This window comes from Coenobita brevimanus, chromosome 27, assembly GCF_032717465.1.
Source record: "Coenobita brevimanus isolate Jiangsu-jjx chromosome 27, ASM3271746v2, whole genome shotgun sequence".
In the NCBI taxonomy this organism is placed as follows: Eukaryota; Metazoa; Arthropoda; class Malacostraca; order Decapoda; family Coenobitidae; genus Coenobita; species Coenobita brevimanus.
Window position 1 is genome coordinate 15,192,342 of NC_136980.1, and position 144,179 is coordinate 15,336,520.

The window sequence follows — 144,179 nt, forward strand, 5'->3', positions numbered from 1 at the left end:
CATGATGGGGGACTACATTTGGGGGCTGGTCCGTGAAAGTGATTTTTTTTTTTTTATATAGATAATGAATGAAGGAAGGAAAAACAAAGGGAAAAAAAGAAGTCCATGTGCCTAAAGGCATCCTCCATTCATAAAATATTTATAACAACTGGATTTGAATTGAAGTGGATTAAATGTTTGTGGGAAACAACTCTCAAGAAGTGGATTCCAGAGAGTATTAGTTCTGGGGATAAATGAATTTTGATAAGCAGAGGTTCTGCATTGCGGGGGAGAGAGTGTGAATTCATAGGCGTTCCCAGCTGTCCGAGTATTTCGGGAGAAAATGTGAAGGGGAGGAACAATTGAAGCCAGTTCGTCTGAACACTTACGGTAAAAATATCTATAAAATAATGCTAAAGAAGCAACATCTCTACGTACTGATAATGGAGGAAGTCCTACGTGATGGCAGGATTATTGATTAATCTAATGGCTTTATTTTGAATTTTGTCCAGCTGCCTCAATGCAACCGCTCCACATCCACTCCACAGTGGTGAACAGTATTCTATCTGAAAACGCACATGACATTTGTATATTGTGGCCATTTGCTCGTCAGAGAAGAATTCACGAATTCTGTACATAAGTCCCAATTTTTTGGAAGCATTTTTAGCAAGGGATTTAACATAAGATGTCCAGCTTAGGTTGGGGATTAGAGTAAAACCTAGGATATCAGTTGTAGTGGATATGGAATATTGACATCATTCAAAATTATGTGAGAGTCTGAGGGATTCTTTCTGTTGGAGAAATTAATGTATTTAGTTTTCTGAGCATTAAATGAGACCAGATTTGTTTGTCCCCATTGATTAATTTTAGAAAGGTCCTGGTTCAGAGAATTTTTTTTTTTTTAATGCGAGGAAGAAGGAACTAAGGGCTATGAGCCCGCAATAACAGTTCCCTCCAAGAGAAAAACAAATACAATAGAGAGCCAAATTCAAGATCCGATCATTTCCAGATGCCCGGACACACTGCGATTCAAAGATGGAGATCATAGGCAGCAGGAAATACAGGCAGAGAGAGACAATTCCAGAGTTGACCTGTTGCATAAATGAAAGACAGGGAGTAACGGTTAACGCTTGCATTAGAGAGTTGGACAGAAAAGGGATGAGAGTTTGCTGCTAGACGGGTGCTACACGCCCGTCGTAGAGGTGAAGGAATGCATGCAGACAGTTCAGAGGAGCAGTGACCATTAAAGTAGCGATAGAAAAGAGAGAAAGATGCAACAGTGCAGTGAAGAGACAGAGGTTGAAGGGAGTCAGTAAGAGGAGGAGAGTTAATGAGACGAAAAGCCTTTGACTCAACCCTATTGAGAAGAGCTGTATGTGGGGAGCCTCCCCACACATGAGAGTTGTACTCCACACAGGGGTGGATAAAACCTCTGTATAGAGTCAACAATTGTGCAGGAGTAAAGAATGAATGGAGTCGGCTTAGCACACCCAATCTCTTGGAAGCAGATTTTACAAGAGATGTAACATGATCTTACCATGATAAGTCCCGAGTAAATGAAACCCCAAACATGTTCAAGGATGATGCAGGATTAAGCTGAATATTATTATACATTAGTGGGTATACTTGTGGAAGATTTTATCGGGTTAATAGGTGTAAGAACTGAGTCTTAGATGCATTAAAAACAACCAGATTATTTTTACCCGTCAGAGATACGAGGCAAGTCAGACATTAGGTGTGCCATAACCACATCCCTAGTTTGTTGAAGAAACTGCTGAGATGGGCGTTGCGGGAACCGAATGGAAAGGTGAAGGGAGGAGTCATCAGTGTATGAGTGGATAGGGTTAGATGTACAGCTTAGAAGGTAATTGATGAATAAAAGGAAGAGAGTTGGTGATAGGGCAGAGCCCTGAGGAACACCACTGTTGATAGGTCTAGGAGAAGAACGATGGCCGTCTACAACAGCGGCTATAGAATGACCAGAAAGGAAGCTAGTTATGAAGGCACAGATAGAAGGATAGAAACTGTAAGAGGGCAGTTTAGAAATTAAAATTTTTATGCCAGACTCAATCGAAAGCCTTTGAGATGTCAAGTGCAATGGCAAAGCTTTCGCCAAAGTCCCGAAAGGAGGATGACCAGGAGTCTGAAAGGTAGGTGAGAAGATCGCCAGTGAAGCGTCCCTGACGGAACCCGTATGACAATCAGAAAGAAGGTTGTGATAGGAAAGATGCCTTAAAATTTTTCTATTGAGAATTGACTCGAAAACTTTTGAAATACAGGACGTTAAAGCAATTGGACGATACTTGGAGGGTTGGGAGTGGTCACCCTTCTTTGGGACTGGCTGAATGAGAGTTCCAGCAAGAAGGAAAGGTACAAGTTGACAGACAAAGGCAAAAGCGTTTGCCTAGGCAGAGTGTAAACACAGTAGCACAGTTCTTGAGAACAACAGGAGGGACCCCATCAGGCCCATATGCCTTGTTAGTATTGAGGCCAGTGATGGCAGCAAATACATCAGCTGAAGAAATTTTAATGTCAGCCATGAGGAAGTCAGAGGGGGGAAGTGATGGAGGAACAGCACCGGAATCGTCTAAGTTGGAATTGGAGGAGAAAGTCTGTGTGAAGAGATCTGCTTTATGAGTAGACGAAATTGCAACAGAACCACCAGAGTAGAAAAGAGGAGGGAAGGATGATGAGGTAAAGTTGTTAGAAAGGTTTTTGGCAAGGTGCCAGAAGGAGCAGGAAGAGTTCGAGTTGGAGAGTTGAGAGCATGTAATACAGATGAGATTATTTTTAGCAGAGCGAAGAACAGACTTAGCACGATTCCAGGCAGAAATGTAAAGATGATGTGATTCAGGGGTGGGTTGGTTGTGGTACCTTTTGTAGGCCCTCTTCTTGTAGCAGACAGCATTAGAACAAGTGTGATTAAACCAAGGCTTTCTTGCGTTAGTCAAAGGATTTGAGAAAGGAATGTATGCTTCCATGCCCGAGAGAATAACCTCCGTAATGCACAAGGCACATTCAGATCGCTCCCGGCCATGGAAGCAATAATCATCCCAGGGAAAATCAAAGAAGTACTGCCTAAGGGCCTCCCAGTCCGCGGCTCCAAAATGCCACAGTCGACGTTTCCCTGGAGGGTCCACAGGCCATACCGGAGCGATAGGACAGGTTAAGGTGATAAGGTTGTGATCAGAGGAGCCCAACAGAGAGAAAAGATTAACAGTGTAAGCAGAAGGATTAGTTGTAAGGAAGAGGTCAAGTATGTTGGAGCTCTCTCCAAGGCGGTCTGGGATACGGGTAGGGTGCTGTACAAGCTGCTCTAGGTCATTAAATGTAGAAAAGATGTAGGCTTGTTCACCACGCGGATCAGTGAAAGGAGAGGAGAGCCAAAGGTGGTGGTGAACATTGAAATCTCCTAGAATGGAGATTTCAGAGAAAGGAGAAATGGATAAAATGTGTTCCATCGTAGAAGTAAGATAGTCGAAGAATTTTTGATAGTCAGTAGAATTAGGAGATAAGTAAACAGCACAGATATATTTAGTCAGAGAATGACAGGAAAGCCGAAGCCAGAGTGTAGAGAATTCAGAAGAATCGAGTTCAGGAACATGAGAGCAAGATAAGTCCTTGCGTATATATACACAACAGCCACCTTTGGCTTTGAAATGAGTATAGAGAAAGTAGGAGGATACAGAAAAGGGTTTGCTGTCAGTTGCCTCAGACAGCTGAGTCTCAGTTAGAAAAAGAAGGTGAGGTTTAGAGGAGGAGAGGTGGTGCTCAACAGAGCGAAAGTTAGAGGAAAGGCCGAGAATGTTGCAAGGAAGGAAGAAGAAGAGAGTCAGACAGTGGTTCCAGGCACCTCGAGTTGTCACCGGGAGAGGGGCGGAAGGTGGGGGTATTTATGGTCCCCCCCCCCCGAGGACTTCGAGGCTGGGTGATGAGATGCCATAATTTTTTGAATTTTGGAAAAGGAAGTGTAGTGTGTACTGTGCATGTAGTTTGGTGTAGATAGAGAAATTTGTACTGGAGAGCATGCTGGCCTACTCTCTGTGTTACTGAGACACTGAAGAATTTCAGCAAAGGGGGATGGTCATGAACTAGTCCTATGGGCTGATGAAATGGGAGCTCCAGCTCACCCTGTCATCAGCTTTCCATCCACCTCGGGAGTACTCCTCTAAATTGCAGTGTTTATTTGGGAATTTATATTATCAAACTGTGTAACGGAGGTACTAAATGTGAAAGAACTATGAAGGGTCGAGTCATCAGCATAAGAGTGTATTGGGTTGTGAGTGACAGATAGGTCATTTATATGAATGAGAAAGGGGGTTGGCGCCAAAACTGATCCCTGAAGTACGCCAGCATTTATGGAATGAAACTGAGAATAAATTCCATTTACCATGACCCGTATTTTTCTATTTTGAAGGTAAGAAGAAATTAGAAGAACCAGTGATGCAAGGCCATAGTGTGACATCTTAGACAATATGGCCCGGTGCCCTACTCTGTCAAATGCTGCTTTACGCAGTGGCAGTATCGTAACCAATGAGGTCTTGCCTAAGTGACGTATTTGTTGCTGCTGTAAAGCTCGAATTGGGAAAAATTTTCTCAGCACTTCTGCGGCACCTCGGTTTGGGTTACCTTTCCTAGAAGGGTAGTCAAGTCGTACCCCACCTGCTCGTGGTGACCTCGCAGACACCCTGTTTTTTTGTTTTTTTTCCATTTCTGTTTTTTGTGCTTTTTTTTCCTTCGGTTTTCTTTTTTTCCTCCTAAATTAGGGTGACACAAACGGGGGCGGCGCTACCCGGGTTTTTCCCGGGTAGTATTGTATATACGTTTTGCTGTTGTTGTCATTTTGTTTTTTTTTGTTCTCCTTTATCATGAGTAAACAGCACCAGTGCCCTCGCTGCAGTAGGTCTGTAGCAAAAAGTGCACAAGCACTGAAGTGCGCCTACTGCAGCGAGTGGATTCATATAACTTGTGAAAATCTGGATGCAGGCGACTATCCATTCATGAAGAGGAGCCACCAGCTGGGCTTTCGCTGGCTGTGTAGCCAGTGTGTTGCACCAGCAGACGAGGTCTTGGCTGGTGGAGGAAGTAGTACCAAGACGGAGTATGAAGATAAAGTTATTGGGCCAATCTTTCAAGCAATCAGAGACGTATCAAATAGACTGGAGGCACTAGAGACCAAGGTCTCATCACCTATGGCGGTCACACAAGAAAAGACAGTGCATCATCATTCAGGTGCCGAAGCATTGTGTCGGGAGTATCATCTGGCCCTGGTGAGGTGTCATGACAGAGGGAAAGGGCAGATTGGAGTTCATGATAAGAGAAAGGGAGGTTGTAGGACTCCACTTTCCCCGAACGGAAGTCCAACACCCTTGCCTCCTCTATCTCCTGTTGTCTGGCAAAAATTGGCGAGCTAGTGTCTCTCTGACTGACTGCTGTAAAGGCAAATGCAAAAATATCAGCTACAGCTGCAGGGTGACCAACAGGCTCACTGTTAGACATCAGCACAGGGGACCTGCTCTGAGTGAATTTTCCTGAGATCTTCTGCACCCTCTTCGACACCTAAGACACTGGCGTCTTTGAGTTAACAGATGACACATAAGCCATCCAAGAGTCCCGGCTAGCTTGTTTCAGTACCCGACGAGCTTTAGCCTGCGCCCTTCTGAATTCGGCAAGATTATGCTCTCTTCTGCATCTACGATAACGGGAGAAAGCTAACTTCTTAGCACGTACAGCAACACTGCAATCCTCATTCCACCATGGGACAGGTCGATAGCAATACGTGCCAGAAGTTTCAGGAACAGCATGAAGTGCAGCAGAATGCAGAACGGAGGTAAAGAACGAGCCAGCCTCATCAATATGCGGAAAGTCGTCAACTGAGACATCAAAAGAAATCAGAGAAGAGAAAAGGGACCAGTCCGCCTTATCCAATCTCCACCTCGGTAGACGGGAACAGGGACTAGAGGCTGCTGCAGTAAGGAGGATGAAAAAGTGATCACTTCCATGGAGATCCTCCATAATCTCCCAGGTAAAGTCCAGGAGACAGTCAGAAGAGCAGATAGAGATGTCAACTGCAGTAAATGAGCCTATTTGGGGATGAAAATGTGTAAACACCCCAGTATTGAACAGGACAAGATCTTTATCCACCAAAAAGGATGCCAACAAACTCCCTTGTTGGTTAACAATACAGTCGCCCCACAATGGGTGGCGACCATTAAAGTCCCCCAAGAGAAGAAAGGGCATAGGTAACTGGCCAAGAAGGTTCTCAAGTTCCACCCTACCGACTGCTGTGTTGGGCAGTAAATAAATGGAACAAACTGTATACCAACGGTGGACATATACCTGCACTGAAACACATTGGAGGTTGGACTGGAGGTGAACTGGCTGATGAGGGATGTCAGCTCTCACTGAAACAGCACTACCCCCAACAGGACCCTGGGTTGGCGCTGAGTAAAAAGCATTGTATGCAGGTGGTGCATGGGGAGTGGCAAACCCTACAACAGTTTCCTGGAGACACACACATATAGGGGAACAAGTCAGGAGGGTCTGCAGCTCCTCCCAATTATCGCACAGCCCTCGACAGTTCCATTGTAATACGCTGGCTGAGAATGCCAGAGTATCCATAATGAACCAAGAAACAGGATGAGGGGCGAGACAACCTTGCCCCCTCAGCGGGTTTCGATTGATGCTTATGAGTGCCCTTTGGAGGAGCCTGCCCAGCACCAGAAACTCGCACCCTCTGTCTGACATCTGAAGGCAAACGTGGGGATGAGGAAGTAAGTTTTGCAACACTCTTTCTTGGAGTGGGCATAGCAGGTTGTTTGGAAGGCAGCTTGGGGGTTGCCTTTAGAGATGTAGGACAGCCAGTGCCCTCACCAGAAGCCCTAGACGTGGAAGTTGAGTCCACAGGACTCCAGTCATTTGAGGAGGCCATCCTATGCTTCAGATCTGAAGTGCCAACGGTCTGTCCAACATCCCTATGTGAGAACTAGACCAGAGCCAAACCATCAGCTTCTGCTGTCATCTGGCTAGATCTCTCAGCCTGCTGGAGAGAGGGAACAGGAGAGGTGTCGACAGAAGGGTCAACAACAGACACCTTAGGTGGCCGGTCTTCATATTCAGAGGACTCTGATGAACAACAGTGACGTTTGCCAGGTACAGATGGAGCCTCGGGCATACTGGCTATGATGGGTGCAGGAGTCTGGTCAGCGTGGACATCGGTCATCACCACAGAAGTGTGCAAGTCGTTGGCCACCGAAGTTGGGGGGGAACAGTCAGAGCAGTGGTCGGGCAAACATCATTCTTACCAACAACACTAACCATGGGGACAGCATTTTGCATATCACGAGTTGAAGGAGTGGGTACTGGAGTGGGTCGAGGCTGTCTCTGAGATACAGGGTGATGCACTGGTGTTCTAGAAAGGACAGAAGCATAAGTTACCCCTGCCTGAAAGAAGAGTGTCTGGGCTCTTCTTTTGCATCAGGAAACGAAACCCTCTATAAGATCTCCTTCTCAAGGCAGTATCTTGGACAGTTTTTCAAAGAGACAGCATGGGGACCTCCACAGTGATAACATTTAATGGGTCCTGTACAGTCGCTAGTATGGCTTGATTCACCACAAGAGACACAGACACCAGGAAGTCCAACCTGTGCACGGCGGCAAAATTTGCTGACATGTCCATACCCCTGACAGTGGAAGCACTGCTTTGGGGTGGGCACATATGGTTTCACTGGAAGTGATAGCCAAACCAATTTCACAGATGTAAGCATTGTTAATTTGTCAAATGTTAGTAACAAGGTCGGGGTTGGGGGCAAAATTCCATTGATTTTCTTATGAAGGCGCTCAACCTTTATCACACCAGACGATTGTAGTCCTTCCAACAGCCGTGCCTCCGAATATCGGAGGAGGTCACGGGAAAATAAGACTCCCTTTGTTTGGTTAAAACTGCCATGAGGAGTGCATGAAATGGCTGTATTGGAAACTGAGGTTAGCACTAATAAACGAGAGCTCTCTTCTGGGGAGGACACCTCAACCAGGAGACTTCCATCCCCTTGGGAAGAGATTCTTGGTTCTCTCCCACATGCAGAGACAATGGCACAGTGCATATCAAAAATATCTATATCTTGGACAGACCCACCAAGAGTAGATTTTATTACCAGATATTGGCATAAGACGCCGGCAGTCTCATCTGTGGCCAACCCCTGAACCACACCACCCCGACGAGAATGCCTCCCAGACCCAGCTGAACGCTGGGGTAGAGGAGGATATTCTCTAGGGGCCTGGAAGGGCTCAAGAGTAGTAATAAGTGAAGGGAGGTCATATGCTTGGGATAACACCACTGGGAACCCCAGAGGTAGCGGGAGAGTATACGCGGGTAACCACAGGGGGACCTGGGGAAGGGTGATTCCAGGACAATGGGAGTCACCAGGCCCCCCAGTAACCACTTGACCCTAGCCAATGCATGACCAGCTGATTGACCTGGTTGGGCCCAACCAGGCCACCCATCTAGCCAGAATAAGGGACCAAAGAGGTGTACTGCTAGCTGCAGGGCACATCGTGCAGCATTGCTCAACCCCCAGGACTCCCATCTCCCAGCATTACGGGATGCCATGCACGGCAAACACGTGGGGAGGCAACAGTCCCGCCATAGATGGTAAATGGGCAGGAACTAACATCACCAGCAGGCCTCCTCCACTAGTGATGTACGGGGTGCTTGGTCCACGAGACCGACAGATGCCGAACCCTACAAAGGTAGGCATGCCTCCAAAGTAAGTGGCACTGCCAGCCAGGCTTCAAGGCCTGCCACCACGTCAAGGCGACCCCTCTCAGCAGGGCATTTGACCTTGAGTTATTTGTTTTATGGGGAGGGGCACTAACCCTCCACCAACCCTCTTGTTGACATGTAGGGAGCACTTATGGTTTGGTTATATGGTTACCACCCAGCGTCGTAAATGGTTTCTTGGCATACAGGAAACCATTTGGCTTGTTACTCAATGTAAAGCCACCTGTAAAGGAAAGAAGCAATAAGAAGTGACAGGAAGGATGGGAGAAATAGGAAGAGAGGAGGGCAGACACAGGAAAAGAATGATAAAGGCTAAGGAAGAAGTAGGCAGCACTACATCAAGTGAGTGGATGATGGTCGCCACCACCTACCACTAAGGCGAAAATCAAAGCCGGTAATTTTGTCGGTCCACAGGTTAAGAAGATCCTGGAGTGCAAGGATCTTCCCAACAAGCTTTAGAAAGTGGAAAAAGTGACTTGGAACAGCCTGAAAGCAATGGTTCACGGTTTTCTTGGAAATCATAAGGATGAGGACCATGTGGAGCTGATTGACAACCTCTTAAAGAACTACGGCGTCATGGGCTGTAAAATGTCACTCAAGAATCATATGGCTCATTCCCATCTGGATGAATTCAAGGACAACATGGGTGCATATTCTGAAGAGCAAGGAGAACGTTTCTATCAAGATATAATGCACTTTGAGAGGAGATAACAAGGACTGCATAACAAGAGCATGATGGGGGACTACATTTGGGGGCTGGTCCGTGAAAGTGATCTTTTTTTTTTTATATAGATAATGAATGGAGGAAGGAAAAACAAAGGGAAAAAAAATAAGTCCATGTGCCTAAAGGCATCCTCCATTCATAAAATATTTATAACAACTGGATTTGAATTGAAGTGGATTAAATGTTTGTGGGAAACAACTCTCAGGAAGTGGATTCCAGAGAGTATTAGTTCTGGGGATAAATGAATTTTGATAAGCAGAGGTTCTGCATTGCGGGGGAGAGAGTGTGAATTCATAGGCGTTCCCAGCTGCCCGAGTATTTCGGGAGAAAATGTGAAGGGGAGGAACAATTGAAGCCAGTTCGTCTGAACACTTACGTAAAAATATCTATAAAATAATGCTAAAGAAGCAACATCTCTACGTACTGATAATGGAGGAAGTCCTACGTGATGGCAGGATTATTGATTAATCTAATGGCTTTATTTTGAATTTTGTCCAGCTGCCTCAATGCAACCGCTCCACATCCACTCCACAGTGGTGAACAGTATTCTATCTGAGAACGCACATGACATTTGTATATTGTGGCCATTTGCTCGTCAGAGAAGAACTCACGAATTCTGTACATAAGTCCCAATTTTTTGGAAGCATTTTTAGCAAGGGATTTAACATAAGATGTCCAGCTTAGGTTGGGGATTAGAGTAAAACCTAGGATATCAATTGTAGTGGATATGGAATATTGACATCATTCAAAATTATGTGAGAGTCTGAGGGATTCTTTCTGTTGGAGAAATTAATGTATTTAGTTTTCTGAACATTAAATGAGACCAGATTTGTTTGTCCCCATTGATTAATTTTAGAAAGGTCCTGGTTCAGAGAATTTTTTTTTTTTAATGCGACGAACAAGGAACTAAGGGCTATGAGCCCGCAATAACAGTTCCCTCCAAGAGAAAAACAAATACAATAGAGAGCCAAATTCAAGATCCGATCATTTCGAGATGCCCGGACACACTGCGTTTCAAAGATGGAGATCATAGGCAGCAGGAAATACAGGCAGAGAGAGACAATTCCAGAGTTGACCTGTTGCATAAATGAAAGACAGGGAGTAACGGTTAACGCTTGCATTAGAGAGTTGGACAGAAAAGGGATGAGAGTTTGCTGCTAGACGGGTGCTACACGCCCGTCGTAGAGGTGAAGGAATGCATGCAGACAGTTCAGAGGAGCAGTGACCATTAAAGTGGCGATAGAAAAGAGAGAAAGATGCAACAGTGCGGTGAAGAGACAGAGGTTGAAGGGAGTCAGTAAGAGGAGGAGAGTTAATGAGACGAAAAGCCTTTGACTCAACCCTATTGAGAAGAGCTGTATGTGGGGAGCCTCCCCACACATGAGAGTTGTACTCCACACAGGGGTGGATAAAACCTCTGTATAGAGTCAACAATTGTGCAGGAGTAAAGAATGAATGGAGTCGGCTTAGCACACCCAATCTCTTGGAAGCAGATTTTACAAGAGATGTAACATGATCTTACCATGATAAGTCCCGAGTAAATGAAACCCCAAACATGTTCAAGGATGATGCAGGATTAAGCTGAATATTATTATACATTAGTGGGTATACTTGTGGAAGATTTTATCGGGTTAATAGGTGTACTGTAAGAACTGAGTCTTAGATGCATTAAAAACAACCAGATTATTTTTACCCGTCAGAGATACGAGGCAAGTCAGACATTAGGTGTGCCATAACCACATCCCTAGTTTGTTGAAGAAACTGCTGAGATGGGCGTTGCGGGAACCGAATGGAAAGGTGAAGGGAGGAGTCATCAGTGTATGAGTGGATAGGGTTAGATGTACAGCTTAGAAGGTCGTTGATGAATAAAAGGAAGAGAGTTGGTGATAGGGCAGAGCCCTGAGGAACACCACTGTTGATAGGTCTAGGAGAAGAACGATGGCCGTCTACAACAGCGGCTATAGAATGACCAGAAAGGAAGCTAGTTATGAAGGCACAGATAGAAGGATAGAAACTGTAAGAGGGCAGTTTAGAAATTAAAATTTTTATGCCAGACTCAATCGAAAGCATTTGAGATGTCAAGTGCAATGGCAAAGCTTTCGCCAAAGTCCCGAAAGGAGGATGACCAGGAGTCTGAAAGGTAGGTGAGAAGATCGCCAGTGAAGCGTCCCTGACGGAACCCGTACTGACAATCAGAAAGAAGGTTGTGATAGGAAAGATGCCTTAAAATTTTTTTATTGAGAATTGACTCGAAAACTTTTGAAATACAGGACGTTAAAGCAATTGGACGATAGTTGGAGGGTTGGGAGTGGTCACCCTTCTTTGGGACTGGCTGCATGAGAGTTCCAGCAAGAAGGAAAGGTACAAGTTGACAGACAAAGGCAAAAGTGTTTGCCTAGGCAGAGTGTAAGCACAGTAGCACAGTTCTTGAGAACAACAGGAGGGACCCCATCAGGCCCATATGCCTTGTTAGTATTGAGGCCAGTGATGGCAGCAAATACATCAGCTGAAGAAATTTTAATGTCAGCCATGAGGAAGTCAGAGGGGGGAAGTGATGGAGGAACAGCACCGGAATCGTCTAAGTTGGAATTGGAGGAGAAAGTCTGTGTGAAGAGATCTGCTTTATGAGTAGACGAAATAGCAACAGAACCATCAGAGTAGAAAAGAGGAGGGAAGGATGATGAGGTAAAGTTGTTAGAAAGGTTTTTGGCAAGGTGCCAGAAGGAGCAGGAAGAGTTCGAGTCGGAGAGTTGAGAGCATGTAATACAGATGAGATTATTTTTAGCAGAGCGAAGAACAGACTTAGCACGATTCCAGGCAGAAATGTAAAGATGATGTGATTCAGGGGTGGGTTGGTTGTGGTACCTTTTGCAGGCCCTCTTCTTGTAGCAGACAGCATTAGAACAAGTGTGATTAAACCAAGGCTTTCTTGCGTTAGTCAAAGGATATGAGAAAGGAATGTATGCTTCCATGCCCGAGAGAATAACCTCCGTAATGCACAAGGCACATTCAGATCGCTCCCGGCCATGGAAGCAATAATCATCCCAGGGAAAATCAAAGAAGTACTGCCTAAGGGCCTCCCAGTCCGCGGCTCCAAAATGCCACAGTCGACGTTTCCCTGGAGGGTCCACAGGCCATACCGGAGCGATAGGACAGGTTAAGGTGATAAGGTTGTGATCAGAGGAGCCCAACAGAGAGAAAAGATTAACAGTGTAAGCAGAAGGATTAGTTGTAAGGAAGAGGTCAAGTATGTTGGAGCTCTCTCCAAGGCGGTCTGGGATACGGGTAGAGTGCTGTACAAGCTGCTCTAGGTCATTAAATGTAGAAAAGATGTAGGCTTGTTCACCAAGCGGATCAGTGAAAGGAGAGGAGAGCCAAAGGTTTGGTGAACATTGAAATCTCCTAGAATGGAGATTTCAGAGAAAGGAGAAATGGATAAAATGTGTTCCATCGTAGAAGTAAGATAGTCGAAGAATTTTTGATAGTCAGTAGAATTAGGAGATAAGTAAACAGCACAGATATATTTAGTCAGAGAATGACAGGAAAGCCGAAGCCAGAGTGTAGAGAATTCAGAAGAATCGAGTTCAGGAACATGAGAGCAAGATAAGTCCTTGCGTATATATACACAACAGCCACCTTTGGCTTTGAAATGAGTATAGAGAAAGTAGGAGGATACAGAAAAGGGTTTGCTGTCAGTTGCCTCAGACAGCTGAGTCTCAGTTAGAAAAAGAAGGTGAGGTTTAGAGGAGGAGAGGTGGTGCTCAACAGAGCGAAAGTTAGAGGAAAGGCCGAGAATGTTGCAGGAAGGAAGAAGAAGAGAGTCAGACAGTGGTTCCAGGCACCTTGAGTCATCACCGGGAGAGGGGCGAATGGTGGGGGTATTTATGGTCCCTCCCCTGAGGACTTCGAGGCTTGGTGATGAGATGCCATAATTTTTTTAGTTTTGGAAAAGGAAGTGTAGTGTGTACTGTGCATGTAGTTTGGTGTAGATAGAGAAATTTGTACTGGAGAGCATGCTGGCCTACTCTCTGTGTTACTGAGACACTGAAGAATTTCAGCAAAGGGGGATGGTCATGAACTAGTCCTAAGGGCTGATGAAATGGGAGCTCCAGCTCACCCTGTCATCAGCTTTCCATCCACCTCGGGAGTACTCCTCTAAATTGCAGTGTTTATTTGGGAATTTATATTATCAAACTGTGTAACGGAGGTACTAAATGTGAAAGAACTATGAAGGGTCGAGTCATCAGCATAAGAGTGTATTGGGTTGTGAGTGACAGATAGGTCATTTATATGAATGAGAAAGGGGGTTGGCGCCAAAACTGATCCCTGAAGTACGCCAGCATTTATGGAATGAAACTGCGAATAAATTCCATTTACCCTGACCCGTATTTTTCTATTATGAAGATGAGAAGAAATTAGAAGAACCAGTGATGCAAGGCCATAGTGTGACATCTTAGACAATATGGCCCGGTGCCATACTCTGTCAAATGCTGCTTTACGCAGTGGCAGTATCGTAACCAATGAGGTCTTGCCTAAGTGACGTATTTGTTGCTGCTGTAAAGCTCGAATTGGGAAAAATTTCAATACCATCTCAGCACTTCAGCGGCACCTCGGTTTGGGTTACCTTTCCTAGAAGGGTAGTCAAGTCGTACCCCACCTGCTCGTGGTGACCTCGCAGACACCCTGTTTTTTTGTTTTTTTTTCCATTTCTGTTTTTTGTGCTTTTTTTCCCTTCGGTTTTCTTTTTTTCCTCCTAAATTAGGGTGACACAAACGGGGGCGGCGCTACCCGGGTTTTTCCCGGGTAGTATTGTATATACGTTTTGCTGTTGTTGTCATTTTGTTTTTTTTTGTTCTCCTTTTTCATGAGTAAACAACACCAGTGCCCTCGCTGCAGTAGGTCTGTAGCAAAAAGTGCACAAGCACTGAAGTGCGCCTACTGCAGCGAGTGGATTCATATAGCTTGTGAAAATTTGGATGCAGGCAACTATCCATTCATGAAGAGGAGCCACCAGCTGGGCTTTCGCTGGCTGTGTAGCCAGTGTGTTGCACCAGCAGACGAGGTCTTGGCTGGTGGAGGAAGTAGTACCAAGACGGAGTATGAAGATAAAGTTATTGGGCCAATCTTTCAAGCAATCAGAGACGTATCAAATAGACTGGAGGCACTAGAGACCAAGGTCTCATCACCTATGGCGGTCACACAAGATCAGGCCAAGTCATTTGCGGATGCTGTTCGTGGGTCTCTCGTGGGGGGAGGGAAGGATCTGCCTGGGGGCGTGATTGAGATCAGTGCTCATGGCCAGAAAAAAGCCATTCATAGTCAGCATGTACTGATTGTGAAACCAGAGAGTGGCGCTAGTGCCCTGACAAATCAGATGGGACCAGAAGACATCAGAGGCATACTTAACTCGGTACCGGTTGACGGCTGCCTTAAGACCAAGGCTGGTGGGCTGGTAGTGAAGTTTCCATCAGCTGAGGCCAAGAGAGAAGCAACTGGGGTGCTGACTGATCATTTTGTCTCTGAGGGCACTTTTTGCATATCAGAGCCAAAGAAAATGTTGCCTAAAATGACCGTGACAGGCCTTTCCTCTTCCTTGGATGACTCTGACATCATCCCAAATATTCTGAGAAAAAACAATAAAATTAAGATGCTCGTTGATCGAGGTTGTACCCTCAACCTTCTCTTCACAAGGACAAGGAATGACACCAAAACTGCTGTCTTGAAGATGTCGCCAGAGGTGAGATCCTCCATTGTAGAACAGGGCAATTACATCTATGTGGATCTTACAAGATGCCACGCTTTCGATAGATTCTGGGTTACACAGTGTCATCGCTGTCAAGGCTTTGGTCATACATTTGAGAGATGTTCTAGGAAAAGTGATGAACCTAAATGTGTCTTTTGTGCTGGAGCCCATAAATCTAAGGACTGTAGTAACAGAAATTCTCCCAAATGTATCAACTGCTCCTCTTTAAGACAACAAGATGCTAATTCAAAGTCACAGGTGGTTGCCCATTTTGCTTCAAGTAGAGAATGTCCAATTATGATTTCTCATAGGAATAGATTGATTGAGAACACCAATTTTGACCATTCAAAAAACTGACTACATCCCTCTTGAACCAGTTAAGGATGGGTTTTTAAATAATCGTTCCATCCGTAATAAGATAGACTATATTAATGAAACCCTAAATCAGCACGAGCTTGACATATTGTGCTTGACTGAAACCTGGTTGTATGAGTCTGATATCGATATTATTCGTAATGCTTTGCCTAAGACACATTCTATTATTAGTATTCCCAGGCCTGCTGCTGACTATCCGGGAGGAGGCGTAGCATTCATCTATTCGGCAGCACTTGCAAACGTTTCTCTCATTGACCCAGACCTGACCCCATCATCATTTGAATTTATGGAAGTATTAATAAATTTCCATCAGAATACCATTAGAATTGCAATTGTCTATCGACCAGGTCATCCGGGCAGAGATCGAGGTTTTATGGAGGAGTTTGGGCAGTTTCTTGAAGGGTTTTCTCTTAAACCTGGAGGACTTCTTGTTTGTGGTGATTTCAATTATTGGGTTGGCAGTCCAGAGTCAAAACCATTTTCTTCAGAATTCCTTGAGTTGATCACCCAGAACAATTTTTTCAATCATGTGAGTAATCCAACTCATGTCTCAGGACATGTCCTTGACTTGATCTTGTCTCCTGTTGGTTGCAGGCGCGTATCAGATGTGGAGGTTGACTCATTTGACCCCCTCATCTCTGATCATGCTCTGATCACTCTTAATTTTGGTGTCCCGATATCCCCTTCATATAAAAAGGTCATCAGGTTCAGAAATTACAACAATGTTGACCGCCAGTTGATGTGTTTTGAAATTGATCAACGTTTAAACTCCATCGATTCTTCAAGTCTTTCTTCTGTTGAATTGGTTGATATTTACAACAACGAGCTCAAGTCAATTTTTGACCATTATTGTCCTGAGGTAGTAAAAACAATCACTGTACGTGATAATTCTCCGTGGTATGGTCCATCCATTAATTCTTTGCGTAGACAACGTAGAAGGGCAGAGCGTGAGTGGCGCTTGCAGCGGACTGAAGTAACTCGTTTGCATTATGTTTTTACGAGAAGAGCAGTCGTTCACACTGTAAAAGCCCAAAAGGCTAGGTATTATCAAAATAAAGTTGATTCATGTGGTGGTGATAAAAAAAAATTGTCTGCAGTTGTGAACAATTTGGTTGGTCGGAGGAATGTAATTGTTAAACCAACTTCTTTATCTGATGCCCAATTGGCTTCTGATTTTGCTTCATTTTTTACAAGTAAGATATCTCGCATAAGAAGTGACTTAGATAGCAGTCCTCCTAGTGAAGCATACTCAGTTGACTTCCAGCCACGGTGCACCGGGAATCATTTGCTTTCAACATTTCATCCACTGGATGTAAACAAAGTCAAATGTTACATCAGAGAACTTAATAAAACATTTTGCTCACTCGATCCATGTAACATGTCACAACTGCCTGATGTGTACGAGCATGCTGCAGACTTTATCTGCAACATAACAAATAAATGCTTCTTAGAAAGTAATTTTGTGCAGTCTGAGAAACGTGTTTTGCTTAGGCCCCTAATTAAGAAACCTGGCCTTGATGTCGAGAGCATGACAAATTATCGTCCTGTCTCTAACCTGTCTTTTTTATCCAAGATTATTGAGCGTGCCATACTCGACCAACTCTTACCACTACTGGAACACAACAAAGTTGTTTCTGTCGTTCAATCAGCATACAGAAAATACCATTCGACTGAAACTGCACTAACAAGGATTCAGAGCGACTTGGTGGCAAACACTTGTAGTGGGATGTCCTCTCTCCTAGTTCTTTTGGATCTGTCTGCAGCTTTTGATACAGTAGATCATAAACTATTGTTGGAAGATCTGTATTTTTATGGCATTCGTGATAGTGCCCTTTTGCTCCTTAAGTCGTATCTGTTGGACATATCTCAGAGAGTGGTTGTTGATTACGCTAGCTCTGATTCTGCTCCTCTTCTATTTGGAGTCCCTCAAGGATTAGTTTTGGGTCCAATTCTATTTACTATCTACATAAGTAGTTTATCGTCTCTACTTGATGCTCATGATGTGTCCTATCATTTATATGCTGATGACACCCAGCTCTACGTTAAGATGTCAGATATCAACGATACTAAGATAAAGTTTGAATCTCTAATGTCTGATATTAAGATTTGGACGGTTAAGAGGAAACTTAAGCTGAATGATGGTAAAACTGAGATCATCATCATTAGAGGAAACAGAAGGGGTGATGACACTGACAATGCCCTGGCTTTGAACATTGGCGTGTCACAGCTGCATCCAGTCAGTTCTGTTCGAAATTTGGGTGTTTATTTTAATTCTAAGTTAAATTACAAAGAACACATTAATCAGGTTGTAAGAGGGTGTAACTTGCATATCAGAAATCTGTACTCTGTGAGAAGATTCCTGAATAGACAGTGCCTCTTAACATTGGTCCATGCAGTGGTCTTGTCTCGTGTTGATTATTATAATTCACTGTGGGTTGGTCTTCCAAATAATATATTAACAAAAGTTCAGTCTGTGTTGAACAGGGCGGCACGGCTTATCTTTGGTCTCCCCCCGAGAACCTCAACTACCCCGTTTCTGATTGAGTTGCATTGGTTACCAGTAAAGGCTAGAATTGAATTTAAACTGTGTCTTATTACATTCAAGGTTCTTAAGTTTGGTGAACCGAAGTATCTTGCTGAATTGTTAAAACTCCCATTGACACGCCCGGGTGTTATGTTACGCAGTGAAGATGATTCCTTGCGTCTTGATGAGCCAGGAGCCATTCACCAGTCATCTTTCTCTGATCGTTCTTTTGCATATAGAGCCCCTAGATTATATAACAGATTGCCATTGTCCATAAGACAACTCTCTACTGTTGAATCCTTTAAGAGACAGCTGAAAGCCTTTCTTTTTTCAAAATGCTACGACCTGGAGAGAGGTACTATGACGGATGATTATAGGGTTTAATTTTTGCCGCTTTCATGTATATATGATGTAGCTTGTATTATATACAAGAAATGTCACAATTCCTGTAATTGTAAAATTAATGTATGTGTGTCGAGCGCTAGTGAATTCCCAAAAGGAAGAACTGGCGCTTTTGAGAAAAAAAAGGCCAGATTATTACTATTATTATTATTATTATTATACCTAGTGCTATTGTGTGTTTCACCGTGTTGGTCTATTATTTTGTTAATCTGATGGGTATGAAGGCAAAGAATGTCTACAGTTGAACGTTCTTGTCTAAATCCATACTGCCGATCATTGATTAATTTATTGATTTCTAGATGCTTGATTATGTGTTAATTAGCATCTCAAAAACTTTGCCGAGAATGGAAGTTATTGCAATTGATCTATAGTTTGATGGATCAGAAGTTGCCCCTTTTTTAGGAACAGGATGGATATTTGCTTCTTTCCAAGAGGCTGGAAAACTTGAGGTACGGATGCATAAGCGGAAAAACTTTGCCAATACAGGACCCAACATTGAGGAGCAATTTTTAAGTACAATTGAAGGAATTTCATCTGGACCAGCAGCTTTGTCTGCTGAGAGATTCTGTAATACAACTTGTACGCATCTGGTGTGAATCATGAAAGGAGGTATTTGAGGGGAATCAAAATCAAGTACAGGAATATTGTAATTTTCAGTATTTAGGGTTGAGTTTGTTGAAAAAATGTCAACAAGAAGTTTGGCTTTTCCACGTGGGTCACTTACTAGATTTCCATTGGGGGACTGTAAAGGTGGAATGGAAGAGGAGGTAGTGAAAATACTTTTGAACGAATTAAGGGTTGATCAGAATATTTTGTTATCATTTGGGTTGTTTAGTGGTTTCTTAGCCTGTCTAAGCAGAAAGTTTGATTTAGAAAGATTGATGATAGTTTTAGCATGATTTCTGATATTTCTATAATAGTTAAAGGCTTCTTAGTTTTGGTCCTTGTATAAGTGTTATAGGCTATTGTTTTACGTTCTGTTACTCTAGCACAATTGTGGTCAAACCAATTAGGAGAATTACATCTTTTTCTGTAACTATGATGGGGAATGAATGTTTCCATGCCGACTTTAATGATATCCTGTATGTGGCCCAGTGTGGAATTTGCATCTTGGGAGAAAAAGGAGGTCCAAGGAACATCCATGAAAAAATTACGGAGTCCCTCCCAGTCTGCCCTGTCATAGTGCCATTTAGTCACCATGACCTGTTCAGTGCAAGAGGTTGTGGTAGGTGTTAAACTGGTGGCTTGAATCAGACAATGATCCAAGGATCCGAGGGGGGACTTCACTTCGACACTATAATTATCTGAATTGGTTGTTAGAAACAAGTCCAATAGGTGGGAATTTTGATCGGGGTTGTCTGGTACACGGGTGGGTTGACTGACTAACTGGGTGAGATTAAACGAGTCTGCAAATAGCTCACATTCAAGACCAGAGTCATCAGTTCTGGCTGAATAAGTGAGCCATTCAACATTATGGACATTAAAATCACCCAGAATAGTAATTTCTGATGCAGTATTAATGCTGAGGACACTTAGTTGTGAAGACAGAGACTCAAATAAACTCTGCTCTGGAGGGGCATTAGGGGAACGATAAACACAACAGAAATACTTAATTTTACCAAAAGAATTTAATTTGTATATGGAATAGTCGAAATAAGGACAATTAAATACTATACAAACGGAAATCGCGAAAAAATGTTCGATTCTAGACTTCTGTGATTTCATTAATTATGTATTCAATATTATTACATGTCACTTTTCATATTTATATGCTTTCTTCTGGCTCATCACGAAGGAAAAGACAAACCCACTCATTCTTTCTATAGAAAACTAGTAAATATATAAAAATCATTCTCCTGTTTACAAAAACGAAGTTTTAAGATGATGATATATGTTCTCTATAGTTCTGGAGCAAAACAAGTAAGGAAATAGTAGGCCTACTTATTACACAGGAACAGATTTTTTTTTGTTTTTTTTGTTACACAGTGTAAAAGGCAGTTGACGAGAGAGCTGGAGACAATACATTCCAGGAAGGGCGTCTTCATATCATGCCTTTGTACAAAACTTGAATGAAACAATACATGGCCGGAGTCATTTTTTAAAATCAAATATTGCATGATAAAGGGGAATAAATTATAAACGAGCAAGTAAATTATTAACATGAAATTTAAAGTTTAATCAACGATCAAAATGGAGGCCTGAAAAGTTGACAGAAGTTTGAAACAATACCGGCTGATTTCCCAAACCCAAATTAAAATCCGGGACATTACGAGTAGTAAAAACTAAGCGGCACACGTAGGGATGGAAAACTTAAATCCCCACTGCAAGGTTCACTGGTGGACGGAATCAAGGCAGCTTGATCCCGCCAGCCCAGATTTTTGCATAACTGGAAAAGTGCCATATTACACAATCGAAAACACTGAGTATTTAAGATTCCTCAGGATGGGAGCTGATGACAGAATATCATTGATCATAATCTATCTATCTATCTATATACCTAGGCTGCTTCCCCCAAGGAAAGGGAGGTAGCCGAGACAGGACGACTCACTCTCCATTTACTCATCCATTCAAACACATTCATTCGCATCTTAGCCCCAAAGGGGAGAACGGACAGATCCTCACCGCATCACACCGCACAAGGGTCAACTGCGCAATGCAATCAAAATGGGACTAAGCACACTTCCGGTGCCCCGTGTTCGTGGATAAAAACATCCGATGGTATGTTACAAGGCAATTGGCAGAGAAAGTTCTGTCCCTCAAAAAATGGAAATAAATCAGGCAAATTACCTAACGAACCATAAGCACAGACCTTCATTAATATACCGTGCCACCACGCCATGTCACAGGCTGATCCATGAATACCCCTATCTTGAATTCTTTATTGACAAATGCCTCCAAAATGCAATGCTCCAAAATCATTATATGATCAAGTTACGTCTGTATTTAAACTCACATTGATGATCATTTAACAAAATCTTCGACTCGAAAGCAAGAAAAGCCTATCATTAACCATTCGTTCCGTGACCGTACATAGACGAGGATTCAACACAATTATATGAAGTGAAATGAGATTCATAAGACAACCAGCCCGTATGGGTATCTGTATCACATGCGCTAAATGCTATGAGTCTGGGAACATTTGGGACATGCAAAGCTCATTGTAAAATTCCAACGACTTAATCTGGTTGTCCTGATGAAGATGCAGGATCATAAAGTACATGATAAAATCTGGTCTAGGACTGGTGTCTTTACAGGATTTTAGGGCTAGGATAAGTTCATCCACTGTAAAGTTTTGGTTGTGAAGGGAGTGTACGTCTTCTGTGGTAAGGTCTAATACTCATAGCTCAGCCGTGCATTTATTGTCATCAAAACGCTGGTTGTAATTGGCTGAGCTACATACATGAGAAAAACTCCTGGTGAGGATGTTAGCTACGTCCACCGGTTTGTTATATATGTTGCTGTCCACCTGCAGACTGGTCATGGCGTTATAAGTGCGTTTGTCATATAGTATTTTAATTGTGGACCAGACTTTAGTCACTGGGGTAAATCAATTCACCATGGACACAAAAGAACGCCAGGAATCATATTCAGCTCTTCTAATTACTGTCCTTGCCTCAGTCCTCGCTTGTTTGTATGCAATAAAGCTTTCCTCAGTCGGATTGTATTTCGTTAATGTTGTTGGCAATCCAGCGTCCAATAAAGAGCTCTATGCTTCGCATGAATTGGAGAAGTCCTGGGAAAAGCAGTTCCAGCCGCATGTACAATGGATTTAGTAAAATTTTGAACTTTCACACCTACGATCTCCCAAGATATATCTAAATAGGCGATCCTTGAGAAGGATTCCCAATGTGCTTTCATAACCTCTTAAGTCCTAATCGCATCAATTGATGCGATTTGAGTTTTATGCCAAAATGCCTAATCACATCAATTGAACGCAGCCTGTAAAAAACTGCGGAGCACTTGCTCCACCCCAGTTATGATGTACATGGCTTCAGGCCAATGAGAACTCGACCCTGATGTTGCGTGAGGGGGGATCAGACCAACCCGGGCGGTGGGGGGGACCCCCCTCTTGGCCGCCTCCATGCCACCCTCTACTCCACTCCCTCACGCCCTCCTTGTTCCCCATCACTCTCCCACCCCTCCACGCAACTGCACATCTCCTCCCACAGCAACCAGCATCCCTTCCCACCCTCTCTTGCTCCTCCTCCCTCCCTGCTAGCCTCGTCCCCCCCCCCATCTCTCCCTCTTTGTCCCTCACTACCCTTCCAACCCCCAACAGGCCCCCGAGTGTCAGGCCTGATGAACGTACCTGTTTCATGTTTTTTCTACTTCTTCCCAAATTTTTACACCTCACTCTTCATTTCTCACTTCATACCTACCAGTTTCTGTACGTACGTAATTGGAGAATGCTGTATGTTGTACTCCATACGACGCATCTTATTATTATTTCTTTCATTCTCCCTACCTGCCCTGATTAGCACCTCTGAGTAGTGTCCGTCCGTGTTAGTTTTCGAAAGACTATGAGGCCTTGTAGGGCCGCTCTCCGCACCTGTTTCATCTCCTCACACATACAAACACACCTGTTTTCATGGCTGTTGTGATAAATTCCGATGAAATGGAGAGTTTCCACAAGAGAATTTGGTTGTTGCCGAAACTGTATTGATAAGTGTGATGAAGTGTAATGATAATGTGATAATTGTAATGGTGTGATAAATGTGTAATGAGAAGTTGGGACAGTAAAAAGAGAAATCGGAAACAAATTATTATTTTTCTTCCTTTTCTTATGCAAGTATTTATAGCATTATTCAACTTTATTTTGATGTCCTTGATGGTTATAGATATTTATATGCGTCTGTGTTAGTATTGGAATGATTATGAGGCCTTGTATGGCTACTCCCCACACCTGTTTTATCTCCAAACACCTACATACACACCTGTTTTTATGGCTGGTATGAAAAATCCCAGTGAAATGGAGGGTTTCCACAAGAGAATTTGGTTGTTGCCAAAATTTTTCTCCCCAAGTACCACAAAGGCCTTGTAGGCCTACTCCCCACAATAGTTATCTCCCCACGCCTACATACACACCTGTTTTCATGGTAGATGTTACAGAACACAATGAAGTGCTTTCTTTTCATGCGAGAAGCTGGTTATTTCCAACTCCTGTACCTATAGGCCTACTCTCCACAGCCTACTTTATCTCCCCACAGTCTAGTAATCTCCCCACACCTACACACACCTGTTTTCATTGTTGGTGTGACAAAACAATTTGAAATGACCTGTTTCAATAAGAAAAATGGGTAGTTATCAAAATTTTCATGTTTTCTATTGTTTTCGAGGGGTAGCTATCATAAACTTTTTTTGAACTTTGACGCGCGATTGTGCGGTGACCATTAGGCCTACGGGGGTACGGATTGCGTTGTCAGGTGTGTAAATTCTTCCTCTTTAGCCAGAACACATTAAATTTGCCCTTGGTGAAAGTCGCCAAAACACCCCCGATTTGCGTTTGCGGGAGGTACCCTGCCTGAAACAATTGCGGTCTTAAGGGGTTAAAGCGGAATTTTGGGAGTGGTGGGTCCGAAATATCGTCGTGCTAATAAGAAAGATAGATGGGTAAATGGTCTCTTCCCAAGGAATCCCCATAAGGATTACACGAGAAATCTTAATGTACACCTGGGGAGGCCAGAAACAAGTTAGTGGCCGAAAATTTCCTGTGGGATCATCCACACGAGTCGCTCTACCACCAAGCAGACACCAGAGGTTGGACTACGTGTCAACTACTTGTTTTCCACGACTATCAATACTAAACCTGCCCCATTCATAGTGATGTGCGTTAAAGTTGCCCAGCACTAACTTATTTCCAAAACAGTGGTTAAAAGTGAATTTACAGCATCACTATCAATGAGGCCATGTGGAGGACAGTGGGGAGCAAAAAGGCAGGTATGTGTTATTAATTTACTAGGTACACGACAATTTTTGGAGTAGAATTTAGGGCCACTTCTGTTTGTGGGTGTGATTTGTGTGTGTATATGGCAACCCCGTGACCATCATATCTTCTATACGAGTGGTAGTAATTGAACTGTGGCTGATCAGGGTGATCCTCCAAGCTAATCTCCTATAAACAAATGTCATCTGGCCTGGGTATAGGTAGCAAGATTGCTGTATTGTGTAATTTATTCCCAAGAGTCCTACAATTCCCCTGTAACACAGTGAATGTGACAGTTTAACATTTACGAGGCGGGCCATAGTGCTTGATCTTTTATGCTGCTCGTCAAAGGGTGAGCGACTACAGGAAGACCTATCCCTCTGCTTGCTGTTGGAAACCTTCATGTGATCATAATAAGGAGGTTCCCAGAGTCCCCCGGGGAAGAACTAATCTTTTTCCCCCTCGATGGAGCAGGAACAGAAAGTACATGAGGACGTGGCTGCTTGGAAAGGGTAGTCAGATTAATCTCATTAGACTTGTCAGACTTTGGTTTAAACCATACCAACTGAAAAGAAGCAGCAGAGTGATAGTGAGAAGTTGCAACATGAATATCAGTAAAAGAGTTGGAACGTACAGGTGGAGCAGACCAAGAGGCAGAACGAGTGACAAGAGTGCTGGGGACAGGGTCAGATTGTGTCTTCACTGTACACATCATGAGACGGGACACAGTTGTCGATGCATAGGCGACGTTACTGTAGTTTTGGGGGTGGCATGCAGCTCCCTCACATTCTTCCTAGCATCGTAATAGGATATGCCCTCTACCTTCACTGTGCAAACCTCTTCCTCCTTCCTCCAGTTGGGACAGTCCCTCAAGCAAGTGGAGTGAAGTCCCTTGCAATGAAAGCAGCATGCAGACTCGGATTTGCAGTGTTCAATATCATGACCCTGAACTGCACACCTATCACACACTGACTGAGACGTCCGACAATACTTGTTATTATGTCATATAACTGACACCTTGAACAACGAAGAGGGTTACGGATATATTGCCAGATGTGGACAATATCGTAACCGACTTTGACATACACAGGGAGAAATACTTTGTCAAAGGTCAATGTAATGGTGGCAGTCTTAGCCCCCTAGTCCATCGAGAAACCATTTATAAATCTAATCAATCACATCCTACTGAGCAAGTTCACGTATGATATCGTCCTCCTCCATAGCATGAGGTCCCTACAGGTGATAACACCCATTCAGGAATTCATGGAAACCGGGATCCTCGGCCTGACATCATAGCAGTGCAACCTACGCAGTTTCAACGAGTTATTTACTAAAAGAAAGTAACAGCCTTAACCAGAAGGCCTCCACTAGCAAGTTTTTTTCACTTGTTGCATCTCACCAGCACATCCGTCAATTACCTTTTAAATAATGAAAGGATTAAGACTAGTTATTGGAGTGGAACGGACAGCATGTAGCAAGACAAAAGATGCATTATTTACAGAAATGTCAAACGGGGTATGAGTCTAGGACTGGTCAGTCTAGGGGCAGTCACTCTGTGACAGTCATGGGTCCATCAGGACCATCTTAATCCCCTGAAGGTGGCAGATGCAGCAAGGGAGTCCTCCACAGTAACTACCATCCCTTCATGGGAGAAGTGCGAAGAACGAGAGAGGACGAGCAAGTGACAAGAGACCCAGAATAAGACAACTGAGACTGATCAGTGAGGGGGTCACTCCAGAGGTGAGTAAGCAAAGGCGATCTCAGGAAATAGATACAAACACTTATTGTGTTTCTATACGTTCAAGGGAGGAAAATGAGTACTAGCTAACGTAACTAAACAACACCGTAATGTTGAACAAAAAGTTAATGCTGGTGGGGCAGCCCTCCAGCTACAGGGAAGCAAGACATGCATGTCCGTACCCTCCACAACCATGCATCAAAGCCCCTCTAAACAAGAAGTGATCAAGCCGAGACATTTATCAGTCTGGAAATTCCCTCCCCACTGTCGTGTCGCAGCCTGACTGGCTGCCTTTAGGAAAATCCCGTCATCCTAACCCACCTCTGATTGCGACATTAGTGCTATCCTTTGTGTAAACCTGCCTTGGCTGAAAAATCCCTCCTTATGGTTAGTTATACTTTAAACACACAGTGATCTGCTTCAAAATATTCCCTCATTTGTTTATTCAGATATTTCTTAATGACCGTAGCTTCTTCCCACTTGAGTCAATGATTGTGCTGATCTATGTGCAACACTAGGGAATCAGATACTCTGTGACATCGCACATCTGCCTTGTGTTCTGCTGTCTTTATATCTGTTCATCGTCCTATTTCCCCTATATACGTTTTTGAGCATCCACTAAACGGTATGCTGTATGCTACACTGTTCTAGTGTTTACTTCCTCTTATTTTCGTTTTCACTGTTTCTCTTATTTTACATCCCGATAGTGATGCGATCTTAAGGTCTGCTCGCTTTAAGTACTTGTTGATAACCAAAGCCTTGGTTGTGCTGGGGACAGATGCATATCTTGTATGCTTTCGTTTGATTGAACATTGACATTATCTCTTTTCTTCTTGATGATATCATTATCCCTCCTTTATAGTTTTAGCAACATGCTTACCGCATAGAATAGTTTTTTAAAGGCTTCTGTTATATATTTATAAGCTATGCTATCCAGTAGGCATATTTCTGTAACCAAGAAGGAAGTGCAGAGGTAGTCCCCTTTTACTTGTATAAAAGATGCCTACATGTTTACCACACTTATTTCAAGCAAGGAAGAAATATCAGTTGCAGTTCTTGTACAGCGGTATGATTATGAACTAGCATGTGCAAAAATCCAAAAGAGTGAGAGGGTTGAAGCCTGGTGTCCCACAACACACTTATCTCAGTGCGCTATGGCCGTGAAATAAATTGGTGATGCCTGTCAGTGTATCAGTGCTGCTTCTCCATTCTGTCTTAGGAGGATTGTTGTATTTGTGGGACATAAGATAGCTAGAAATATTTCATGCACAGTTGCTTCATTTGTGTCATTCCAGATGGTTAGGTTCTACGTTTGTGTCATTCCAGAATGTTTGGCTATTTATCTTTGTTAAATACTCCATTTTAACTATATAAAGTAGTTACAATAAAGATGTGTGGAACAACACTCAAAAGATATTTGGGGTGAAATTGTTAAGTGTTACAGCAGAAAAGTGTCATAGCATGATGAAATGAATACATCACCAAATTATCAATAGCTTAAGTGGAGTCAGAAGTAAAAAAAAATAAATACCCCAAACTCTGTACATATCTGAATGCAGAAGATTGAGCTAGTGACAGAATAGCTTTATAGTCTACTGCGCAGAAGGCATGATATGAGATACAGAGATCCACTACATCCTCAGGAAGTTACTTACGAATACCTCTTTTCATACTATTAGTCTGTACGTGAAGGCGATCTTCCCTTCTGTGTGGTACTGAAACAATATAATGCCCAGCACAAAGGGCGAGAAAGAACGGCCAATACACATACAATTGCTAGTGCAGCTGTCGTTCTGGTACTTTTAACAGTGTGATTAAGAACTCAACAATAGTCCTGTGATGCAATAATTGTTTGGCGCGACTTTTTTGGCAGCAAAATGACTCATGTATTTCACTATGAAAGATCCGAGGAGGGAAACGTCTATTTTTTTTTTATGCAAGAAAGAAGGAACCAAAGGCCAGGGGCCTGCAAACTGTTCCTTCCAAGAAAAAAAAATACAAAAGAGAGCCAAATTCAAGATCCGGTCATTTCGAGATGCCAGGACACACTGCATTTGAAACATTGGAGATCATAGGAAGTAGTAAATACAGACAGAGGGAGACAGTTCCTGAGTTGACCTGTTGCATAAATGAAGGACTGAGAATAAAGGTTAACCCTTGCATTAGAGAGTTGGACAGACAAGGGATGAGAGTTTGTTGCTAGACTGGTGCTACGCGTCCGTCGTGGAGGTGGAGGGATGCATGCAGACAGTTCAGAGGAGCAGTGACCATTGAAGTAGCGATAGAAAAGAGATAAAGAAGCAACAGTGCAGCGAAGAGACAAGAGGTTGAAGGGAGCCAGTAAGAGAAGGAGAGTTGATGAGACGAAAAGCCTTTGACTCCACCCTATTGAGAAGAGCTGTATGTGGGGAATATCCCCATACATGAGAGTTGTACTCCACACAGGGGGTAAAAAGTCAACAACTGTGCAGGGGTAAAGAAGGTATGGAGTCGGCCTAGCACACCTAATTTCTTGGAGGCAGATTTTACAAGAGATGCAGTATGATCTTTCGAAGATACGTCCTGAGTGAATAAAACCCCAAGCATGTTCAAGGATGACGCAGGGTTGAGCTGGATATTATTAAACATTAGTGGGTACTCCTATGGAAGATTATGTTGGGTTGATAGGTGTGAAAACTAAGTTTTTGGTGCACTAAAAACAACAAGATTATTTTTACCCTAGGCAGAGATACGAGGCAAGTCAGACATTAGGTTTGCCATGGCCTCATCCCTTGTTTGTTGAAGTAACTGCTGAGATGGACGTTGCGGGAAGCGAATGGAAGGGTGAAGGGTGTACGAGTGGATAGGGTTAGATGTACAGCTTAGAAGGTCATTGATGAATAAAAGGAAGAGAGTCGGTGATAGGACAGAGCCCTGAGGAACACCACTGTTGATAGATCTAGGAAAAGAACTATGGCCGTCTACAACAGCAGCTATAGAACGACTAGAAAGGAGGCTATAGGTGAGGGCACAGAGAGAAAGATAGAAACTGTAAGAGGACAGTTTGGAAATTAGTGATTTATACTAGACTTGATCGAAGCCTTTGAGATGTCAAGTGTAATGGCAAAGTTTTCGCCAAAGTCCTGAAAGGAGGATCGTCAGGAGTCTGAAAGGTAGGTGAGGAGGTCCCTGCAGGTAAATATGTCTTAACTAAACTACAGCAGCCCCACCCAATGACTAATGTTGGCGTTGTTTTCATCTTATAAGTGACTGCTGATCCCTCAGAGTTGCTTCTGACAGTACCCGCAATTGACTGAACGAAGGCATGGTGTCAGCTGCTGCCAAAGAGATTTACAATTATAAAAGTTATGGACAGGGTGACGTGTCGGAAAGAAATATCTGTTATGAGAAATTTTGCTTGGGATCTGTTGTTTTAACATCACAGTAAGCAATGGCACCAGAATTCAGATATTGCATTTTGAGCACCGTAAGTACGTGTTTTGTGTATAACGCCCAGGAGACTATTTAACATATTGGGTGGTAACCATACAGTGAAATGGACGCATAGTGGTCTAGTGGGTTAAGACGCTTTAATAGGATGGAGCTCAAAAGATTTCCATCTGCAGGGTGGTTAGGGATCATTGCTGACATGATGGCACTGAAAGACGAGCGACGCTGGTCACCCATGCCTTACATGTTGGGAGTGAGTACTCTAGCCCCGAACCCCTGTGATGCAGAGATGGACTGGATGATTAAACATACATTTTATAAGATCATGGCATTAGATATTATTACACCTGCAAGGACGATACTTCAGTAGATTTAATGCTTTTCGTAGCACATGTGTGCATGTGTGTGTGCAACTATGTTTGTCTGTGTAAACAAAATAATGTAACTCAGTTTCAATCTAATTTTAAACAACTCTGTGGCAATGTTTAGGATCAGTTAAGCAGTAGACCAGTTCCTTTAGAAATCAATCGGTCAGAGGTCAGGGTCACCTTTCAAGGTTAATCTCAATAGATTTTATCGGATTTAGAACAAATTTGGTGGAAGGGTTGAGGGTAAGGCGAAATTGGAGAGATGAGTTTAATTTTACAATCAGTCAAAGTTACAGAGGATTCTCAAGGATCTTCCCGTGTGTGTTTGTGTGAGAAGAAAAGAACTATTAAAAATTTCCTCTGATTTGGACCATCTTTGGTGGAACAAGTGGCGATCGGCCAATAGGTTGATTTTTTTTTTTTTTATGGTAATAGAATAAAGGTCAAGGTCACATAGTATGATCTACCTAAGCAGTTTTTGTCTAGTTTACACCAGTCTTTCTACAAGGGTCCAGGGAAAAGCAAGGATGAAGGAACTCCATGTTGAGAACAATCAGTCAAAGGCAAAGGACACACAGGAAGACCAAAGATCAAAGTCAGATGGAATGGTCAGCGAAAACGGTTTTAATTCAGTTAAGGACAAATATGATGGAAGGCTTGAAGGAAAGAAAAGACGGAAGTGTTTGATTGTAAGAACATCAAGTCAACAGTCAAGGCCAGAAGGCAAGGTAAAATGTTCCAACCTATGACTCAGACAGTTTACATTACAGTTTGAACCAAAGTTAGTGGAAGAATTCAGGAGTAAACCAAAGAAGACGAGATTTGATTTTGAGAATAATGTAAGAACAACTCAGACAATTTTGATCCATTTTGACCAAACTTAGTGAAAGGGTAGAGTCAGGCAAGAATGAAGTAATTCAGTTTTAAGATCAATCAGTCGAAGTTTCACACCACAGGGCCAAGTCAAATATCCCTCCCATAGATCATTTGTAAGGCGGTGTTGCAGTCCCTGAGTGCTCATTCCTGTTACCTCTGTCGCCACGGAATGAGGAAGGTTATACCATGTGATCTGGTAACCTACCCTCTGGCCACAGTCTTCTCAGTAATTCAGGAGTAAGCCTTACCAGGACACAAACCTTACTGGTTTACCTGTTACCCCATTTTGCTTACATTATACTGCATCTCATTACATAATCTTCTGCAATACAACCTAGCACATAAGATTTCATACTTTGTTGTTGTTGTTGCTAACCTCAATCTGCCTGACCATGCAGACCCGTCAACCACAGGTAAGCAACTGCCCCATTGGGTTCATTCCACAGATTCCCTACCCCGTTGATGCTGTGTCTGCGTCATAGTGTGGTATGTGCTGTGCAGGGCTCCATTATGTGTGTTACATCGTGTGAATCCATTGTAAATGTGCGGCATTTGTAGGCTTTAGTTCCACCTAGCCTGAATCTACACTGAAGTGGATTGGGTGATGTCCTGATCTAAATCTAGCTTGTTGTACTCGATCAGCTCTATTTAAGAATATCTCTGTTTATGGTGAGTTTTGAGAGGAGGGGATTGTAATACAGTGTTCTGACTTAGATGTTGTATTGACCTGCGCAGGAAGTGAGTTTGCTGTTGTTTCTTCATTGTTAATGTTGGAAGGTTTGGAGGTGGGATGATGCTGAGGAGGGTCTGGTAATGTTTGTGCGTGATTGTTTTACATGCCTAGTTGTGCTGTGTGGCCCTGTTGCATAATGACAGGGGAATGTGTGTTGGGATAGGCTGCCACATAGAACCGTATTCCTTTCCTATCAAGATATTCTTTCTCCAATTGCGAGGACTTTAGTTTCAAAGAGTAAGTGAGCTGTGAGAGTGGTTTTGGTGCAGCCAGTAATGATGTGTGGGGCGTTGGTCTGTATGGTCTGCAAGGTACTGTAGTGGGTGTTAGATAGGATGGAGGCCCATGCCGGGCAGGCACAGGACATCACTGGTCTAATAAATAGATTGCACAGCAGCGACAGATGAGAGGCCACTCTGATTGTAATAAATGTAAAAACTTATAGCAAAACATATAAAGTGAAAACTGTCATTGTTAATATTTTCATAATATTAGCTTCTGGTTTACAGGTACTGTGTTTATGACAGTGTTATCATGCATGGCAGTCAGTGTTTTTATTACTATAAAATGCACAAAGTTTACAGAGGATATACTGGTCATACACAGGAAACAATTACTGTACTGGTTTCCTCACAGCTGACGATGTGATCAGGCTTTCATCCTGGCAGAAAAAAAACAAGAAGAAGTACCATATCGTTTATATTTTACCTAAAAACTAACGAAACTGTTGCATTCAAGTGATTCCTTTACATGAAGTTCCTGCCTTTCTTAATCTGATTCAGTATTCGTATAAAAGAATAAAAATGTGCACAGGAATCAGTTTTATATCATATTGTTTTGGTTAGAACGAATATCTGAAAACGCACTTCTGTTCTTCAACCATTATTGTGTCCATTTATGTAATGTGATTTTATTTAGTCTATGTAACAGCAGAGCTATGGATGACAGAATCTGAACATATAACCTGGTAAAGCCTGGGGCAAAAATGACACCTCACCCTCCCAGCCATTCTTCCTGGTGTCGGACGTCTACACCCGGCATATTAAATATTATCACCTCACAAATCCAGCCACCAGTCACCTCACAACATCGACCTATTCATTGCCTCCACTAACCTTCAGGGTGGCCACTTCTACCCAATGGTGTAAGCCGCTTGTAGTTCTCACGTGACTCCTTACTTCGACCTGCGGTCATTGGTGTGTCAATCAGTCCAGGAAGCACACAGTTTACACGTATGGCTTTGCTGAAATGGTATGGAGATCCAGTAACTTATACTTCAGTATGGATGAATCATATTACATAAAAAATCGTTCTTTATATATGAGGAAAGTAATTACCAGTATTAAAACAAATACTGTACATGGAAGCCATGATCAATCCATTGTCTGCATGCCTGTATGGTTTAGCTACCTCGCCAATTCCGCAGCACACGTCTTGGTGAGTGAAATAACTCCTCCTTTACTGGCAGGATAGCCACCCCTATTGGCATTGCCAGTTTTCCCCGCAATACTTGCAATATTCACTACTGCACCCTTGGGATCCTTCCCATTTTCCAGCAGTGATGTTGCGAAAGTCTGTGTTACCAAGAAAGTTCCCTGCGGAGTAAAAGATGATAATTTTAGAGTCATTCTTGCCTAAGTATAAGTATTAATGTCACAATAGTTTGAGCATTTTCTGTTACTTTTTATGTCATGTACTATTCAACACTGAAATGATCGTCACAACTAGGAACTGACCGTCAGGTTGACATCAATATTTTTCTGCCAGGAGTCGTTATCAATCTCCAAGATGGGAGCTGTGATGGCCACGCCGGCACAGTTGACTAGCAGCGAGGGCGGGGCGCCACACTGGTCCTGGGCTGACTTCATGGCGTCCTCCACACTGATCCTCTCTCTCACGTCCATGGCCACAGCCACGTGCTGCCGCCCACCTGCCAGACACAGGGGAATAATGCATATGTTCTTTACTAGGAGATATTGCAAGAAGTTCTGTAAATAATGACACCAAAGTCCTGCATAATAGAAAATTCTCACATGCAAATACCAAATACAGGAAGTGTTTCGTGTTTCATCAAGGAAAAAAAAACTTTGTGCTGTGAGGAACTTAATAATGACCTTTGATTCCAGTTAACAAGTTAAATGGACATCACCAGAACGGACCTAAATGCAAAATTAGAAAGTTTTACCTCATATCTGCAAACGGGTCAGAAAAAGGGTTTCATTAGATAATTTTGTTTTTAATTTAAGAAAGAAGGAACCAAAGGTCAGAAGCCTGCAAATCGTTCCTTCCAAGAAAAAAACAAAAACAACACAAAAGAGAGCCAAATTCAGGATCCGTTCATTTCGAGATGCCTGGACACACTGCGTTTGAAAGACTGGAGATCATAGGAAGTAGGAAATACAGACAGATGGAAACAGTTCCAGAGTTGACCTGCTGCATAAATGAAGGACTGGGAGTAACGGTTAACTCTTGCATTAGAGAGTTGGACAGAAAAGGGATGAGAACTTGTTGCTCAAGCAGACGGTTCAGAGGAGCAGTGACCATTGAAGTAATGACAGAAAAGAGATAAAGATGCAACAGTGTGGCAAAGAGACAGAGGTTGAAGGGAGCCAGTAAGAGGACGAGAGTTGATGAGACGAAAAGCCTTTGACTCCACTCTATTGAGAAGAGCTGTATGTGGGGAGCCTTCCCACACATCAGAGTTGTACTCTACACAGGGGCGAATAAAATTCGTGTATAAAGTCAACAGGTGTGCAGGGGTAAAGAAGGTACGGAGTCAGCTTACCACACCTAATCTCATGGAAGCAGATTTTACAAGAGATGCAATATGTTCTTTCCAAGATAAGTCCCGAGTGAAAGAAACCCCAAGCATGTTCATGGATGATGCAGGATTGAGCTAGATATTATTAAAGATTAGTGGGTACTCCTGTGGAGGAGTCTGTCTGATTGATAAGCGTAAAAACTGAGTTTTTGATGCATTCAAAACAAGATTATTTTTACCCCAGTCAGAGATACGAGCCAAGTCAGACCTTAGGTGTGCCATAGCCTCATCCCTTGTCTGTAGAAGTAACTGCTGAGATGGACGTTGTGGGAACCGAATGGAAAGGTGAAGGGTGGAATCATCAGCGTATGAGTGGATAGGGTTAGATGAACAGCTTAAAAGGTCATTGATGAATAGAAGGAAGAGAGTTAGTGATAGGACAGAGCCCTGAGGAACACAACTGTTGATAGATCTAGGAGAAGAACGATGGCCGTCTACAACAGCGGCTATAGAACGACCAGAAAGGAAGCTCGAGATGAAGACACAGATAGAAGGATAGAAACCATAAGAAGGCAGTTTGGAAGTTAAAGCTTTATCTCAAACTCGATCGAAAGCCTTTGAGATGTCAAGTGTAATGGCAAAGCTTTCGCCAAAGTCCCGAAAGGAGGATGACCAGGAGTCTGAAAGGTAGGTGAGAAGATCGCCAGTGGAACGTCCCGGACGGAACCCATACTGACGATCAGAAAAGGGATTTAATCCCAGAGCTAGGCAACTATGGCCATATAGCCCCGCTAGGTTACAGGAGCGCGCTATCGCTCCCGGAACGGCAGCCCCAGGCGAGGCTCGAATTCATGATCCCTCGATCATGAGATCGAAGCTCTACCTCTGAGCCACCGTGCCCTCTGACGATCAGAAAGAAGGTTGTGATAGGAAAGATTCTTCAAATTTTTTTTTTTTAAACTGACTCAAAAACTTTTGACATACAGGATGTTAAACCAATTGGACGATACTTAGATGGTTAGGAGTGGCCACCCGTCTTTAGGACTGACTGAATGAGAGCAAATTTTCAGCAAGAAGGAAAGGTATACAAGTTGACAGACAAAGGCGAAAGAATTTACCTAGGCAGGGTGTAAGCACAGAAGCACAGATCTTGAGGACAACAGGAGGGACTCCATCAGGCCCATATGCCTTGTTAGTATTAAGGCCAGTGATGGCAGAAAATACATCAGCTGAAGAAATTTTAATGTCAGGCATGAGGAAGTCAGAAGGGGGAAGTGATGGAGGAACAGCACTGGAATCGTCTGAGGTGGAATTGGAGGAGAAAGTCTGAGCGAGGAGATCTGCTTTATCAGTAGAAGAAATAGCTACAGAGCCATCAGAGTAGAAAATAGGAGGGAAGGATGATGAAGTAAAGTTGTCAGAAAGGTTTTTGGCAAGATGCCAGAAGGAGCGGAAAGAATTTGAGTTGGAAAGTTGAGAGCATTTAGTACGGATGAAATTATTTTAAGCAATGTGAAGAACAGACTTAGCACAATTCCTGGCAGAAACATAAACAAGATGTGATTCAGGGTTGGCTCTGGTACCTTTTATAAGCCCTCTCCTCGTTGCATACAGCATTAGAACAAGTGTGATTAAACCAAGGCTTTCTTGCACCAGTCAAAGGATATGAGAAGGGAATGCATACTTCCATGCCTGAGAGAATAACCTCCATAATGTGCAATGCACACTCAGATGGCTCCCGGCCATGGAAGCAATAATCATTCCAGGGAAAATCAAAGAAGTACTGCCTGAGGGCCTTCCATTCCGCATCTCCAAAGTGCCACAGTTGACGTTTCTTTGGCAATACCGGAGTGATAGGACAGGTCAAGGTAATAAGGTTGTGATAGGAGGAGTCCAACAGAGAGAAAAAATTAACAGTGTAAGCAGAAGGATTAGTTGTAAGAAAGAGGTCAAGTATATTGGAGCTCTCTCCAAAGCGGTCAGGGATCCGGGTAGATGCTGTACAAGCTGCTCTAGGTCATTAAGGACAGAAAAGATGTAGGCTTGTTCACCAGGTGGATCAGTGAAAAGAGAGGAGAGCCAAAGGTGGTGGTGAACATGTAGGACTACATAATAGATAGATAGATAAATAGATAGATAGAGAGACAGATAGAAGCAGGAAGTCAAATGATGAGAAGGTGTTGTGTCTGCGAGAATCAAGCAGTGCTAAACATGCTTACACCCTCTTAACACTGAGGAAAGCTGACGACAGCGGCCAGTAAGGAGATGATGCAGTTAGCTGTCAGCAGTCCTCTCGTGAACAAAGATCCACGAGGAACACACGTGACACACCCCTGCTACACCAGATTTTAGGAAAGAGAGAGTAGAAGGAGACAAGCGACCCTAGAGAGAGGTCGAGACGGAGATTAGCCTTAGAATAGAAAGAGAGAGAGATAGCGAGACAGGGAGGTAGCTACCCGGGACTTATACTCTTCCCATGGGAGAGACCTGTTTAATATTTCCAAGACAAATAAAAATAGTCCCATACTATTCTTTACCTCTCCCGTCACTACATGACATCTGGTGGGGAAACTACTACAAGATATAAAAGCCGCTCGACCACAAGTCTAAAATATACTTCTCTACAAGTAACTACAAAGTCTCTATGACAAACATTGAAATCTCCTAGAATGGAGATTTCAGAGAAAGGAGAAATGGACAGAATGTGTTCCATCATAGAAGTAAGATAGTTGAAGAATTCTTCATAGTCATTAGGATTAGGAGATAAGTAAACAACACATATATTTAGTCAGAGAATGACAAGAAAGCCGAAACCAGAGTGTAGAGAATTCAGAAGAATCAAGTTCAGGACCACGAGAGCAAGATAAATTGTTGCGTACATATACACAACAGCCACCTTTGGCTTTGAAATGAGTATAGAGAAAGCAGGAGGAAACAGAAAAGGGTTTGTTGTCAGTTGCCTCAGACAGCTGAGCCTCTGTCAGGAAGAGAAGATGAGGTTTAGAGGAGGAGAAGTGGTGTTCAACAGAGAGAAAGAGGAAAGGCTGCGAATGTTGCAGAAATCAAGAAGTGAGTCAGACAGTGGTTCCAGGCATGTCTCTGAGTCGTCACCAGGAGAGGGGGAGATGGTGGGGGAATTTATGATTCCAGCCCCTGGAGATTCAGAGGCCTGATTTAAAAACGCCATTTTTCTTTTTTTTTAAATTTTGAAAAGGAAGTGTATTGTGTACTGTGCATGAAGTTTGGTGTTGACAGTTAGAGAAAATTGTATTGGAGAGCTTGCTGACCTACTCTCGGTGTTACTGAAACACTCATTAGGTTCAGCAAAGGGGGATGGTCAGGAACTAGTCCCAAGGGCTAATGAAACGGGAGCTCCAGCTCTCCCTGTCATCAGCTTTCCCTTCACCTTGGGAGTACTGCCCTGCTCGACATCAAATACATCAGAGAAAATGCCAACCTTCTCCCCAGGCAATAAATAACTGTACCATCCTGTCCTACAAGTGGAGGTGTGGACACGCTGACACCAAAGAAAGCAGAAATGAGCGTGCTGCACCACTTGTGAGACTGGCTGGCCTCCCTGAGATGCTAGTGTTATATTCTGATTCAGCTACTGAGTAAGCAGCCTGAGCCACAGCCCTGGGGGAATTATGAGAGAGAGAGACTATTCACTTAATCTGAGCACTCCTGAGGGCATATTGAAACAGTGTTCCAGGGTTTTAAACACTCACAAAATAATACTGTCGAGTCAGCATGATCAACACTGTCAGCCAGTTCACTGCACCAAACATGGAATGTATAATTTATAGGAGGAGAATGAAACAAAAGCATTTCAGTTTAACTCACATTTCTTCATCAATACTTGGTCTTGCCATCCATATCCTTCAGTACATCAGTGAATATATATATATATATATATATATATATATATATATATATATATATATATATATATATATATATATATATACAGAGAGAGAGAGAGAGAGAGAGAGAGAGAGATTAGGGTGTTCAGAAAAATCGAACCTTCAGGAACTTGAAGAGCAAAGTGCTTATTCAGTTCCACAACTGGTGGGAACTACACCATACTTTGCAATTTTTCTTTGGCTTTCTCAAACCCATGCCTCATTTCAACGTGAGTTGCATTGCAAGTGGTAACTTCCGCCTTGATCACAGCAGGGCTTGACGTGGGGGAACTCACGTCGTCTGTCGGATCTCTCCACTCTGTTCGGAAGGAATCAAGGACTGAGGTCGCAAAAAAGACCAAAAAATAATTCCAGTCACAAACACCCTTGATTCTCCATTTTGATGGAAAGCTCTGGCCGAACATCGATGGTAGCGGCCGCAGTGATCGCCTGCGATTGTTGTTACAGGGAAAGGTGCGGAGAAGATCCTGGCGATCCCTAAGATCCCTGTTGGAACGGACGAAGCAATGGGAGCGGCAGTGCTAAGGACTCTAGATGAATGGCCGGAAGTGAAGCCCTAGATTGCACGGCTCTGTTTTGATAATACAGCGTCTAACACAGGGGTTCACAGCGGACCTTGCTTTGTCACTAAAAGAGGTCTCCAAGTCCCGCTGTTGTTCTTGGCATGCAGGCACTAAGTGTGGTAACTCATAGTCGCAAGGATCTTTGACCTCTTTTTCTCTTCTGGTCCTGAAATTCCTCTCTTTGGTCGTTTAAAAGAGTTCTGGAACAAAATTGACGCAGATTCCTTCGATCCCTACAATGACCTAGATGAAAAATCTCAGTCGTGGATTGCCAACAGAGTCGAGGACATTGAACACTTCATACTCAGCTACATGGATCGTGTGCAACCCGGTATAGACTACCTTGACCTCCTCCAACTGTCTTTGGCTTTCCTCGGCAAGAAGCCAGCACGGATAACCTTTCTCTGTCCAGGCGCCTATCACAGAGCTCGTTGGATGCCCAAAGGCCTTTACTGCCTCAAGATCTTTTTCAGAAATCAATTGGAGGATGCAGCCTCCTTCCCCTTCACATGGCATCAAAAGGAGGCCATCAAACGTATCTGTGTCTTCCTTGTCACCATCAATGTGATGCACTGATTTGAAGCCCCAAATGCAGTCGATGCTCCAATCAATGACCTCAATCGCCTGAAGAAGATTGAAGAATTCAAAGAGGTGGATCCCGAAGTAGCAAAGAAGGCACTGGACAGAGTCAAAAGCCACCTCTGGTACCTCAGTGAGAACCTGGCTTCATTAGCCATGTATTCTGACAAAGTCTCTGCTCAGGAAGAACAGGAAATGCTGAAAAATATGACCACAGCACTGCCGAGGAAGAAGGGTCTGCACCGTTTGAACATAAAGACGATTGATAAGGCATCAGATCTTAGAATCTCTAAGTTTGTCATCAAGAAGTCGAAAAACCTCTTCCAGTGTTTGAAGCTGGATACTCCGACAAGCATCAATGACCTCTGCCCCATTCCTGATATGGCCCACCTCAGAGTGGTCAGTGATGCTATTGAGTGGGCAGTCAAACTGGTAATGTCCTACAACAATGGTCTAATAAAGAATGAAGACCAACAGCAGCTGATCTTCCATGTTGTGCAGCACCACAGAGCCCTCTGCGACTCGACCAAAAAATTCCACATGTAATAAACTGATTATGCTTGTTGTACAGATCAATAACAATGTTTCTTTTTCTACCACACTGTTTATTTTTACCTTTCTTCACCATACCCTTCACGTACTTAGATCCTTTATATATATACATATATATATATATATATATATATATATATATATATATATATATATATATATATATATATAAAGTTTTTTATGCTCCTGACCGGAAATCGAACCCCAGCCCTCTAGATAGAAGTCTCCAACTCATAAAGATGCTCGTGTAGTGTCTGGGGTATATTAAAACTCTGTCACTTGCCGAGTTCCGTGAGGCTGAGAAAGAATCCTAATATGTTGTGATTGAAATATATCCTCTCCTGCTTGGTCAAAAAATTCATTTGTCTCAGCTTTTATCACGTCGTGCTGTAGTGCAATCAGTGCCTGACTTCTATCTAGAGGTCTGGGGTTCGATTCCCAGTCAGTAGCGTACAATAAATTTGTACACATGCGTGAAATCAAGATCGAGTGAGATTCAAGATCTGATAATTTCTGTTTAAAAATCGTACCACTCCGCGCATGACGTCACGTCATTCTCTCACTCGATCTTGCGTGTAATGTGTGTCTCTCGAATATATATATATATATATATATATATATATATATATATATATATATATATATATATATATATATATATATATATATATATTATAACAGAACGGAGGAGGGAAAAACAAATGAGTTAAAAAAAAAAAACAATCCATACACCAGATTACTGGCGTCCTCCGTTCATAAAATATCTGTAACAGTTAGACTTGAACAGCTGTAGGTTGAAATTTGGAGAGAAACAACTCTGGGGAAGCGAATTCCAGAGTGATGCAGTTCGGGGAATGAAAGAATTCTGATAGGCAGAAGTTCTGCAATATGGCTGAGTGACATTCCAGTCATGAGCGCTACCAGATGCCCGTGTAGCATGAGGGAAGGCATGGAGAGGTGGCACCATGGACGCAACTTCGTCTGAGCATTTGCCAAAAAAATATCTGTAAAATAATGCAAGGGAGGCAACATTCCTTCTTACTTGCAGGGGAGGTAGTTTATATGTAATGGCAGGGTTGTTAATGATTCTAACAGCTTTGTTCTGAATTTTGTCTAGTTGTCTCAATGCAATCTCTCCACAACCATTCCACAAGGGTGAGCAATATTCAAGCTGAGAACGCACATGACTCTTATAAAATATAGCTAACTGCTCATCGGCGAAGAAGTTACGGACTCTGTACAATAATCCAAGTTTCTTTGAGGCGGTTTTAGCAAGTGATCTGACGTGAGAGGTCCAGCTGAGGGCATTGTTATGTGAGACGCCAAGAATTTCAATACTTTTGGAGATGGGAATATTAGTAGCACTGAAGGTAATGTACGAATCTGGCAATATCTGTCTATTAGTAAACTGTATATATATAGTTTTACTAGCATTAAAAGAGACAAGGTTGTTTTGTCCCTATTCACTGATTGTAGATAGATCTTGATTTATGGAGATGGCTGTACTGAGTTGAGAGGTAGAGATATTAGACTTTGTAAATGGGTGTCTGAGTGTGAATGAACTATGTAGTGTTGAGTCATCTGCATATGAGTGAATGGGATTGTGGGTGACAGATAAGAGATCATTAATATGAACCAGAAATAGGATTGGCGCCAGAACTGATCTATCTATCTATCTATCTATCTGTCTATATCTATCTGTCAATCTATCAATCTATCTATCTATCTATATATATATATGTGTGTGTGTGTGGGTGTGGGTGTGGGTGTGGGTGTGTGGGTGTTTTAGGAAAATACGCAACAACGGACTTTTACTCATCTAACGGTTAATTTGTGATGTTCCAAAATTAATCTTTAATTTTCAGATTTGTTGAACAGTCATAGACGAAGGTAACTGCGTCACTCTTTTCTTCCATCTGGAGCCTAGTATAGCCCAGCTATGATAAGGATGGGGGGGGGGGCGGGATGCGGGAAGCTGAAAAACAGGAAAGCAGCTGGGGTTGATGAGGTGCATGCAGAGATGATTAAGAGTAGTGGAGAGAGTGGAATGAAATACTTGTTGAAGATATGTAAGAGGGCATGAATGAGTGAAACTGTGCCAGCTGAGTGGAAAAAGGCTGTGATTGTACCGCTGTACAAAAATAAAGGTGAGGAAGTGAATGCAAGAATTATCGTGACATAAGTTTAATGAGGAGCCTCTGTGATACAGTGGTAAAGTGTCCTTTTACGTACACTGAAGAACGAGGGTTTGCGCCCCGCCAGGGTATTAAACTTTGGGAGCATTCTTCTGGTCACGTATTGCATTGGCGGACATCAGTGGTGCTGTGGTTGAACCAGTGTCGCATACTATAAAGTATGCTTGCACCCAGTCGGCTTGCGTGGGCCGATTACACTTGGTTCACAGACTACACACACATCCAAAGCCACTCCAACACAACAATTACACTGACAAGCACTTCTCACCCTACATACAATCTCTACCAGACAGCCTAAGCCACGTGGTAGAGATACATTGGTTGTATCGTCCCCGCTTCGGTTGGGATAGGCCGGTCCTGCAGTGGACACTCAAACGGCTGATGAGATGAGAGCGAGATGAGAAGTTTAATGAGTTTTGTAAAGAAGGTATATGGAAGCATTATTATAGAGAAAGAAAGTAAGAGAGATATCAGAAGTCCTGGTGAGTGATGAACAGGGTCGCTTTCGGAGTGGCAGAGGATGTGTGGATTAAATACCTTCACAGATAGTGAAGAAGGATTGTGAGAAGGACTATTAGGTGTTTATGGCATTCATCTATCTCGGAAAAGCATACGGCAAAGTAGAAAGAGAAGGGTTGTGGAAGGTTTTGCGCATGTCTACAATGGTTCAAGACCTTCTGACTGGACTAGCAATAGTAAGAATAAATCATGAGGAATCTAAGCAGGATTCTTTAGATGAAACCATAGATGCCTCTGCAGCGAGAAAGTCCAGACGTGTTACGTTTTAAGAATATGTAGTTATGTACATATGAACCTGGGACCGGGTTGCTGTGAATAATCATATCTCGTCAATGCAAAATAGATTTCAGGATGTGATTGAGGCACAAGGGTGATGTAGTAGGTATTATATGCAAAGATGGTTTCATAATCATAAGTGTTTTCTATCTGATTAGCTCATAATAGCAAAATAAGACCCCTGCTACACACCAACCTCGGCCCAGGATATGTGGCTAACCGTACAATACCTTAATTCATAAACTTGGAAGCTGTTCTTCTATATTTTTCTTTTATATTTAGCTTCAGTGAGGCCAGCAGTATTTTTGGTAGGTTTTTATTTATTTCAATCTGGAGAAGCTCCTCTCAGCAGCAGCAACTGCCACTGGGATAGTGGCGGCGATTCTGAGGACCACCCACATATTTGGGTAAATTTGCTTTGGTAGTTTTAGTAGTTTGAGATTTTGAGTGAACAAGAAAGAAAACCTAACCTAATTTAATTTCATGGGGGGACTAAAACATTCTGAGGCTTAGTACATATTTCATAGTTTATATTTGAATATGAACTGCATATAATATATACGTATATTATATGACACATACATAATAATTGATACGCAGTGTAGTCTGGGCTCGGACTTCTCGGAACCAGCTACGGTGCGGGCCTTGGGTTCTTTGTTCACGACCGGGTCAGCCTACACAGACAAGGAGGGGGAAGTCCAAACACTGCCTGAACAAGGGCACACATATATTAACACTAAGTGGGATTACATTCTATCATACACTACAGTCCATGACCAAACCTAATAAATACAGAATATCAGCTAACATGGAACAATATGCCTTACACTGAATATCTCCGCCTAGTTCATTCAGAGTATCGACCAACACGAGAAGTACATATATCCACTTACAAAGAGTAGTCTCACTTTACAGTGCATGTATAACTCATAGAATAGTTCAGGTATCTCCTGCTGCTGTATAGTATAACACTGCTAATACAATTTACCTCAATATACACAGCGTGTAACAGAGATGGAAGCACATTCCCTTTTCACAACCATTCGCGTGACATAGACGGAACCTCATGCTACCTGTGACTCATCCGCGTGACATAGAGGGAGTCTGGGCTGACTTATGTTTTACACGCTTGACATAGGATGAGGGAATATACCATTTATAATCTACTCACGTGACAGAGACACAAGATGCTATGATAACATAGAATTCTCATATACGTCAGTCAGAGAGTAAACCCATGTTACATACACTCGGTATATAGAGAATAAGTCCAACGGGGGTGAAGTATGACAACACAGGGACAGGGACACAATACTTGTACGTAAAGGTAGTTCGTCGTGTATTGCAAAGAGAGGGGGGAGTCACACTAGGGGGAAATGATCAGGGCCTCCTGTCTCATGCCCGCATTGGTTTTCAACATGAGTTTCTTCCTGGGGTTGCAAATCCACTGAGTCAAGTAAGGGGGTAGGGGGGACAACACTGGGGGCAGTGGGGAGGGTCTGCTTTTAAACAATAACACCACCAAGGGATGGAACTATATCCTTAGTCTTTTACTCATGGACACAGGCTGAGATGGGCACCAGGGCATGGTGCGGGACACACTAGACAGGAAGTCGCAGGTGGCAGCCAGGCGTAGGGGGCGGGCCATCAGGTGTTTGCTCCAGGGGTCGGTCACCGTCAGGTTCACCGCAGGTCCTACGGGAGCTGGTGGGCGGAGTGGTGGGCAGCCTCCTCTTTGTAGGAGCCCTAGGTGAGGAGGGGCCCTCTGGACATTGGCTGAATAGGGCCAAGATGCACGCAGCTCAGCGCTGGCCCTTCTTTCTTAGTAGGAGTCCTGGGGGTGGACCGGGGTAGTCTCGGACCATGGATCAGCTGTGGGTGAGGCAGTGCCCTTCAGGGGCCGTGGTCTCACCCAGGAGGGGTGGCAGTCAGGGGTGGACTGCAGCTGCCTTTGTCAGGAGGGGTCCGTCGGTGGTTGTGGGCAGTAGGGGGCTGCAGTCTCGCCTGGGGGAAGAGGCCATCAGGCGTGATCTGCAGCCGCTCACTCTGGAGGAGTTTGTCAACTCCTGCTGTGGGCAATGGTATAGTCACAGTGACAGGACGCCTGGCCACGGCATGGTCTCGCCCTTGCTGGTCTCGGATGGAATGCCTGTGGGGGAGCAGTTCTCACTCTTCGGGGGAGAGGGGAGTCTCGCTCCACCAAAGGAGGGGCAGACACTAAGCGAGGGGCATCACCGTCTGTAGCAACCTCGAGGGTCAGGGAGGGGGAGCGACCGGAGTCCTTCTCTCCTACATAGCGGACCTCACGGTCCCTACCAGAACTCCGGACCAGGGCATGAGATGGAGACTCAGCAGACTCTCCTTTGGCCAGGCAGACCCAGTGGGCACTGCCTAGGTTCCTGTTAGGGATGGAGGCGAGAGGAGATCCAGAGGACACTCCCTCGGGTGCTAAGCCTGAGGAAGGTGAGAGGGAGAGGCCGGGCGGGCACTCCTGGCGTTTGCCACAGGTCTGGTGGACTCTGTCCCTCTGCTGCTGGGGCTAAGGCACCTGTCCCGGGAGGCCCGGTGGGTACCCCTGGCCAGAGCAGTAGCACCAGTAGAGCTGGGCAGTACTCCCGAGGTGGATGGAAAGCTGATGACAGGGAGAGCTGGAGCTCCCGTTTCATCAGCCCTTAGTACTAGTTTCTGACGATCCCCCTTTACTGAACTTTCTCAGTGTTTCACTAGCACAAAGAGTAGGCCAGCATGCTTTCCAATACATGTTTCTCTAACTGTCAACACCAAACTACATGCACAGTACACATTACACTTCCTTTTCAAAATTCAAAAAGAACCATGACTGCAACAAATCAGGCCTTGGAGTCCCCAGGGGAGGGGACCATCAATCCCCCCATCATCCGCCTCTCTCCCAGTGACGACTCTTTGAGCTGCTGGATCCACTGTCTGACTCCCCTCTTCCTCATTTCTGCAACATTCGTGGCCTTTCCTCCAACTTTCTCTCTGTCGAACACCACCTCTCCTCCTCTAAACCTCACCTTCTTTTCCTTACTGAGACTTAGCTGTCTGAGGCAACTGACAGCAAACCCTTTTCTGTATCCTCCTACTTTCTATATACTCATTTCAAAGCGAAAGATGGATGTTGCGTATATGTACGCAACGACCTATCTTGTTCTCGTGTTCCTGAAATTAATTCTTCTGAATTCTCTACTCTCTGGTTTCGGCTCTCCTGTCATTCTATGACTAATTATATCTGTGTTATTTACTTATCTCCTAATTCTACTGACTATTAAAAATTCTTTGACTGTCTTACTTCTACAATGGAACACATTCTATCCATTTCTCCTTTCTCTGAAATCTCCATTCTAGGAGATTTCAATGTTCACCACCACATTTGGCTCTACTCTCCTTTCACTGATCCACCTGGTGAACAAGCCTTCATCTTTTCCATCCTAAACGACCTAGAGCAGCTTGTACAGCACCCTACCCGTATCCCTGACCACCTTGGAGAGAGCTCCAACATACTTGACCTCATCCTTACAACTAATCCTTCTCTTTACACTGTTAATCTTTTTTCTCCGTTGGGCTCCTTCGATCATAACCTTGTTACTTTAACCTGTCCTATCACTCCGGTATGGCCTGTGGACCCTCCAAAGAGATGTCGTCTGTGGTACTTTGGAGCTGCAGATTGGAAGGCCCTCAGGCAGTACTTTTTTGATTATCCCTGGAATGATTATTGCTTCCATGGCCAGGAGCCATCTGAGTGTGCCTTGTGCATTACAGAGGCTATTCTCTCAGGCATGGAAGCATACATTCCTTTCTCATATCCTTTGACTAATGCAAGAAAGCCTTGATTTACTCACGCTTGTTCTAATGCTATCTGAAACAAGGAGAGGGCCTATAAAAGGTACCGGAGCCAACCCACCCCTGAATCACATCTTTTTTATGTTTCTGCCAAAAATCATGCTAGGTCTGTTCTTCCCTCTGCTAAAAATAATTTCATCCATACTAAGAGCTCTCAACTCTCCAACTTGAATTCTTCCCGCTCCTGGCACCTTGTCAAAAACCTTTCTAACAACTTTACCTCATCATCCTTCCATCCTCTTTTCTATTCTGATGACTCTGTAGCTATTCTTCTGCTGAAAAAGCAGATCTGTTTGCTCAGACTTTCTCCTCCAATTTCACTTTAGATGGTTCCGGTGCTGCTCCTCCTTCATTTCCCCCCTCTGACTTCCTCATGACTGACATTAAAATTTCTTCAGCTGATGTATTTCCTGCCATCACTGGCCTCAGTACTAAAAGGCATATGGGACTGATGGAGTCCTGAAGACCTGTGCTTCTGTTCTTTCACCCTGCCTAGGTAAACTCTTTCACCTTTGTCTATCAACTTGTACCTTACCTTCTTGCTGGAAGTTTGCTCTCATTCAGCCAGTCCCAAGGAAGGATAACCATTCCCAAACCTTTAACTATCGTCCAATTGCTTTAACATCCTGTGTCTCAAAAATTTTCGAGTCTATTCTTAACAGAAAAATTTTAAAGCATCTTTCCTATCACAACCTTCTTTCTGATTGTCAGTTTGGACTCTATCAGGGACGCTCCACTGGCGATCTTCTCACCTACCTACCTTTCAGACTCCTGGTCATCCTCCTCCTGGAACTTTGGCGAAAGCTTTGCCATTGCACTTGACATCTCAAAGGCTTTCGATCGGGTCTTGCATAAATCTTTAATTTCCAAACTGCTCTCTTACAGTTTCTATCCTTCTATCTGTGCCTTCATCTCTAGCTTCCTTTCTGGTCGTTTTATAGCTGCTGTTGTAGACGGCCATCGTTCTTCTCCTAGATCTATCAACAGTGGTGTTCCTCAGGGCTCATTCGTATCACCAACTCTCTTTCTTTTATTCATCATTGATCATCTAAGATTTACATCTAATCCTATCCACTCGTACGCTGATGATTCCATCCTTCATCTTTCCATTCGGCTTATCCAACGTCCATCTCAGCAGTTACTTTAACAAACAAGGGATGAGGCTATGGCACACCTAATGTCTGACTTAGCTCTTATCTCTGACTGGGGTAAAAATGATCTTGTTGTTTTTAATGCATCAAAGACTCAGTTTTTACACCTATCAACTCGCCAAAATCTTCCACAGGAGTACCCACTAACGTTGAATAATATTCAGCTCAATCCTGCATCATCCTTGAACATGCTTGGGGTTACATTCACACGGGACCTATCTTGTAGAGATCATATTGCATCTCTTGTAAAATCTGCTTCCAAGAGATTAGGTGTGCTAAGCTGACTCCATGCCTTCTTTACCCCTGCACAGTTGTTGACTTTATACATGGGTTTTATTCACCCCTGTTTAGAGTACAACTCTCATGTCTGGGGAGGCTTCCCACATACAGCTCTTCTCAGTAGGGTGGAGTCAAAGGCTATCCGTCTCATCAACTCTCCTTCTCTTACTGGCTCCCTTCAACCTCAGTCTTTTTGCCTCACAGTTGCCTCTTTATCTCTTTTCTATCGCTACTTCAATGGTCATGCTGCTCTGAACTGTCTACTTGCATGTCTGCTTCCATCCCTCCACCTCTATGACAGGCGCGTAGCACCCATCTAGCAACAAACTCTCATCTCTTTTCTGTCCAAGTCCCTAATCCAAGAGTTAACCGTTACTCCCAGTCTTTCATTTATGCAACAAGTTAACTCTGGAACTGTCTCCCTCTGTCTATATTTCCTACTTCCTATGATCTGCAGTCTTTGAAATGCAGTGTGTCCAGGCATCTCGGATTGAGTAGATCTTGAATTTGGCTCTTCTTTGTATTGTTCTTGTATTTTCTTGGAAGGAGTGTTCATGCGAGGTCAGCCTTTGGTTCCCTCTTCCTTGCATTAAAATAAGAAAGCCATAGGTCCGATGGTCTCTGGCCTCCTGTCGTCGGGGCTGGGGCAGCTCGGGAGACGACCGGCAGTCTGTCCCACTTAGGTAGCTCCGGCAGAGACTACCTCCAGGTCCATCTCCCTCCTGGGGAGAACCAGCAAAGGTCGTCTATAGGACATGCTGACATGCTGGCTCCCGAAGGTGGGTGGCAGAGGATGGAGAACCGGCAGTCACTCCACCCACAATAGGTCCGGCACACTCTACAGTGCTGCTGCTCCCCTGGGGTAAAGCAAGGCTAGAGGCTCCAATGGAATCCTCTCCTCTTGTGAAGGCTGATCTGGGGTATACAGCATCCGAGGGCTTACTTGGGACTTGAGGGTTGTAAGTCCCACCCCAATTCTGGCGAGTGCTTCCTCCACCGGATTGTAGTGCACTCAACCTGTGCACTGCCAGGTGGTCTGGCTGCGGGGAAGAGGGGCATTGGGTCACGGGGGATATATGTTGCTCTTGCTGAGAAGGCTCGGCAGGTGAGATAGCCTCCCTATCATCCCTTGTGGGGTGGGGGTCACCTCCCTGTACCCTCCTCATGGGGTGGTGGTGTCCGGCTCGGTCTGCTGAGCAGGTATTTCACCACTGTTCGCGGGGGTGGAAGTCACGTCCCCGTGACTGGAGTTGGTAAAATTTGACGGTGGGGGTGTGGTGCGAGGGTGTGAGGTGGTGTAGGAGGGTCGTCCAGTGAAGCATTGTTGGTTGGGCTGCTGATGCAGGGAGTAGACCACAGTGAGGGTGGATGGTAGAGGCACGCACCGCAGGAGATGGAGAAACTGTACAGTGCCACTGATGCGACACTTGCAGCCAATGCTCAGGGCACAGAAAACCTGTTTTATCATCTCGGGTGGCAGAGGTGGAAAGGTGTGATGGACAGTGTCTAGTTGTAGACTCGAGATAGGAGAGGCCGACTTGCTTTTAAATGGTCGCCCCTGGTTAAGAGGCTTAGTGGGATGGGCAATTGGGATGTCCCATGGGGCATGGTGGAGTTTGAGGGTGTGGGGAGTTGTGTTAGGGGAAGGGGTTGATGGTGGGGAGGGGGTGTGGGTGTATCTAGCTGGGGGGGCGTGACAAACGACCGGAGCTGGTACGTGGTGGTGGTGAGTACAGATGTAGGCGGTGATGGGGAGGAAGTGGTTAGACGCATGGGTGGTGTGATGGTGCACGGAGGCAGAGATGTGGGTGGGCATGGTGGCAGGATGCTGGGGGTTCTAGTGTTGGCTCTGGCTGCAGGGGTGGTTGATGTTGGGGTAGGCGCTGTTTGTGGGTGGCTAGTCATGGGCATGGGTGGGGGTGGCAGCAAGAGGAATGGGTGAGGGGGAGCTGGGCATGGAGGAAGAGTGTGGGGGCAGGGAAGTTGGGTGGCTGTGCGGTGCTGGGCTTAAAGGTGGCGGTAGGGTGGAAGGATGCAGGTGAGCGAGGTGTGAGAGAGGGGGGGAGGTCTCTGGGGTAGGGGTGGTGGAGGTGGTAGGGGCGGGGAGGTGAGGGGAGGCATACGCAGGGGGTGTAGGTGGTGTGGGAGGGGCCTGGAAGCGTCACACATGGCGATTCCTGTAGGTGCGGGTGGTGTTGTGGTATTGAACCGTGACCTGGTATGGGTTGGGGATGGTCACAATTTCACAGGGTCCTGTTTAGTGAAGGGCTAATTTATGTGGTGTTTCGAGGGTGGCGACTAGAATGAGTTCGCCTGGCTTGTAGGGGTTGGTAGTTGTGGTGTCTGGGGTTAGGTCCTTGGTAGATTGTAGGTGATGAAGTTTGCGCTTGAGGTGGTGAAAGGGGTCGGAGGAGGTGGGGTTGGCGGGTGCTTACAAGTGGTGTCGGAGGGGCAGGAGCAGAGGGGCCTCGCAGTATACCCATTCGTGGGGCAGGTGTTCAAACCCTCTGCACTATTTTGACATGGGCAGGCCAGTCATTGCTCTGCATGTCTTGGAGCCTTGTCCGCACTTGGTTGAGTAGGGTGCGGTGGCTCCATTCACATATACCATTTCCTTGGGGCCAGTATGGTGAGGAGTGTGAAATATTGTACTCGAAGAGGGTGGATAGTTCGGCCCAGATTTTTCCTGTGTATTCCGGGGCATTGTTAGAGTGGAGGGCCTGGGGGAAGCTGAAATATGGGAACACATGGCGAGTCAGGCATCTGTGACGGCTTGGGCATAATGTTCCTTCCATGGACATGTGATCAAGAACTTGTAATATCTGTCGACGAATGTGATTATGTATTTGTAACCCGATTTAGGTGGGTGAGGGCCGACAACATCCATGGATAGAAGTGACCAAGGCTTGCTGGCTAGGATGTGTCCAGATGGGCCCAGTGTCCTAGTGGTGTCTTTTCCAAGGGCACATGCTTGGCAGGATTGCATGACTTGCAGCGCGAGTTTGGAGGGGTTCAGTGTCCAAAAGACGTCATCAAAAATCTGGAGGAGTTTTTGGCAACAAGGTGGATCCCGTTATCACCATGGAGGTGTGTGAGGGTGTCAAGGGTGGTGTTGGGGTCTAGGGCAATGCGGCCAGAATGGGTGTATAGGTGGTAACCATGGCACTGTACCTTTGAGAAAAGCTGGGTGGGCATCCAATCAGGGCGGTCTCAGGCTTAACAGCATTGCACGAGGGTAGGCCAGTCTGGACAGCATTGATGGGGAGGTGGGAGAGACCATCTGCATTACTGTGGAGTTTGCCGGGCCGGTAGGTATGTCAAAATTGAATTCTTGGAGAGTCTTCAGCAGATCATTTGTGCATTTTTGGTGTCTGACTGGCACAGCCATTGGAAGGATTGATGATCTGTGATGATGGTGATGTGGGTCCCCACTAGGTAGGCTCGGAAACACTCGAGCACCCATGTGATGCCCAAGCATTCCCGCTTGGTACTGGCATAGTTTCACTCAACCTGATTCAGGGTGCATCTGGTGCAGGTGATATGTTCCCGGCCGTCTTGTACTTGGGCCAGGAAGGCGCCAACTGTAACTAGTGACACGTCTGTGTATAAGTAGAAGAAGAGAGTATAATCGGGAAACGCCACTATAGGGGCCGTGATCAATTTGTCCTTGAGGGCATGGAGGGCCTGGAGGTAGTCTTTGGTCCATGTAAAGGGTTTGCCCTTTTTCATAACGTCGTGTAGTGGCTTGGCGATGGTTGCGAACCCTTTCACAAAGTGCAGGTAGTACGAGGCGAGGCCTATGAAGGTACAGACCTTGTGCACGTTCCAGGGCAGGGGGAGTTCGGCTATGGCCTTTAGTTTCTCTGGGTCGGGGGCTATGCCTTCCCTAGATATGATGTGGCTCAGAAACGAGACTGAGTGTTGTGCCAGGACACATTTGGAGGGGCAGAGTTTAAGCCCGGCTTGTCTTATCCTGGAGAAAACTTGTCATAGGCAATGGAGATGGTCGGCCTAGGTTTAGCTGAAAATAATGACATCATCATTTTCTTTTTTTTTTTATGCAAGGAAGAAGGAACCAAAGGCCATGAGCCCGAAGTAGGTAGGCAAGGCATATCTCCCAAGTGAGGCCGCTTAGCACGGACACCATTATTCAGGAGAACATGGCAGGGGCGTTGCAGAGGCCAAAAAGATGCACATTGAACTCGTAGTGCTGTTGCTGGTGGAGAATGCCGTTTTTCCTCGGTCTTCAGGGTGGACGGGGACTTGCCAGTATCTTGATTGGAGATCGAGGGTGGAGAACCGGGATGCCCCGTACAGGGAGTTAAGGGAGTCATTGATCTTGGGCAGGGAGGTGGCATCTGATTGTCACATTGTTGAGGTGACGGTAATCTACGCAAAAGCTGAGTGTCCCATCTTTGTTCTTTAATAGGATGATGCTGAAGGACCATAGGCTGGTAGAGGGTGATATTACACTAGCATCTAACATGTCCTGGACCTGCCAGTCTTCCTCAGCCCATTGGGTTGGATTTTTCCTCCGCGAAGGTTGGCAGATGGGTGGCCCTGTCATGTGGATCTCATGGGACAGGAAGGTGGTGTGACCTATGTCCGTGGGTCCCGACAAGAAGATGTCTTGAAAGTCCAGGAGGAGGTGTTTGAGGCCATCTGATTGTTGGGGTGAGAGGTGGTCGGGCAGGGGGGGTAAGGATGGGTGGCTCAGAGGGGGGGAGGCTTAGGGCTCAGCCTCCTCCATTTCTCCTACCATCAGTCTCTTAGAGAGCGTGAGGGAAGAGGTGGAGAGGTTGGCCACACGGACTGATGCGACGTGGGGGGGGGAGGAAAGTGGGAGAAGGGAGGCACTAGGTGGTGGCACCCATCAGAGGGGTCGGGGAAAACACTACATAGTTCCCCACAGGTCAATGCAAGGGGAGCCATGCCTCGTGGTGGGGGGGATATTGGTGGTGGAGGTGATGGGAGTGGGGGAAGCTGTGGGCCAATGCAGAAGCGAGGAGGGGTGGGATTTCACTGGGGGGTGGGGGGGTGATGACGTTTGGAGGGGCTGGATCTGGTGGCTTGTCAAACTGCAGCTGCCGCCGGTGGCAATCAGTGTTAGCATGAAGCTTCTGTAGTAGATCCAGCCCAAGGTAGCCATTGTAGGCACGGCAGGTAGAGTGGAATATGATGAATCAGTGTCGTGAGGTTGCTTGTTGGTGCATATCGACACGGAGGGCCCGCGTCTCCCCACGAATAGGCAGGGGGCCATCCCCCGTGTCTACGAGGTGGGCTGAGGTGGGGAGTAGAGGGCCAAAGGCTGTGGAGTGGCGGGAGTAAAAGTGGTGGTATAGACACGATCTGGCTGCTCCCGTGTCAACGAGCAGTCAAGCCTTCACCCCATTCAGCCTTACCTTATCGTAGACTGGGGGGCTATATTTGTGTGAGGTGGCCCCTGCCACCATGGGGAGGTGCGGAGACGGTCCTAAAAATCCAGCTGGGGTGAGGCGTCTTCTCCCTCACCCCCTAATTCTGTCTCTTTGGTGTCTGGGTCATCACTGGGGGTGTTGTGTCGTCGGTTCGGTCATCGACGATGGCCGATACTTTGTGGCGCCCCTTCTTAATTGCTTTACGTCTAGCAGCTTTCAACTGCCCCCGGATGTCATGTATGGGGCAGCGGTGGCTGCATGCCGAAAACTCCAAAGGGTTAATGGAGATGAGGTTGGTGGTATCTCTGGAGCTGTGGTGTTTCTTAGTGAGGACAGCCCTTGGGAGGGTAGGAGGTTCCGGGGGCAGTGTGCTTCTGGGAGGCATCCGTGGCTTAGTGGGGGGAGGCTTGAGGGTGGGGACTCAGCTTACCTCCTCGATTTGTTGAGGGGTGGTGCAGGTGGCGAGTAGGCACCTCACCAGCTGGATATCTTTGTTGACGTCCCCAGCTGGGTCATAGATAGTGAAATGTTCTCTCACAACACTGGGGAGAATCCTTAGAAGGGCGCTGAACACATGCTGGTCCTGGGTATTTATGTCCGCCTCCAGGTAGGCGGTGGCAATGAGTTGTCGCATTTTTTTTTTTTATGCAAGGAAGAAGGAACCAAAGGCCAAGAAAAACAAAATACAAGAGAGAGCCAAATTCAAGATCCGATCATTTTGAGATGTCCGGACACACTGCATTTGAAATACTGGAGGTCATAGGAAGCAGGAAATACAGACAGAGAGAAACAGTTCCAGAGCTGACCTGTTGCATAAATGAAGGACTGGGAGCAACAGTTAACTCTTGCATTAGAGAGTTGGACAGAAAAGGGATGAGAGTTTGCTGCTAGATGGGTTCTACGCGCCTGTCGTAGACGTGGAGGAATGCATGAAGACCGTTCAGAGGAGCAGTGGCCATTAAAGTAGTGATAGAAAAGAGATAAAAATGCAACAGTGCGACGAAGAGACAGAGGATGGAGAAAGTCAGTAAGAGGAGGAGAGTCAGCGAGACGAAAAGCCTTTGATTCCACCCTATTGAGAAGAGCTGAATGTGGGGAGCCTCTCCACACATTAGAGTTGTACTCCACACAGGGGCAGATAAAACCCCTGTATAAGGGTGTCGTCTAGGTTCCCAGTATATGTCAGGGCATCTAACTGGGATAAGACGACGACTTTCTTGAGTGAGAGTGTGACAGCCTGCGTCAAAATTTGGTGAAATTGTTCCCATTTCAGCTCTGGGACTATTTTCGTGGCGATCCTGCACACGATTTTTCCTAGGTGGGGGAGTGTGATGGCTATTTTTCCTCGGTCATTTTCAAAGCTTATGTCCAATATAGCTTTGATCATGGACATGTAAGTGTGTTTATCATAAAATTTGGTGTCGAACTTGGAGAGTTGTACATGTGGTCTGGCAGCCATGTTTGCAATTTTTCCTCCTTCCTTGTTGGTCTACTGCCGGATCAAGAACCATTGCTAGACACTAGTGTTATGCAGCGTAGTCTGGGCTCCGACTTCTCGGAACCAGCTATGGGTTCTTTGTTCACGACCGGGTCAGCCTACACAGACAAGGAGGGGGAAGTCCAAACACTGCTTGAACAAAGGCACACATATATTAACACTAAGTGGAGTTACAATCTATCATACGCTACAGTTCACGACCAAACCTAATAAATACATAATATCAGCTAACACAGAACAATATGCCTTACACTAAATATCTCCACCTAGTTCATTCAGAATACTGACCAACACAAGAGTATATTATATCCACTTACAAAGATTTGTCTCACTTTACAGTGACTGTATAACTCATAGAATAGTTCAGGTATCTCCTGGTGCTGTATACATATAACACTCCTAATACAATTTACCTTAATATACACACCGTGTAACAGAGACGGAAGCACATTCCCTTTTCACAACCATACGCATGACATAGACAGAACCTTATGCTACCTGTGACTCATCCGCTTGACATAGACGGAATCCGGGCTGACTTATGTTACACACGCGTGACATAGGATGAGGGAATGTACCACTTATAGTCAACCTGCGTGACAAAGATGAAGAATGCTATGATTACACACAATTCTCATACAGGTCAGTCACTGAGAGCACGTTACATACATTCGGTATATAGAGAATAAGTCCAACGGGGGGAGGGTTTATGATGACACAGGGACAGGGACACAATATAAGGTAATTCATCATGTACTGCAAAGAGTGGGGGAGTCACACTAGGGGGAAACAATCAGGGCCTCCTGTCTCGTGCCCCCATTGGTTGTCAACGTGAGTTTCGTCCTGGGGTCGCAAATCCACTGAGCCAAGTAAGGGGAAGGGGGGGCAACACTGGGGGCAGTGGAGAGGGTCTGCATTTAAACAATAACACCACCAGGGGACGGAATTGTAACCTTAGAGTCTTTTACTCATGGACACAGGTGGAGAGGGGCACCAGGACATGGCATGGGACCCACTAAACAGGAAGTTGCAGGCAGCAGCTGGGCGTAGGGGGCTGGCCGTCAGGGGTGTGCCCTCGGGGTTGGTCACTGTCAGGTTCGCCATGGGTCCTATGGGAGCTGGTGGGCAGAGTGGTGGCCAGCCTTCTCTTTGTAGCAGCCCTGGATGAGCAGGGGCCCTCTGGACTAGGGCCGAATAGGGCCAGGAGTTGCGCAGGCCCTTTTTCGTAGTAGGAGTCCTAGGGGCGAACCTGGGTAGGCTCGGGCCTAGGATCGGCTGCGGGTGAGGCGGCGCCCCTCCGGGGCCGTGGTCCGCCAGGAAGGGGTGGCCATCAGGGGTGGACTGCGGCCGCCTTTGTCACGAGGGGTCCGGCGGTGGTGGTGGGTGGTAAGGGTTGTCCACCTCCTCTGGGGGCTGCAGTCTCGCCTGGGGGAAGAGGCTGTCAGGGGTGATCTGTGGCTGCTCACTCTGGAGGAGTCCATCAGCGCCTGCCAGGGGCAGTGGTGGAGTCACGGCGACAGGATGCCTGGCCTCAGCGTAGTCTCGCCCTGGCTGATCTTGGGTGGAATGCCTGCAGGGGAGCAGTTCCCACTCTTTGGGGGAGAGGGGCAGGGAGAGGGGCATCTCGCTCCACCACAGGAGGGGCAGACTGAACAAGGGGCGTCACCCTCTGTACGAACCTTGAGGGTTGGGGAGGGGGAGCGACTGGCAGTTTCCTCTCCTTTTTGGTGAACCTGGCAGTCCCTGCTGGAACTCCAGACTGGGGCGCGAGAGGGTGCCTCAGTGGGTGCTTCTTCATCCAGGCAGACCTGGCAAGCACTGCCTGGATTCCTGTTAGAGAAGGAGGAGAGAGGAGGTTCGGAGGACACTCCCTTGGGTGCTGAGCCAAAGGAAAGTGAGAGGGAGAGGCCCAGTGGGCTCTCCAGGCGAATACCACAGGTCTGGTGGACTCTGTCCCTCTGCCGCTAAGGTGGGGGCACCTGTCCCAGAGATGACGTGGAGGGGAGGCCCATTGGGCACTCCTGGCCAATGCCACAGGTCCGGCGGATTCTGGCCTCCTGTCGTCGGGGCTGGGGCAGCTCGGGAGACAGCTGGCAGTCTGTCCCACTTAGGTAGTTCCGGCGGAGACTTCCTCCAGGCCCACCTCCCTCCTGGGGAGAACCAGAGAAGGTCGTCAGTAGGAGGTGCCGAGGTGCTGGCTCCCGAAGGTGGGTGACAGTGGATGGAGAACTGGCCGTCACTCCACTCACAGTAGGTCCGGCGGACTCTACTGTGCCGCTGCTCCCCTGGGGTAAAGCAAGGCTAGAGGCTCCAGTGGAATCCTATCCTCTTGTGAGGGCCAATCCGGTGGATACAGCATCCTAGGACTTGCTTGGGACTTGAGGGTTGTAAGTCCCACCCCAATTCTGGCGAGTGCTTCCTCCACCGGAGTGTAGTGCACTCAACCTGCGTACTGCCTGGTAGTCTGGCTGCGGGGAAGAGGAGCATCGGGTCACAGGGGATATACGCGTATGTCGCTCTTGCTGGGAAGGCTTGGCGGGTGAGATAGCCTCCCTGTCATCTTCTTGTGGGGTGGGGGTCACCTCCCTGTACCCTCCTCCTGGGGTGGTGGTGTCCAGCTTGCCCCGCTGAGCAGGTATTTCAATAATCATTATGGTAAAAGTAAAAGTCAAATATACCCGTCCGAATGTAAATACACAGATACCTAGCTAGTCTGACTGTCTGGCTTGACCATTAATGTATAACTACATTTTAATGCCAACACAACTCGGCATACCACTTTACTGGGCTTTCTTTTCCTCCTCTTCATTTCTCCATTTCCTTCCTCATGCACCTTGGACTTTTTCATTGTAAAGTAAAATAAAAGTTCTAGCTTCTTGCTGTTTTCTCTAGATGGCATCAGTACGACAAACTAGCAGTCTATGGAACATGTACAAGACCTGTCTATGATGCCGGAGCGCAGTGCAAATGGCCAATGTCACGAATCGAGGAATAACTGTTTATCATTACCAATTTATTTAATTTTCGACATCAAAGTTGGTTAACCAAACCCCGTTCTTTCTATGTGCCCTCTGTGTTAGTATAAGAGAGGCAGAAATTATATCATCATTTCACTCACTGCTCAAAGGAAGAGGCTGTAATAAATTATAGTATTATAAAATAATGGTGAGGCTACTATCTCTGTATTAGGGACGAATATTATTCTTTCCTTTCTTAAGTATCGATATGCCTTATTTCTCCTCCATTTCATGTATTTGTCCACCAAAAATAAAATAATCAGGGCAATAGGCAGTATCTTTGCTAGTACCTTTGCAAGAAACTCTACCATAGATGATACCAGCCAGAATGTCTCAGTACTGGAACTTGATTCTCCCGAAATTGCCCCACTTAAAATACAGACAAGATTCGAAAAATCCATCCTAGACAATTTACCTACCAACAAAGCTCCAGGCCCAGATGGAATTCCTCCAATTGTTTTGAAAAAGTGTTCCCCTGAACTTGCCTCTGTCCTAGCTAAATTATTCAGACTATGCATACGTACTTCTTTATTCCCAAATTCATGGAAAGAAGCCAATATCCACCCAGTTCCGAAGAAATGAAGTTCATCTGACCCCTCTAATTACAGACCAATAGCTGTCACATCTTCTCTTGGTAAGGTATTTGAAACTTTAATTAATAAGCATATTGTTAAACATCTTGAATCCAACAACTTAATTAGTGATAGACAATACGGTTTTCGCCACGAAAGATCCACCATTGACATACTCAATCTCTTAACTCATACCATCCACCAATCAATTGATCTTTTTGGAGAAACTCATGCAGTAGCTCTTGATATCTCTAAAGCTTTCGACAGAGTATGGCACCGTTCCCTGCTGTCCAAACTCCCTTGCTATTGACTAACGTCTTTTGTTCCTTTGATTTCTTCATATCTTAGTGACAGGAAAATAAGAGTAAAAGTAGATGATGTATATTCGAATTTCTACTCAATTAACGCCAGCGTGCTGCAGGGATCAGTTCTGGCGCCAACCCTATTTCTGGTTCATATTAATGATCTCTTATCTGTCACTCACAATCCCGTTCACTCATATGCAGATGACTCAACACTACATAGTTCATTCACACTCAGACATCCATTTACAAAGTCTAATATCTCTACCTCTCAACTCATTACAGACATCTCCATAAATCAAGATCTAGCTACAATCAGTGAATGGGGACAAAACAACCTTGTCTCTTTTAATGCTAGTAAAACTAAATATTTACAGTTTACTAATAGACAGATATTGCCAGATTCGTACATTACCTTCAGTGCTACTAATGTTCCCATCTCCAAAAGTATTGAAATTCTTGGTGTCCCACTTAACAGTGCCCTCAGCTGGACCTCTCATGTCAGATCACTTGCTAAGGCCGCCTCAAAGAAACTTGGATTATTGTACAGAGTCCGTAACTTCTTCACCGATGAGTAGTTAGCTATAATTTATAAGAGTCATGTGCGCTCTCAGCTTGAATATTGCTCACCCTTGTGGAATGGTTGTGGAGAGATTGCATTGAGACAACTGGACAAAATTCAGAATAAAGCTGTTAGAATCATTAACAACCCTGCCATTACATATAAACTACCTCCCCTGCAAGTAAGAAGGAATGTTCCCTTCCTTGCATTATTTTACAGATATTTTTTTGGCAAGTGCTCAGACGAGGTTGCGTCCATGGTGCCGCCTCTCCATGCCTTCCCTCGTGCTACACGGGCATCTGGTAGTGCTCATGACTGGAATGTCACTCAGCCATATTGCAGAACTTCTGCCTATCAGAATTCTTTCATTCCCCGAACTGCATCTCTCTGGAACTCGCTTCCCCAGAGTTGTTTTCCTCCAAATTTTAACCCACAACTGTTCAAGTCTAACTGTTACAGATATTTTATGAATGGAGGACACCAGTAGTCTGGTGTATGGATTATTTTTTTTTTCCCCCATTTGTTTTTCCTTCCTCCGTTCTGTTAAAAAAAAAAAAAAAGTAACAATTCTTCGCTAAAAAATATTAGCAGGGCGAAGCTCAAGATCGTATGTCCCCGTGTGTCATCTACCTCGCCGAACCTGTTGTATGTTACTTTGGAGCATTCGGAGGGGTGAAAGCTGTCTCATCTCCTGATGATGTCGGCATTAAGCGATGTAAAATTTTCATATGAAAAAAACTTTACAATTTTTCTTCAGAATTTTCCAGATGAACCATTGTTTCCTAGAAACTTAAATAATAATGGGTTTCAACCAATGCTGCAGGTAGAGGCTTGTACACATGGAGATATAATAGGGAGGTGGCGGCATGTCAGTCTTCCTCTATCCGCGAGAGTGAAGCCAATGGGTGGGGCTTAGTGACCTGGGGGGGTAGGGGAGATTGACTCAAAACGCTGCAGTTTAGCAAGGCGCCTTATTTTTTTTTTATACAAGGAAGAAGGAACCAAAGACCATGAGCCCGCAATAACAGTTCCCTCCAAGAGAAAAACAAAATACAAGAGAAAGCCAAATTAAAGATCTGATCATTTCGAGATGCCTGGACACACTGCGTTTGAAAGACTGGAGATCATAGGAAGCAGGAAATACAGACAGAGAGAAACAGTTCCAGAGTTGACCTGTTGTATAAATGAAGGACTGGGAGTAACGCTTAACTCTTGCATTAGAGAGTTGGACAGAAAAGGGATGAGAGTTTGCTGCTACATGGGTGTTACGCGCCCGTCGTAGAGGTGACGGAATGCATGCAGACAGTTCAGAGGAGCTGTGACCATTGAAGTAGTGATAGAAAAGAGATAAAGAGGCAACAGTGCAGCGAAGAGACAGAGGTTGAAGGGAGTCAGTAACACGAGGAGAGTTAATGAGACGAAAAGGCTTTGACTCAACCCTATTGAGAAGAGCTGTATGTGGGGAGCCTCCCCACACATCAGAGTTGTACTTCACACAGGAGCGGATAAAACCCCTGTATATAGTCAACAATTGTGCAGAGGTAAAGAAAGAATGGAGTCGGCTTAGCACATCTAATCTCTTGGAAGCAGATTTCACAAGAGATGTAAAATGATCTTTCCAAGATAAGTCCTGACTAAATGAAACCCCAAACATGTTCAGGGATGATGCAGGATTAAGCCGAATATTATTAAAAATTAGTGGGTATACCTGTGGAAGATTTTGTCAGGTTGACAGGTGTAAAAACTGAGTCTTAGATGCATTAAAAACAACCAGATTATTTTTACCCCAGTCAGAGATACAAGCCAAGTCAGACATTAGGTGTGCCATAGCCTTATCCCTTGTTTGTTGAAGTAACTGCTGAGATGGGTGTTGCGGGAATCGAATGGAAAGGTGAAGGGTGGAATCATCAGCATATGAGTGAATAGGGTTAGAAGCACAGCTTAGAAGGTCATTGATGAATAAAAGGAAGAGAGTTGGTGATAGAACAGAGCCCTGAGGAACACCACTGTTGATATATCTAGGAGAAGAACGATGGCTGTCTACAACAGTGGCAATAATACGACCAGAAAGGAAGCTAGTGATGAAGGCACAGATTAAAGGATAGAAACTGTAAGAGGGCAGTTTGGAAATTAAAGATTTATGCCAGACTCGATCGAAAGCCTTTGAGATGTCAAGTGCAATGGCAAAGCTTTCGCCAAAGTCCCGAAAGGAGGATGACCAGGAGTCTGAAAGGTAGGTGAGAAGATCGCCAGTGAAGCGTCCCTGACGGAACCCGTGCTGACGGTCAGAAAGAAGGTTGTTATAGGAAAAATACCTTAAAATTTTTCTGTTAAGAATTAACTCAAAAACTTTTGAAATACAGGATGTTAAAGCAATTGGACGATAGTTAGAGGGTTGCGAATAGTCACCCTTCTTTGGGACTGGCTGAATGAGAGCAAACTTCCAGCAAGAAGGAAAGGTACAAGTTGATAGACAAAGGTGGAAGAGTTTACCTAGGCAGCGTGTAAGCACAGAAGCACAGTTCTTGAGAACTTCAGGAGGGACTCCATCAGGCCCATATGCCTTGTTAGTATTGAGGCCACTGACGGGAGAAAATACATCAGCTGAAGAAATTTTAATGTCAGCCATAAGGAAGTCAGAGGGGGGAAGTGATGGAGGAACAGCACTGGAATCATCTAAGGTGGAATTGGAGGAGAAAGTCTGAGCGAACAGATCTGCTTTATCAGTAGAAGAAATAGCTACAGAACCATCAGAGTAGAAAATAGGAGGGAAGGGTGATGAAGTAATGTTGTTAGAAAGGTTTTTGGCAAGGTGCCAGAAGGAGCGGGAAGAATTCGAGTTGGAGAGTTGAGAGCATTTAGTACAGATGAAATTATTTTTAGCAGAGCGAAGAACAGACTTAGTACGATTCCGGGCAGAAATGTAAAGATGATGTGATTCAGGGGTGGGTTGGCTCCGGTACCTTTTAAAGGCCCTCTCTTTGTTGTGGACAGCATTAGAACAAGTGCGATTAAACCAAGGCTTTCTTGCGTTAGACAAACGATACGAGAACGGAATGTATGCTTCCATGCCCGAAAGAATAACCTCCTTAATGCGTAAGGCACACTCAGATGGCTCCCGGCGATGGAAGCAATTATCATTTCAGGAAAAATCAAATAAGTACTGCCTGAGAGCCTCCCAATCTGCAGCTACAAAGTGCTACAGATGACTTTTCTTTGGAGGGTCCACTAGCTGTACTGGAGTGATAGGACAGGTTAAGGTGTTCACCACACACACAAATTTGGAGAAATAGTATATGATATGCAAGGTAAATATAAAGTCATTCTTGTCAATGATACAGATCCCTGAAAGACCCACCAGGCACCACACTATACTTAGAAAATGTAAAGTTCTTGATTTGTTCACTCCACAGATAATCAATTATTTTCCATATTAGAAACGCTAACAACGTGTTGTATTGACATCATATCATACTGTAGTGACTATAGAAAAAAAAAGAATCAGTCATGCAGGCCAATAATAATCACAAATAGTAGTATTATTTAATAATTCAGGTTTTCATCAGCGATGGAAAGGGATTGACTTGCAATATTTCCTTTTTTTGCCAATTGTCTTCTCAAAAGATCAGCTACTCCCCCAGTATAGTCTTCCAATACACCTAAACTGTTCGTGAGTGGATTATTTTTTCTGAAGTCATCTATAACATTCTGTAAGTGTGCATTTTTCCTTACGAGCCATCGTTTTGGCTGTAGTAAAGTTTTAATTTTTCTTGGAAGCTACAAGTTTTTCTTCATTTCCAGCTAACTTTCTCTTCAATTTAGCCTTTTCAGGACCCACAGCGGGAACCATAGGAGAGCTTAAGGCTTCACCTATAGGCCTATCCATAGGAAAGGAACAATCACTGGTGCCTTCTGAAGTACAAGTACTGGTATCAACACTACCAATTGTACTGCTGTTAACAGAATCCAGTTTAACAGACTGTGCTGCTGGTACCTCCCGTTTGTCTGGGCTTTTCCTGGGCAATTTAGTTTTCTGCTGTAAATATGATGGAAAAGCAACTAACACACTTGGTATCACACCTTCCCTTAACATAGTTCGGTGTGGTCCTGTCAAAATCCTCTTCCTTAAAATGTTGAGAACAAAGAACTGTTGATTTTGAAGGATTAAATTCCTTCCTACGTGTTGCCTCTATCCACTTCCTGCGAAAATTTTTCAGCTCTTGGGAACCTACAAGATAAAATACAAACAAATAAGTTTTTTGTCAAGAGAGTACCAAATGTGGGGTCAATTCAGATGTCTTTGCTCCAAGTCAAATCCAATTCCAGAGGGAAATTAAGTTATCAAGTTCTAATTCATTTGCAAGAGAAAATTTATTGATTCCAGTTCAATTAAATTCACCATAGTTAAATTTCAAATTACCTAGGCTACATATATTTATCTTCCACCTCAATTAAGTTCACTCAAGGTTGTAATCCCCCTTACCCCCGGCATACCACTGATGAAGGATAGCCAAGACAGAAACCCTTGTTAGTTTTTTTTTTTTTTTTTTTTTTTCAATATTAAACCAGTGACTGATATAAAGTAACTCATAATATGAAAAAGTTGGTCATTATTAGACATTACATATATTTTAAATCAAGTGGATGAGCTGAAGATAAATAGCTTAGGCTAAGATTAGATCAGATTAGGTGAATTGGGTTAGGTAAGGTTGAGTTAGGATGAGCTGGGTTAAACTGGCTTGGGGTAAGTAAAGTTAGGTGAGTTAATTTAGTGCCTGGTTAAGATAAGCTAGGCCAGGCTGGGCTAGGTGGGTTAGGTTAAATTACTTTAAGCTGGGTTAGGTGATTAGGTTAGGTTAGGCTAGGTTGCTTAGGTTATAAAGGCTAATTTAGGATAGGCTATGTGGGTTAGGTTAGGTGTTTGAGACAGCAGTATATCCTAAGCCTAGCCTAATTATTGGCCGACCGGCCACATCGCGCAAGCACTTTGCCGGTATTCTTTACTTTCCCCCTCCCGGATTTGGAATATTTAGTATCAGCACCGGTGTCTAAACTGAATATAGATTATTGGAGGTTGCTAAAGTCGTAAAAAAACATCAGTATCGAATCACTACACCATATATGATCAAAGAAAATGAGTGGAAAAGAACCTAACGTGACACAGTTTTATGCCCATTTCTAAGAAATCATTTCTTTATTTAACCTAGTAGTTTTACCTGTGGAATGTTACAGAGTCCCGTCGATCCCTCTGCGTTCACCCAAGAGCATAACAAGCAGGCATATTGAGTGGTTACACAAAAAATAATGAAGAGTTCCACTCTCAGCTGACGTTTGTTTTGAGTCAAAGGGGGGCGAGGGACTGCAGCGCGCTGGCTTCAAGTCACGTGACCTCATGCCGACTCCATCCACTTTACCTCCATGCTTGTATATGAGTGATTAACGCTGACATACCCCAGTGTGCTTTTATAATTTCTAATAACTGTTTTACTACATTTATCGCACTTAAGCATATCTAGGAAATTAAAATAACTACTGAATAATAATATCATGAAAAGCTTAAGTACAGTGTATCAATAACTATCGCGGGAGAGATTTTAGAAAATATGCGACTCAGCAGGGTTAGAACAACTTCCATACTGAACTAGCTGGCGATCACTCACAATTCTAGAGTTAGTGGCGTTGGCCATTAAACGGTAACTTATTCCCCAGTCCCCACTTTCATTGCACTGATTAGAAATGCTCGAGGAGATTAAAAATTGTGAGGAACAGCCAGATGGGTGCAAAGTACCTAATATAACACAAGAACAAGACAACCCAATATGGCAATACATACAATATATTATTCATACTCCACTAACTATACACTCGTAACACTCCTGTATTAATTTTAGCCTAACCTACCTGGGGAGTGAAATAAATACCTCATAATTGGAGAGTTAATGAACCAGACTCCTCTGTGTAAATATTCCAAGCCAAATTCAATTTATTTTAATTATTCCATCTTCATTTACCCGTATTACTTCCTTATTCTTTATCTCCAGAACAAAAATATGTATTACCCTGGGGGTAGGGGGGTTTCGAGAATACTCCCCCAGTATCCCTGCTTGTCGTACGAGGCGACTAAAAGGGTTGGTGGTGGGTTAGAGCCCCACCCCGTAAAAAGAACTAACTAAAAAAGCGAATAAAGCGCCTCGGACCCGGACGGACCATACGTTGACGACTAAGGAACGGACAAAGGACATTCTTAGGGTGGGAACTTGGAATGTGGGAGGAGTGAATGATGAAGTGAAAGAGAGAGAGATTGTTCAGGTGCTTGAGGATGCAAAAGTGAATATATGTGGATTGACTGAAACTAAATGGTAATGTGAAAGGGTGAGAGAATGGGAATATGGTGTAGGTATATGTGCGGGAGTCAGTGAGAATGAGAGGGCAAGAGAGGGAGTATGTCTGATGATAAGCAAGAAGTGGAAGGAGAATATAAGAGAGTATGGAACAATGGGTGCAAGGATTGTATGGGTGAGGATGAAAGTAGGTATACAAGCATGGGCGATTGTATGTGTGTATACTCCAACAGAGGATCGAGTGGCAAGAGTGAAAGATGAGTTTTGGGCGAGTGTAGAAGTGTGTATGGACAAGTTTGAGAGGAGCAAGAGAGTGCTGTTAATTGGAGACATGAATGGCAAAGTTGGGAATGTATGCGTGGATGGAGTGGTTGGCCAGTGGGGTGTGCCAGCTGAAGTAGATGGGAATGGTAGTGCTTTGGTGGACATCTGTGCTTGTAAGGGGTTGGCAATAGCCAACACCTACTTTCGTCATAAGATGATCCACCGGTATACATGGAGAGTAATGAGGTGGATGGATGGTGAACTTGTTGAAAGAAAGGCAATGATAGACTACGTGTGTGTGGATGAGCGAATGAGAAGACAAGTGTTGGATGCAAGAGTGTGGAGAGGGTGGGGGAATGGAGTCTCGGACCATCACTTAGTGATGGCCAAGGTAAAGATGCAAAGAAAGTGGTTGAGGAGGCGAAGGGGAAGACAGGAGGAAGCAGCTCCTGTGAGAAGAGTGGAGAAATTGCAAGATAGTGATAAACAGTGATAAATTGATTCATTTTATGATCTGTGATAGCTTTATTGTGCATCGCTGTGCATGTATATATCTGTGGGGTATAACATTTAAATATAATGAATAATCACTCAATCATTTGTTTCATGCATTCTGTCCCTTATTTGTGTGAATAGGATCTTAAATAGGTGCTGTGCATGTCCAGTAGGGGGTTGTGTAGGTGGTTTTCTGAGTATAAGAGCATAGTGGAAGAAAGATTGGGAAGGTATGAGCTAGAGCAGATGGAAGGGATGGAAGACATATGTAAGATATTCACGGAAGAGATAGGCGCAGCGTGTGAGGCGGTTTGTGGAGTGAGGAGGAGATGCAAGGGTGTACAAGGGACAGCATGGTGGAATGATGAGGTGAAACGAGCTGTGGAACAAAAGAAGAAGGCATATGGTGAATGGTTGGCGAGTAGAGGTAGGGAAGAAGATGAGAGAGAGAAGAGAGAGGTATATGTGAGCAGGAGAAGGGAGGTTAAGAGACTGGTGAAGGAGAGTAAGAAGAAAGTGGATGAAGAGTTTGGGAGGAATCTGAGTGTGAAATGGAGGGAGAGTAAGAAATTGTTTTGGAAGGAGGAAAAGAAAGTAAGGCAGTGTGAAAGGGGAAATAATAGGGGAGTGAAAGATAGGAATAATAGATTGTTGGTGGAGAAGAGAGAGAAATTGAGGAGATGGAAGGAGCACTTTGAGGATTTGTTGAATGTAGAGAGTGAGAGCAGTGTGAGTATAAGTGGTTGGGGAATGGCTGGGAGAAGAAGAGATGAGAGGAGGAGGAAGAGATCAGTAGGGCAGAAGTAGTGGAAGCGATGAAAAAGATTAAGCTGGGAAAGGCCCCAGGAATTGATGGAGTGTGTGGTGAAATGCTTAGGTATGGGGGTGAGATTGTTGTGGAGTGGATATGGAAGTTGTGTAGATTGGCTTGGGAAGAGGGAAGGGTTCCAGAGGACTGGAAATCAGGTATAATTGTTCCTCTGTACAGAGAGAAGTATGTGGTAACCATAGGGGTATTTGCCTTCTTAGTGTGACTGGTAAAATATATGGTAGAATTCTCAATGATAGGGTTAGGCATATGACAGAGGAGCTAGTTGGAGAAGAACAAGGGGGATTTAGGAAGGGAAAAGGGTGTGTAGATCAGATATTTGTTCTAAGATGTTTAGTGGAGAAGTATCTAGAGAAGGGAAGGAAAGTGTATGCTGCCTTCATGGACTTGGAGAAAGCTTATGACAGAATAGATAAGCAAGGTATGTGGAAGGTATTAAGAATATATGGAGTGGAGGGGAAATTGTTGAGTGCTGTGAAGAGTATGTACGAGGGAGCTAGGGCTACGGTGCGAGTGGATGGTGAGCTGAGTGAGTTCTTTGATCTCAATGTGGGACTGAAACAGGGGTGTGTGATGTCTCCATGGCTGTTTAATATATATATGGATGGGGTTGTAAAGGAGGTGCAAGGTAGGGCAGTGGATGTGGGGCTGGCCCTAATGAATGAGGGTGAGATTTGGAAGCTTCCGGTGTTGCTGTTTGCTGATGATACAGTATTGTTGAGTGAAGATGAATGGGAGTTGCAAGGTTTGGTGAATGAATTTGGGACAGTGTGTAGGAGGAGGAAGCTGAAAGTTAATGTAAACAAAAGTAAAGTTATGGTGTCTGAGAGGAATGAAGTCACAGAGTGTGCAGTGAGGTTGGATGGTGAGGATATGGAGAATGTGAGTGCATTCAAGTACTTGGGTAGTGTGATGAGTAAGGATGGAACTTTGGGGGATGAAGTACGTGAAAGGGTACAGCAGGGAAGGAAGGTTGTTGGTACACTGAAAGCAGTGATGAGAAATAGGGAGGTGAGTATGGAAGTTAAGAAGTCACTGCATGATAGTATTGTGATCCCTACCCTGACGTATGGAAGAGAGGCGTGGACCTTGCAAGAGGGGAACAAGTCAAGAGTGAGAGCAGTGGAAATGAGTTACTTGAGAGGAGCATGTGGAGTGACGTGGAGGGACAGGTTGACGAATGAAGAAGTGAAGGAACGTTGTGGGGTAGATGTGGATGTGGTTGAGAAGATTAGGAGAAATACACTGAGGTGGGTTGGACATGTGGAGAGAATGGAGAATGAAAGACTGACTAAGAGGGTGTATGTAGGTGAGGTGGAGGGAGGGAGAGGGAGGGATAGACCGAGGATGAGGTGGAGGGATGGAGTTGAGAGGTATATGAGGGAGGGGGGGGTGAGTTGGGGGGAGGGTAGTCAAATGGTGGGTGACAGAGCGACTTGGAGGCATTTTGTCTGCGGCCACCCTTTGCGGGATTAGGGCGTCAGGCTATAGATAGATAGATAGATAGATTTTATAGATAGACAGATAGATAAACAGATAATGTGTGTGTGTGTGTGTGTGTGTGTGTGTGTGTGTGTGTGTGTGTGTGTGTGTTGTACAAATAATTTAAACTTGATAGTGGCAGACTGACGTCACCTCATTGTGGATAATGTGGAAGGGCGCCCACCGGCGAATTTTTACTTATTTACATTATATATGTATTTTTTTCCTTTGAGGGTGCCCCCTTCCAGATGGTGGCGCCCTAGGCGAAAGCCTATATGGTCTATGCCAAAAGCTGGCCCTGGTGTGATGTTACAGTGAATGGAGAGAGACTGAAATTGATGAGAGTTCAAATATCTGGGTACAGTGACGGAAAAGAGAGGACAATGTGCAAAAGAAGTGGAAAGCAGAGTGACACAAGGAAGGATCAATGAAGGCCTTGATAAGAAACAGAGGCTTGAGTGTGCAGCTGCACGAAGCTTACATGAAGGAGTGTTAGCGCCAACATTAACATATGGATGCAAGACTATGGTGTGGCATGACAATGAAGAGTCAAGAGTAAGAGCAGTGCAGATGGGACTGCTGAGGAATGCATGTGGAGTGCAGAGTATGGATAGGATACTAAATAATGAGATTCGTGAAAGATGTGGAGTGAGGAGGTCTGTGGACACCAGAATCGAATAGAGTTAACTGAGATGATATGGTCTTGTGGTGAGAATGGATAACAATAGAGTGGTGAAAACGAGATATCTGAGCGAATTTGAAGCAGGGAGGAGGCGAGGTATATGGTGGATGAGGGTGTGAGGTGTGGAAGTTGGTGAGGCTAGGGGAGTGACAAGAGATCGAGCTGGCTGGATGAATGTTGTGCGAAGGAGCTCATGATTAGGGATTTGGCACTCCTTTTTAACGTGCCAGCGTCTGGACTGACTCTATCGGATACGTTTATGTGAAGCTGCAGTAAGTGGTGAATGTTTTTGGCGTATCAGATACAGCCAGGATTCCGGGGACTTGAATGGTGAGTGAATGGAAGCATTGCCCATTGGATTGGGCAAATTTGGGCTGTCTGGACGTTGGTAGCCCACACCCTGGCCGAGGGTGGCAAAGGAGGTTCGTATGACGATAATGATGAACACTAACTTTTTTCTTTTTCAAAACTTCTCTATCAGTTTTCCTATTCACACAGCAAGTATATATTGGTATGTGAAGTTTCGAACGTCTGCTAACACTCTTCTACTATGAGAAAATGATCTAATTTCAACGAGCAGAGTATGATGTGCAGGGTGGTCGCATACTCCAGGATTATACCGCAGCTTTTTCTTTCTTCCATAGTTTCACTGTTTTCCAGCTTTTCTCTCCCTCCCCCACCCCCTTTATCATAATGGGGGCTTTCTGGACTCCAGACGAAAGAAAAGATTAATGTCAAAACCTTCGTCTCTCAATAGCTCAATAACTATGGAAATGCAAGAAAACTATAAGCTGAAAATATGTCGTAACAGAACACCAACAATGTACACTTTGAGTATTAAAAAAAATAAATAAATAAAAGTTATCTGGTACGATCCAAATTTCTCCATAGCTGTACTAAAAGCCATGGAGTGGAAGATTAAGTACCAATAAACAAGATATATCAAAATGCAAAGAATTTGCCTCATTATTCATCTGTAACGACTGATGTATTGTTTGATGCAATGAACAGGCCGGCGATGTTTACTGTACTGATTTTTTTTTTTCTAGCTGAGTATATTGTCACTGGTGTCAGTGCAGAGGAGGTGTCACAGATCAAAGGTTTTAATTTCGAGCATTTTGTAAAGTCGGTGAAAAAGTTGTTGATTTGTGACGCATGACTGATTGTCTAATGAACCTGGGAACTTATATGCTACTGCACCTAACACGGTACTGTGGGTTATAAGGCTGTAAATATTTTGTAAATTATAACATACGATTAAGAAGAATTAGCTGATATTATTTATATTCCTCAGTCTGTGGTTATGGAATGCTTTAATTCTAAGAACTTAATGGCCTGGCAACCCACACCATGGACTATTCACGAAGCAGTTCTTGATATGGGATTTGTGGTTAACTCTGTTTAAGATAGTTCATAACAGCTTTACTTTATTTATGAAACTTATACAAAATAAACAATAACATACTTATGTCTGTGAATGTGATTATTTAATGAACTGTCATTCAAATGAGTAAATGACATCTCTAGCCAAGAGTTAGGGAGTGAGATGCTGTTAGGGAAACTATACTCTTTTTACTCTAACTTGGCCTAAACATGTCAAGTCCCTCTTAAATATAAAGTTGGAACAACACTAGATTTACACTGGAATATGTTGCTAGTCACGAGGAATTACTATGGAAAGGACATAAAGGCGTAGCACTGTCTTCTATCACTGAGCTACATAAGCTGCCAAAGGTCGAAAATTTGGGCCAAGTCAAGGTGAAGGAACTAGAGAGGACATGTAAACATCACCCATGACAGTAACAGACAACTTTACTGGTGCTGAATAATTGCCATATTATGCCACTCCAATGGCCAGAAAGTTAACAACCTGATATTTATAATCACGCTGTTGTCAGAATGCCCTTAGTTAAAGAAAGTGAACTGGCATTGTAAGGTGAAAACCATGTATTTATTGATAGGTTAACTTAAATCATGCTAAGGTTTTGAGAGAGAGAGAGAGAGAGAGAGAGAGAGAGAGAGAGTTGTCAGCAGACTGTTGCTTATGTTGACCATTTTCTCCATAGTATTACACTGAACACAACGGCGCATCATGCAAACATAACTTTACCTCTGGCTAGTCTGTGACGCAATGGACAGGAGAGTGACTCACCAGGCAGGAGAGTGACTCACCAGGCAGGAGTGACTCACCAGGCAGGAGTGACTCACCAGGCAGGAGAGTGACTCACCAGGCAGGAGAGTGACTAATCAGGCAGGAGAGTGACTCACCAGGCAGGTGTGACTCACCAGGCAGGAGCGACTCATCAGGCAGGAGTGTGACTCACCTGACAGGAGAGTGACTTACTAAGCAGGAGGGTGACCCACCAGGCAGAAGTGGCTCACCAGGCAGGAGAGTGACTCACCAGGCAGGAGAGTGACTCACCAGGCAGGAGAGTGACTCACCAGGCAGGAGAGTGACTCACCAGGCAGGAGTGTGACTCACCAGGCATAGGAGTGACTCACCAGGCATGGGAGTGACTCACCAGGCAGGAGAGTGACTCACCAGGCAGGAGAGTGACTCACCAGGCATGGGAGTGACTCACCAGGCAGAAGAGTGACTCACCAGGCATGGGAGTGACTCACCAGGCATGGGAGTGACTCACCAGGCATGGGAGTGACTCACCAGGCAGGAGAGTGACTCACCAGGCAGGAGAGTGACTCACCAGGCAGGAGAGTGACTCACCAGGCAGGAGAGTGACTCATCAGGCAGGAGAGTGACTCACCAGGCAGGAGAGTGACTCACCAGGCAGGAGAGTGACTCACCAGGCAAGAAAGTGACTCAAGTGACTCACCAGGCAGGAGAGTGAGGGTGTGTTTGGCCGCCTGAAGGTTGATATCAGCGACCACCACTTGGGCGCCCTCCCTGGCCAGCGCCTGACAGCATGCACGCCCAATGCCGCTCCCGCCGCCTGAAGTGACAGGCAGTAATCAGTTCACAGTAAAATTTACTCTTTAAATATCTAGCATTATATCTAGTGAGTGCTCTGCTATCTCAGTGAACAATTTTCTCAGTCAGTACCCGGTGCTCTCTCTCTCTCTCTCTCTCTCTCTCTCTCTCTCTTTCTCAATCAGTCAGTGCTCAGTACCCTTCGCTTGCTGCACAGTACTGTCAGTCAGTACTCAGTGCTTCTTGAGAAATAGTTTTACTGTTGATATTACAGTTTAATGTACAATGGCGGATAGTTATAATTATGACTCTGCTTTTTTAACAGAACAATTATCAAACTCTCACGCAATATCCTGAGAAGACTCATAAGTTCCAGCGATCGCATCACTGGGTTTTGAAAGTCATTGCCCACAATCCCGGTACTGATGATAATAAAGTAACTCGGTAATTATTTCTGTAATTGTCCCAGCATCCATATATCACTGCTGTGTATACAAGCTCCATGAGACCACCTGATACCACAGGACCAGACACACAAGAGCACATTTTCATCCATTCATTCAGAGTATTCATTCATCTTCTTGTTAGATTCATATCAACTTATTCAAACTGGGCGAGACATTATGTATCAAGGGATTAATCAGTGCTGTATTAAACCTTTCCAATTCGTCTAAGCTGACTGATATCGCCTGGGGGTAGCAAATATAATATTAACAGTATTACATCGGACTGAAAGGATTAGTGATAATACAGAACCGGTGAGCACTTCTCCAATCTGATGATAACAGGGAAACTAACAGTATGACGGTGTGGTCTTGAGAAATCTTACTGACCAGCATAATTTTACACAACTACACACTGCTTGGTTACCAAAGACTTAGGCTGCCGTACAGTCAACAAAGGCGGTGTCGTCTCGCCAAACTGTTCATGTGTCCTGGGATTTAACGCCATAGTCGAAGTGTTTGCTTAATGACCACTTACTTTATCTTGAATGTTAAGTATAACGTTTTAATATCGCCACATCTGATAACAGTAACAAGCAAGAGAATACCGAGATATAATGTATTACTAAGGAAGATGACTTATGAATTCTCCCTAGCCACTTCGACTATGACCTATATATGCCAGTCAAGTAAGTGTTGATGAAGAGTTATCACCACGCAATAAGTGTTATCCTGGACTAGACAGTGTTTTGCCGTCATCACTGTGACTGCCTGTTGCATCTCAAGTATTTGTTCAGCGCCCAGTAACCATCATTGCATTACATTGGCCTCATCAAAATTTTCATAAGAAAATTTCACCAGCACTACAAATGGTTACCAGATTCAAAAGGAGTATAATTATACCATCCGTAGGTGCCATACAGTAGCTAGTGAGTTACGGCGATAATAATAGTTAAGTTGTTGTTGTTGTTGCTGGCGCCCACTCCCATCCAGGAGTTCTTGTCTTCAAACAAGATGGCTTTATTTATTTATTATTAATATTATTCTTTTTTCAGTCTCTATTATTCATTTCTATGTTGCTCCTTATATTCAAAATTACTTCTCTTCGTTTCATTATTTTGTCCACTGTATTTGCTACAACCTGTAATTCATTTTGTTTTAGTATTTCTGTTATTGATTCTTTTCCTTTAATTTCTCTTGTTAAATCTTCATATGCTTCACATATGAATAAATGATGCTGATTTTCATTCTCTTCTTGACACATGTCACATATTAGGCTAGGCTCATAGTTTTTCGTATAATTTTCCTTCACTTCTAACATTTTGGTTCGCATCAAAAATATTATCTTTGCGCTTTCAAACTCTATTTCCTCTAGGTATCTCTGTAGGCCTATTTCTTGTTCAACTGATTCCTTTGTCTTACTCCCTTTTCTCATGTCTTCACAAATTTCTTCTTTATTTTTTGTCATTATTTTTCCTTTTATTACCCTTTTTGCCACTCTCTCTTCTAATGTTTCTTGTTCAGACAACATTTAGCTTTACCCGAGATCAAAAGAGTAGATACGGTATACCCACCAGTAGCTTTGCTGACTTCATTGGGTGTATGGACGCCAACTAGCGACTGCCTTTGGATGAGGAGTATTGGAAACTATGTACAAGATATTCTCAAGGAATTTAAACATCATTGCCTCAAGACAGTAGACCACCTGCAAACTGTATGTGTGTGTGTGTGTGTGTGTGTGTGTGTGTGTGTAAGGAAGGAGGAGGGAGTAGTGTGAACTTTGGATTAGTGAAGTTTTTCAGCACCATAATCAGCATGTGCTCTTTCCAGTATTGCGTGTGTGTGTGTGTATGGAAGGAGGGAGGAACGTGAACTTTGGATTAGTGAAGTTATTCAGCACCATAATCAGCATGTGCTCTTTCCAGTATTGCTCTACTGATTTTCCCGGTACCTAATTATTTCAGTCTAATGCCACTTCCATCTCTGCAGTTACAGTTTGACTACTTTCACTGTGGTTGTCACTCACGTGCCAATGCAAATCAGTTGTATACACGAGGCCAACCCGATCCAGTCTACAGTACAACATACCTTGTGTGTGTGTGTGTGTGTGTGTGTGTGTGTGTGTGTGTGTGTGTGTGTGTGTGTGAGTGTGTGTGTGTGTGTGTGTGAACCATCATCGTACACATCACAAATGTCTGCGAGGGCGAAAATGGTGTGGACTACACATTTGGGGTATGTGTCGGTCGGCCATCTTGCCACCTGTATCGCATGTGAGAAACTCTTTAAGTCCTGGTGACAGCTGCCCACCATTCCTAACTCTCTTCTTCTTCATTTCTGCAACATTCGCGGCCTTTCATCTAACTTTCGCTCTGTTGAGCACCACCTCTCCTCCTCTAAACCTCACCTTCTTTTTCTGACGGAGACTCAGCTGTCTGAGGCAACCGACAGCAAACCCTTTTCTGTATCCTCCTACTTTCTCTATACTCATTTCAAAGCCAAAGGTGGCTGTTGTGTATACATACGCAACGACTTATCTTGCTCTCGTGTTCCTGAACTTGATTCTTCTGAATTCTCCACACTCTGGCTTCGGCTTTCCTGTCATTCTCTGACTAAATATATCTGTGCTGTTTACTTATCCCCTAATTCTACTGACTTTCAAAAATTCTTCGACTATCTTACTTCTACGATGGAACACATTCTGTCCATTTCTCCTTTCTCTGAAATCTCCATTCTTGGAGATTTCAATGTTCACCACCACCTTTGGCTCTCCTCTCCTTTCACGGATCCACCTGGTGAACAAGCCTACATCTTTTCTATCCTTAATGACCTAGAGCAACTTGTACAGCACCCTACCCGTATCCCTGACCGCCTTGGAGAGAGCTCCAACATACTTGACCTCTTCCTCACAACTAATCCTTCTGCTTACTCTGTTAATCTTTTCTCTCCGTTGGGCTCCTCCGATCACAACCTTATTACCTTAACCTGTCCTATCACTCCGGTACGGCCTGTGGACCCTCCAGGGAAACGTCGTCTGTGGCATTTTGGAGCCGCGAACTGGGAGGCCCTCAGGCAGTACTTCTTTGATTTTCCCTGGAATGATTATTGCTTCCATGGCCGTGAGCCATCTGAGTGTGCCTTGCGCATTACGGAGGTTATTCTCTCAGGCATGGAAGCATACATTCCTTTCTCATATCCTTTGACTAACGCAAGAAAGCCTTGGTTTAACCACGCTTGTTCTAATGCTGTCCGCAACAAGGAGAAGGCCTACAAAAGGTACCGGAGCCAACCCACCCCTGAATCACATCATCTTTACGTTTCTGCCCGGAATCGTGCTAAGTCTGTTCTTCGCTCTACTAAAAATAATTTCATCCATACTAAATGCTCTCAACTCTCCAACTCGAATTCTTCCCGCTCCTTCTGGCACCTTGCCAAAAATCTTTCTAACAACTTTACCTCATCATCCTTCCCTCCTCTTTTTCTACTCTGATGGTTCTGTAGCTATTTCTTCTACTGTTAAAGCAGATCTCTTTGCACAGACTTTCTCCTCCAATTCCACCTTAGACGATTCCGGTGCTGTTCCTCCATCACTTCTCCCCTCTGACTTCCTCATGGCTGACATTAAAATTTCTTCAGTTGATGTATTTTCTGCCATCACTGGCCTCAGCACTAACAAGGCATATGGGCCTGATGGGGTCCCTCCTGTTGTTCTCAAGAACTGTGCTTCTGTGCTTACACCCTGCCTAGGCAAACTCTTTCGCCTTTGTCTGTCAACTTGTACCTTTCCTTCTTGCTGGAAGTTTGCTCTCATTCAGCCAGTCCCAAAGAAGGGTGACCACTCCCAACCCTCCAACTATCGTCCAATTGCTTTAACGTCCTGTATTTCAAAAGTTTTCGAGTCAATTCTTAATAGAAAAATTTTAAGGCACCTTTCCTATCACAACCTTCTTTCCGATCGTCAGTATGGGTTCCGTCAGGGACGCTCCACTGGCGATCTTCTCACCTACCTTTCAGACTCCTGGTCATCCTCCTTTCGGGACTTTGGCGAAAGCTTTGCCATTGCACTTGACATCTCAAAGGCTTTCGATCGAGTCTGGCATAAATCTTTAATTTCCAAACTGCCCTCCTACGGTTTCTATCCTTCTATCTGTGCCTTCATCGCTAGCTTCCTTTCTGGTCGTTCTATAGCCGCTGTTGTAGACGGCCATCGTTCTTCTCCTAGATCTATCAACAGTGGTGTTCCTCAGGGCTCTGTCCTATCACCAACTCTCTTCCTTTTATTCATCAATGATCTTCTAAGCTGTACATCTAACCCTATCCACTCATACGCTGATGACTCCACCCTTCACCTTTCCATTCGGTTCCCGCAACGCCCATCTCAACAGTTACTTCAAGAAACAAGGGATGAGGCTATGGCACACCTAATGTCTGACTTGGCTCGTATCACTGACTGGGGTAAAAATAATATGGTTGTCTTTAATGCATCTAAGACTCAGTTCTTACACCTATCAACCCGACAAAATCTTCCACAGGTATACCCATTAATGTTTAATAATATTCAGCTTAATCCTGCATCATCCTTGAACATGCTTGGGGTTTCATTTACTCGGGACTTATCTTGGAAAGACCATATTACATCTCTTGTAAAATCTGCTTCCAAGAGATTGGGTGTGCTAAGCCGACTCCGCTCTTTCTTTACCCCTGCACAATTGTTGACTCTATACAGAGGTTTTATCCGCCCCTGTGTGGAGTGCAACTCTCATGTGTGGGGAGGCTCCCACATGCAGCTCTTCTCAATAGGGTGGAGTCAAAGGCTTTTCGTCTCATTAACTCTCCTCCTCTTACTGACTCCCTTCAACCTCTGTCTCTTCGCCGCACTGTTGCATCTTTATCTCTTTTCTATCGCTACTTTAATGGTCACTGCTCCGCTGAACTGTCTGCTTGCATTCCTCCACCTCTACGACGGGCGCGTAGCACCCGTCTGGCAGCAAACTCTCATCCCTTTTCTGTCCAACTCTCTAATGCAAGAGTTAACCGTTACTCCCAGTCTTTCATTTATGCAACAGGTCAGCTCTGGAACTGTCTCCCTCTGTCTGTATTTCCTGCTGCCTATGATCTCCAGTCTTTCAAACGCAGTGTGTCCAGGCATCTCAAAATGATCGGATCTTGAATTTGACTCTCTCTTGTATTTTGTTTTTCTCTTGGAGGGAACTGTTACTGCGGGCCATGGCCTTTGGTTCCTTCTTCCTCGCATAAAAAAAAAAAAAAAAAAAAACTGGGCCCCGAGATGTGAGAGGTCACAGCGCTTACGTGCTTTCAAAACACGTAATCTTGGGATTTCTCCTGTGTTTAGGACACTCATAAGGATTTTCGAGTCCTCCTAAGGACTTTAGAGCTTTAATAAACACCGGTCCAAAGGTCTAATAACTGAAGATATAAAATGGTACATCTTTAGCTGGTAATTTCATCATAAAAATATCTGAAAATTTTACAATAAATAATAACAGCTACAAGAAAACTGAGAAGACAAGCAGCACATTTTTGAATATTCATCACCTTCAATCACCCTAAGCCATATAAAATCGTCTGACTGTAACTAGAATAAAATATCAAACGGGCAACATCATTAGCCCCTTCAGTCCGAGTAAGGAATTTAAGCTTTCGATATCTCAAAACAGTACTCAGCTTAAGAGAAAGTCTTCGCTTCGGAGGGTGTGCTGTATCATTCCTTAACTCCTTCAGTGTTAGGGCGCTCTCCCAGGTGGAATGAAATCGTGTGGCAACAGCAAGAATACACTACAAACAACTTGTCCTGCAGTGGCGGCTAAGAGACTTGCTGTGTTATCATCTGTACACGACTGACCTGGGCTCGTATTCTCGTCGGCTAAGGGAGATTCCTAACACCTCTGAAGTTTCCCAACACCTCTTCCTTTTGCGACGTATTTTTGAATATGGATGGTCAATATCTATATGTACATTATTTATGGATAGCATGGTGATATTGGAAGTATTTAAATAAGACAGAAGAGGACAGTAACGCGTAAAAAACAAAATAAATGGCTTAGGAGAAGGTGTTAGGGAGGTTCCTCAATCAACGAGAATACGGGCCCCTGAGTCACCTGCCGCAGGGTATGCCACTCAGTCGCCAAGCGGCGGTAGTAAGCCATCATGGTGACTGGCAAGTTGGTTAGGGAAATGTGCTTGTGTTGTCGTCAGCTGAGCAGCATCTCTAATAGTGTTGCCAATTTAGCGTTTTTAATCTAGATCTTGAGATATTAACGAAATCTAGCTGTATCATAAGACATTTGTACAAATTTTTGCGACATTGCAGAGATTATTGGCTCTTGTGGAACGATATTCTGGATTTATTTTTTATTTTGTGTCATTCTAGCGGTTTGTAAGTGCAAGCTTAGCGGTATTTGTAGCCCTGGATTTAGCATCACCACTCTCTGCCCCATCACCCTTAGCCTACCATTTTGTTGTTCGTGTTACACCTTAACATACTTTTTACTCATTTTTCATTATATTTTTGTTATTACTAGTTGAATTTCTTTTATGAGGTCTTTCCCACTATATCGATGAAATAAAACCCTCATTAATCCCTTCATGTCAAAAGTTCTATCCTAAATGAATTAAATTATCAAGAGTTACCGAGAGTACATGTACTGATACGTCATCATGGTGATGGGATTAATATCATGTTGCATGTTATGTCTAATAGATGTAAAATACTGATATTACTTGCAATAATAACTATGTAAATGAAAACCTTTCTTCCTTTTTATTAAGCTTTCAATCTGCTGGCGTTTTTTGTACACTGTTCTTGCAGCTCATGTACGATTTTATACACTTAAGGGGAGATTCTCGTACTGAATAACTTACCATAACTTTCGCACCATTTTCAGCGTAAGGCATTTGTTTAATTAAAATATCTTACTGAAATCTATTGTAGTTTGAGCCAGAAGGATTACCCAGTCCACACGGATAACGTATTGTTACGTCCCCGTCCCACACTGCCACAGGCTCCAACAGCAGTACTACAGTATAGGAAGGACGTTGCCCAGTGAGTTGTTCTTCTTATGGTCAGCCTTTAGGTGTGCAGTACACAAGACCAGCTGAGGCGAAAATAAACACTGGCTTCTTAAAGTTCACTGTATTTTCCAAATAATTCCACTTAATTCTTTCCAACTTCACTGTTCTCACAAACACTGGAGCTATACACACTTTATAGATTGCAGTTACACTTAATGTTTAACAACACTTCACAGTTAGTACACTTAATGCTTGCTAACACTTCACTTATTACACAAGTACTGAAAATAATCTTCACTGACAGTAATTACATTAAATACACTTCACTATCTTCTCAAGTTCCACTGATATACAAACTTCAATAACCCGTCACTGTTTGCCACTGTTTTCACAAGTACCAAAAATATACAGCCTTCACTGACACCGACTGCACTTCACACAAACTGACCTGAAACCCGACTAAACTCCAAACTGACTTGACACCCGACTCGACTCGTAATAATCAATACCCCATCTTTTATAAGCTTGCATTGTTCTAGAAACGTCCACTTCTTCAACATTCTAGGACATACTGTCTTGCAACAGCCCCTAGCAACAACAGTTACCAACTACGAGACATCAAAACATGCTAGAGTTGTCTTACATTACCTAAACTCTAAATCATTAACCATACCAACTTAAATTACATAATTTAACAAGCAATTACTTAAATAAAACATTATAAAGAAAAAGCGCATTAAATTAATGCATAACTTACGAAATAACTATACTCACAAACAGCAGGCAAACTGGCAACTCTGACTCGTACCGAAACTTACGATACTAGAAACGTCTCGAAAGATCTCGGCTTCCTAACTGGCAAATCCCCCCTTCATAACAGTATTTTTCTCTTATATATTCTCGGTACTTACAGACCTTCCTATGTAATATGGGAGAATTTTCATAATGGTAGAGAAAGATGAAACCTTCATTATCCATCACTATAGGGACGCACTCCCATTTCAACAATATAATCATCTTGAGGTAGCAGCAGCAGTATTAGCAGTAGTCCTTGTAATCCCTGGTTCATGTGAAACGTGAGCCTGGTAGACTGCAGGCTGATTTTGCCCTTCTCAGACAATTCACCATCCTACATTGCCAGTCCATTGTTTGGCCATGCCAGTTGCCACAATGCCCTACCAGCAAGCGACCACCACCACTTCTGCTCATGTCTTCAACCTGCTGAGGGGGCATTCTGTAGCAGATCGGAGCTGCCGAGAGCCGGAAAGATCGTGGGGACCGTGATTTGGTTCAACGTGAAGGCTGGACACGGTTTCATCAAACCCCAGGACACTGGTGCTGATGTTCATCTGCAGCCTTGGGATCCTTACCCTGAATTCCCGGCACCTCCAGTGCTCTGTAGGCGAGGGTGAGACGGTGGAGTTTCATCTCAATCAGTCACCCAAGAGTCCTGACTCTCAGGCTGTCAATGGGCCAGAGGGTGATGCCGTGCAGGCTCTGCCCATGCACAATGGTGCCCCGCAACCTGGAGACGCCAGCCTAGGGGTCTTGCGTGCTTTAAGGAGATAAACACCATCGTTGCGATGTGCATCGTGACGACAGAAGCTTTTTGTGAGGATGACAAGGCGGTTATGTGCATTCTCCTCCCTCAAAATTTTGAGGAGAACGGGCTGCCACGCCCTGCCATTCCTCGGAGCTTTGCCGGCAATGCATGTTCCGCCCCTCATCAGGAGCACCAGGCCCGGCGACTGCAGCCACCACGACCCCACAGTACACCACGGAAACAGCTGAAGCTGGATGCTTCCCGCAACAGGGCGACTGGCACCACGATCATCGACCCGGCACTGTCTATGGACATGGATATGGAAATTGGCTCAACCATCATTGAAGTCCACCCTCCTCCGTCAGCAGCCGAGGGGGGATGGGCTGCCTCTCCTGTCCCAGCAGTCCAACTGGACGTTGAAGGCCCTCCCTCCTCGGTTTCTACATCTGCTGCTGGGAGTTTGATGGGCATCACACCAGCTGCTAAGACTCCTACCTCTCCCTCTCTGCCTGAGACTGCACCAGTTTCTCCACCTATCATCACCCAGAACACCATCCCCATCTCACCACCTGGTCTCGATGAGCTCTCCACCAACCTTGGGCCCAAGACCAAGCACCCTTCCAGAACTGACATCGCCACACTCTTCGAGGATAACGCTGACAAATTCATTGACGAGACACTGAAGACCTTCGAGTGGACCCAGCATTCCCAACTCGGCATGTCAAGGAATTTGCAGCTTTTTAACAGTCTCACACGGAACCTCTCAGACTAATCATGATCAGCTTACCCCCCACTGACCCACTCGGTCGGGGAACGACTCACTGACGCTGTGGACTTTGCTGCTATCACACCCATCACATCCTTCTCTGTCCAGTTAGGAGTTACCCTCCCCTCGTTACTTACAGCTTGTGTCAGCCATGCGCATCTCTGACGGGCTCTCAGTTTGCCCGTGTCCCAGTATTCCTGGGATAAATATTACACACACAAAAAAATCCTACTTTCAGGGGATAGGGATATAGCTGAGGGACATTTGTATAACTATAGTCGGACTCGCGCCCGTTTGCGGCTGTGGTGTGGCCCGCACCTGTGTACAATGGTGCCACGTTTCCCCAACTTGCGATGTGAGACGGAAGCTATTTATGTACAAGGCATCACAAATTGATAAATTCAGATGAATAAAACTTACACTTGTGTATTTTGATGGATGAATCAACAGTAATCTTATTATGCATAAAATATTTATACAGTAACACAGAAACATGGCATACATATTGTACAGTGTTGCTAAAAGATATTGTAGTCACTTTTAATGGATTTTAGCGTAGTTTTAGGGTGGGTAATAATATCACAGTTATGGATATAAGATAATGAGCCTGAAAAAAGAAGAAATATGCCATTATCCAAAGTAAAAGAAATAATTCATGTAATTTCTTGTGAGTGGCAACACTTACACACCCAATCTGACCTAAAATAAAGTACGTACCTCCGTAGACCCAACCATAGCTTGTACAGGTGTTGCTTGGGAAAAATGCTCACATTTACTGGCTTTTACCATAATTTTAAGGGCGAGGAATAATCACATTTATAATCATAAGCTAATATGTAGGACAAAATAGTAGGCATATGCCAATACCGAAGTAAAAAAAAAAAAAACTATTCACTCGCGAGCGGCAACACTTCCACACCCAGTCAGTGGCCTTGACAGATAGCTTCCCTACAGAGAGAGAGAGAGAGAGAGAGAGAGAGAGGGAGAGAGAGGCAGGAGAGGGGCATGCATTGAATGCATTGTCGGCATCACTAAATATAACAAAACCAAATTAACAAATGAAAGCACAATTATAAATAACTTATAAAAGAATCAAAAGTACTCAGGGTGGCTCACATTTCCCGCCAGGAGAGAGAGAGAGAGAGAGAGAGAGAGAGAGAGAGAGAGAGATAACGGTATAGAAAACGTGGCAACACTGTACACAGGTGCGGGCCACACCACAGCCGCAAACGTGCGCGAGTCCTACTATAGGTAGTTTAGCCAAGGTTATATTGGTGTCACCACATGAAAGCATCCCTATCCAGTACCTTGGAAAAGTAGCAAACACAAACTAACAAATGCTTTTTTCAATAGATTAAGTCAAGATGCTATATCTGATAAAGTGCACACAATGTCACCTGTGACGAGAGCGATTCTGCCTGCGAGGATGCATGACGGTGTGGTGGTGGTGTCTGCTGACTCTGCCATTACTACTGTTGTCACTCACGCTATCCTACCGCAATGACGGCCTCACATTGGTACAAGGCCAATCTGTGTGTGTGTGTGTGTGTGTGTGTGTGTGTGTGTGTGAACCATCATTCTACACATCACAATTGTCTGCGAGGGTGTAAATGGTGTGGGCTTCGCTTTTTGTGTGTTTGTTGGTCGGCCATCTTGTCTCCTTTATCGCTTGTGAGAAACTCTTTAAGTCCTGGTGACAGCTGCCCACCATTCCTAACTGGGCCCCGAGATATGAGAGGTCACAGCACTTACGTGCTTTCATAAATAGCTTTTGGGATTTCTCCAACGTTCAGGGGCACTCATATGGATTTTTGAGTCATCCTAAGGACTTACGAGCTTTAATAAATACCGGTCCAGAGGTCTAACCATAAAAGACATTAATTGGTAAGCTACATTCTCACCAGGTTTATTAACGTCTTCGGCTGGTACTGTCATCATGAAATTATCTGAAAGTTTTTACAATAAATACCAGCTACAAGAAAACTGACAAGACAAGCAGCTCATTATTTGAATATTCATCACCTTCAATCACCCTAAGCCGTATAAAATCGTCTGGCTGTAGCTAGAATGAAATATCAAACGGGCATCATCATCAGCCCCTTTCAATCCGAGTAAGGAATTTATGCTTTTCTTATCTCAAAATTGTGCCCACGATAAGAGACGGTGTGCTGTATCATTCCTTAACTCCTTCAGTGTTAGGGCGCTCTCCCAGGTGGAATGAAATCGTGTGGCAACAGCAAGAATACACTACAAACAACTTGTCCTGCAGTGGCGGCTAAGAGACTTGCTGTGTTATCATCTGTACACGACTGACCTGGGCTCGTATTCTCGTCGGCTAAGGGAGATTCCTAACACCTTTGAAGTTTCCCAACACCTCTTCCTTTTGCGACGTATTTTTGAATATGGATGGTTAATATCTATATGTACATTATTTATGGATAGCATGGTGATATTGGAAGTATTTAAATAAGACAGAAGAGGACAGTAACGCGTAAAAAACAAAATAAATGGCTTAGGAGAAGGTGTTAGGGAGGTTCCTCAATCAACGAGAATACGGGCCCCTGAGTCACCTGCCGCAGGGTACGCCACTCAGTCGCCAAGCGGCGGTAGTAAGCCATCATGGTGACTGGCAAGTTGGTTAGGGAAATGTGCTTGTGTTGTCGTCAGCTGAGCAGCATCTCTAATAGTGTTGCCAATTTAGCGTTTTTAATCTAGATCTTGAGATATTAACGAAATCTAGCTGTATCATAAGACATTTGTACAAATTTTTGCGACATTGCAGAGATTATTGGCTCTTGTGGAACGATATTCTGGATTTATTTTTTATTTTGTGTCATTCTAGCGGTTTGTAAGTGCAAGCTTAGCGGTATTTGTAGCCCTGGATTTAGCATCACCACTCTCTGCCCCATCACCCTTAGCCTACCATTTTGTTGTTCGTGTTACACCTTAACATACTTTTTACTCATTTTTCATTATATTTTTGTTATTACTAGTTGAATTTCTTTTATGAGGTCTTTCCCACTATATCGATGAAATAAAACCCTCATTAATCCCTTCATGTCAAAAGTTCTATCCTAAATGAATTAAATTATCAAGAGTTACCGAGAGTACATGTACTGATACGTCATCATGGTGATGGGATTAATATCATGTTGCATGTTATGTCTAATAGATGTAAAATACTGATATTACTTGCAATAATAACTATGTAAATGAAAACCTTTCTTCCTTTTTATTAAGCTTTCAATCTGCTGGCGTTTTTTGTACACTGTTCTTGCAGCTCATGTACGATTTTTACACTTAAGGGGAGATTCTCGTACTGAATAACTTACCATAACTTTCGCACCATTTTCAGCGTAAGGCATTTGTTTAATTAAAATATCTTACTGAAATCTATTGTAGTTTGAGCCAGAAGGATTACCCAGTCCACACGGATAACGTATTGTTACGTCCCCGTCCCACACTGCCACAGGCTCCAACAGCAGTACTACAGTATAGGAAGGACGTTGCCCAGTGAGTTGTTCTTCTTATGGTCAGCCTTTAGGTGTGCAGTACACAAGACCAGCTGAGGCGAAAATAAACACTGGCTTCTTAAAGTTCACTGTATTTTCCAAATAATTCCACTTAATTCTTTCCAACTTCACTGTTCTCACAAACACTGGAGCTATACACACTTTATAGATTGCAGTTACACTTAATGTTTAACAACACTTCACAGTTAGTACACTTAATGCTTGCTAACACTTCACTTATTACACAAGTACTGAAAATAATCTTCACTGACAGTAATTACATTAAATACACTTCACTATCTTCTCAAGTTCCACTGATATACAAACTTCAATAACCCGTCACTGTTTGCCACTGTTTTCACAAGTACCAAAAATATACAGCCTTCACTGACACCGACTGCACTTCACACAAACTGACCTGAAACCCGACTAAACTCCAAACTGACTTGACACCCGACTCGACTCGTAATAATCAATACCCCATCTTTTATAAGCTTGCATTGTTCTAGAAACGTCCACTTCTTCAACATTCTGGGACATACTGTCTTGCAACAGCCCCTAGCAACAACAGTTACCAACTACGAGACATCAAAACATGCTAGAGTTGTCTTACATTACCTAAACTCTAAATCATTAACCATACCAACTTAAATTACATAATTTAACAAGCAATTACTTAAATAAAACATTATAAAGAAAAAGCGCATTAAATTAATGCATAACTTACGAAATAACTATACTCACAAACAGCAGGCAAACTGGCAACTCTGACTCGTACCGAAACTTACGATACTAGAAACGTCTCGAAAGATCTCGGCTTCCTAACTGGCAAATCCCCCCTTCATAACAGTATTTTTCTCTTATATATTCTCGGTACTTACAGACCTTCCTATGTAATATGGGAGAATTTTCATAATGGTAGAGAAAGATGAAACCTTCATTATCCATCACTATAGGGACGCACTCCCATTTCAACAATATAATCATCTTGAGGTAGCAGCAGCAGTATTAGCAGTAGTCCTTGTAATCCCTGGTTCATGTGAAACGTGAGCCTGGTAGACTGCAGGCTGATTTTGCCCTTCTCAGACAATTCACCATCCTACATTGCCAGTCCATTGTTTGGCCATGCCAGTTGCCACAATGCCCTACCAGCAAGCGACCACCACCACTTCTGCTCATGTCTTCAACCTGCTGAGGGGGGCATTCTGTAGCAGATCGGAGCTGCCGAGAGCCGGAAAGATCGTGGGGACCGTGATTTGGTTCAACGTGAAGGCTGGACACGGTTTCATCAAACCCCAGGACACTGGTGCTGATGTTCATCTGCAGCCTTGGGATCCTTACCCTGAATTCCCGGCACCTCCAGTGCTCTGTAGGCGAGGGTGAGACGGTGGAGTTTCATCTCAATCAGTCACCCAAGAGTCCTGACTCTCAGGCTGTCAATGGGCCAGAGGGTGATGCCGTGCAGGCTCTGCCCATGCACAATGGTGCCCCGCAACCTGGAGACGCCAGCCTAGGGGTCTTGCGTGCTTTAAGGAGATAAACACCATCGTTGCGATGTGCATCGTGACGACAGAAGCTTTTTGTGAGGATGACAAGGCGGTTATGTGCATTCTCCTCCCTCAAAATTTTGAGGAGAACGGGCTGCCACGCCCTGCCATTCCTCGGAGCTTTGCCGGCAATGCATGTTCCGCCCCTCATCAGGAGCACCAGGCCCGGCGACTGCAGCCACCACGACCCCACAGTACACCACGGAAACAGCTGAAGCTGGATGCTTCCCGCAACAGGGCGACTGGCACCACGATCATCGACCCGGCACTGTCTATGGACATGGATATGGAAATTGGCTCAACCATCATTGAAGTCCACCCTCCTCCGTCAGCAGCCGAGGGGGGATGGGCTGCCTCTCCTGTCCCAGCAGTCCAACTGGACGTTGAAGGCCCTCCCTCCTCGGTTTCTACATCTGCTGCTGGGAGTTTGGTGGGCATCACACCAGCTGCTAAGACTCCTACCTCTCCCTCTCTGCCTGAGACTGCACCAGTTCCTCCACCTATCATCACCCAGAACACCATCCCCATCTCACCACCTGGTCTTGATGAGCTCTCCACCAACCTTGGGCCCAAGACCAAGCACCCTTCCAGAACTGACATCGCCACACTCTTCGAGGATAACGCTGACAAATTCATTGACGAGACACTGAAGACCTTCGAGTGGACCCAGCATTCCCAACTCGGCATGTCAAGGAATTTGCAGCTTTTTAACAGTCTCACACGGAACCTCTCAGACTAATCATGATCAGCTTACCCCCCACTGACCCACTCGGTCGGGGAACGACTCACTGACGCTGTGGACTTTGCTGCTATCACACCCATGACATCCTTCTCTGTCCAGTTAGGAGTTACCCTCCCCCTCGTTACTTACAGCTTGTGTCAGCCATGCGCATCTCTGATGGGCTCTCAGTTTGCTCGTGTCCCAGTATTCCTGGGATAAATATTACACACACAAAAAAATCCTACTTTCAAGGGATAGGGATATAGCTGAGGGACATTTGTATAACTATAGTCGGACTCGCGCCCGTTTGCGGCTGTGGTGTGGCCCGCACCTGTGTACAATGGTGCCACGTTTCCCCAACTTGCGATGTGAGACGGAAGCTATTTATGTACAAGGCATCACAAATTCGATAAATTCAGATGAATAAAACTTACACTTGTGTATTTTGATGGATGAATCAACAGTAATCTTATTATGCATAAAATATTTATACAGTAACACAGAAACATGGCATACATATTGTACAGTGTTGCTAAAAGATATTGTAGTCACTTTTAATGGTTTTTAGCGTAGTTTTAGGGTGGGTAATAATATCACAGTTATGGATATAAGATAATGAGCCTGAAAAAAGAAGAAATATGCCATTATCCAAAGTAAAAGAAATAATTCATGTAATTTCTTGTGAGTGGCAACATTTACACACCCAATCTGACCTAAAATAAAGTACGTACCTCCGTAGACCCAACCATAGCTTGTACAGGTGTTGCTTGGGAAAAATGCTCACATTTACTGGCTTTTACCATAATTTTAAGGGCGAGGAATAATCACATTTATAATCATAAGCTAATATGTAGGACAAAATAGTAGGCATATGCCAATACCGAAGTAAAAAAAAAAAAAAACTATTCACTCGCGAGCGGCAACACTTCCACACCCAGTCAGTGGCCTTGACAGATAGCTTCCCTACAGAGAGAGAGAGAGAGAGAGAGAGAGAGAGAGAGGGAGAGAGAGGCAGGAGAGGGGCATGCATTGAATGCATTGTCGGCATCACTAAATATAACAAAACCAAATTAACAAATGAAAGCACAATTATAAATAACTTATAAAAGAATCAAAAGTACTCAGGGTGGCTCACATTTCCCGCCAGGAGAGAGAGAGAGAGAGAGAGAGAGAGAGATAACGGTATAGAAAACGTGGCAACACTGTACACAGGTGCGGGCCACACCACAGCCGCAAACGTGCGCGAGTCCTACTATAGGTAGTTTAGCCGAGGTTATATTGGTGTCACCACATGAAAGCATCCCTATCCAGTACCTTGGAAAAGTAGCAAACACAAACTAACAAATGCTTTTTTCAATAGATTAAGTCAAGATGCTATATCTGATAAAGTGCACACAATGTCACCTGTGACGAGAGCGATTCTGCCTGCGAGGATGCATGACGGTGTGGTGGTGGTGTCTGCTTACTCTGCCATTACTACTGTTGTCACTCACGCTATCCTACCGCAATGACGGCCTCACATTGGTACAAGGCCAATCTGTGTGTGTGTGTGTGTGTGTGTGTGTGTGTGTGTGTGTGTGAACCATCATTCTACACATCACAATTGTCTGCGAGGGTGTAAATGGTGTGGGCTTCGCTTTTTGTGTGTTTGTTGGTCGGCCATCTTGTCTCCTTTATCGCTTGTGAGAAACTCTTTAAGTCCTGGTGACAGCTGCCCACCATTCCTAACTGGGCCCCGAGATATGAGAGGTCACAGCACTTACGTGCTTTCATAAATAGCTCTTAGGATTTCTCCAACGTTCAGGGGCACTCATATGGATTTTTGAGTCATCCTAAGGACTTACGAGCTTTAATAAATACCGGTCCAGAGGTCTAACCATAAAAGACATTAATTGGTAAGCTACATTCTCACCAGGTTTATTAACGTCTTCGGCTGGTACTGTCATCATGAAATTATCTGAAAGTTTTTACAATAAATACCAGCTACAAGAAAACTGACAAGACAAGCAGCTCATTATTTGAATATTCATCACCTTCAATCACCCTAAGCCGTATAAAATCGTCTGGCTGTAGCTAGAATGAAATATCAAACGGGCATCATCATCAGCCCCTTTCAATCCGAGTAAGGAATTTATGCTTTTCTTATCTCAAAATTGTGCCCACGATAAGAGACGGTGTGCTGTATCATTCCTTAACTCCTTCAGTGTTAGGGCGCTCTCCCAGGTGGAATGAAATCGTGTGGCAACAGCAAGAATACACTACAAACAACTTGTCCTGCAGTGGCGGCTAAGAGACTTGCTGTGTTATCATCTGTACACGACTGACCTGGGTTCGTATTCTCGTCGGCTAAGGGAGATTCCTAACACCTTTGAAGTTTCCCAACACCTCTTCCTTTTGCGACGTATTTTTGAATATGGATGGTTAATATCTATATGTACATTATTTATGGATAGTATGGTGATATTGGAAGTATTTAAATAAGACAGAAGAGGACAGTAACGCGTAAAAAACAAAATAAATGGCTTAGGAGAAGGTGTTAGGGAGGTTCCTCAATCAACGAGAATACGGGCCCCTGAGTCACCTGCCGCAGGGTACGCCACTCAGTCGCCAAGCGGCGGTAGTAAGCCATCATGGTGACTGGCAAGTTGGTTAGGGAAATGTGCTTGTGTTGTCGTCAGCTGAGCAGCATCTCTAATAGTGTTGCCAATTTAGCGTTTTTAATCTAGATCTTGAGATATTAACGAAATCTAGCTGTATCATAAGACATTTGTACAAATTTTTGCGACATTGCAGAGATTATTGGCTCTTGTGGAACGATATTCTGGATTTATTTTTTATTTTGTGTCATTCTAGCGGTTTGTAAGTGCAAGCTTAGCGGTATTTGTAGCCCTGGATTTAGCATCACCACTCTCTGCCCCATCACCCTTAGCCTACCATTTTGTTGTTCGTGTTACACCTTAACATACTTTTTACTCATTTTTCATTATATTTTTGTTATTACTAGTTGAATTTCTTTTATAAGGTCTTTCCCACTATATCGATGAAATAAAACCCTCATTAATCCCTTCATGTCAAAAGTTCTATCCTAAATGAATTAAATTATCAAGAGTTACCGAGAGTACATGTACTGATACGTCATCATGGTGATGGGATTAATATCATGTTGCATGTTATGTCTAATAGATGTAAAATACTGATATTACTTGCAATAATAACTATGTAAATGAAAACCTTTCTTCCTTTTTATTAAGCTTTCAATCTGCTGGCGTTTTTTGTACACTGTTCTTGCAGCTCATGTACGATTTTATACACTTAAGGGGAGATTCTCGTACTGAATAACTTACCATAACTTTCGCACCATTTTCAGCGTAAGGCATTTGTTTAATTAAAATATCTTACTGAAATCTATTGTAGTTTGAGCCAGAAGGATTACCCAGTCCACACGGATAACGTATTGTTACGTCCCCGTCCCACACTGCCACAGGCTCCAACAGCAGTACTACAGTATAGGAAGGACGTTGCCCAGTGAGTTGTTCTTCTTATGGTCAGCCTTTAGGTGTGCAGTACACAAGACCAGCTGAGGCGAAAATAAACACTGGCTTCTTAAAGTTCACTGTATTTTCCAAATAATTCCACTTAATTCTTTCCAACTTCACTGTTCTCACAAACACTGGAGCTATACACACTTTATAGATTGCAGTTACACTTAATGTTTAACAACACTTCACAGTTAGTACACTTAATGCTTGCTAACACTTCACTTATTACACAAGTACTGAAAATAATCTTCACTGACAGTAATTACATTAAATACACTTCACTATCTTCTCAAGTTCCACTGATATACAAACTTCAATAACCCGTCACTGTTTGCCACTGTTTTCACAAGTACCAAAAATATACAGCCTTCACTGACACCGACTGCACTTCACACAAACTGACCTGAAACCCGACTAAACTCCAAACTGACTTGACACCCGACTCGACTCGTAATAATCAATACCCCATCTTTTATAAGCTTGCATTGTTCTAGAAACGTCCACTTCTTCAACATTCTAGGACATACTGTCTTGCAACAGCCCCTAGCAACAACAGTTACCAACTACGAGACATCAAAACATGCTAGAGTTGTCTTACATTACCTAAACTCTAAATCATTAACCATACCAACTTAAATTACATAATTTAACAAGCAATTACTTAAATAAAACATTATAAAGAAAAAGCACATTAAATTAATGCATAACTTACGAAATAACTATACTCACAAACAGCAGGCAAACTGGCAACTCTGACTCGTACCGAAACTTACGATACTAGAAACGTCTCGAAAGATCTCGGCTTCCTAACTGGCAAATCCCCCCTTCATAACAGTATTTTTCTCTTATATATTCTCGGTACTTACAGACCTTCCTATGTAATATGGGAGAATTTTCATAATGGTAGAGAAAGATGAAACCTTCATTATCCATCACTATAGGGACGCACTCCCATTTCAACAATATAATCATCTTGAGGTAACAGCAGCAGTATTAGCAGTAGTCCTTGTAATCCCTGGTTCATGTGAAACGTGAGCCTGGTAGACTGCAGGCTGATTTTGCCCTTCTCAGACAATTCACCATCCTACATTGCCAGTCCATTGTTTGGCCATGCCAGTTGCCACAATGCCCTACCAGCAAGCGACCACCACCACTTCTGCTCATGTCTTCAACCTGCTGAGGGGACATTCTGTAGCAGATCGGAGCTGCCGAGAGCCGGAAAGATCGTGGGGACCGTGATTTGGTTCAACGTGAAGGCTGGACACGGTTTCATCAAACCCCAGGACACTGGTGCTGATGTTCATCTGCAGCCTTGGGATCCTTACCCTGAATTCCCGGCACCTCCAGTGCTCTGTAGGCGAGGGTGAGACGGTGGAGTTTCATCTCAATCAGTCACCCAAGAGTCCTGACTCTCAGGCTGTCAATGGGCCAGAGGGTGATGCCGTGCAGGCTCTGCCCATGCACAATGGTGCCCCGCAACCTGGAGACGCCAGCCTAGGGGTCTTGCGTGCTTTAAGGAGATAAACACCATCGTTGCGATGTGCATCGTGACGACAGAAGCTTTTTGTGAGGATGACAAGGCGGTTATGTGCATTCTCCTCCCTCAAAATTTTGAGGAGAACGGGCTGCCACGCCCTGCCATTCCTCGGAGCTTTGCCGGCAATGCATGTTCCGCCCCTCATCAGGAGCACCAGGCCCGGCGACTGCAGCCACCACGACCCCACAGTACACCACGGAAACAGCTGAAGCTGGATGCTTCCCGCAACAGGGCGACTGGCACCACGATCATCGACCCGGCACTGTCTATGGACATGGATATGGAAATTGGCTCAACCATCATTGAAGTCCACCCTCCTCCGTCAGCAGCCGAGGGGGGATGGGCTGCCTCTCCTGTCCCAGCAGTCCAACTGGACGTTGAAGGCCCTCCCTCCTCGGTTTCTACATCTGCTGCTGGGAGTTTGGTGGGCATCACACCAGCTGCTAAGACTCCTACCTCTCCCTCTCTGCCTGAGACTGCACCAGTTCCTCCACCTATCATCACCCAGAACACCATCCCCATCTCACCACCTGGTCTCGATGAGCTCTCCACCAACCTTGGGCCCAAGACCAAGCACCCTTCCAGAACTGACATCGCCACACTCTTCGAGGATAACGCTGACAAATTCATTGACGAGACACTGAAGACCTTCGAGTGGACCCAGCATTCCCAACTCGGCATGTCAAGGAATTTGCAGCTTTTTAACAGTCTCACACGGAACCTCTCAGACTAATCATGATCAGCTTACCCCCCACTGACCCACTCGGTCGGGGAACGACTCACTGACGCTGTGGACTTTGCTGCTATCACACCCATCACATCCTTCTCTGTCCAGTTAGGAGTTACCCTCCCCTCGTTACTTACAGCTTGTGTCAGCCATGCGCATCTCTGACGGGCTCTCAGTTTGCTCGTGTCCCAGTATTCCTGGGATAAATATTACACACACAAAAATCCTACTTTCAAGGGATAGGGATATAGCTGAGGGACATTTGTATAACTATAGTCGGACTCGCGCCCGTTTGCGGCTGTGGTGTGGCCCGCACCTGTGTACAATGGTGCCACGTTTCCCCAACTTGCGATGTGAGACGGAAGCTATTTATGTACAAGGCATCACAAATTCGATAAATTCAGATGAATAAAACTTACACTTGTGTATTTTGATGGATGAATCAACAGTAATCTTATTATGCATAAAATATTTATACAGTAACACAGAAACATGGCATACATATTGTACAGTGTTGCTAAAAGATATTGTAGTCACTTTTAATGGTTTTTAGCGTAGTTTTAGGGTGGGTAATAATATCACAGTTATGGATATAAGATAATGAGCCTGAAAAAAGAAGAAATATGCCATTATCCAAAGTAAAAGAAATAATTCATGTAATTTCTTGTGAGTGGCAACACTTACACACCCAATCTGACCTAAAATAAAGTACGTACCTCCGTAGACCCAACCATAGCTTGTACAGGTGTTGCTTGGGAAAAATGCTCACATTTACTGGCTTTTACCATAATTTTAAGGGCGAGGAATAATCACATTTATAATCATAAGCTAATATGTAGGACAAAATAGTAGGCATATGCCAATACCGAAGTAAAAAAAAAAAAAAACTATTCACTCGCGAGCGGCAACACTTCCACACCCAGTCAGTGGCCTTGACAGATAGCTTCCCTACAGAGAGAGAGAGAGAGAGAGAGAGAGAGGGAGAGAGAGGCAGGAGAGGGGCATGCATTGAATGCATTGTCGGCATCACTAAATATAACAAAACCAAATTAACAAATGAAAGCACAATTATAAATAACTTATAAAAGAATCAAAAGTACTCAGGGTGGCTCACATTTCCCGCCAGGAGAGAGAGAGAGAGAGAGAGAGAGAGAGAGATAACGGTATAGAAAACGTGGCAACACTGTACACAGGTGCGGGCCACACCACAGCCGCAAACGTGCGCGAGTCCTACTATAGGTAGTTTAGCCGAGGTTATATTGGTGTCACCACATGAAAGCATCCCTATCCAGTACCTTGGAAAAGTAGCAAACACAAACTAACAAATGCTTTTTTCAATAGATTAAGTCAAGATGCTATATCTGATAAAGTGCACACAATGTCACCTGTGACGAGAGCGATTCTGCCTGCGAGGATGCATGACGGTGTGGTGGTGGTGTCTGCTGACTCTGCCATTACTACTGTTGTCACTCACGCTATCCTACCGCAATGACGGCTTCACATTGGTACAAGGCCAATCTGTGTGTGTGTGTGTGTGTGTGTGTGTGTGTGTGTGTGTGTGTGAACCATCATTCTACACATCACAATTGTCTGCGAGGGTGTAAATGGTGTGGGCTTCGCTTTTTGTGTGTTTGTTGGTCGGCCATCTTGTCTCCTTTATCGCTTGTGAGAAACTCTTTAAGTCCTGGTGACAGCTGCCCACCATTCCTAACTGGGCCCCGAGATATGAGAGGTCACAGCACTTACGTGCTTTCATAAATAGCTCTTAGGATTTCTCCAACGTTCAGGGGCACTCATATGGATTTTTGAGTCATCCTAAGGACTTACGAGCTTTAATAAATACCGGTCCAGAGGTCTAACCATAAAAGACATTAATTGGTAAGCTACATTCTCACCAGGTTTATTAACGTCTTCGGCTGGTACTGTCATCATGAAATTATCTGAAAGTTTTTACAATAAATACCAGCTACAAGAAAACTGACAAGACAAGCAGCTCATTATTTGAATATTCATCACCTTCAATCACCCTAAGCCGTATAAAATCGTCTGGCTGTAGCTAGAATGAAATATCAAACGGGCATCATCATCAGCCCCTTTCAATCCGAGTAAGGAATTTATGCTTTTCTTATCTCAAAATTGTGCCCACGATAAGAGACGGTGTGCTGTATCATTCCTTAACTCCTTCAGTGTTAGGGCGCTCTCCCAGGTGGAATGAAATCGTGTGGCAACAGCAAGAATACACTACAAACAACTTGTCCTGCAGTGGCGGCTAAGAGACTTGCTGTGTTATCATCTGTACACGACTGACCTGGGTTCGTATTCTCGTCGGCTAAGGGAGATTCCTAACACCTTTGAAGTTTCCCAACACCTCTTCCTTTTGCGACGTATTTTTGAATATGGATGGTTAATATCTATATGTACATTATTTATGGATAGTATGGTGATATTGGAAGTATTTAAATAAGACAGAAGAGGACAGTAACGCGTAAAAAACAAAATAAATGGCTTAGGAGAAGGTGTTAGGGAGGTTCCTCAATCAACGAGAATACGGGCCCCTGAGTCACCTGCCGCAGGGTACGCCACTCAGTCGCCAAGCGGCGGTAGTAAGCCATCACGGTGACTGGCAAGTTGGTTAGGGAAATGTGCTTGTGTTGTCGTCAGCTGAGCAGCATCTCTAATAGTGTTGCCAATTTAGCGTTTTTAATCTAGATCTTGAGATATTAACGAAATCTAGCTGTATCATAAGACATTTGTACAAATTTTTGCGACATTGCAGAGATTATTGGCTCTTGTGGAACGATATTCTGGATTTATTTTTTATTTTGTGTCATTCTAGCGGTTTGTAAGTGCAAGCTTAGCGGTATTTGTAGCCCTGGATTTAGCATCACCACTCTCTGCCCCATCACCCTTAGCCTACCATTTTGTTGTTCGTGTTACACCTTAAAATACTTTTTACTCATTTTTCATTATATTTTTGTTATTACTAGTTGAATTTCTTTTATGAGGTCTTTCCCACTATATCGATGAAATAAAACCCTCATTAATCCCTTCATGTCAAAAGTTCTATCCTAAATGAATTAATTTATCAAGAGTTACCGAGAGTACATGTACTGATACGTCATCATGGTGATGGGATTAATATCATGTTGCATGTTATGTCTAATAGATGTAAAATACTGATATTACTTGCAATAATAACTATGTAAATGAAAACCTTTCTTCCTTTTTATTAAGCTTTCAATCTGCTGGCGTTTTTTGTACACTGTTCTTGCAGCTCATGTACGATTTTATACACTTAAGGGGAGATTCTCGTACTGAATAACTTACCATAACTTTCGCACCATTTTCAGCGTAAGGCATTTGTTTAATTAAAATATCTTACTGAAATCTATTGTAGTTTGAGCCAGAAGGATTACCCAGTCCACACGGATAACGTATTGTTACGTCCCCGTCCCACACTGCCACAGGCTCCAACAGCAGTACTACAGTATAGGAAGGACGTTGCCCAGTGAGTTGTTCTTCTTATGGTCAGCCTTTAGGTGTGCAGTACACAAGACCAGCTGAGGCGAAAATAAACACTGGCTTCTTAAAGTTCACTGTATTTTCCAAATAATTCCACTTAATTCTTTCCAACTTCACTGTTCTCACAAACACTGGAGCTATACACACTTTATAGATTGCAGTTACACTTAATGTTTAACAACACTTCACAGTTAGTACACTTAATGCTTGCTAACACTTCACTTATTACACAAGTACTGAAAATAATCTTCACTGACAGTAATTACATTAAATACACTTCACTATCTTCTCAAGTTCCACTGATATACAAACTTCAATAACCCGTCACTGTTTGCCACTGTTTTCACAAGTACCAAAAATATACAGCCTTCACTGACACCGACTGCACTTCACACAAACTGACCTGAAACCCGACTAAACTCCAAACTGACTTGACACCCGACTCGACTCGTAATAATCAATACCCCATCTTTTATAAGCTTGCATTGTTCTAGAAACGTCCACTTCTTCAACATTCTAGGACATACTGTCTTGCAACAGCCCCTAGCAACAACAGTTACCAACTACGAGACATCAAAACATGCTAGAGTTGTCTTACATTACCTAAACTCTAAATCATTAACCATACCAACTTAAATTACATAATTTAACAAGCAATTACTTAAATAAAACATTATAAAGAAAAAGCACATTAAATTAATGCATAACTTACGAAATAACTATACTCACAAACAGCAGGCAAACTGGCAACTCTGACTCGTACCGAAACTTACGATACTAGAAACGTCTCGAAAGATCTCGGCTTCCTAACTGGCAAATCCCCCTTCATAACAGTATTTTTCTCTTATATATTCTCGGTACTTACAGACCTTCCTATGTAATATGGGAGAATTTTCATAATGGTAGAGAAAGATGAAACCTTCATTATCCATCACTATAGGGACGCACTCCCATTTCAACAATATAATCATCTTGAGGTAACAGCAGCAGTATTAGCAGTAGTCCTTGTAATCCCTGGTTCATGTGAAACGTGAGCCTGGTAGACTGCAGGCTGATTTTGCCCTTCTCAGACAATTCACCATCCTACATTGCCAGTCCATTGTTTGGCCATGCCAGTTGCCACAATGCCCTACCAGCAAGCGACCACCACCACTTCTGCTCATGTCTTCAACCTGCTGAGGGGACATTCTGTAGCAGATCGGAGCTGCCGAGAGCCGGAAAGATCGTGGGGACCGTGATTTGGTTCAACGTGAAGGCTGGACACGGTTTCATCAAACCCCAGGACACTGGTGCTGATGTTCATCTGCAGCCTTGGGATCCTTACCCTGAATTCCCGGCACCTCCAGTGCTCTGTAGGCGAGGGTGAGACGGTGGAGTTTCATCTCAATCAGTCACCCAAGAGTCCTGACTCTCAGGCTGTCAATGGGCCAGAGGGTGATGCCGTGCAGGCTCTGCCCATGCACAATGGTGCCCCGCAACCTGGAGACGCCAGCCTAGGGGTCTTGCGTGCTTTAAGGAGATAAACACCATCGTTGCGATGTGCATCGTGACGACAGAAGCTTTTTGTGAGGATGACAAGGCGGTTATGTGCATTCTCCTCCCTCAAAATTTTGAGGAGAACGGGCTGCCACGCCCTGCCATTCCTCGGAGCTTTGCCGGCAATGCATGTTCCGCCCCTCATCAGGAGCACCAGGCCCGGCGACTGCAGCCACCACGACCCCACAGTACACCACGGAAACAGCTGAAGCTGGATGCTTCCCGCAACAGGGCGACTGGCACCACGATCATCGACCCGGCACTGTCTATGGACATGGATATGGAAATTGGCTCAACCATCATTGAAGTCCACCCTCCTCCGTCAGCAGCCGAGGGGGGATGGGCTGCCTCTCCTGTCCCAGCAGTCCAACTGGACGTTGAAGGCCCTCCCTCCTCGGTTTCTACATCTGCTGCTGGGAGTTTGGTGGGCATCACACCAGCTGCTAAGACTCCTACCTCTCCCTCTCTGCCTGAGACTGCACCAGTTTCTCCACCTATCATCACCCAGAACACCATCCCCATCTCACCACCTGGTCTCGATGAGCTCTCCACCAACCTTGGGCCCAAGACCAAGCACCCTTCCAGAACTGACATCGCCACACTCTTCGAGGATAACGCTGACAAATTCATTGACGAGACACTGAAGACCTTCGAGTGGACCCAGCATTCCCAACTCGGCATGTCAAGGAATTTGCAGCTTTTTAACAGTCTCACACGGAACCTCTCAGACTAATCATGATCAGCTTACCCCCACTGACCCACTCGGTCGGGGAACGACTCACTGACGCTGTGGACTTTGCTGCTATCACACCCATCACATCCTTCTCTGTCCAGTTAGGAGTTACCCTCCCCTCGTTACTTACAGCTTGTGTCAGCCATGCGCATCTCTGACGGGCTCTCAGTTTGCTCGTGTCCCAGTATTCCTGGGATAAATATTACACACAAAAAAATCCTACTTTCAAGGGATAGGGATATAGCTGAGGGACATTTGTATAACTATAGTCGGACTCGCGCCCGTTTGCGGCTGTGGTGTGGCCCGCACCTGTGTACAATGGTGCCACGTTTCCCCAACTTGCGATGTGAGACGGAAGCTATTTATGTACAAGGCATCACAAATTCGATAAATTCAGATGAATAAAACTTACACTTGTGTATTTTGATGGATGAATCAACAGTAATCTTATTATGCATAAAATATTTATACAGTAACACAGAAACATGGCATACATATTGTACAGTGTTGCTAAAAGATATTGTAGTCACTTTTAATGGATTTTAGCGTAGTTTTAGGGTGGGTAATAATATCACAGTTATGGATATAAGATAATGAGCCTGAAAAAAGAAGAAATATGCCATTATCCAAAGTAAAAGAAATAATTCATGTAATTTCTTGTGAGTGGCAACACTTACACACCCAATCTGACCTAAAATAAAGTACGTACCTCCGTAGACCCAACCATAGCTTGTACAGGTGTTGCTTGGGAAAAATGCTCACATTTACTGGCTTTTACCATAATTTTAAGGGCTAGGAATAATCACATTTATAATCATAAGCTAATATGTAGGACAAAATAGTAGGCATATGCCAATACCGAAGTAAAAAAAAAAAAAACTATTCACTCGCGAGCGGCAACACTTCCACACCCAGTCAGTGGCCTTGACAGATAGCTTCCCTACAGAGAGAGAGAGAGAGAGAGAGAGAGAGAGGGAGAGAGAGGCAGGAGAGGGGCATGCATTGAATGCATTGTCGGTATCACTAAATATAACAAAACCAAATTAACAAATGAAAGCACAATTATAAATAACTTATAAAAGAATCAAAAGTACTCAGGGTGGCTCACATTTCCCGCCAGGAGAGAGAGAGAGAGAGAGAGAGAGAGAGATAACGGTATAGAAAACGTGGCAACACTGTACACAGGTGCGGGCCACACCACAGCCGCAAACGTGCGCGAGTCCTACTATAGGTAGTTTAGCCGAGGTTATATTGGTGTCACCACATGAAAGCATCCCTATCCAGTACCTTGGAAAAGTAGCAAACACAAACTAACAAATGCTTTTTTCAATAGATTAAGTCAAGATGCTATATCTGATAAAGTGCACACAATGTCACCTGTGACGAGAGCGATTCTGCCTGCGAGGATGCATGACGGTGTGGTGGTGGTGTCTGCTGACTCTGCCATTACTACTGTTGTCACTCACGCTATCCTACCGCAATGACGGCCTCACATTGGTACAAGGCCAATCTGTGTGTGTGTGTGTGTGTGTGTGTGTGTGTGTGTGTGTGTGTGTGAACCATCATTCTACACATCACAATTGTCTGCGAGGGTGTAAATGGTGTGGGCTTCGCTTTTTGTGTGTTTGTTGGTCGGCCATCTTGTCTCCTTTATCGCTTGTGAGAAACTCTTTAAGTCCTGGTGACAGCTGCCCACCATTCCTAACTGGGCCCCGAGATATGAGAGGTCACAGCACTTACGTGCTTTCATAAATAGCTCTTAGGATTTCTCCAACGTTCAGGGGCACTCATATGGATTTTTGAGTCATCCTAAGGACTTACGAGCTTTAATAAATACCGGTCCAGAGGTCTAACCATAAAAGACATTAATTGGTAAGCTACATTCTCACCAGGTTTATTAACGTCTTCGGCTGGTACTGTCATCATGAAATTATCTGAAAGTTTTTACAATAAATACCAGCTACAAGAAAACTGACAAGACAAGCAGCTCATTATTTGAATATTCATCACCTTCAATCACCCTAAGCCGTATAAAATCGTCTGGCTGTAGCTAGAATGAAATATCAAACGGGCATCATCATCAGCCCCTTTCAATCCGAGTAAGGAATTTATGCTTTTCTTATCTCAAAATTGTGCCCACGATAAGAGAAAGTCTTCGCTTCGGAGGGTGTGTTGTATCATTCCTTAACTCCTTCAGTGTTAGGGCGCTCTCCCAGGTGGAATGAAATCGTGTGGCAACAGCAAGAATACACTACAAACAACTTGTCCTGCAGTGGCGGCTAAGAGACTTGCTGTGTTATCATCTGTACACGACTGACCTGGGTTCGTATTCTCGTCGGCTAAGGGAGATTCCTAACACCTTTGAAGTTTCCCAACACCTCTTCCTTTTGCGACGTATTTTTGAATATGGATGGTTAATATCTATATGTACATTATTTATGGATAGTATGGTGATATTGGAAGTATTTAAATAAGACAGAAGAGGACAGTAACGCGTAAAAAACAAAATAAATGGCTTAGGAGAAGGTGTTAGGGAGGTTCCTCAATCAACGAGAATACGGGCCCCTGAGTCACCTGCCGCAGGGTACGCCACTCAGTCGCCAAGCGGCGGTAGTAAGCCATCACGGTGACTGGCAAGTTGGTTAGGGAAATGTGCTTGTGTTGTCGTCAGCTGAGCAGCATCTCTAATAGTGTTGCCAATTTAGCGTTTTTAATCTAGATCTTGAGATATTAACGAAATCTAGCTGTATCATAAGACATTTGTACAAATTTTTGCGACATTGCAGAGATTATTGGCTCTTGTGGAACGATATTCTGGATTTATTTTTTATTTTGTGTCATTCTAGCGGTTTGTAAGTGCAAGCTTAGCGGTATTTGTAGCCCTGGATTTAGCATCACCACTCTCTGCCCCATCACCCTTAGCCTACCATTTTGTTGTTCGTGTTACACCTTAACATACTTTTTACTCATTTTTCATTATATTTTTGTTATTACTAGTTGAATTTCTTTTATGAGGTCTTTCCCACTATATCGATGAAATAAAACCCTCATTAATCCCTTCATGTCAAAAGTTCTATCCTAAATGAATTAAATTATCAAGAGTTACCGAGAGTACATGTACTGATACGTCATCATGGTGATGGGATTAATATCATGTTGCATGTTATGTCTAATAGATGTAAAATACTGATATTACTTGCAATAATAACTATGTAAATGAAAACCTTTCTTCCTTTTTATTAAGCTTTCAATCTGCTGGCGTTTTTTGTACACTGTTCTTGCAGCTCATGTACGATTTTATACACTTAAGGGGAGATTCTCGTACTGAATAACTTACCATAACTTTCGCACCATTTTCAGCGTAAGGCATTTGTTTAATTAAAATATCTTACTGAAATCTATTGTAGTTTGAGCCAGAAGGATTACCCAGTCCACACGGATAACGTATTGTTACGTCCCCGTCCCACACTGCCACAGGCTCCAACAGCAGTACTACAGTATAGGAAGGACGTTGCCCAGTGAGTTGTTCTTCTTATGGTCAGCCTTTAGGTGTGCAGTACACAAGACCAGCTGAGGCGAAAATAAACACTGGCTTCTTAAAGTTCACTGTATTTTCCAAATAATTCCACTTAATTCTTTCCAACTTCACTGTTCTCACAAACACTGGAGCTATACACACTTTATAGATTGCAGTTACACTTAATGTTTAACAACACTTCACAGTTAGTACACTTAATGCTTGCTAACACTTCACTTATTATACAAGTACTGAAAATAATCTTCACTGACAGTAATTACATTAAATACACTTCACTATCTTCTCAAGTTCCACTGATATACAAACTTCAATAACCCGTCACTGTTTGCCACTGTTTTCACAAGTACCAAAAATATACAGCCTTCACTGACACCGACTGCACTTCACACAAACTGACCTGAAACCCGACTAAACTCCAAACTGACTTGACACCCGACTCGACTCGTAATAATCAATACCCCATCTTTTATAAGCTTGCATTGTTCTAGAAACGTCCACTTCTTCAACATTCTAGGACATACTGTCTTGCAACAGCCCCTAGCAACAACAGTTACCAACTACGAGACATCAAAACATGCTAGAGTTGTCTTACATTACCTAAACTCTAAATCATTAACCATACCAACTTAAATTACATAATTTAACAAGCAATTACTTAAATAAAACATTATAAAGAAAAAGCACATTAAATTAATGCATAACTTACGAAATAACTATACTCACAAACAGCAGGCAAACTGGCAACTCTGACTCGTACCGAAACTTACGATACTAGAAACGTCTCGAAAGATCTCGGCTTCCTAACTGGCAAATCCCCCCTTCATAACAGTATTTTTCTCTTATATATTCTCGGTACTTACAGACCTTCCTATGTAATATGGGAGAATTTTCATAATGGTAGAGAAAGATGAAACCTTCATTATCCATCACTATAGGGACGCACTCCCATTTCAACAATATAATCATCTTGAGGTAGCAGCAGCAGTATTAGCAGTAGTCCTTGTAATCCCTGGTTCATGTGAAACGTGAGCCTGGTAGACTGCAGGCTGATTTTGCCCTTCTCAGACAATTCACCATCCTACATTGCCAGTCCATTGTTTGGCCATGCCAGTTGCCACAATGCCCTACCAGCAAGCGACCACCACCACTTCTGCTCATGTCTTCAACCTGCTGAGGGGGGCATTCTGTAGCAGATCGGAGCTGCCGAGAGCCGGAAAGATCGTGGGGACCGTGATTTGGTTCAACGTGAAGGCTGGACACGGTTTCATCAAACCCCAGGACACTGGTGCTGATGTTCATCTGCAGCCTTGGGATCCTTACCCTGAATTCCCGGCACCTCCAGTGCTCTGTAGGCGAGGGTGAGACGGTGGAGTTTCATCTCAATCAGTCACCCAAGAGTCCTGACTCTCAGGCTGTCAATGGGCCAGAGGGTGATGCCGTGCAGGCTCTGCCCATGCACAATGGTGCCCCGCAACCTGGAGACGCCAGCCTAGGGGTCTTGCGTGCTTTAAGGAGATAAACACCATCGTTGCGATGTGCATCGTGACGACAGAAGCTTTTTGTGAGGATGACAAGGCGGTTATGTGCATTCTCCTCCCTCAAAATTTTGAGGAGAACGGGCTGCCACGCCCTGCCATTCCTCGGAGCTTTGCCGGCAATGCATGTTCCGCCCCTCATCAGGAGCACCAGGCCCGGCGACTGCAGCCACCACGACCCCACAGTACACCACGGAAACAGCTGAAGCTGGATGCTTCCCGCAACAGGGCGACTGGCACCACGATCATCGACCCGGCACTGTCTATGGACATGGATATGGAAATTGGCTCAACCATCATTGAAGTCCACCCTCCTCCGTCAGCAGCCGAGGGGGGATGGGCTGCCTCTCCTGTCCCAGCAGTCCAACTGGACGTTGAAGGCCCTCCCTCCTCGGTTTCTACATCTGCTGCTGGGAGTTTGGTGGGCATCACACCAGCTGCTAAGACTCCTACCTCTCCCTCTCTGCCTGAGACTGCACCAGTTCCTCCACCTATCATCACCCAGAACACCATCCCCATCTCACCACCTGGTCTCGATGAGCTCTCCACCAACCTTGGGCCCAAGACCAAGCACCCTTCCAGAACTGACATCGCCACACTCTTCGAGGATAACGCTGACAAATTCATTGACGAGACACTGAAGACCTTCGAGTGGACCCAGCATTCCCAACTCGGCATGTCAAGGAATTTGCAGCTTTTTAACAGTCTCACACGGAACCTCTCAGACTAATCATGATCAGCTTACCCCCCACTGACCCACTCGGTCGGGGAACGACTCACTGACGCTGTGGACTTTGCTGCTATCACACCCATCACATCCTTCTCTGTCCAGTTAGGAGTTACCCTCCCCCTCGTTACTTACAGCTTGTGTCAGCCATGCGCATCTCTGACGGGCTCTCAGTTTGCCCGTGTCCCAGTATTCCTGGGATAAATATTACACACACAAAAAAATCCTACTTTCAGGGGATAGGGATATAGCTGAGGGACATTTGTATAACTATAGTCGGACTCGCGCCCGTTTGCGGCTGTGGTGTGGCCCGCACCTGTGTACAATGGTGCCACGTTTCCCCAACTTGCGATGTGAGACGGAAGCTATTTATGTACAAGGCATCACAAATTCGATAAATTCAGATGAATAAAACTTACACTTGTGTATTTTGATGGATGAATCAACAGTAATCTTATTATGCATAAAATATTTATACAGTAACACAGAAACATGGCATACATATTGTACAGTGTTGCTAAAAGATATTGTAGTCACTTTTAATGGTTTTTAGCGTAGTTTTAGGGTGGGTAATAATATCACAGTTATGGATATAAGATAATGAGCCTGAAAAAAGAAGAAATATGCCATTATCCAAAGTAAAAGAAATAATTCATGTAATTTCTTGTGAGTGGCAACACTTACACACCCAATCTGACCTTAAATAAAGTACGTACCTCCGTAGACCCAACCATAGCTTGTACAGGTGTTGCTTGGGAAAAATGCTCACATTTACTGGCTTTTACCATAATTTTAAGGGCGAGGAATAATCACATTTATAATCATAAGCTAATATGTAGGACAAAATAGTAGGCATATGCCAATACCGAAGTAAAAAAAAAAAAAAACTATTCACTCGCGAGCGGCAACACTTCCACACCCAGTCGGTGGCCTTGACAGATAGCTTCCCTACAGAGAGAGAGAGAGAGAGAGAGAGAGAGGGAGAGAGAGGCAGGAGAGGGGCATGCATTGAATGCATTGTCGGCATCACTAAATATAACAAAACCAAATTAACAAATGAAAGCACAATTATAAATAACTTATAAAAGAATCAAAAGTACTCAGGGTGGCTCACATTTCCCGCCAGGAGAGAGAGAGAGAGAGAGAGAGAGATAACGGTATAGAAAACGTGGCAACACTGTACACAGGTGCGGGCCACACCACAGCCGCAAACGTGCGCGAGTCCTACTATAGGTAGTTTAGCCGAGGTTATATTGGTGTCACCACATGAAAGCATCCCTATCCAGTACCTTGGAAAAGTAGCAAACACAAACTAACAAATGCTTTTTTCAATAGATTAAGTCAAGATGCTATATCTGATAAAGTGCACACAATGTCACCTGTGACGAGAGCGATTCTGCCTGCGAGGATGTATGACGGTATGGTGGTGGTGTCTGCTGACTCTGCCATTACTACTGTTGTCACTCACGCTATCCTACCGCAATGACGGCCTCACATTGGTACAAGGCCAATCTGTGTGTGTGTGTGTGTGTGTGTGTGTGTGTGTGTGTGTGTGTGTGTGTGTGTGAACCATCATTCTACACATCACAATTGTCTGCGAGGGTGTAAATGGTGTGGGCTTCGCTTTTTGTGTGTTTGTTGGTCGGCCATCTTGTCTCCTTTATCGCTTGTGAGAAACTCTTTAAGTCCTGGTGACAGCTGCCCACCATTCCTAACTGGGCCCCGAGATATGAGAGGTCACAGCACTTACGTGCTTTCATAAATAGCTCTTGGGATTTCTCCAACGTTCAGGGGCACTCATATGGATTTTTGAGTCATCCTAAGGACTTACGAGCTTTAATAAATACCGGTCCAGAGGTCTAACCATAAAAGACATTAATTGGTAAGCTACATTCTCACCAGGTTTATTAACGTCTTCGGCTGGTACTGTCATCATGAAATTATCTGAAAGTTTTTACAATAAATACCAGCTACAAGAAAACTGACAAGACAAGCAGCTCATTATTTGAATATTCATCACCTACAATCACCCTAAGCCGTATAAAATCGTCTGGCTGTAGCTAGAATGATATATCAAACGGGCATCATCATCAGCCCCTTTCAATCCGAGTAAGGAATTTATGCTTTTCTTATCTCAAAATTGTGCCCACGATAAGAGACGGTGTGCTGTATCATTCCTTAACTCCTTCAGTGTTAGGGCGCTCTCCCAGGTGGAATGAAATCGTGTGGCAACAGCAAGAATACACTACAAACAACTTGTCCTGCAGTGGCGGCTAAGAGACTTGCTGTGTTATCATCTGTACACGACTGACCTGGGTTCGTATTCTCGTCGGCTAAGGGAGATTCCTAACACCTTTGAAGTTTCCCAACACCTCTTCCTTTTGCGACGTATTTTTGAATATGGATGGTTAATATCTATATGTACATTATTTATGGATAGCATGGTGATATTGGAAGTATTTATATAAGACAGAAGAGGACAGTAACGTGTAAAAAACAGAATAAATCGCTTAGGAGGAGGTGTTAGGGAGGTTCTTCAACCAACGAGAATACGGGCCCCTGAGTCACCTGCCGCAGGGTACGCCACTCAGTCGCCAAGCGGCGGTAGTAAGCCATCATGGTGACTGGCAAGTTGGTTAGGGAAATGTGCTTGTGTTGTTGTCAGCTGAACAGCATCTCTAATAGTGTTGCCAATTTAGTGTTTTTAATCTAGATCTAGAGTTATTAACGAAATCTAGCTGTATCACAAGACATTTCTTCAAAATTTTTGCGACATTGCAGAGATTATATGGGCTTGTCTAACGATATTCTGGATTTATTTTTTATTTATTTTTTGTGTGTGTGTGTCATTCTAGCGGTTTGTGAGTGCAAGTTTAGTGGTATTTGTAGCTCTGGATTAAGCATCACCACTCTCTGCCCCATCTTCCTTACCATTTTATTGTTCGTGTTAAACCTTAACATACTTTATACCCATTTTTACATATTATTTTTGATATTTCTAAATGAATTTCATAGACGAGGTCTTTCGCACTATATCGATTAAATTAAACCTTCAGAAATTCCCTCATGTCAAAACTTCTTTCCTAAATGATATAAATTATCGAGAGTTACCAAGACCACATGTAGTGATACGTTATCATCGTGAAAGGATTAATATGATGTTGGATGTTATCTGTCTTGTAAATGTAAAATATTGGCATTGCTTACAAAAATACCTATGTAAATGAAAATTTTTATCATTGTCATTAACCTTTCAATCCGCTGGGATTTTTGTACGCTATTCTTGCAGCTGACGGACGATTTTATTCACATAAGGGGAGACTTCTCGTACTGAAGTACTTACCATAAATTTCGCCCAATTTTCTGCGTACGGCGATCGTTAAATTTAAATTTCTTACTGAAAATTATTGTAGTATGAGCCAGAGGAATTACCCAGTGCACACCGGTAACGTGTTTTTCCCTGATATTCTCTCTCCTTCAGATCTTCCTGCGTAGTTTAGGAAAGTTTTCGAAATGGTGGAGTAAGATGTAACCTTCATTATCCATCACTATAGGGGACTCCCTCCCATATTAACAATAATCCTCTTGAGGCAGCAGCAGTATTAGTTGTAGTCCTCGTAGCCCCTGAGTTTATCGGTAACGTGAACCTGGTGGACTGAAGGCTGAAACTGTCCTCAGACAGTTCACAATCCCACTATCGGGGGATAGGGATGTAGCTGAGGAACGTTTGTATAACTAGGTCGTTTAGCCGACTGGCTATGTCAGTGTCACCACAAGAAGGCATCCCTCTCCAGTACCTTAGAAAAGTAGCAAACACAAATTAACAAACACTTCTTTCAACAGATGAAGTCAAGCTGCTGTATATGATAAAGTGCATACAATGTTACCTGTGACGAGAGCGATTCTGCCTGCGAGGGTGCATGACGGTGTGGTGGTGGTGGTGTCTGCTGACGCTGCCATTGCCACTGTTCACACTCACACTATCCTACCGCACTGACAGCCTCACATTGTCACAAGGCCAATCTATGTGTGTGTGTGTGTGTGTGTGTGTGTGTGTGTGTGTGTGTGTTCGTTAGCGCTTGAACATGCGCGCTCTTGTCTGTGTGTGTGTGTGTGCATAAAAGAAGGAGGAGGGTGTAGCGTGAACTTTGAATTAGTGGAGTGATCTAGCACCATTATGTGTGTGTGTGTGTGTGTGTGTGTGAGAGAGAGAGAGAGAGAGAGAGAGAGAGAGAGAGAGAGAGAGAGAGAGAAAGGGAGAGAGAGGGAGAGAGAAAGGGGGGGGGGAGGTGGACAAAATGTTGGCCTCTGTGGTAATATGGCTGCTAATACTGTACAAAACTCCGTCGTAAACATTGTCCAATAATGGGAAGTAATGGGAGGTAAAGTACAGTCACTCATGAAAGAAGTGGTACCTCGCTAGCCAACCCCTCCGCGTTTCGTGTGGTAACACTGTAACCTTTACTTCAGGCCATTCGAGTTGGGCTTTGAGATACCTTGCCTGAGTCAACCCCGATTTGAATTTGTTTCACTTCCTGATGAACTACTGTCACTATGCCGTGTGCGAAAAGGCTCTTCATAATATTGCTTTGTAAGTTAAATCATCGGATCTTGGTGCATGCGGCAAATCCTTTGACCTCAGTAGATAATCTAACGTTGCACACTTTCATAATGTAGCATCTATTATTCACAATAAAACATGAGTGGATGCACAGAAACAATTACGGTGTATCTGCCAGTGATTTCCAACCATTCCCCACACAGTTCAAAGCATTCCGTTGCAGTGATTTATATAACTTTCATCCCGTAGCCTAACCTTTGACGCTAGGTATAAAAATTTAATGTCACGTTACCAACTTGGATTGACAGGGAGGCTTTCTCGGCGTATATCATGCACCACAGTCTAAGAATCTTTTCATCATAATGGATGGTAGTACAATATGAGAGAAAAGTCTAACAAGGTAACCTTCCATCACCACTGAGTAGAAATATTTTGGAAAAAAGAAAAGAAAAGTGAAGTAATTTTTCGTTATGTGGCAAGTCGTTACCACACGTGGTACGATTCAGCTGGCAGATGAGAAGTCATAGGCACCACGTATTTTAATGACGACAGAAGTGTCAATGCTTCTGGTTTTTGATACAATAATAACTATACAGAGACCAGGTCATGGGTTCAATACCCAAAGACCACCACATACAAAGGCAGTGGTTACCCTAACCGACATCCAGTCTCATATGTTTGACAGAACGTTCCACAAAATAACAGTTCCCCTTCATCATGATTACGTGATAATATTTATCTGACCACCACCAGGCAATCTTATATTAATTGCGAATGACCTCAAGATAGCAAGAGTTTATTCAGTACTGTTATCGAACACACCAATAATAAGTCTACCATTAAAACCATATTAATAATGAGCAAACAAAATAATTAGGCGTCATCGTACTAGAGGGTGTGAAGTCTTAATACATGTGCAACGAACATATGGGTCCAACCTCCACTAACCAGAGGATGGGGTTTCAGATGCAGAAAGCAACGAAAACTGAGCAGCAGTGAAAAGCATCATACTACTGCAAAGAAACATGCGTGGATATTGTGTGTGTGTGTGTGTGTGTGTGTGTGTGTGTGTGTGTGTGTGTGTGTGTGTGTGTGTGTGTGTGTGAGGGGGGAGGCCTATGTCTGGGTGTCGGAGGTGGGATGAATGGATAGGAAGGGGGAGGCTGGTTAGAGCTGGATGTAACACTCTGAAAAACGGTGGCATGATTATTTATGGATTTGCAAATATGAACTGTTGATAACTCATTGTCAGACCCTCCACAATTTATCACCAAATCCCTTTTTTCATCGAAAAAAAATCCATAAAAACATTTATGTAAGATACTTAATACATAAAATTTTGGTGTTATTGTTCATTTATTATAAACGCTCATTGGTCTGCCGAAAATACGGAGACATACGCCCTCCATGCCCCTCCTACCCCAGAATCCATGCCTGGTGTGTGTGTGTGTGTTTATGTGTGTGTGTGTGTGTGTGTGTGTGTGTGTGTGTGTGTGTGCAAGGGTGTGTGCATGCATAAACGCACATTCACGGGCAACCTACTGTGCCTACTGCCACCAAAAGTAGGACATGGAGCAAACTGAATCAGCACATGAGTATGTCCTCTGTCCTTTTGAGCTTAAGTCTTCTGAAATTCGTATGTGCATTACTACGGTAACCCATGAACTTGTATGTGACAGAGATGTCACCAGTCACTATCACTTTCCCTCATCTATGCATATGTGGCAGAGATATGGCCAGATTAGCACGTGATTTAGCCCAGACATGTCCCTTCACCCATTGCCACTGGCGTAGATATCCCAGTAGTGAATGGGTGAAATACAAGTTGAAAAGATAATGTCAAGAACAGTAATTCTTTTGTGTTATCAGTTTTGCCGCCTGTAATGGTATAACCCTATCTTCGCTGTGTTGCTTAGCGTTCAGTTTCTCTGCTTCTGGGCAGATAACGCTTGTCGTTTGCCCAGAAATTATGTCCTTGGCCATAAGTGGGTGTGACTCGTAGTTTGGGAGGAGCAAAATGAGAATACTTGCCAATAGGAGTCTAAAAAATGCTTTCTTGGCTTTCTTGACGGCATGCTAATGGTTATGTGTGAGATGTGTAAGGCCTCTATTGGTAGCAGGTGCCTCCATTCTTTGTGTATGACTGAAGATTACTCTTAAGACAGCCTAGTGGCTAGTTAGCTGGGAGAGGCGGAGTAAGTCTACTTTCTAAGCTCGAGGACCATGTGAGACACACACTTTTTTGTCACTTTTTTGGTCACACATTTGGTCACACATTTTGTCACCCTTTGTCACGTTACACTTTTTGTCACTTTTTGCTGCACTTTTCCACATATTTTCACACATTACTAAACACGTTACTTTAATTACAATACACACTGTTTGTGCACCATTTCCCATTTTTGGTTCACTACTCCATTAAACACCAGTGTGTGATTTATATCTGGATTATATCATCAACAAGTTCTCCTACTTTCTCGCGCTCTGTGCGTACATAGCCTCCACTGCTTGTAATCTGGTTTGATAAGAAATAACTTATTTTATATTTCTATTCTGAAGCCTGTGTGAATTCCTCTTTGTAAAATGAATCTTGGTTTCTTCTTTGGTGCGTGTATGTTATAGTGTAAAGTAAAGTAAGTTTTCTTGTGAGCTTTACCTTATCCCTTTTCGTGATTAATTAAGGGTATAGAGTGCACCGTAATATATACCCCCATAACACCATGCAAATTTGGTAGAGATGTGGCTTGACTATGAGACATTCCCTCAACCCACGCATATGTAGCAGAGATATGGCCAGGCTAGCTTTTGCTTTGGCACTGACACATCTCCTCAACCCATGCATCTGTGACAGTGATGTGGTCAGGCTAGCGTTCTCCCTGACAATGACAAATCCCCTTCACCAATGCATATGTTGTAGAGATGAGGACAAGCTTGCATATACTATGACACTGACACATCCCTTCACACACACATATGTGGTAGGCAACAAAGGAGAAATTGCTGATATGGATATTAATTTGGAAAGACAAAATCAGCTCTTGAGCTTCAAGCTTTGGGATTACAGACCATGATGAGACTGCAACAGCCAAATTCAGTGATATCATCTCCACAGTAATTGGACATTAAAATTGCAATATATATAATATCGAAGCCGTCGCCGAACTTTTCCAAAAGTGTGTTAGATTGTAGGGATTTTAAGGAGAGAATGTTCGTTGTGCTTGTCGTGCAAGGCAGGATAAAGATAAAGATGAGTGTGGGGTTTGACTGCAGTTTACTTCTTCAGAAGGAGTATCTCACAAGAGCAGTACTAAGGCGAGAGCGGTTTTATGCTTGCTAACTCCACGTGCTCTGTTCCTGCCTCTCCCCACTCTCTCTCTCTCTCTCTCTCTCTCTCTCTCTCTCTCTCTCTCTCTCTCTCTCCTAACCCCTTCTGCCCTGTCTGCCCCACTTTCCCTGTATATGACAGGTTGTGTCAAGCGAACGGGCACGTGTGTGTGTAAAACTTTCCAAGCCTGGGGAGTTTCCATCAGGCATCACACTGTGCTGTGTGTGAAATTCCTAACTACATCATGTGCAGCGTTATTTCCTCTAGCCCTCATGCTTAGGCACACCTTTCTTCTATGCTCTCTATTACATATTAACATTATATACATTATTAGCTATTATGTAATGTTGTTATGATATTTTAGTGTCCTGATGTCGCTCGGTCATGCCTAGCTGGCATACCTACCACAGCATGTAGAGAAATTACATATTCTGTCATAAACTGTTAATACATCACAATATTGTAGAGACACAATAATACTGTAGAAACATAACACATAGTAGTAATATATCCATCCATCCATCATCCAGTCCTACGTTACACCATGAGAAGCGTAGGAGCCCGGGGCTAGGCAAGATGGTCCTGACTTTAAACATGAGAGTGACCAGCCTCACTCATCCCTGAGTGACATTACGTGAGCAATAAACCCCAGACACCCCTTGGATATAAACCTTCACTGGCTCAATCCGATTGGAGCTCCGTAATTACCCGCTAAACCACCAGGCGCCAAAATCTGGTTATATGGTCACCACCAAGCGTAGTAAATGGTTTCGTGGTGTACAAGAATCCATTTGCCGTATCACTCTGTGTAGAGTCACCCACAGGCAGAAGGAAGAGGAAAGACTGAAGGAAGGAAGACAGAAGAGGATGAAAGGACAGAAGGATGGAGGAGAGGAAAGGGCAGACACCCGACAGCAGCACTACATCCAGTGAGTGGATGGTGAGCGCCTCCACCTACCTCAAGTATTGTATGTATAATATATGTAATGAATAAATACATTGTAGTAAAACTGAATATACTGTACAATATTGTATAACATATTGTAATATATTGATACAAATGTGTATGTACAACAGACATACGCATATATTTATGCAATGGTAATATAATGGTAGTACCATGCCAAAACTACAGGATCAGTCATGTGTAATGTACCTGTTCTTTATATATATATATATATATATATATATATATATATATATATATATATATATATATATATATATATATATATATATATATATATATATATATATATATGTATGTATTGTTATATGAAATGGATACATGTATATCAGTTTATCATTCATGCATGATTAGATTAATGTTATATAATATGTTACCCCATAATTTTCCTTCATTTTTATTTTTTTCTTTGTATTTATAATTAACAATATTTACATATTATACACATTTCACTCAGGGGGTTTCACTTGAATGTTTACTCCTCCTCCCGTAAATACTGACTCCAAGTTTGCAATCCTTGCATGCATTCTGTGCATCGCCAATAATAATATACTAAATACAATGGAGAAGATTATAAAGACAACTGGAGCTGTGTTATACACATAATATGGATTGAACATGCTTATACTCATTTCTTCCCAAGACTTCATTGTTTGATCGACTAATTGCATAATTTCAAACTTAGGTGAGGTCAGCTTAATATTTGTGCCCATGTTTAAATACATCTCAGGCAGTGGTTGGAAGTATTTGTGTGTGTGATTAAGGATGGCATGGTGATTGTTTGTAGTTAAGGTGGACAAAGATGGTGCAAGTACAGCACAATAGTAATGTGCATTGTATAATCCTGATGCTGAAGTGTTATGAGTGAAATAGAAAAATTGTGAATGCCCGACACGCTGTTGGTGGGTGTGTTTATCTGGAGCAAATGTGAAGCTGCAGTGCTGATGAATGTCATGACTTCTTGTGATGGCCATTTCACAAGGGACTGTTCCAGTTGGCTGAAACGTGAAAATGTACGCAGAACAAAGGTGAACAGCATGTAAGGATGTACAACACTTTCATTCAATCGTTGATTATCTAGCGAAAGTGACAGTGTCCTGTTTCCTGGAGACCATGATGAGTTCGCTGTTGGTGCTGATGTTGATGATGACCAAGGTGTCATTGTTCTTAGAAGGAAAAGGCTTGATTTGATAGACTGTGGACAGATTATCTGTTATGAATGGTACATGAACTATTCCTGATGTTGGTGTTAGAGTCGCTTGTAAGTATGGATAATATAGCATGAGATTCCTGTCCTGAAACAAAGGCTTCAAACCATGTTTATGTGTCCCTTAACTGATTATTTGACGTAGATCGTGAATTGGAAGTAACTTAATGGCGATCTTGGCATTACCAGCATTAGCAATACCTTTCATCAAAGCTTGATAAGGAGCTCTAGTGTTGTCTAACTAGAGTATTATTATTTCATTATGTTCTGTGATTACTGAGAAGTGTTGAAAAAGTGTCATGTTTCCTTCCATTGCATTTATTTTGTCCACACTCCGGTGACTTATCCTTTCTGCCTTTCTGAGATTTTTCACAATCGTCATCATTGTTGTATTTTGACTGTCAACTAGCTTCTGATGATATGTTACTCCCTGAGCTATCTTATTAAAGTAGTTGTTTATTTTTTGAATATCTTTTTCCGTAGCCAGTCCAAAAATATTCCCTAGAATTGCACCACCCAGGTCGAACAAACCGCGCCTCTCACGTGTATGTGTGATGTTGTTCATGTCGCTAAGTGCCTCCGTTCCACGAGATGGGATATCTTGGATCATGATGAGCATGGTAGCTTCTGCTTGATCTAATTCCCATTTTGCCAACTTCATGAATTCAGTCACTTCCTTTGTGTTATGAGCTGTAACAGAACTTCTTATCATAGCTTCCAGTGTCCTCAGTGGCTTGGCAAGGTTTTCCAACAATTCCGGTAATTCATATAAGATGTCCAAACTAATTTCAATACTCATGATATCTTTCACGATTGCTGTCAAGGCAGTTGAGAAAATGAGGCATCCTTGCCTTATTATACAGTATGCTGAGGATCTAAGTGGGCTGATCCCTTGCTATATAGATGAGAATCCATGGTATAAGTCCCCTCATCGTTACCTACCGAAAAAAAAAATCCACTAATTAGCTAATCCAGTCATGCTAAGGTCGATGCTAGTGATGATGTGCATTACAAACTGGCTCTTGGAGAACCATAACTTTGCGCGTTGTTTCACTTACAGGAGTTTAAATCGATACCTAGATCATGTAAATGCTGTATTGTGGCATTTGTAGCAACAGTTGCACCTGTTTTTGTTTGTTTGTTATGCGATCTTAGCCAGAGAGATTTTAATACTGTCGCCATTAACCCTTTCATGACGGTGAAGCTCTAGTATTCCATTCCACGTAATACCAGGGGATTTTATTCAGCTGAGAGCATATCACAGGACGCTGACACTGTTAAAAGTACACCTGGTAATTACAGAATATATAGGATGGAGAAAATGCAGAGACAGACTGAGTATGGAAACAGCTTGGTGGAAGGAGAGAGAGAGAGAGGGAGAGAGAGAGAGAGAGAGAGAGAGAGAATTATCAGAATTCAAACGATAAAAAAAAAAAAAAAAAATGGGCCAAGGTGATGACCTGTAACTTGAAGTAGGTAAAAGAAACCCAACCCGTATACTGGATCGATCCCGGGCCTCACTGTCCAGACCCAGTTATCTAATTGTATTTGCTGTAGTGGTTTCTACCTGTCTGCCTGCCTAGCTGTCTATTTCTCACCCATTTCGTCACCCTGTTATTATATGCCATCATCATCATCATCATAATCATCACAACTATTCTTTCATTCCGTGACAGATCTCTGCCAACTTTCTCCCGGGTTCCTGTGATGGTTATTTATTGCACAAAGAGGAGAGGAAATCTGAGAACGAGGTAACTGTATTATCGGAAAGTAGATGTAAGTGCGATGTTTGTGAGTTTTTTAAATGTGTGTGAAGGTGCGTGTGGAGGGTATTGTTGTTTGTTTGTTTGTTTGAGTGTGTATGTGTATATGTGTATGTGCGTGTGTGTTTAAGTGTGAATGTGTGTGAATCTGTGTATGTGTGAAAATGTGTAAGGGTGTGCATGTATGTTTGTGCATGTCTGTACATTGTGTATGTGTGTGTGCAGGCCTGAAGCCAACCTTTCGAAGGGGGAGGGGGGGGGTCTTTTCTCTTCAATCTGGACTTGCACAGCAGCAGTCTGGTCAAATGCCTACTCCATTATTGCTATAGAGGTCTAGGTGTATGCATAAACGACGCTGAGAAGCAGCACAAAATTTCTGAACAACCGAGAGTGACCCTTTTTAGCAATGATATTAAAACAATAGACCGTGACAAAAGTGAACGTTTTGGCAGGTTGGGGGAGAGGAGATATTCCATCCCTCTCAACTCCCCTCCCCGCCTCCGTCTATGGGTCTGAAATAGTGACACATAAACAGAAAATGCAGGTACAAAAAATAAATAAATAAATACAAAAGCATGCGAAGGAAAACAGAAGCCCCGTGATAAAGCTGGGTTTGGTGGCGGGTGCTCAGTAAACAGTGCCAGTTATCTACCAGTGTTGGCTGCTGTGGCTTCTGTCCGTCGTATGTTAGGAAAATCTATCCATCTGTCTTTCTGTATATCACTTCATGTAGTTCATCAGTTTACTAACCAGATTATTAGTCTGGCATCTTATCAATCAAACTGCTATTCTTTCTCTTTCACTATTCATCTGACTCACTATCAATCCACCTGTCTGTCTGTATGTGTTCTGTTTTTAGTATAAATCTCCACCTTCCTTCGTTTTTTTCATATCTACTTGTTATTTCTTCATTCGATCGGTCGGTTTATTAATCTTTGCATCTGTGCATATACCCGTTTACATATCAGACTCGTCTCTATTACCATCTATCTATCTGTTCATTTATCTGTCGAGCTGTCCTTCTGTCTTTCAATAAATCTGTTATACAAAGTGACCACCACATATTCATTATAGCCATTAGTAAAGCCTTGATAAATTGATAGGAATAATAACTCTTTCATTTCACAACCCCAACTATTTTATTTCAGCTAAAGCCAGAAGATTTTATTCAGTAGAGCGAATCATAACAGCTTGAGAGAGGTAATAACACCATTAACCTTTTCACGATCAGGATAACTCTAGCTTTGTATTGCAACTAACACCAGACGATTGTATTCATCAAGGAGCAAGTCTAAAAGGCTGAGAGTGTCAATAAATGAAGTCAGTGAATCAGTAACACAGTAATGAAATATACTGTAAACTCTCTCAGGCTCGTAGGATTCACTCAGTTCAGTCAAACCGGCTGCCGTTACCTGCAATAATGTAATAGAGTTGTCCCCACCGGGACAGGATTAATGCTGCCACTGAGAGAAAGATAAATATTTGGCTTCTATGGCTCACTCTCACCTGATTATAATTAGCTGGTGTCAGTTGGAATAGAACACTAGAGTTGTTCCCACGATGAGAGGGTTAATGACTAATATTTACACGCTCAAGCTCCTAGGGATTACTCTCAGGTGAATAAAATCGTCTGGCGTTACCTGGAATAAATCAGTGAGTTCTTCCAACCATGAGAGGGTTAACTTATAAACAAAGCCAATATTATTCAGGAATGGGGATTGATATCTGGTTCTCAGTCAGGGTTCCGGTTCCTGTGCCCTTCAGTACGATGACGTGGTTTTAATTTTAGTCTTGCTGTTACCAGAGGATTTTATTCCAGGATTTCATTGGAGTGGAGTAGTGAAGGAGTTGATTAAGGCCGTATCTAACTCCTCCAGCTGGAAATGTCTCTCCTCAGCTGAATAAAGTTATCTGGCAGTAGCAAGAATACAATGACAAAGAAAATAATTGTTGTGAAGGGGTTATTCCTGTCAGAGAGAGAGAGAGAGAGAGAGAGAGAGAGAGAGGAGAAATTATACACAAAACAAGCATAGACACAGTAAGAACAAAATTTGGCAAAACTAAAGAACAGTGACTTAAAATACGAAAAAGAAACCAACGCACCTGGAATGGTTCGAACCCGGGCCTCACTAAACCGACCCAGTTATCTAACTTCGTTGGCTGTAGTGGTTTCTTGTTATTTTACTGCATAGCTGTCTATTTCTGTCCCAAGATGTCATTCTTCTTAGTAAGAAAAGGGTATATCTGATAGACTGTGAACAGATTATCTGTTATGAAAGGTACATGAACTATTCCTGATGTTGGTGTTAGAGTCACTTCTAACTACGATATTATAGCATGAGATTCCTTTCCTGAAATAAAGGCTTCAAACCAAGTTTATGTTTGCCTTGGCTGATTATTTGACGTACATCGTGAACTGGAAGTAAGTCAATGGTGATATTGCCATTACCAGCATTTGCAATACCTTTCACCAAAGCCTGATAACAAGCCCTGGTGTTGTCTAACTGGAGTATTATTGTGTCAATGTTCCATGACTACTGAGAAGTGATGAAAAATTTTATGTTTCCTTACACTGTATTTATTTTGTCCACACTCTGGTGAGTTATCCTTTCTGCCTTTCTGAGATTTTTCACAATCGTCATCATTGCTGTGTTTTGTCTACTAGCTTCTGTTGATATGTTAATACCTGAGCAATCTTATTAAATTTGTTGTTTATTTCTCGAAGATCTTTTTCCGTGACCAGTCCAAAAATATTCCCTAGAATTGCACCACCCACGTCGCTCTCGTGAGGTCAGTCAGTCGCTCTCGTGAGGTCAGTCAGTCGCTCTCGTGAGGTCAGTCAGTCGCTCTCGTGAGGTCAGTCAGCTCAGACGTCCCTGAGACCTGTGGTAGTGTTGTGCTAGTGTGCTTTAGTGATCTGTGATAGTGGTTGTGTTAGTGTGTTGTAGTGATCAGCGATAGTGCTGTGCTAGTGATCCGTGAGAGTGTGTGTTGTGGTGACCCGTAGTGACCCGTGATAGTGTGTGCTACCTTGTGTGAACTAGTGCGTAATGGCTTCCTCGGCAGAGAGCTGTGTCCCCACTGCAGGTACTGAAAAGGACTACCTTGAATTAAAGGAGGAACTTCTCGAACTGAAGCGGGAGGTACAAATTCTCAGGCAGGAGAAGGCACAGATGAGGGAATTGTTGGAGGAGATGTTGGAAGAGAAAGAGAAAAAGGCTGAAGGTTGGACACTGGTTAACAAGGGTGCAACAAAGTTCACTCTTAAAAAGCAAACGGAAGTTAAGACAACTAATGCATTCGACGCACTACGGGACGAATGTGAAGGGAAGTCAGAGAGGGAAGTAGAGGAGAAGGAAGGTGAGAGAACTTCCAGTACAGGTAAGTATAATCAGAACAAGAAAGGTAAGAAAAATGTTGTTGTTGTTGGAGACTCCCAGGTGAGATATCTGAACAGGGCCATGTATACTCCACTCGCTAAACATGTGTGTCTTCCAGGGGCCAGGGTGGCTAATGTGGTAGAAAAAATTTCAAATATCGTAAAGGAAAGTGGTGACAAACCCACTGTGTGCCTCAGTGTAGGAGGCAATGATATTAGTAGCCGTAAGAGTGAGGTACTGTGGAAAAGGTACAAGTTGATGTTAGAAAAGGTTAGGGAGAGGGGAGGAACCCCTGTAGTGCTTGGTGTTTTACCAAGGTGGCGGGTTGGAAGGGAATGGTTGAGCAGGGCAATAGGGTTTAATTGCCGCCTTGAAAGGTATTGCAAAGATAATGCAATACCTTTCATAGACAGCTGGGACCGGTTTTATGGACGGAGTGCCTTGTATAGTTGGGATGGGACTCATCTTAGCAGGCAGGGAGTTACTGTTTTAGCTGGAATGATAGATAGGGAGTTGGAGGGATTTTTTCGAGATTGAGAAGTAGGTGTACAGGAAGATGCAGCAACTACACTCAGAAATCAATATTACCATCTTTGGATAGATGCATCAATACTTGCAAAATTAAGAACAAAAGATCAACCAATAGTGTAGATACATCCACTCAGGCACCTCAAATTGAGCAGGCGATGACAGATGATAGAACAAGCGATGATAGAAGGGCGATAAGCGATAGCACAAAAAATTGTTATATTAGTAAAGTAAAGAGTTTCCCAGTTAGTAATAAAATAAATAACAGTAAATGCCAAGGTAAAGGCATAACTACTCGTAATAATCTGAAAGTGTACTACACAAACAGCCGGAGTTTACGTAATAAAATGGATGAACTGAGGGCTTTAATTTGTACAGAGAAAATAGACATTGCCGTTATTAGTGAAACTTGGATGAATACAGACACTCGAGAATTTTTAGCAGAATATCAGATAAAAGGCTATAATATTTTTGTGTCAAACCGTCAGGGAAGAAAGGGGGGAGGGGTTGCTGTTTATGTAAAGGATTCATTAAACTGTTACAATAAAGCAGACATTAAAGTAAATAGGGACACAGAAAGTGTCTGGGTTGAAATTAGTAACAATAGGGAGAAATTAGTCTTAGGAGCAATTTACAGATCTCCTAAATTAAGTAGAGCTGATAGTAAATACCTCTGGGAGGAAATTAGGAAAGCATCACAGTCCAGCTTAGTAATAATTGTAGGGGACCTTAATCTGCCAAGGATAGATTGGAGAAATCAGACAGGAGATGCAGAGTCAGAGGAATTTCTAGAGGTAGTACAGGATAATTTCCTTTATCAGTATATCAGGGAGCCCACCAGAGGTAATAATATACTAGATTTGATTTTAGCTAATAAAGAAAATATCATTAGCGATATAGAGGTTAGTGGACGACTTGGTAATAGCCATCATGAAGAAATTAAGTTCAAATTTATTTGGGATGTCTGTTCCACTGAAAATACCTCCACCGTTCCTAATTTTCGTCAAGGAGATTTCGATGGCTTAAAAGCTTATTTTCGAACGGTATTCCACAGGGAGATTAGCTATTTGAGGGAATGCCAGGTCAGTGGGGATCCCCAGGTCATAGGTCAGGCGCAGGAAGCACGTGGGGATGTCCGTCAGGTGTCTGTGAGGGGGGAGGTGGTAGATAGGAATGTAGTCCAGGTGACGGAAATTAACACGGCTCCAGTACCAAACAGACGTTCAATCAGTGAGAAGTATAACGAGTTAATAAATATATTACACGGAGGCCAAGATAGATATATTCCTTCAAAACCGTTTAGAACTAACAATTCAGAACCAAGATGGTTAAACAACAGATTAAAATCTCTCATAGGCCAAAGGAAAGGAATATATAGAAAAATAAAACGTGGAGAGGAACACTTACGTAACCGGTACACGATTTTAAATAGAGAAGTAAAGAGGGAGATAAGAAAAGCAAAGAGAAGTTATGAAATTAAGGTTGCAAGTGAATCAAAAGAAAACCCCAAGGGTTTTTATCAAATGTACCGAACGAAAAATAAAGATAGGATAGGACCACTCAGAACAGAATCAGGTGACATTACCAGTGAAGATAAAGAAATGTGCTCCATCCTAAATAATTATTTCATATCAGTATTCACCAAGGAAAATCTAAGCCTGGTCCCTCAAGCAGCAAATATTTACCATGAGAATACGGAAAATATTCTTAGTAAAATAACCATTAGTAAGGAGGACGTATTGAAAGAAATTAACAAGTTAAAACCTCAAAAATCGCCAGGGGTCCGGACGATATATATGCAAAAATTATAAAAGAAACCAAAGAAGAATTATGTCAGCCACTTTTAACGTTATTTAATGACTCTTTAAGTTCAGGAGAAGTTCCAGAGGCGTGGAAAACCGCAAACGTAGTGCCCATCTTTAAAAAGGGTGATAAATCAGCTGCGTCGAATTATCGTCCGATAAGTCTAACGTCAATAGTAGGAAAAATGTTAGAGTCAATTTTGGCAAATAAGATTAGAGAACACTTAGAAAGATTTAATCTTATAAACGAAAGTCAGCACGGATTCAGGCAAGGACGATCCTGCCTCACAAATTTGTTGTCATTCTACTCGGAGGTCTATGAGGCAGTAGATAGCAATAAAGCTTACGATGTTATTTATCTGGACTTTAGTAAAGCTTTTGATAGAGTCCCACACGAAAGGTTAGTTAGAAAGGTTCGAGCACACGGTATAGACGGCGATATCTTAAAATGGATAGAATCCTGGCTGAAAGGACGAAAGCAGAGAGTATTAATAAATGGAACTAAGTCGGACTGGGGATTAGTAACTAGCGGTGTACCACAGGGTTCAGTACTCGGTCCCTTATTATTTATCATATATATAAATGATCTAGACTTAGGAGTCAATAGCAGAATCAGCAAATTTGCCGACGATACAAAAATAGGGCGTATCATTAACTCGACTGACAATTGCCATAACTTACAAAAAGACCTCGATACATTGTCCAAATGGTCTAAAACTTGGCAAATGGAATTTAACGTTGAAAAATGTAAAGTACTTAACGTAGGCAAGACCATTGGAGATACTAAATACAGCTTAGATAACAAAGAAATTAGCAAATCGGAATGCGAGAGAGATCTAGGAGTTATGATTAGTAACGACCTTAAACCAAGGCAACAGTGTATTAATGCGAGAAATAAAGCAAATAGGGTCCTAGGATTTATTTCGAGAAGCGTGAGCAATAGATCATCTAAAGTAATACTGAAACTTTATCTAGAATTAGTAAGGCCACATTTAGACTACGCAGTACAATTTTGGTGTCCTTACTATAGAATGGATATTAATTCGTTAGAAAATGTACAGAGAAGAATGACTAAAATGATACATGACGTCCGGAACCTGTCATATGAAGACAGACTGAAAAGACTAAGTCTGCATTCGCTGGAGAGGCGTAGAGTAAGGGGAGACTTAATTGAGGTGTTTAAGTGGATGAATGGTATAAATAAGGGAGATATTAGCAAGGTACTTAAAGTGAGCATACAGGATAGAACTAGAAATAATGGTTTCAAACTAGAAAAATTCCGTTTCAGAAAGGAAATCGGTAGAAATTGGTTTGGTAATAGAGTAGTAGACGAATGGAATAAGCTACCTAGTAAAGTAGTTGCTGCCTCTTCCATTGAGAGTTTCAAGCATAGGCTAGATAAGCATATGACAAATAAGGGGTGGATATAGAATAAAGAAAATCTTATAACCAATACTAATTCAAAAAAATTTCTTTTCAGGTTACACTATGATAGTCTCTATTCTCCTTTCACACTTTCCTGTAAAATGTCCACGCCAGTTTTTCTATACGGCGTGGTGTTCTTTCTGACTTTTTCCTGCCGGCTTCGGCTGGAGGGTTTGGAGGGCGGGGGAGAGCCTTCTTCTTTGCTATCCTTATCTAATTCTAGTAGTTCAGTTACTCTTCTAGGAGCTGCCTAGCATGGGCCAACCGGCCTACTGCAGTTATCCTCTCTTCTTATGTTCTTATGTTCTTATGTTCGAAGAAACCGCACCTCTCACGTGTATGTGTGATGTTGTTAATGTCCCTAAGTGCCTCCGTTCCACGAGATGGGATATCTTGGATCATGATGAGCATGCTAGTTTTTGCTTGTTCTAATTTCTATTATGCTAACTTCATGAATTCGGTCACTTCATTTGTGTTATGAGCTTCTGAAGCAGACCTTCTTATCATAGCTTCCAGTGTCCTCAGTGGCTTGGCAGTGTTTTCCAATAATACCGGTAATTCATATAAGTTGTCCAAACTAAATTCAGTAACTCATGATATCTTTCACAATTGCTGTCGAGGCCGTTGGGGCTACTAGGCATCCTTGCCTTACAATTTGTTGAGGGTCTAAGTGAGGTGATCCTCTTGCTATGTAGATGAGAATCCATGGTATAAGTCCCCTCATTGTTACCTACCGAAAAAAATATATATATTGATTAGCTAATGCAGTCAAGCTGAGGTCGATGATAGTGATGATGTGCATTACAAACTGGCTCTTGGAGAACAATAACTTTGCTCGTTGTTTCACTTATAGGCGTTTAAATTGACACCTAAATCATGTAAATGCTGTATTGTGGCATTTGTAGCAACAGTTTCACTAATTTTTGTTTGTTTGTTGAGTGATCTTGATTTATTTCTGTATGTACTTTTTCTTTTAGTTTATTTACACAGGTTGTGTTCAGTTTTTAGATGGTGGAGCCCCTTCAGGGACGGGTATTGTTTTCACTAGGTTTATCTGTTTGTTTACCGGTCTGTCTGTCTATCTTTTAACGATTTTACGTGAGATCTACTGGTGCGATTTTAATTATTATTACTGGGATGATTGGCAGTGACCTTCTGATCACCCGATTAAAATTTTTGGAGAAATTGGGCCAGGGTCCAAGCTGCAGGCCGAAAAAATGTCGAAAAAAATGTTTTTTTTTTTTTCGCCATAACTCTTTTCACATTCGTAATATCGATAAGAAACCAAAACCTAAAGGTGCATCTTTCAAATCGACACCTTATAACATGCCTCATTACATCAGGGGGGTCACTCCCCAGTTAGCGGTAGGGTGGGGGGGTTAATGTCAGGTGGGTAAGGCCTAAAATGTCAAAAGGGCACAAAATCGTCAATTTTCACCCAATTTACTCCAAATTTGATATGTGACATCTTTGACCAGATATCCTGTTGTGTTTATTCGTCAGCACTAAAATGACTGCAGAGCACGGGTTTGTTGTGCCTTGGCACCGCTTCTTGTTATGTTATAATGCTATGCTTATTAAGGAACACGGTAATTTTCCCTCAAATATTTTTTCCAAAATATATCATAGTACTGACGTTAGGTTTATAGGGCGGTAGTTTGTGACGCTTTTTTTAGCATCCTTTTCAAAGATCGGTGATTTATTTTCAAGTTTCCATTGATTAGGTGCTTTATATTCAGTTAATGATTTATTAAGAACATAAGAACATAAGAAGAGAGGACAACTGCAGTAGGCCGGCTGGCCCATGCTAGGCAGCTCCTAGAAGAGTAACTGAACTACTAGAATTAGATAAGGATAGCAAAGAAGAAGGCTCTCCCCCGCCCTCTTAAACCCTCCAGCCGAAGCCGGCAAGAAAAAGTCAGAAAGAACACCACGCCGTATAGAAAAACTGGCGTGGACATTTTACAGGAAAGTGTGAAAGGAGAATAGAGACTATCATAGTGTAACCTGAAAAGAAATTTTTTTTGAATTAGTATTGGTTATAAGATTTTCTTTATTCTATATCCACCCCTTCTTTGTCATATGCTTATCTAGCCTATGCTTGAAACTCTCAATGGAAGAGGCAGCAACTACTTTACTAGGTAGCTTATTCCATTCGTCTACTACTCTATTACCAAACCAATTTCTACCGATTTCTTTTCTGAAACGGAATTTTTCTAGTTTGAAACCATTATTTCTAGTTCTATCCTGTATGCTCACTTTAAGTACCTTGCTAATATCTCCCTTATTTATACCATTCATCCACTTAAACACCTCAATTAAGTCTCCCCTTACTCTACGCCTCTCTAGCGAATGCAGACTTAGTCTTTTCAGTCTGTCTTCATATGACAGGTTCCGGACGTCATGTATCATTTTAGTCATTCTTCTCTGTACATTTTCTAACGAATTAATATCCATTCTATAGTAAGGACACCAAAACTGTACTGCGTAGTCTAAATGTGGCCTTACTAATGCTAGATAAAGTTTCAATATTACTTTAGATGATCTATTGCTCACGCTTCTCGAAATAAATCCTAGGACCCTATTTGCTTTATTTCTCGCATTAATACACTGTTGCCTTGGTTTAAGGTCGTTACTAATCATAACTCCTAGATCACTCTCGCATTCCGATTTGCTCATTTCTTTGTTATCTAAGTTGTATTTAGTATCTCCAATGGTCTTGCCTACGTTAAGTACTTTACATTTTTCAACGTTAAATTCCATTTGCCAAGTTTTAGACCATTTGGACAATGTATCGAGGTCTTTTTGTAAGTTATGGCAATCGTCAGTCGAGTTAATGATACGCCCTATTTTTGTATCGTCGGCAAATTTGCTGATTCTGCTATTGACTCCTAAGTCTAGATCATTTATATATATGATAAATAATAAGGGACCGAGTACTGAACCCTGTGGTACACCGCTAGTTACTAATCCCCAGTCCGACTTAGTTCCATTTATTAATACTCTCTGCTTTCGTCCTTTCAGCCAGGATTCTATCCATTTTAAGATATCGCCGTCTATACCGTGTGCTCGAACCTTTCTAACTAACCTTTCGTGTGGGACTCTATCAAAAGCTTTACTAAAGTCCAGATAAATAACATCGTAAGCTTTATCGCTATCTACTGCCTCATAGACCTCCGAGTAGAATGACAACAAATTTGTGAGGCAGGATCGTCCTTGCCTGAATCCGTGCTGACGTTCGTTTATAAGATTAAATCTTTCTAAGTGTTCTCTAATCTTATTTGCCAAACTTGACTCTAACATTTTTCCTACTATTGACGTTAGACTTATCGGACGATAATTCGACGCAGCTGATTTATCACCCTTTTTAAAGATGGGCACTACGTTTGCGGTTTTCCACGCCTCTGGAACTTCTCCTGAACTTAAAGAGTCATTAAATAACGTTAAAAGTGGCTGTTATAATTCTTCTTTGGTTTCTTTTATAATTTTTGCATATATATCGTCCGGACCTGGCGATTTTTGAGGTTTTAACTTGTTAATTTCTTTCAGTTGAGTACACCGCTTCCCGTCCGATCAGCGAAGTTAAGCAACGTTGGGTCTGGTTAGTACTTGGATGGGTGACCGCCGGGGAACACCAGATGCTGTTGGCATCCCTACGTGTCAAGTGGGGTTGGTGGAGGATTAGTGCCCCTCCCTGTAAAACAATTAACTCTAAGCCCTTGGCCACCCCGTTTGGGATACCTGGCGTCAGGCAATGAATGAATGAATGAAAACGTCCTTCTTACTAATGGTTATTTTACTAAGAATATTTTCCGTATTCTCATGGTAAATATTTGCTGCTTGAGGGACCAGGCTTAGATTTTCCTTGGTGAATACTGATATGAAATAATTATTTAGGATGGAGCACATTTCTTTATCTTCACTGGTAATGTCACCTGATTCTGTTCTGAGTGGTCCTATCCTATCTTTATTTTTCGTTCGGTACGTTTGATAAAAACCCTTGGGGTTTTCTTTTGATTCACTTGCAACCTTAATTTCATAACTTCTCTTTGCTTTTCTTATCTCCCTCTTTACTTCTCTATTTAAAATCGTGTACCGGTTACGTAAGTGTTCCTCTCCACGTTTTATTTTTCTATATATTCCTTTCCTTTGGCCTATGAGAGATTTTAATCTGTTGTTTAACCATCTTGGTTCTGAACTGTTAGTTCTAAACGGTTTTGAAGGAATATATCTATCTTGGCCTCCGTGTATTATATTTATTAACTCGTTATACTTCTTACTGGTTGAACGTCTGTTTGGTACTGGAGCTGAGTTAATTTCCGTCACCTGGACTACATTCCTATCTACCACCTCCCCCCTCACAGACACCTGACGGACATCCCCACGTGCTTCCTGTGCCTGACCTATGAACTGGGGATCACCACTGACCTGTCATTCCCTCAAATAGCTAATCTCCCTGTGGAATACCGTTCGAAAATAAGCTTTTAAGCCATCGAAATCTCCTAGACGAAAATTAGGAACGGTGGAGGTATTTTCAGTGGAACAGACATCCCAAATAAATTTGAACTTAATTTCTTCATGATCGCTATTACCAAGTCGTCCACCAACCTCTATATCGCTAATGATATTTTCTTTATTAGCTAAAACCAAATCTAGTATATTATTACCTCTGGTGGGCTCCCTGATATACTGATAAAGGAAATTATCCTGTACTACCTCTAGAAATTCCTCTGACTCTGCATCTCCTGTCTGATTTCTCCAATCTATCCTTGGCAGATTAAGGTCCCCAACAATTATTACTAAGCTGGACTGTGATGCTTTCCTAATTTCCTCCCAGAGGTATTTACTATCAGCTCTACTTAATTTTGGAGATCTGTAAATTGCTCCTAAGACTAATTTCTCCCTATTGTTACTAATTTCAACCCAGACACTTTCTGTGTCCCTATTTACTTTAATGTCTGCTTTATTGTAACAGTTTAATGAATCCTTTACATAAATAGCAACCCCTCCCCCCTTTCTTCCCTGACGGTTTGACAGAAAAATATTATAGCCTTTTATCTGATATTCTGCTAAAAATTCTCGAGTGTCTGTATTCATCCAAGTTTCACTAATAACGGCAATGTCTATTTTCTCTGTACAAATTAAAGCCCTCAGTTCATCCATTTTATTACGTAAACTCCGGCTGTTTGTGTAGTACACTTTCAGATTATTACGAGTAGTTATGCCTTTACCTTGGCATTTACTGTTATTTATTTTATTACTAACTGGGAAACTCTTTACTTTACTAATATAACAATTTTTTGTACTATCGCTTATCGCCCTTCTATCATCGCTTGTTCTATCATCTATCATCGCCTGCTCAATTTGAGGTGCCTGAGTGGATGTATCTACACTATTGGTTGAACTTTTGTTCTTAATTTTGCAAGTATTGATGCATCTATCCAAACATGGTAATAATGATTTCTGAGTGCAGTTGCTGCATCTTCCTGTACACCTATTGAATGTTTTAGTTTTTGGAAAGGCTAACTGTCATTCAAATACACACAGTATGAGAGGATATATCTGATCTGGCCAGTTGATTTAGTTGGGTCGATTTTCTGAAAATGGAACACTTGGTGTCCTGTCACTTTGTTTATAGATAAATGTAATAGAATCTTGTCTAATTTCTGGCACATATGAAAAGAATGTAAACATGAGCTATGGTCATTTTAAGTGTGATAAATTGTTAACTGAATTTTAAAGCAGTATCCCCCAGACTAACACGTGATTGTTCCCTGTCATCTCCTGGTGGTGTAGTCACGCCTGTGTGGGACACACCAAGCATTAATCCTCTAGGTCTTAAGTTAAGCAGCAGTATTTATCCCCTCCTCCCTCCCCCCTCTCCCTTTCCCCCTTCCCCTCCTCCCCTCCCCCTTCCTCCTCCCTCCCACTCCCTTCCTTCCCTTCTATCCCCTCCTCCTTTGTCACGTGCATTTTTAGATTCAGGTCATCCTTTGTTGTGTTCCACTCCCTGCTGCAGGTGACCATAAGTTAAGCCGCAGGTAAAAATTCAGGTCATCCATTGTTCTGTGTGCCACTACCTGCTGCGGGTAAAAAAGACCTCTACCCTTTAAGTTTCTGTCTCACTCTGTCTGAAGATGTAATATACGAAATTACTCACTGTCGCTCCTTTCATTTCTCCTGTGGTTAGTTTGCATACATATCTTCACGGTGAAGTCTCTGCATATATATATATATATATATATATATATATATATATATATATATATATATATATATATATATATATATATATATATATATATATATGCTATTGTTGTTGTGGATGTAGTTGTCATCACTGTAAATAGTATTATTATTCCTCCTCTATTTTCCACTTGGATGTGGATTGAGGTTGGGTTCAACAAGCAGGAAGTAGGAAAGAATATGATCCTGGTAGAACTTATCATCAGTCTTCGTAAAGTAATGGTGTATACAACCATCCATTCACCATTCAAGTCCAGGGAATCATGGTTCCAACTCAAAGGGACACTTTTTCTATAAGTAGCTTCATAAATACCTACCAGACAAAGTGAATCCGAATCAATTATAAAATCCTGTGCCAAGCCAGAGTTACGCACTCCACCGTAAAAACTCATCCAACCACTTGGGTTCCTTTACAGTTTCCTAGCCTCGTCAGCCTCCATTCTTCTCTGTCTCATGCTCATTTATCACATCTTTGAACCTTTTTCTTGGCCTACTACAGCTCTTCCCACCTTCAGACTCACTCACGTATTCGAATTTCACCACCCTCATCTTACTATATGCCCATACCTTCTAAGGATGATGTATTTCAAATCTGCTGTCCACAGACTTCCTTCCTCCACATGTTTCACGAATCACAATACTTCCTTAGCCTATCCATTCTGTACAATCCACACGTTTTCTAAGAAACCCCTTATCCACCTCTTTAACTCTTGACGTTTGGTGTTCACGCCACACCAATCTCACAGCCGCGTGTCTGTGTAAGTATTATTACTCATTCATGCAATCCTCTTGCAGCTGCCGTGCTCAGACCTCTCTTATCAAGGCATTCAAGGCATCAGCCACTTCCCTTCCCTGTGCCGCTCTACTTTCCATTTCTTTTGCACATTTACCTCTCATTTCTCTCAGTGCACGCAGGTATTGAAACTTTCACAATTCAGGATTCTCTACATTAACAAGAACATTACACCTGGAGTTATCTTCTCTCTCTTTCCTCTCATCTACATTTACTCTCATTTATAATTATCCATTATCACACCGTAGAATATCATGGTAGAGTGCCTAAGGACTGAAAGTTAGGCATAACTGATCCCCTATACAAAGGAAAACCGGCAAGAGAAGTGTGTGACAACCATAGTGGTTTTTGTCTTCTCACTGTAACAAGAAAAATGTATTGTAGGATACCTTCGCGAGAGTTAGAGTAAAAAAAAAAAAAAAAGAGGACTATATTGGAGAAGAGAATGGGGGTTCTGACAAGAGTACAGTCTGCCTAGATCAGATATTCGTTCTAAGTTACTTAGTAGAAGATTATGTAGAGAAGGGAAAGAAGATGTATGCTGCCTTCATGGATAAAGAAAACCATACGAGAAAGTGAACTGACATGGAAGTCGGAAGGTACAGCACTTAAAATATGTATAAAGTAGATGGGAACTTGTTGAATGCTGGCAAGAGTATGTATGATGGTGCTACGGCTTCAGTATGAACTGGGTTCTTTGATCTGAGTGTTGGACTGAAGCAGGCTTATGTCCTCTCTCCCTGGCTGTTCACTTGGTTTATACTAGGTTATATGAAAAAAAGATACTAAGTAGGGCAGTGGATATTGAAACGTCTCTAATGGCAGAAGGTGGGGTGTGGAAACTTCCTGTCCTGCTGTTTGGTGATGATGCTGTGTAGCTTAATGAAGATGAATGTAAGATGAAGGCTAAGTGAATGAGTCTGGGACTGTATTTAGTAAACTGAATCTACTGTATATTACATAATGGTAAAGTCATGGCCATTGAGAGAAATGAAGTCACAGCATGCACGGTGTGACTGGATGATGATGAAATCATGAATGTGAGCGCATTCAAGTACGTAGGTGTGCGATGAGTAAGGATGGAAATATAGAAGATGAAGTGTTTTTTATGGGTAAACTGTGTAGAAAGGTTGCAGATCCATTGAAAGTAGTGATTAAGAATAAGGGAATGGACTTTGAGGAAGTCGCTGCATGACAGTAATGTGGTCCCCACTCTAGCGAATGGAAGTGAAACTTTAACCATGTTGGAATGACAGAAATCAAGAGAGAGAGAGGAGCGGAAATGAATTATTTTAGAGGAATATGTGTGTTACATGAAGAAGCAGACAGACAACTCAGAGAGTAAATGGGCCTTACGGTGCTGATGTGGATGTGACTGATGATGTTAAGAGAAATGCTTTGAGAAGGTTTGGCCATGTGGAGACGATGAAGAATGAGAGACTGACGAGAAAAGTGTGTGTGAGTGAAGTGCAAGGGAAGAGAGTGGGAGACCAAGGATGAAACTGAGGGATGGAGTTGAGAGATAACTGAGGGGGAAGGGTATAGGATGGGAGGAGGGAAAACAAATATCAGAAAATAGAGAAAAGTGGAAGTGAGTTGTCTGTGGCCACTCCTCATGAGATTAAGGCGCCTGGTAGTAGACAAACAGATAGAATACCAGTCTTGTACATCCATTTATTTCCTTGTCATAAAACAAGGACTATTAATGTAAATGTCAGTGGATCAGGAAGAAATGTGCTAAGAGATGAGTACTGAAGGAAGGAAGAATTATTAAAATTATCTGTGCAGTTATTTGAGTTATTTGAAAGGAGCCTGTGGAGTCACACGGAGAGACAGACTGACAAATGAGGAAGTGAAGGAGCTTTGTGGTGTGGATGTGCATGTGATAGGAAGCAGAAACACACTGAGGTGGTTTGGCCATGTGGAGAGGATGGAGAGTGAGACACTGACGAAGAGAGTGTATGTGAGTGAGGTGGAGGGGAGGAGAGGGAGTGGGAGACCAAGGATGAGATGAAGGGATGGAGTGGAGAGGTATATGAGAGAGAGGAGTGTGAGGTGGGAGCAGGCAATAGAATGGCGGGGGACAGGGGGACATGGAGGCGATTTGTTTGTGGCCACCCTTTACAGGATTAAGGCGTCTGGCAATAGATAGATAGATAGATCTGTGCTGTAATCATTTGCTCGTTTCTGACTTGAATATAATGTACATGTATTAATTTTTTGCATGTTTATAACGATGGTAAGTCTGTTGGTTTACGCCAGAATAAACGATGACAAGATGATATAATCAGTGACACATTTGTTCTCATTGCTGACACACCCTTTCATCCAATGACATATTTTATACATTAATTCTTGCTACCCTCACACGGTCTGACTCAGATTAGGGGAGGTTGTTCGAAATGGGGGGTCAGATTAATCCGTAATGATATCCTTTTGTAGAACAGTTTGAAAATTAATTGGGCTGAAGTACAAATAAAAGTACGTCAGAGTAGTGAAGGAGTTCACCCCTATCAGTGTTTCAGTTATGATAATTAACTCACAGAGCACACATGTCAAACTAGACTCCGCTTTCCCTCTTCCAATTATTGACCTTTTTGGACAACGGAAAGCTATACTATAAATTTTCAAAATTCCTCATTAGTAGTAAAATTGCATTCTTACATATTGCTAATGACATGATAAGAATACAAAACAGTTTGCTTATGCTGTACATACTCAGTGTAACTTAGACCCCCAAACATCTATACACTCCCCAGGAACCATCTCACCCGTCTTGTTGACTTGTCCAAATACACGAGCGGTTTTACCGGTATTAGACCCAGGCCTGACTTATGCCATCATATCTACACATAATCCCTTTGTTAATGAGTGTCCCATGTTGAAAGGTTAATTGTTTTCCCAGTTATCTCATTATACAGGAGTCGGTCGGCTGCAAGCCCACCAAATTGTGGCTGCGATTTAAGACCACTGCATTATTGTTTTCCCATACACCAATAAAGGAAATGCGTCGTAATTAACTCTTTACAACGTTGCAGAAATCAACATTATCTCTCGTGGCTTAATGAAGTGAAACCAATACAGCCCTGGATGTCATTAATAAACTGAAATAAGCCGATTACCGTTGCCCAAACTAAAAAGTATATGATAAAATCCGTGAAAAGCTCGATAAAATTGGTATTATTTGACGTTGCATCGTGTTGACAGGGTTAATGGCCATTGTTTCTATGCCCTTCAGTCCTTGAGTTCCATCCTAAGTTCAGTGAAATTTTCTGGAAATATTTGATATAAGACAGAATATCATATTTTGTAGGAGAGGGGTTACCTTTCATATAATAATTGTTGTACACTGTGAGCACAACGATTAACAAAAGTTATTGGAATTCCGTCATAATCTGGAATAACTAGAACAGGCAAGGTGTTTATTGCCTATGATGACCCTACAGAGGTTATTTTATGAATATGACTTCGTATCGAAAGAATCAGAGCATACCAATAAAAATTGCCAGCTTAAAAATCTTGGTAAATATGACTGAGATCCCTGAGAAACATCTCCCAGCACGCAGTTAAGTACAGGGAAGATTGCTGGAGCCGGCCTGGGGGTCTAGCCTAGCTCGGTTCTCTCCTGGTTACAAGGATTGCCTCTCCTGGTAACAACAAGTGACCGCCTTTGGAACAACGAGTGACTCTATTGGTAACAACGAGTGACTCTTGATAACAACGAGTGGCTCTCCTGGTAATATCGAGTGACTCTCCTAGTAGCAACAAATGACTCTCTTGGTAACAAGGGGTGACTCTCCTTGTTACAACGAGTGACTTAATGTATTGGTGGGCTGGTCCCTGCCGCTAGCAGGGTCCAGTGTTATGCAGTGGGTAATTTCACGCTGGAGGGTCGCGCTGCACTTACATCACATGCGTCAGTCGCAGTGTGCATTCTCAGCAACATAACAGTAATTTGTACATGGATCCTTTAGTTGTGTCAGTTATTTGTATATCTGATTTTCAGTTCGCCAGCAACAAAATACAAGCAGGGAAGTATAAATGTGTAAATGTCTCACTGCAGTGGCGTGTTTTCATTTACATCCACCCAAGCACCGTGGAGAAGCTCAAACTTGGTGTATGTTTATGTAATGAGGTGATCCGGGCTGGAGTTCGTGTTTCTTCTCTGTGTAATGGGTATTTCCTGCATGAATAACATTGTGCATGTGTTATCCATATACAGAGAGTTCTCAAGTGCCGCGATTTTGCTCGAATTTGGCGCACGTGACACAGGCAAAGAATAATATCATCATCACCGTCATCATCATCATCGTCATCATCATCATCATCATCATCATCATCATCATCATCATCATTGTGTCCTTTCGTCTTAATCAAGGATAAGCCAGGCAGCTGAGTGGCAACCCAGATATGGAATGGGAGGAAGAGGCAGAAAGAGGACGTGATGGCGAGATGAGATTCAGAGATTCTCTGGGAGTGGATGGGACAGGCCAACAGTCAATCATTCAATGGTGGAATGACTCAGACCATTAATGATGACGATGATGATGGTGATGAAAATGATGATAATGCACCTGCATAGTCTTCATTTTTTTAACACTTCTAGTTCCCCTTTTTTCTTTCTATATTATTTTCCTGTTCCATGTTTCTCCTCCTCTGTTTCTTTACTCCTTTCTTTTGTTCAACTGAAAAACTCTCCTAGGTTAATTCTTCATTCTCTTTTCACTGTATTAAATCAATAAAACCACAAGAGAAATAGGAACCAAGGTGTAGTAAGGTGGAGCGCCTGAAAACAATGGAATTTCGTGTTCCACTCCCCCTCACACTGGATCCTATTATTCTTTGTTTCTCCTTCACTCGATTCTCTGATCTTTGTTTCTCTTTCACTCTTCCCTTTTCTTTTTTTAACTCCTCATGTTCTTTCCCCTCGCTTTTCCACCACTCTAGGTCCTGTTATATTTTATTACTTTCTTTTCTGTTACTTCTTTTCCTTTTTAATTCTTCCAGTTTGTCTCCCAATTTGCCATGTTTTATTAAATCTAATATTTCTATCCTTGTATTCCTTTTTACATTTATTTTTACGTATGTTATTTGTTTTTCCACTTCCTTATATCCTCTTATCTTTTTTTCCAATCTTTGCAGCATCACAAGCTTCAAGATAGATGGGAAGCTAGATGAAGGAAGGTTATCGGAATCAATAATAACCATCTGCACATCATCAACATTGTTACAACCACCATCAACACTATTATTATCACCATCAACATAATCATCAGAATAACTACTGGGCATCACAGTCATCATCAACACCAACATCCATACTGTTATCATTGGTATCATCTAAGCAATCCTAAATGATTATCACCATGAACAACCACCACCATCACTGCCACCACCACTACCACCACCAGTCTACCATCAATACTACCACCTCGTCATTATTATCATCACCGCCACCATCAAAATCAGCTACATAGTTGTATGCACTGTATTGCAGCATTACAACTATAACAGAGGTAGGAGACAAAGTGACGTAAGATGGAGTGGCAGGGAACTAGTGTACGTGTACGGAGTTCCATCCTGCAATATAGATGTCTCCTTTTCTGTTTTTCTCTCCTCTTCTGATACTTTCTTTCAAGAACTATTTCATTTTTTTATCCCTCTACATTGTCCATTTTCTTTGTCTCTCATTTTCTTTCTTTCTCCTTGTCCTTCCTTTTTCCATTCATTGTTTTCTCTCTATTACATAAACACAAGGTACAAGAGTGGTGGGAGGCGAGAGGCAGTAAGATACAACGGCCTGGGACTCAACTACAGGTTTACCGAGTGTGTACCTTTACCTGCTGTGTTTACCAGTACTTCTGTTCCCGCTTTATTTCACTTGCCGTTAAATTTCTTCTATTTTCCTTTCTTTTTACTTGTTTTGATATTGTCCTTCCTTTTTTCTCCATCCACTGAATTAATCCTCTCTTTCTTCAAACCTTCATTAGTCTGACCTCCCTCTTTTTATTACACTCGGGACTTGGAAAGCGAGAGCTGGTATTACGTTTTAGTGTGTGTGTGTGTGTGTGTGTGTGTGTGTGTGTGTGTGTGTGTGTGTGTGTGTGTGTGTTAACACTAGCTAAAAACGTTTCATTTCGATTTTTAGCTAAACTTGGTGAATGTTTTAAAGGTTAACTCAAAAAAGAAAAAAAAGAAAAAGAAAAAAAGCTTTGGAGAACATTAAGCCGGAGATCTAGGTCAGGCTAGTTCAAACGACGGCATGCGGAAATCAGCATAAAGTCAGTTCATCCAGTTTGACCAAACATGGGGCAAAGCTTCAAGTTACGGCAAAAAAGACATGGCTCAATATTGAACCAAATCAAAGATCAAGGTCACAGGGCAAGGTCAAAGTTGGATCCATATGTGTGTCTGTTAACAAAATACCACACAGTTTTGATCCAATTGTAATCAAACTTGGTGGAGAGTTTGAGGGTCAGCCAAGGAATGTACCTAATGATTTGAAAACTCAAAGATCAAGGTCATGGGCAAAGGTCAAAAGCCAACTTTACAAGGAAAGGTCAACTCCAATAGTTTTGATGTGATTTGAATAAAACTTGATGGAAGGGTTAAACCAAGGGATTCAGTCTTGAGAACAATCAGTCAAAGGTCAGGGTCACAGGGCAAGGTCAAAGTAGGACCCGTGTGTTTGTGTGTGGGGATAATAACTAAACAGTTTTGATCTGAATTGGATCAAACTTGGTGGATGAGTAGAGGATCACCCAAGAGGTTGACTCCTTGCTTTTGACAACAATAGTCAAAGGTCAAAGTCACATGGCAAAGGCAACTTAAACACCTGTTATTCCATGTAGATTACACTTTGTGCAAGTGGTCAGGTTTGTAATGTAATACACAGATTCGATTTTGACAACAGCCATTCAAAGGTCAAGGTCACAGGGAAAGGTCAAAAGTCAAGGTCACAGGGAAAGGTCAAAAGTCAAGGTCACAGGGAAAGGTCAAAAGTCAAGGTCACATGGCAAAGGCAACTGAAACACTTGTTATTCCAGCTAAATTGTGCAAGTGGTCAGATTTATAAAGTAATACACATTGATCTACACCCTATATTACATTATCGTCAGCTACATTGATCTACACCCTATATTACATTATCGTCAGCTACATTGATCTACACCCTATATTACATTATCGTCAGCTACATTGATCTACACCCTATATTACATTATCGTCAGCTACATTGATCTACACCCTATATTACATTATCGTCAGCTACATTGATCTACACCCTATATTACATTATCGTCAGCTACATTGATCTACACCCTATATTACATTATCGTCAGCTACATTGATCTACACCCTATATTACATTATCGTCAGCTACATTGATCTACACCCTATATTACATTATCGTCAGCTACATTGATCTACACCCTATATTACATTATCGTCAGCTACATTGATCTACACCCTATATTACATTATCGTCAGCTACGTTGATCTACACCCTATATTACATTATCGTCAGCTACGTTGATCTACACCCTATATTACATTATTGTCAGCAACGTTGATCTACACCCTATATTACATTATCGTCAGCTACGTTGATCTACACCCTATATTACATTATCGTCAGCTACGTTGATCTACACCCTATATTACATTATCGTCAGCTACGTTGATCTACACCCTATATTACATTATCGTCAGCTACGTTGATCTACACCCTATATTACATTATCATCCGCTACATTGATCTACACCCTATATTACATTATCGTCAGCTACATTGATCTACACCCTATATTACATTATCGTCAGTTACATTGATCTACACCCTATATTACATTATCGTCAGCTACATTGATCTACACCCTATATTACATTATCGTCAGCTACATTGATCTACACCCTATATTACATTATCGTCAGCTACATTGATCTACACCGTATATTACATTATCGTCAGCTACATTGATCTACACCCTATATTACATTATCGTCAGCTACATTGATCTACACCCTATATTACATTATCGTCAGCTACATTGATCTACGCCCTATATTACATTATCGTCAGCTACATTGATCTACACCCTATATTACATTATCGTCAGCTACATTGATCTACACCCTATATTACATTATCGTCAGCTACAAGAGAGATATTGATCAAGATGAAGTAAGGCGTAGCGGCCAGGGACTCTACTACACCTTTACCAAGTTCAAAAGTGGCTGGGTTGGGCCTCCTTTTCTGTCTTTCTTTTTCTTCCTATTTTGTCACTGTCTCTTTACGTTTCTCATTTTCTTTTCACTCTATCTTGCTCATTTTCTTTGTTCACTATATTACAGCAACAAAAGCTACACTAGAGGTATGAGGGGAGATGAGGTAAGGTGGAGCGGCCTGACACTGTACTACAGGTGTAATGAGTTAACACCTTTACTATTTATACCAGATTTTACTGCTTTGTATCTACCATTCTTTCCTTCTTGTTATTGTCGTTTTTTCCTTTCTATACCCATACTTCCTTGTTCATTCTTTCGTCTCTTTTTTTTTTCTGATTGTGTTGGCCGAAGATGAGATGGAGGGATGGAATGGAGAGGTATATGAGAGATGGGGGTGTGAGTTGGGAGCAGGGCAGTGTAATGGCGGGCGACGATTTGTTTGTGGCCACCCCGGATGGGATTAAGGCGTCTGGCAATAGATTGATAGATAGTCTTCGGTTTCTTTCTCATTTTCATTCCCTTTCTTTCCGTTTTCTTTATTTTCGTCTTCTTCCTTTGCATTCTCACCGATTCTCATTTCTTTCGTCGCTATATTACAACATTTAAACAACAACAGTAGGAGCCAAGATGAAGTAAGGTGGAGCGACCCGAGATTCTAACAAAGGTGTCTCCAGTTCAACCCAACCTAGTAGGAGGGTTCCTTTTCTTGTTTCTTTCCAATTTACTTCTACTACCTTTCTTTGTTTTTATATATATGTTTAGTTACGCCTCATTTCTCCATGCATTGTTTCTTCATTTCCTTCCTCATCCTGTTTTCTCGTTTCCTTTCGTCCCATATTCATTTTCAGTTGTTTCCTTTTATTTTTAACGGGCTAATTTTTATTAGTCTCTTTTTTTTTTAACTGAATTAAATTCCAGTTATTTGCTTCTTTGCTCTTCTTCCTTCTCCCCTTTCCTTCCTCCATTTTTCTTAGTTACATAACATCAAGCTGCAAGAGACAGGAAGCGAGATGATGAAAGCTTATCATCTGCAGTATAACCTACTTCATCATTACCATCACCACCGTTATGTTTATCAGTAAGGTCATCATCATCAGTGTTATTTTAAGTACAATTTTCATGTTCTCTTCAAAGCTAGATAGCATCACTATCATCATCATCATCATCATCATCGCCACCATCATCATTAGTATCATCATCAAGACCACCACCAACATTTTCATCATCCACACTACCTTCATCTTCACACCATAACCTCTGTTATCATCATCATCAACATTATCATCATCACCATCAACACCCACCATCATCATCATCAACATTATCATCATTATTAACACCACCATCTTCATCATCGCCATCACATCCATCAACATCACCACTACTATCATCATCATCATCATAACTGCCAGCAGCATCAGCGACTGCATAGATGTAAGCACTATAATACAGCATCACAAGCTGCAAGAGAGGCAGGAGGCGAGATGCAATAAGGTGCAGCGGCCTCGGACACTACTACACCTGTACCCAATGACAACATTTACCAGTTATCCTTCATTGGCTTTATTTATACCTTTATTCCATCATTATTTATTTCATGTTATACTTCCTTCTTGTCCTCCTCTTCGTCTTCTCTTTTTCTCAGTACCTTCGTCCCATTAACTTTTCCTCTGTGTGTGTGTGTGTGTGTGTGTGTGTGTGTGTGTGTGTGTGTGTGTGTGTGTGTGTGTGTGTGTGTGTTTTATAGTTTCTCCTTGCTTTCCTCTTTCCTTCTCTGTTCTTTGTACTTTAATTTTCTCAGTTCTCTGTGTCCCCTGTCCGTTCCCTTTACAGTATTTCTTGGTTTCCTTTACATGCTGGATTTTATTTCCCTTCCATTTTTCTTTGTATTTTCTTTGTCTTTTTTTTCTCTTCTCTTTCCTTCGGCCTTGTTTGCTCTTTTATTTCTTTTTCTCCTTTCATTCTCTCTTTTATACTGTCCGTTGTAATCTTTCTTTCCTTGTTCCTTCTTTGTCTCCTTTTTTGGTTTCCCACTGCTCTCTTTCTTCACTTTTTTACAGCAGTACATTTATAACAGAAGTTACAGCCAAGCTGAAGTAAGGTGGACTGGCCTGACATTCTAACAAAGGTGTCTCGCGTCTCACGTATAATTTTGTCCCCCCCCCCTTTAATTTTTATTTTCGTCTAGTTTTCTTTTCTTTTAGTTTCATTTTGTTTCGTTCTTCTTTCGTCTTTTCTCCTTGCAATGCTTTCTCTTTTTCCCCTATTTATTTTTTTCATTTTCATTATATTTTCATACTTTTTTATTTCTCTCCATTTCTTTGTCATTTTGTGTAATAATTTTTTCATGCGTATAGGCTATTATTATATTTACCAGGCCCGTAGCCAGACTTATCGAAGGCGGGAGGAGGGGTCTTTTCTGCTGAATCTAGACTTGCATAGCAGCCATCTAGTCAAAAGTGTGCTGCATGCTTGCTGTGGGGGTGTGGGTGTATGCATGGCTGGTCAAAGGTGTGCTGCATGCTTGCTGTGGGGGTGTGGGTGTATGCATGGCTGGTCAGAGGTGTGCTGCATGCTTGCTGTGGGGGTGTGGGTGTATGCATGGCTGGTCAAAAGTGTGCTGCATGCTTGCTGTGGGGGTGTGGGTGTATGCATGGCTGGTCAAAGGTGTGCTGCATGCTTGCTGTGGGGGTGTGGGTGTATGCATGGCTGGTCAAAGGTGTGCTGCATGCTTGCTGTGGGGGTGTGGGTGTATGCATGGCTGGTCAGAGGTGTGCTGCATGCTTGCTGTGGGGGTGTGGGTGTATGCATGGCTGGTCAGAGGTGTGCTGCATGCTTGCTGTGGGGGTGTGGGTGTATGCATGGCTGGTCAGAGGTGTGCTGCATGCTTGCTGTGGGGGTGTGGGTGTATGCATGGCTGGTCAGAGGTGTGCTGCATGCTTGCTGTGGGGGTGTGGGTGTATGCATGGCTGGTCAGAGGTGTGCTGCATGCTTGCTGTGGGGGTGTGGGTGTATGCATGGCTGGTCAAAGGTGTGCTGCATGCTTGCTGTGGGGGTGTGGGTGTATGCATGGCTGGTCAGAGGTGTGCTGCATGCTTGCTGTGGGGGTGTGGGTGTATGCATGGCTGGTCAGAGGTGTGCTGCATGCTTGCTGTGGGGGTGTGGGTGTATGCATGGCTGGTCAGAGGTGTGCTGCATGCTTGCTGTGGGGGTGTGGGTGTATGCATGGCTGGTCAGAGGTGTGCTGCATGCTTGCTGTGGGGGTGTGGGTGTTTGCATGGCTGGTCAGAGGTGTGCTGCATGCTTGCTGTGGGGGTCTGGGTGTATGCATGGCTGGTCAGAGGTGTGCTGCATGCTTGCTGTGGGGGTGTGGGTGTATACATGGCTGGTCAAAGGTGTGCTGCATGCTTGCTGTGGGGGTGTGGGTGTATGCATGGCTGGTCAGAGGTGTGCTGCATGCTTGCTGTGGGGGTGTGGGTGTATGCATGGCTGGTCAAAGGTGTGCTGCATGCTTGCTGTGGGGGTGTGGGTGTATGCATGGCTGGTCAAAGGTGTGCTGCATGCTTGCTGTGGGGGTGTGGGTGTATGCATGGCTGGTCAAAGGTGTGCTGCATGCTTGCTGTGGGGGTGTGGGTGTATGCATGGCTGGTCAAAGGTGTGCTTCATGCTTGCTGTGGGGGTGTGGGTGTATGCATGGCTGGTCAAAGGTGTGCTGCATGCTTGCTGTGGGGGTGTGGGTGTATGCATGGCTGGTCAAAGGTGTGCTGCATGCTTGCTGTGGGGTGTGGGTGTATGCATGGCTGGTCAGAGGTGTGCTGCATGCTTGCTGTGGGGGTGTGGGTGTATGCATGGCTGGTCAAAGGTGTGCTGCATGCTTGCTGTGGGGGTGTGGGTGTATGCATGGCTGGTCAGAGGTGTGCTGCATGCTTGCTGTGGGGGTCTGGGTGTATGCATGGCTGGTCAGAGGTGTGCTGCATGCTTGCTGTGGGGGTCTGGGTGTATGCATAAGCGACGTTGAGAAGCAGCACAAAACATCTGAACAACGGAGAGGGACTCTCTTTGCGCTGATATTAAAAACCAAATCGTGAGAAAAAGAACCTTTAGGTATATGGGGGGACCTCCGACCTTTTTGCCCCTCTCCCCCCGTGTATGAGCCTGGTTACCATTGCATTATTTTGTTTTCCAAATGTTCCTGTTTTACTTTCTCTTCTTTTCTTTTCATTCCTCCTTCATTTTTTCTCTATTGCACTACAACATCAAAAGCTAATTATGTATAGAAGAGATGAGTTACATAACTATCAGTAATGACTGCTGGACATCATCGACATCCCAACCACCATTACCATCACTATCATCCAGCAG

The 144,179-nt window shown here is 43.2% G+C and overlaps 1 protein-coding gene and 1 pseudogene across 1 annotated transcript; one reads left to right on the plus strand and one right to left on the minus strand.

The window, feature by feature from the left end:
• Positions 1-29,421: 29,421 nt before the first annotated feature.
• LOC145394466 ((3R)-3-hydroxyacyl-CoA dehydrogenase-like) lies at positions 29,422-81,344 on the minus strand. Its single transcript, XM_080268322.1, has 6 exons — positions 81,245-81,344; positions 72,545-72,661; positions 33,330-33,523; positions 33,004-33,188; positions 32,709-32,836; positions 29,422-29,504 (listed from the first exon to the last, which is right to left on the minus strand). The coding sequence occupies exons 1-6, from the start codon at positions 81,342-81,344 to the stop codon at positions 29,422-29,424; spliced, it is 807 nt and encodes a 268-aa protein (XP_080124448.1).
• Positions 81,345-128,086: 46,742 nt separating this feature from the next.
• On the plus strand, positions 128,087-128,202 carry LOC145394575 (5S ribosomal RNA; annotated as a pseudogene).
• The last annotated feature ends 15,977 nt before the right edge of the window (positions 128,203-144,179 follow it).

Coding starts and splice junctions, on each gene's coding strand:
- LOC145394466 (XM_080268322.1), bottom strand. CDS start 81,344: ATGCCCCCTCAGCAGGTTGAAGACATGAGCAGAAGTGGTGGTGGTCGC. Junction 72,662..81,244: donor CCAAACAATGGACTGGCAAT/GTAGGATGGTGA, acceptor CTGTCACTTCAG/GCGGCGGGAGCGGCATTGGG. Junction 33,189..33,329: donor ATATTGATGTCAACCTGACG/GTCAGTTCCTAG, acceptor TTTACTCCGCAG/GGAACTTTCTTGGTAACACA.